The 144,179-nt window shown below is 44.0% G+C and overlaps 2 protein-coding genes across 2 annotated transcripts; one reads left to right on the top strand and one right to left on the bottom strand.

Annotated features, from left to right (window-relative positions):
- Positions 1–2,134: 2,134 nt before the first annotated feature.
- On the top strand, positions 2,135–3,025 carry foxl2l (forkhead box L2-like; the record flags this gene model as incomplete). The annotated part of the gene is made up of 1 exon (XM_084187029.1): positions 2,135–3,025. The coding sequence occupies one exon, from the start codon at positions 2,135–2,137 to the stop codon at positions 3,023–3,025; it is 891 nt and encodes a 296-aa protein (XP_084043155.1).
- A 31,301-nt stretch (positions 3,026–34,326) lies between these two features.
- Positions 34,327–128,167, bottom strand: LOC311149950 (uncharacterized protein; the record flags this gene model as incomplete). The annotated part of the gene is made up of 34 exons (XM_084187174.1): positions 34,327–34,373; positions 35,259–35,387; positions 35,625–35,753; positions 36,016–36,144; positions 36,389–36,517; positions 38,391–38,519; positions 38,677–38,805; positions 39,000–39,128; positions 39,377–39,508; positions 40,138–40,266; positions 40,492–40,620; positions 45,013–45,141; positions 54,674–54,802; positions 61,020–61,148; positions 63,187–63,315; positions 63,505–63,633; positions 68,220–68,351; positions 74,777–74,905; positions 75,729–75,860; positions 77,292–77,417; positions 82,014–82,148; positions 82,366–82,500; positions 82,887–83,015; positions 83,220–83,348; positions 85,122–85,253; positions 85,511–85,684; positions 85,944–86,066; positions 86,451–86,573; positions 86,755–86,892; positions 87,215–87,337; positions 87,427–87,549; positions 94,529–94,654; positions 110,099–110,221; positions 127,999–128,167. The coding sequence occupies 34 exons, from the start codon at positions 128,165–128,167 to the stop codon at positions 34,327–34,329; spliced, it is 4,386 nt and encodes a 1,461-aa protein (XP_084043300.1).
- Between the last annotated feature and the right edge of the window lie 16,012 nt (positions 128,168–144,179).

Raw genomic sequence — 144,179 nt, 5'->3', positions numbered from 1 at the left:
CCCGTCAAAGAGGTGGACATCAGAGAGCGGGAGGCAGACGGCAGTGAAGTGTTGTGTCTAATGAAGTCCGGACCATCGTCATTGACCATGTGGTAAACAGAGGCCTTACCTTGGCAGAGGCTGCCAGATTAGTTCACCCCAATGTGAAAAGATCAACTGTCAATTTGATCATGAGAACATTTCGCCAAGAAAACTGGTAAGTCTGCAGGATATGCACTATGCTTTACCATTTACAGTAAATTACATATTGTAATGCATGTAAATTCTCAACATGTTACAGTATAATCTATTGACAGTATACTCTGTTCTACCCTCAATTGACAGAAGACCCCATGGTGGTGGCTGTGGCCGTGTGCTGACAGACCAGCAGGAGTGGATAGTGGTGGAAATGGTGAGGGCCAGGAATGACATACGGCCATTGAGGAGAACAATGACCCCTTTGCCAATGTGGCATCCATCAGCCTACCAACAATTGCCTGCCTTTTCAAGAGGCACCAGGCATCTATGAAACACATTTACCCGGTTCCTTTTGAGAGAAACAAAGACCGGGTGAAACAACTGCAGGCCGAGTATGTTCAGGTACAGCACTATATACTGTATTACTGTTACTATTTGATGCACATGCTACTTCACAATATCATATTGGAACTATACTGTAAAAATAACTATCCAAAATATATTCTTAGAGGGTGATGGTGCTTGATGCTGCTGTGAACCATCACAAGTATATCTTTGTTGATGAATCGGGCTTCAAATTGGCCAAAATTCAGCACCATGGGAGGAACCTCATTGGCCAACGGGCGACCGTCCAAGTGCCTGGACAACGTGGGGGAAACATCTCCATATGCGCAGCTATCTCTGAAGATGGTGTGGTAGGACAGGCCATTACTTGGATCCTACAACGCTGCACACCTCATTGTGTTTTTCAATGAAATTGAGCAGGCCTGTCAAGGTGAAGGGGTCACCTATGTCATTGTGTGGGACAATGTCAGGTTCCACCATGCATCCCTGAATCGTGACCCTATACCTGCCCCCCTACTCTCCTTTCCTCAACCCTAATGAGGAATTTTTTTCAGCTTGTGAGCAGATATGGTGTCACATCACCAATGGCTTTTACAATGTTCTGTCATTAAATAGTCCAGAAAATACTTCTTACAGGTCTGGATGGAATGGAAATGTCTGTATGAATAAATACAGAAAAATAATACAGGTAGAGGTGTGTGGGTGCATGCATGCCTGTGTGTGCGCATATGCGGGTGTGTGTGTCAAAATGTGTATGCGCTATTCATGGTGAACTGTAGATTGCACTGTGTGGGTAAAAGGGAATTTCCATGTTGCAATAGTACAGTGTCAGTAATCTATCATTTAATCAATTTACTGAAAATATTGTCATATTTGGTGTTGACATAATATTATGTTATATAGCTATAAAGCTTTTGTCTTAATTGTGCTTAAACCATTTATTTATATTTTAAAATTTCTTCTTTTTCTAACTAAAATGTGAAATTGGTGGCCACAACTAAATGTATGATGTGAAATGTTAATGGACTATTAGTATTTGTCGTTGACATATATAAATGACATAAATGGATTAATCTAATTTAGGTATCGTGGTGGAAATTTATGGTGGAAATATTTTAAATAAGGTTGTCTGGCCTGCATCATGTAGCGGGTTGGTAGCATATGTGTCTATCTTGGGATAAAAGTGCGGGTGTCATTGTAGGTCAAATAGTTCATATAATAGCTTGCAGTAAGAGAAAAGTCAGATCACTTATCCATGCTTATCTTGACACATCAGTTGAACGCGCGCACACAATCTATAGTTCACCTTGTTCTATGCGTTTCAAAGGGCTTAATATTATTGTAAAACTTCACGTATATCGATAAACAGCCAGACAACATGTCTGTGACCTCCTTTTCAACCTAAACAAATAACTGTTGACCCTAAAGAACCCAGCAACAGTGTGGGAAAAGCGGCAATATGAAAGGGTGTCCCAGCCAGGGCAGACATCCCTATGGGAGGGTTTTAAAACAGTAGCCGAATGCGCGGCTCACCTGTGAACACTATTGTCAAAAACTTTTCCGGTGTGGTCGGACACGGCAGCACCTAAACAGAGGAAGACTGCATGATAAGATGGACAAAGACGACTTTCACGATGAGCAGCAATTGGACATATTGAACTTGGCCATGACCGAGGACGAGTCGGTTAAGGGAAAGGGCTCCGCAGACAGCACAGACAGCGCAGCGGAGGGTGTGGAAGAGACTGACAAGGCCAGAGTGGGTCAGCCGGAGAAGCCCCCATACTCTTACGTCGCCCTCATTGCCATGGCCATCAAGGAGAGCCGAGAACAGAGGCTGACCCTGAGCGGAATTTATCAGTTCATCATCTCAAAATTTCCCTACTACGAGAAAAATAAGAAGGGGTGGCAGAACAGCATTCGGCATAACCTCAGTCTCAACGAGTGCTTTCTCAAAGTGCCCAGGGAGGGTGGAGGTGACAGAAAAGGGAATTTCTGGACTTTGGATCCTGCATTTGAGAACATGTTCGAAAAAGGCAACTACAGACGCCGAAGAAGGGTGAGGAGACCCTACAGACCTGGCACCGTTCCTTACATACCGGGGACCACCTGCATGGACTATCCGGAGCCCTTCTACCTGCAACAGAAACCTGTCTATGTACAGGCGCCTTTTGTCAGTAACCCCTGGACCCTCTCCCAGCCAAACTCACCCCAGGCCACCTCATACAGCTACCCACAGTCGCAGCCCATCAACGGACAAGTGCACTCAGTGTCCCCAAATGGATACGCCAGTTCCCCTGTGACCTACTACCACAACCATCAGTTCCACGCCACCTACAGTGCTTACCACCGACATGCGTCCGTCCTGGTGCCACATAACGGATGCCCCTGCGGTGGTATGACCCAGCCTTTGAGCCCCAGCGGTGGCTCGAATTCCCAAGCGAGCTACCCCCAATTCTCCTTTTCCAGACAACCAGAAATGGCACTTGCGCACTCATTTGAGTAGAAATGTTGGACTCAGGTTTGCGAGCATTTGAACGCCTGTTTTTCAGCTGTCATTCATAAAAGAAAATAGCCAATTAGTGTAAATATAGACAGCTTGTTGTTTTGATATGTGATAAGAGTTTTTATAACTTATCAACGAAATACGCTTTTTGGCCCAAAAAATATGGCAATCCGCTGAGTTGTGTTAAGATGTTCATGCTATTCAAATGTGCATTTACAGTGTCCATTAGGTGGGAACATTGGACATTAAATGTGGACATTCATGTATTCTGCTGTCCAGAGGGTGACATGGCCTATGTAGACAGACCTATTCTTCACCAAATAATTGAGTCCATTTCAAAGAAAATGTATCATGCTTCTTTGTTACAGGTAGGCTATTAGGCCTATAGGTGTTTGTTGTTAATGTTATGCATTATCGGTTTTCTAGTATAGGCCTACACACTATTTTTTATATTCCCGGTATAAAAGTTGAATAAATTATTATTATTATTATTGAAGTTTTCCTCAGGATTTTCAACTCGAGGCATTTGGATTCGTTATAAATTCATTGAATGTGGAATGTGTGGTATCCAACATCTTCGTTTATTTCAATAAAATGTTGTTTTTTAAATCAATATTGCCTCATCTATTTTGGGTTGCACAAACACAATCTTTATCTCCAGTATGTAGGCCTATGATCCGATGTTTTTCAAGCATGACTGGGATACGTTTGATCAAGATATTAGAATGGGGAAAGAGTCCAATGGATTGATTTGCTAACAAAATATTGTAGCATACTGTTTAAAATCATGTGTTCTCTTCTTGCCAAATTGCAGGCCTATTATTTTAATTCATGGAGATGTTCGATTAACCTGTAGGCCTATTGACTAACCATGGTTTCAAATAAGCAAATATTTCACGTGCATTGAATGTGTTTAATCTATCCAAATACCAGAGGTCTGGCTATGCATTGGCCTAAAGGCACTGTTTCAATTCTTGGAGTTAGCCTAAATGTCGTATTGGATAGCCTATAATTGGCAATGTTGAGTCACCATCAAATAAATATATCAATTTCACAATGTGTCATTTAACTGTTCATTGGCCTATAAATGTTTATATTGTATTGGTTGATAGCCAATAGGAATTGATCATCTTGACTAGTGACACGCAAATCCTGATATCATGCAATAACGTTGGAATTGCGAATACTAGACCTACCCGAGGTTATAATTCTGCCCGATTGATCTGATTACTATGAAACTGTGTGTGTGTGTGTGTGTGCCGCGCACTAGGCCCACCTGTGCCATAAAACCCGGGCCTCTTGGCAGAAGACAGACAATAGCATGGAATAGAATTATACTCACTGTGAATGGAGATTATCAAATTTGTGCATATAGTGCCACCATGTGGTCAAATTTGAAACATATTTATTGTGTGGATAAAGCATGGGGACAGTCTCCAGCACATCACCGTATTACAGTATTCTGCCTTCAAATGCTCCTTGGAATCTATATTCCTGTTGGTGAAGTCGTCATAGACAAGCTACAGCTAGGCTTATATTTTAGCCAATATGTAGTATAGTCCAAGTAAAAACATGTGTCCTTCCCCCTACAGGGAACACACATTTTCTTCTGGAACACATAGCTTCAAAATCTTCTTATGATTCTTATGATCTTCTAGAAGTTCTAACAGTTTAAAATCTGTTCAATGGCCATTATTTATACAGTATATATAGGCCTACCCATTTATTCTTCAACAATTTATAAATGACTCATGTGCTCTGGCCTCCTCCTACCCTATAATAACACACAACATATGTTTTTATTACTTAATTGTTAACAAATAACAATTTTTAACAAACAAAGTATAGCTTCTGTTTAAAACTATCATGTGGCTCTCAAACTGTCAGTCCTTGCATCTAGTGGGCTGTCTATGAATTTGAGAGAGGTTACATTTTCCCAACCCAATCCCCATACAGCAAAATAATGGCGGGGCCTATACCAGTATTTTTTTTTTCAACCAGTCCCAGGTAGCTTTAATCAACCAAATGCAGCTTTCTCATATAGATCTTTGTGTCTTCACATTTGCAATCTAAAAATACAGTTATTTATTAGGCTTACATTAATTCAAGCTTTTGTTCATTAGACCATGCAGGGTTTCCCAAACTCGGTTGCCCCCCCCCCCCCCCATCCAGAGCAATTAGGGTTAAGTGCCTTGCTCAAGGGCACGTTGACAGATTTTTCACCTAGTCTTCTCACCAGCAACCTTCTGGTTGCTGGCCCAACGATTTTAACCTCTAGGCTACCTACCCACCTGAAAAGGTTAAGATATAGAGCCACCCCAGATTTGGACCCTGAGGAGCATGGCTGCCATTTTTCAAAATGTGACCCGTTCTAGGAAGCTAGGCGTATGTCGCACGTCACTACTTCACAGGAGAGGCATTTGAACATCTTTATTTTTTTATTTTTTGGCAGTAATGCCTTCTGGAACATGTGAACTTTCATGTGCATTAATAACAAACTTATATTCCATCTGTAAATATGAATACAATTGTTAAATTACGAGCATAGTTGGTTTAGCCATGGAAAAAGACAGGAACCTTCCCGCTAGCCATGATTGGCTGAGATAATGGATGGGCTGGACATAATGGGAGATGAGTTTGGATTGGTCTGCCATGTAGCATGCTTCTGTCTATAACGTGAGCTGCTCAGTATGTGTTGATAATCCTTTCTAACATGTATTTTTTGAAAGATATAACGTTAGCCATCGAGAACTAAAAAAGGTTAGCTACTTTTCTCAACATCATTGATGCCCTGAATTTAGCAGGCGCTATCGACAGATCAGTTACTTTCTGCACACGCCACGGTCAGTGTGAACCGGAGTGACTTGACACAATGCTGCCCAAACAAGATGGAGCTACAAACAAAACGAATTTGCATTGCTAGTTATAGCCTAATGTTAGCTAGCTAGCTAACATTGAACCTAGTTGGTTAGCTTTAGCTACCTGCAGATTCATACTACAGCTATTACAATCAGTTTGTATTGGTAAGGTTAGTAGTGTGAGTTCAGATTATGCCTGTTCATTGTTTAGCTAGCTAGGAACCCAGACAGCACACATACACTACCCGTCAAAAGTTTTAAAACACCTACTCATTCAAGGGTTTTTCTTTATTTTTACTATTTTCTACATTGTAGTATAATAGTGAAGATATCAAAACAATGAACTAACACATACAGTGGCTTGCAAAAGTATTCAACCCCCTTGGAATTCAAATCAAATTTAATGTGCCACATGCGCTGAATACAACAGGTGTATACATTACCGTGAAATGCTTACTTACAGCCTTTAACCAAAAATGCATTTTATTTTTTAATAAAAAAGTAAAATAAAACAACAACAACAAAAAAGTGTTGAGAAAAAAAGAGCAGAAGTAAAATAAAATAACAGTAGGGAGGCTATATACAGGGGGGTACCGGTGCAGAGTCAATGTGCCGGGGCACCGGCTAGTTGAGGTAGTTGAGGTAATATGTACATGTGGGTAGAGTTAAAGTGACTATGCATAAATAATTAACAGCGTAGCAGCAGCATAAAAATATGGGGTGGGGGTGGGGGGGCAGTGCAAATAGTCCGGGTAGCCATGATTAGCTGTTCAGGAGACTTATGGCTTGGGGGTAGAAGCTGTTGAGAAGCCTTTTGGACCTAGACTTGGCGCTCCGGTACCGCTTGCCGTGCGGTAGCAGAGAGAACAGTCTATGACTAGTGTGGCTGGAGTCTTTGACAATTTTGAGGGCCTTCCTCTGACTCCGCCTGGTATAGAGGTCCTGGATGGCAGGAAGCTTGGTCCCAGTGATGTACTGGGCCGTACGCACTACCCTCTGTAGTGCCTTGCGGTCGGAGGCCGAGCAGTTGCCATACCAGGCAGTGATGCAACCAGTCAGGATGCTCTTGATGGTGCAGCTGTATAACTTTTTGAGGATCTGAGGATTCATGCCAAATCTTTTCAGTCTCCTGAGGGGGAATAGGCTTTGTCGTGCCCTCTTCACAACTGTCTTGGTGTGTTTGGACCATGATAGTTTGTTGGTGATGTGGACACCAAGGAACTTGAAGCTCTCAACCTGTTCCACTACAGCCCCGTCGATGAGAATGGGGGTGTGCTCGGTCCTCTTCTTTTTCCTGTAGTCCACAATCATCTCCTTTGTCTTTGTCATGTTGAGGGAGAGGTTGTTATCCTGGCACCACACGGCCAGGTCTCTGACCTCCTCCCTATAGGCTGTCTCATCGTTGTTGGTGATCAGGCCTACCACTGTTGTGTCGTTAGCAAACTTAATGATGGTGTTGGAGTCGTGCCTGGCCATGCAGTCATGGGTGAACAGGGAGTACAGGAGGGGACTGAGCACGCACCCCTGAGGGGCCCCCGTGTTGAGGATCAGCGTGGCAGATGTGTTGTTACCTACCCTTACCACCTGGGTGCGGCCCGTCAGGAAGTCCAGGATCCAGTTGCAGAGGGAGGTGTTTAGTCCCAGGATCCTTAGCTTAGTGATGAGCTTTGAGGGCACTATGGTGTTGAACGCTGAGCTGTAGTCAGTGAATAGCATTCTTACGTAGGTGTTCCTCTTGTCCAGGTGGGAAAGGGTAGTGTGGAGTGCAATAGAGATTGCATCATCTGTGGATCTGTTGGGGCGGTATGCAAATTGGAGTGGGTCTAGGGTTTCTGGGATAATGGTGTTGATGTGAGCCATGACCAGCCTTTCAAAGCACTTCATGGCTACAGACATCAGTGCTACGGTTCGGTAGTCATTTAGGCAGGTTATCTTAGTGTCCTTGGGCACGGGGACTATGGTGGTCTGCTTGAAACATGTTGGTACTACAGACAGGGAGAGGTTGAAAATACGTCCTGGTAATCCGTCTGGCCCTGCGGCCTTGTGAATGTTGATTTAAAGGTCTTACTTACATTGGCTATGGAGAGCGTGATCACACAGTCATCCAGAACAGCTGATGCTCTCATGCATGTTTCAGTGTTACTTGCCTCGAAGCGAGCATAGAAGTAATTTAGCTCGTCTGGTAGGCTCGTGTCACTGGGCAGCTCGCGGCTGTGCTTCCCTTTGTAGTCTGTAATAGTTTTCTAGCCCTGCCACATCCGACGAGCGTCGGAGCCGGTGTAGTACAATTCGATCTTAGTCCTGTATTGACGCTTTGCCTTATTGATGGTTCGTCGGAGTGCATAGCAGGATTTCTTATAAGCTTCTGGGTTAGAGTCCCGCTCCTTGAAAGTGGCAGCTCTACCCTTTAGCTCAGTGCGAATGTTGCCTGTAATCCATGGTGAAGCCAACGTATGTGATGTGGTGTACTCCTCAATGCCATCGGAAGAATCCCAGAACATATTCCAGTCTGTGCTAGCAAAACAGTCCTGTAGCTTAGCATCTGCTTCAACAGATGACAAATATATTATTTTACTATTCAAACATGCAGTGGGAAGAATTACAGTGGGGGAAAAAAGTATTTAGTCAGCCACCAATTGTGCAAGTTCTCCCACTTAAAAAGATGAGAGAGGCCTGTAATTTTCATCATAGGTACACGTCAATTATGACAGACTAATTGAGAATTTGCCCGGGCGGTGTGTTTGGGATCATTGTCATGCTGAAAGACCCAGCCACGTTTCATCTTCAATGCCCTTGCTGATGGAAGGAGGTTTTCACTCAAAATCTCACGATACATGGCCCCATTCATTCTTTCCTTTACACGGATCAGTCGTCCTGGTCCCTTTGCAGAAAAACAGCCCCAAAGCATGATGTTTCCACCCCCATGCTTCACAGTAGCTTTGGATGCAACTCAGCATTCTTTGTCCTCCAAACACGACGAGTTGAGTTTTTACCAAAAAGTTCTATTTTGGTTTCATCTGACCATATTACATTCTCCCAATCCTCTTCTTGATCATCCAAATGCACTCTAGCAAACTTCAGACGGGCCTGGACATGTACTGGCTTAAGCAGGGGACACGTCTTGCACTGCAGGATTTGAGTCCCTGGCGGCGTAGTGTGTTACTGATGGTAGGCTTTGTTACTTTGGTCCCAGCTCTCTGCAGGTCATTCACTAGGTCCCCCCGTGTGGTTCTGGGATTTTTGCTCACTGTTCTTGTGATCATTTTGACCCCACGGGGTGAGATCTTGCGTGGAGCCCCAGATCGAGGGAGATTATCAGTGGTCTTGTATGTCTTCCATTTCCTAATAATTGCTCCCACAGTTGATTTCTTCAAACCAAGCTGCTTACCTATTGCAGATTCAGTCTTCCCAGCCTGGTGCAGGTCTACAATTTTGTTTCTGGTGTCCTTTGACAGCTCTTTGGTCTTGACCATAATGGAGTTTGGAGTGTGACTGTTTGAGGTTGTGGACAGGTGTCTTTTATACTGATAACAAGTTCAAACAGGTGCCATTAATACAGGTAACGAGTGGAGGACAGAGGAGCCTCTTAAATAAGAAGTTACAGGTCTGTGAGAGCCAGAAATCTTGCTTGTTTGTAGGTGACCAAATACTTATTTTCCACCATAATTTGCAAATAAATTCATAAAAAATCCTACAATGTGATTTTCTGGATTTCTTTTCTCATTTTGTCGGTCATAGTTGACGTGTACCTATGATGAAAATTACAGGCCTCTCTCATCTTTTTAAGTGGGAGAACTTGCACAATTGGTGGCTGACTAAATACTTTTTTCCCCCACTGTACAAGTATCACCAAATAATTGATTAAAACACACTGTTTTGAAATTAAGGTCTACAGTAGCCTCAACAGCACTCTGTAGGGTAGCACCATGGTGTAGCCGGAGGACAGTTAGTTTCCGTCCTCCTCTGGGTACATTGACTTCAATTCAAATCCTAGGAGGCTCATGGTTTTCACCCCCTTCCATAGACCTACACAGTAATTATGACAGCTTCCAGAGGACATCGTCCAACCTATTAGAGCTCTTGCAGCATGAACTGACATGTTGTCCACCCAATCAAAAGATCAGAGAATGAATCTAGTACTGAAAGCATAAGCTACAGCTAGCTAGCACTGCAGTGCATAAAATGTGGTGAGTAGTTGACTCAAAGAGAGAGAAAAACAATAGTTTAACAGTAACACATTTATTTATTTAAAAATGAAGGAGAAGCAAGAGAGCGAGAGCTAGCTATATTTCATTGTGTTTTCTTCACCTTCACTATCACTTATCTAGCGAATGCAGCTAGCTAGTATAGCCTACTCAAACACCCAGCTCAAACTGAGAGAGATGCTATGTTAGCTAGCTGGCTATGGCTATCCAACACTGGAACTCTTCCACGTGAAGTTAAGATTTTGATTTTATTAATTTATTGCCACCGGGGCCGCCGGTGTAACTGCTAAACTGCTTGTTGACTGTACACTGTACCGCATGATTGTAGCGGGTTTACTAACGCGTTAGTTATAGTAGCTATGTTGACTATGACGTTAGCTAATATGTTGACAACAATGTAGGCTGTGTGTAGCGGTTAGAGGTTATGATATGAAGGTTTGGTTTGGCAAGTTTTTTTTTGCCTGGTCTCAGCCAGCTGATGTGTTGTGTACTGTCCACAAGCGAAGGGAAAACGTGAGAGGAAGAGCACGCGTCGATGCGAGAAGGAAATATACAACGAACAAAATGATCATGCTATTTGTATGTGGCTGCTATGAAAGTGAACTGTGTGATCAGGGGTGTGATCAGGGGTGTATTCATTCCGCCGATTCTGTTGAAAAACGTTTCTTAAATGGAAGCAAATGGAAAGAAACGGGGAAAAACATACCAGAATTTGTCCAATGGAAACTCTCGCTTGTTGTGATGAGGTGATTTTGAAGGAGTCGGGGGCAAAGTATATGATTGAATGTTTCTTTAAGCCTGTCACGATCGTCAGGAACAGATGAGGACCAAGGCGCAGCGTTGCAGACGAACATACTCTTTATTATATACACGATCAAAACAACAAAACGATAACGTGACAGTTCACGGTCTAACAAAACCAACTAGAAACAAAATCCCACAAACACGAATGAAAAACAGACTGTATAAATATGGCTCCCAATCAGAGACAGCCAGCAACACCTGACACTCGTTGCCTCTGATTGGGAGCCACTCTGGCCAACATAGAAATAGCACCCATAGAAACAAAACACATTATCTACACACCCTGGCTCAACATAACAGTGTCCCCAGAGCCAGGGCGTGACAGTACCCCCCCCTAAAGGCGCGGACTCCGACCGTGTCAACCAAATACCACAGGGGAGGGACCGGGTGGGCACTCCGCCTAGGCGGCGGATCCGGCTCCGGGCCTGATCCCCGCTCCCTCTCCAACCCCCCAAAGTACCCCTGGTCCGGTCTGGCCCCGCTGGCCGGAGCTGGACTGCACACTGATGGAGCGGATTGCTCTAGCTCCGGCGTAAAACATCTGACCAGTGCCGAACCAGGCACCAGTGGAACAGGCACGGGCCGTGCCGGACTGACGACGCCCACCACTGGCTTGGTGTGGAGAACAGGCACGGGCCATGCTGGACTGACAACGCACACCACTGGCTTGGTGTGAGGAGCAGGAGTGAGCCGAACCGGGCTGACGAAACGCACCACTGACTTGGTGCGGGGAGCAGGAACGGGCCGAGCCGGGCTGACGAAGCGCACCACTGACTTGGTGCGGGGAGCAGGAACGGGCCGAGCCGGGCTGACGAAGCGCACCACTGACTTGGTGCGGGGAGCAGGAACGGGCCGAGCCGGGCTGACGAAGCGCACCACTGACTTGGTGCGGGGAGCAGGAACGGGCCGAGCCGGGCTGACGAAGCGCACCACTGACTTGGTGCGGGGAGCAGGAACGGGCCGAGCCGGGCTGACGAAGCGCACCACTGACTTGGTGCGGGGAGCAGGAACGGGCCGAGCCGGGCTGATGAAGCGCACCACTGACTTGGTGCGGGGAGCAGGAACGGGCCGAGCCGGGCTGACGAAGCGCACCACTGACTTGGTGCGGGGAGCAGGAACGGGCCGAGCCGGGCTGACGAAGCGCACCACTGACTTGGTGCGGGGAGCAGGAACGGGCCGAGCCGGGCTGACGAAGCGCACCACTGACTTGGTGCGGGGAACAGGAACAGACCGGGGTCTCTCCTCCCCGTGGGCCAGGCCTCTATAGTTCTCGCCCAACTCTCGCTCTTCTGCCTCCAACTCCCGCTATTCAGCTCCTCAATTGGCTTGACCCAGTCGAAGCTCTTCCTCCATTGTTCCCAAGTCCACTCTCTCTGCTCTTCACTCGGCTTGACCCAGTCGAGGCTGCCACGGAGATCTGCTAGGGATTTCCCTGGCGATGGCTCCTCGACTCGCTGCTTGGTCCAGTTGTGGTGGGATTTTCTGTCACGATCGTCAGGAACAGATGAGGACCAACGCGCAGCGTTGCAGACGAACATACTCTTTATTATATACACGATCAAAACAACAAAACGATAACGTGACAGTTCACGGTCTAACAAAACCAACTAGAAACAAAATCCCACAAACACGAATGAAAAACAGACTGTATAAATATGGCTCCCAATCAGAGACAGCCAGCAACACCTGACACTCGTTGCCTCTGATTGGGAGCCACTCTGGCCAACATAGAAATAGCACCCATAGAAACAAAACACATTATCTACACACCCTGGCTCAACATAACAGTGTCCCCAGAGCCAGGGCGTGACAAAGCCTGCAGCTAGTTACTTGAAATGAGGCATATAATAATGCCAAAACATGATTAAAACATTTAATTCACTGACAGAGAGATAGCTAATGAAACACAAATGGACATGTACAGTAGCTGGCTAGGCTAGTCAAACTGTAAAATTCGCTAGCTTTCAATAAATTGGCTAAATGGTCAACGGAGTTCACCACTTCATAAGATCAAGACAATTCGTATTGCATGCTGCATATATACAGTACCAGTCAAAAGTTTGGACACACTTACTCATTCAAGGGTTTTTCTTAATTTTTACTATTTTCTAAATTGTAGAATAATAGGTGAAGACATCAAAACTATGTAATAACACATATGGAATCATGTAGTAAAATAAAGTGTTAAACAAATCAAAAATATATTTTATATTTGAGATTCTTCAAATAGCCACCCTTTGCCTTGATAACAGCTTTGCACATGCTTGGCATTCTCTCAACCAGCTTCACCTGGAATGCTTTTCCAACAATCTTGAAGGAGTTCCCACATATGCTGAGCACTTGTTGGCTGCTTTTCCAGGCTTTTTATTTTCAAAGCCTTTTTCATTTAATTCAGCTTGTGTCATGCTAATTTAGCTTTTTGTGACCTGAGGAAACAACTTTGAAGAAGACAACCACAAAATGTAAAATCCTCAAAAGTTGTTATGAGAAACCAGCACCGATATGTCAACAGAGCTTGGTGCTTATTATCGGATCTATTAGGTTACGAAATCCGAATTTTTTGATATAATGTTAATTATATGTTAGAGAAAGACCCAACTGAATGACTCAGAACATGAATAATCATATTTGTCTTAGTAAAATCGAGCCGGGTGTGATGGCCGTCACCGACCCAGAGGATTGGGTGATCTCGCTCTCTGAGGCCGATGTGAGAAAGGTCTTTAATCAGGTCAACACCCGCAAGACCACATGCCCCGACGGTATTCCAGGGCGCGTTCTCAGTGCATGCGCAGAACAGCTGGCAGGCATATTCACGGTAATTTTCAATCTCTCCTTGTCCCAGTCTGTAATCCCCACATATTTTTTATTTTTTTTGTTTACCTTTATTTAACTAGGCAAGTCAGTTAACCCCTTAAGGATCTGACCCTTTTTTTCCATTTTCGCCTAAAATGACATACCCAAATCTAACTGCCTGTAGCTCAGGACCTGAAGCAAGGATATGCATATTCTTGATACCATTTGAAAGGAAGCACTTTGAAGTTTGTGGCAATGTGAAATTAATGTAGGAGAATATAACACATTAGATCTGGTAAAAGATAATACAAACAACAACAAAAAACATGCGTTTTTTTAATTTATTTTTTATCATCTTTGAAATGCAAGAGAAAGGCCACAATATGATATTGCAGTTTAGGCGCAATTTAGATTGTGGCCACTAGATGGCAGCAGTGTGTGTGTGCAAATGTCTGATTGATCCAGTGAAGCATTGCAATACTGGACTATTATGTATCAAGTCTGCCCAAATGTGCTGAATTGGTCAATTGAAACATTTTCAAGTACATAACTATAGAGAACATACATTTTGTATTACCATATCATTTTTGTAAGTTTACACACTCCCAGGAATGTCATAAATAATGGATCATTAGCTTATACACTAACACATCTAGATGGCCGGGCAAGGTGAGTGTGGAGCCAGAGACAGCAGGGGTTCAAACTGTAGAACCCAGTTCCTACATTTGAATATAACAATTTATTTAATCAAACCAAACTATGCTACATTTGATCTCTGGGACCCTTAGGATGACAAATCAGAGCAAGATTACTGAATGTAAGTACATTATTTACCTTCAGAGGTGAATGTATCAAACCAGTTGCCTTGATACGTTTTTTGTTGTTGTGCACTCTCCTCAAACAATAGCATGGTATATTTTTCACTGTAATAGCTACTGTAAATCAGACAGTGCAGTTAGATTAACAAGAATTTAAGCTTTCTGCCCATATAAGACATGTCTATGTCTTGGAAAGTTTGCTGTTACTTATAACAGTCATGCTAATCATATTAGCGCACGTTAGCTCAACCGTCCCGTATACGGGACACCGATCCCGTAGAGGTTAAGAACAAATTCTTATTTACAATGACGGCCTACCCCGGCCAAACCCGGACAACACAATCATTCCTGTTCCTAAGAACTCTGAGGCTTCATGCCAAAATGACTACCGGCCTGTAGCACTCACTTCTGTAATCATGAAGTGCTTTGAGAGGCTGGTTATGGCACACATTAACTCCTCCATCCCAGCCACCCTAGACCCACTCCAATTTGAATACCGCCCCAACAGATCCATAGACGACGCAATCTCAATTGCTCTCCACACTGCCCTCACCCACCTAGATAAGAGGAATACCTGTGTGAGAATGCTGGTCATTGACTACAGCTCAGCGTTAAACACCATTATCCCATCCAAGCTCATCACCAAGCTTAAGACTCTGGGTCTGAACACCTCCCTCTGCAACTGGATCCTGGACTTCCTGATGGGCCCCAGGTGGTGAGGGTAGGCAACATCACCTCCGCGAGCACGCCCCCATCCACATCGACGGGGCGGCAGTGGAGCAGGTAGACAGCTTCAAGTTCCTCGGTGTCCAAATCACTAAAGACTTAAAATGGTCCAAACACACACGCACAGTTGTGAAGAAGGCGCGACAGTGCCTCTTCCCCCTCAGGAGGTTGAAAAAGTTTGTCATGGGCCCTCAAATCCTGAAAAGGTTCTACATCTGTTCCATTCATATTTCCTATTCTTATTTCTCGTGTTTTTTTTTCTAGTAATACATTGTTATTGATTATTGCATTGTGGGGTTTTGAGTTTGCGAGAAAGGCATTTCACTATACTTGTGCATGTGACATTAAAACTTGAAACTTGAGTTGAAAATGTATTTTATAACATAAGTAAGTGAAATTTAATCACCAAAGCGGGCAGAGTGGGTGGACACCGTACACTGTTATTTTGAGTATGAGGTTGTGTTGTAGGAGTAATAGTAGAATAGGCCTGCTAGCAGCACCCCACCCTTAAGGATGGTATATAATTCAACATTTGCTTCAATGGAATTTTAGGTTTGAGGACTAACAGTGAAGAAACCATCACATAATCTGTATTCACAAAGGGTCTCAGAGTAGGAGTGCTAATCTAGAAATGATATGTGGTCCTGCATGTCCGTTGAACATGTCCAAGCCGGGAATGTAGGCTAAAATATATTTTGCCCTCTCCAGTGTAGGCTGGCTATCAATTCTAAGAATGAATGTTGACTTGGTGTCTAGATGTTATATCTCTCGAGTGCTGTAACCATAGAGTGAGATAGAGGACTCATCTATGTATTTGTGCCATTATGGCGTTTGTGACCGCATGGGCAGCTCCATTGGGGCTATCTCCATTTCAAAGTAGTACATTTTCTTCTTCTTTTGTATTTGAAAAAAAGCCTAAAGCTAATATTGGTGATTTACCGCCACCTGCAGTGCTGGAGTCCTGAACCAAATTTTGTGGTTCTAGATGGTGGTAATATAGCTTAAAGCCATTTCCTAACGCAATCCAATTTGAAGAAGAAGACAACGCTTTGATCTTTGGCTGATCTCTCCCAACCCATAGGAATCCCCACCCAATTTAATACTTTAACATGAAGGAAGCCCTCAAATGTTGAAACCAGATATATCCACCTAGAGTCTTCTAACTATGGCTATAACTAACTGCCCTCATATATGAAGCCGGGCAGATCACAATATGTAATGTGGAGAGCCACCAGAAGATGGTGACAGAGGCTTATGCAGGGAAGAATACAGAACATCTTGACTTCATACATGACTTGACTATGCAGTTTGATCACACAAGCTGGCGATGACCAAGTTAATAATCCATATAGACACACTTTTAAATATTTTCTATATAGATGGTCAATTTGATACCTGTATGTGCTTTAGCAAACTCCACTAAAAATGACTCCTACACCATACAGTCAGAGGAGTTTTCTAATGTACATACAGATCTGGGATCAGGCTAGGTAAATGTATAGCATCTGTAGAGTTTGACATATGACTAGCCCCTTTACTCTCTGCTAACATTTGCTCAATATGTAGCAAATGCAGTCGAATTACTAAATGCGGTCTAATGTTATGTTTTGCAGCACACATATAATCAATATTTTTTTTTGAAAACTGAAACATTATTCCCTCCATTTCTCTGAGAAGCTGTCACTTCCTACAGTAGCTACATACATGTAAAATAAGGTGTATATGTAACAGGGTTATACTGGTGATTCCCCTTGCCACTTTATTGTTAAGTCAATGGGTTTTTGGTTTTGTCTTGCCTTCACCTACTCAACATGACATCTTATTCGCTGGTTGGCGTAGCTTGCTTACGTGGGAGGATGTTTCAGTTAGAATCGTCCCAGTGAACAAGCACCAAACCAGCGGTAAGTTGTTGGTTGCAAAGCACTGTACATCAAAAGTGATTTTTATACTCCCAAGTGATGATGTAAATGTATAATTTATATCAATTTGTTTGTAAATGTTATTCGAACATCACACATAAGATGCAGTGTTTTTTGGTGAATATTTGTTGTGCATTTTGTTGTAGAGAATTCCAGCTAATACTAGCTAGCAACTTACTGTGTCTGGTGGGGGGTTTGTATATTTTGTTCAGTGCGTGAGTGCAGAGTTGGATGGTGAGCCGTGCATTGCATGACGTGCAATTTTGTGCTGTTCCTATCAGGTACATTGTTAAAGATAATATATTGTAATTGTATTATTTTGGTAACTACTTGCCCAGTGAACAAGCACCAAACCAGCGTGCGTGAGTGCAGAGTTGGATGGTGAGCCGTGCAATGCATGACGTACAATTTTGTGCTGTTCCTATCAGAATAAAGCTCCATGACTGGTGTTGATGATTGATTGTACACAACGCAAGAAGAGTACTGTTACAGTGGTGCCGTGACCCGGATCACTGGTTGCTGCGGAAAAGGAGGAGGTCAAAAGGGGGGTGAGTGTAACCGGTGTGAAATAGCTAGCTAGTTAGCGGTGCGCACTAGTAGCATTTCAATCGGTGACGTCACTCGCTCTGAGACCTTGAAGTAGTTGTTTCCCTTGCTCTGCAAGGGCCGCGGCTTTTGTGGAGCGACAGGTAACGGTGCTTCGAGGGTGACTGTTGTCGATGTGTGCAGAGGGTCCCTGGTTCAAGCCCAGGTAGGGGCGAGGAGAGGGACGGAAGCAAAACTGTTACAGTGGTGCCGTGACCGTTCTTCTGGATCGGATCATCCTTCGCCGGATTTCCATCTCAGAACTTCGCCGTGGTTGCCGTTGAAGAATCAGATAAGACGTTGCTGGTGCAGTTTATGGCAATATCGCATTTCGCCACAAGAGGGCGCTTACATTTTTATTAGTGTGTTGATTTCCAATTGTTAAGATGGAAGGTGTTGGGAGAGGTAGGGGTTTCCTGACATTTAATCTGTCACCATCTGTTGGTAGGGGTTCAGCCAAAATTCCAGTTGCTTCTACACCTATGCCTAAACTGGAGGGTTTTGGGAGTTTTGATGATAGTTTACCCATGGAAACGCTCAAGGATGTGTATGAAAGAGTTTTGCCAAATGCAGGGAGTGGGGAGGTCTCCATGGATTTCATAGCAGACATAGTACAGCAGATTGGTCATTCCATTGGGAAGAACATTACTTCCTGTTTGGAGTCAAAGGCAATTGTTGGACATGTTGGTGACAATGTTATGGGAAATGCATGCAGCTCTAGGGGTATGGATGTGTCAAGCCTGAACCTGGTATTGAAGTCTGATATCAGGGAACCGGTGTACTTTCGGGGGGATGGCTCTGAAAAGTGCACAGTGAATGAGTGGGAGGATATGGTCATGGTTTACATGCGTAAGAGGGACGTATCTGTGATGGACCAAGCAGATGAGGTTATGGGTAGGCTTATGGGAAGGGCCCGTGATGTTGTTAAAGTGGGCATACGCAGCAATCCCTCCGTTGATTTATCCAAAGGCCCGAGTCCCATCTTTGACATACTGAAACAACATTTTAGTGACACTGCTTTTTCAAGCATGCCCCTCGCTGACTTTTATGCCACATTACCTCTGACTGATGAACAACCAATTTACTATTGGCTCAGACTGAACAGGGCTATGGAGGTTGCTGAAGATTGTCTAAAGAGACAGAAAGAAAGTGTTGAAGACCCATCTCGTGAGCTCACAGTCATGTTCATCAGACATTGCCCTAACGCCGAACTGTCGCTTATCTTTAAGTGCAAACCATTACAGCAGTGGACCGCTGCAGATGTTCATGAGAGGTTGGATGAATACAGGAGGGAGCAGAGGTACTCTCACTTATCTAAGGTGATCCCAGCCATCGCAACAATGAAGCAGGAAGTTGGTGCTGTCATGCCAATCACCATGCCTGCTGTGAGGCCCCACATGGAAGTACCTAATGCGTTGCCTTCTCCAGCCCAGACTATTCAGGGCTCAGCTGAGCCGATGGAACGTATCCTTGCAATGCTGGAGCGTGTGCTGGAGCAGAGGCCACAACAGTCTGACTGTAAGTTTCAAAAAGAGAATAGGAGCAAATTGAAGTCTAATGGGCCATGTAACGTGTGCGGGGATGCTGGACATGATACTTACTTTCACTGCAGGGCCAATCACCTCTGCTTTCTTTGTCATGTAGCTGGCCACGCATGCTCTCAGTGCCCCAAGGCCGCAGCTCTGAGCACAGCTGGTGGAGTCCCTACAGTAATCACTGCTCAGCTCCCGGGAAACTAGTAGGCCTGCATGTAGAAGGGGAGAGTGTTGGGCCTTTTGTAGAGTCCCCATCGGTGAGAGCTGTTGATTTGGAGTCTGTATATAAAAGTGTTTGTGACGAAATGGAGACTGAGAAGAGTATCATAATGCAGAACACACAGAGACTTTCCCCATATGATGATTTATTCTATGCCATGGTATTAATAGGAGGAGAAGTAGAAGTGAGAGCTATGCTTGACAGTGGGTCCATGGCTTGTACCTTGAGCTCTAGGGTCTTACCTGAACTGTTGCATGCAGGAGTGTTGAAAAGTCCATCATTGAGTCCTACAGAGGTAGTCTTGGTTGGTTGTGGTGGGTTGAAGACGAGGCCTTCGGGAGTATGTGAGCTGGAGATGGAGGTATACGGCTGTAGAGTTGCCGTGCCTACACTGGTGGTTGAAGGCCAGAGTGATGACCTCATCTTGGGCAGCAATCTCCTAAAGCACTTGATTCGCCACCTGAAGACTAATGGAGATCACTGGAAGAGGGTTTATACTCCTGTGTGTGATGGGGGTGAGGAGAGCAAGCTAATTAACATGATGGCTAATGTGGAGAGATAGAGAGACAGTGAAGTACCTGACAAAGTTGGAACTGTGAGATTCAAACGGGCTGTGACTCTAGAGCAGGGGTGTCAAACGTACGGCCCGCGGGCCGGATCAGGCCCGCAAACGGGTTTAATCCGGCCTGCGAGATGATTTTGAAAAATTTAAAAAAATAAAAATAATAATAATAATAATAATAATTTTGTAAAGTATAAAAATGCGCTGCAATTTTTCAATAAAATAAACTGCTGTTCCAATTGCGTCCACTGGATGGCGCAATTGTGTTAAGCAAGCAAACTGTTTATACCGGGGCAGAGCAAGTAGGTCAAGCACGTGCAGCCAATGAGCTACTTTGTTTTGCCCGCGATATTTATTACGGCTTCTACTTTTAACATTATGTGCTTTGGCACCCTCATTGCCCCAATATGTCTCTGTCAAAAAAGAGAAAAGTGGACGCAGAGTGCAGAGTGTTCCAAGAAAAATGGTCATCCTATTTAATCACGGAATTGAATGGGAAAGCTGTATGTTTGGTGTGTTCAGAGCATGTTGCAGTGCTGAAAGAATATAACCTTCGTCGCCACTATGTGAGTCTTCATGCCGACAAATATGACAACTTTCAAGGACAGCGGAGATGAGAGAAGGTGAATGAACTGTTGGCGGGTCTGAAGAAACAGCAGTCTGTGTTTACTCACAGCCGAGACATCAGTGACGCTGCAGTGAAAGCTAGCTACCTCATTGCTAATGAAATCGCAGTGGCTTCAAAACCATTTAGTGAGGGTGAATTTGTAAAAACATGCATGATGAAGGCAGCGGAGATTGTGTGCCCTGAAAAGCGGCAGGCTTTTGCAAATATCAGCCTGACAAGAAACACAGTTGCAGACAGGATTTCCGATCTTTCAGTGGATTTGGACAGCCAGTTGAAGCAAAAAGTAAAGTAATTTATTGCGTTTTCGGTTGCAATTGATGAAAGCACGGACATTACAGATGTTGCACAACTGGCCATTTTTTCATCCGCGGAGTTGATGACACATTGACCGTCACCGAGGAGTTCGTGGAGTTGGTGCCGATGACAGATACAACGACAGCAGCTGATATTTTTACCGCACTCGTCGGTGCGCTGGACAGGGTCGGAGTGGACTGGTCCCGCGCTGTCAGCCTGGCTACAGATGGTGCGCCCTCAATGATCGGGAAAAAAGCAGGCGTTGTGACAAAGTTCAGAGAGAAAGTGCAATCTGCAAATGGAAGACGTGATTTTTTGACTTTTCACTGTATTTTGCACCAGGAGGCTTTGTGTTGCAAGTCATTAAAGATGGATAACGTCATGAAGGTGGTCATCCAAACTGTTAATTTCATCCAATCCAGAAGCCTGAATCACCGTCAGTTTGACAGCCTTCTCAGAGAGAAAGACCACATCTATGGCCTGCCATACCACACTGAGGTAAGATGGTTAAGCCGAGGTGCTGTGCTGAGGCGTTTCTTTGATTTACGAGAAGAAATTGAACAGTTCATGGAAGAAAAGGGCAAACCAGTGTTAGAATTTCATTCCGCAGAATGGATGCCGGACCTTGCATTTATGGTGGATGTTACAGAGCACCTGAATAACTTGAACAAACAGCTGCAAGGGCGCAACAAAGTTGTCACGCAGTATTATGACAGCATACGTTCTTTCAAGTTGAAGCTGTCATTGTGGGAGACGCAACTTGCCGGTGGTGATGCAGCTCACTTCCCCTGTCTGAAAAATGTGTGCGCGACCCAACATGTGGCAGACATGAAGCGGTTCAAAGATAAAATAACGGGACTGTTACGGGAGTTTGAGCAACGCTTTCAGATTTATGTTTATATGTTTTTATGTTGATGTGCTATTGTTTTTAATTGTTTTTATTTTATTTGTATATTTAACCTATTCTTGACTCTGTGGTTCTTGCACTTGTTCGGGGAACAGGATTTCATTATTTTTATCTACATTTCTGCCTGAGAAATGACACCCTGATATAGTTCTGTGATCTGTGAAACAGTTCTGTTAATCACTGAGGCATTTGTGTGTTTGTGTGTTCTTTGTCCTCAGAACTTTCAAATAACTTGAGGTGTTTTATGATTAATAGTGATGTTGTGCTTTTGGACACTGTCCTCAGGCTCCAGCTTTATGTTTATATGTTTTTATGTTGATGTGCTATTGTTTTTAATTGATTTTATTTGTATATTTAACCTATTCTTGACTCTGTGGTTCTTGCACTTGTTTGGGGAACAGGATTTCATTATTTTTATCTACATTTCTGCCTGAGAAATGACACCCTGATATAGTTCTGTGATCTGTGAAACAGTTCTGTTAATCACTGAGGCATTGTGTGTTTGTGTGTTCTTTTTCTTTAGAATTTTCAAATAAACTTGACGTGTTTTATGATTAATAGTGATGTTGTGCTTGTACTATTTTGGACACACTGTCCTCAGGCTCCAGCTTTATGTTGTATGTTGATCGTATTAAAACAAAGAAAACAATCTGAAGTTGTTGTTTTTAAGTTATATATACCATGATTTTTCCGGTCCGGCCCACTTGGGAATAGATTTTCCTCCATGTGGCCCCTGAGCTAAAATGAGTTTGACACCCCTGCTCTAGAGCCTATGCAGAAGCACTTAGTCTGGGGCAGACTACGAAACACTCAGAATCTATCAGCGGGCAGTGCTGTTTTCATTGAGCCCAGCAGTTCAAGGTCAACACCCAGGTCAATCCTGGTAGGGAGGACTGTAGCTCTATTGCGGGGGGATGGGTGGCTTCCTGTTAGAGTGATAAACCCTTCTCAGAAGACAGTGACATTGAGACGAAATGCCACTCTAGCCGATGTCTTTCCTTGCATGGCTCTAGAGGACTGTTTGTGTGTGAATGATGATTCATCAGCAGCTTTTCAGCAGCAAGTGCAGAGAACGGCTGATATACTCACTGACTGCCAAGATGACTTGACACTGACTGATGACGGTTCCAGCCAACTTCACGATACTGACGGTCCTGACAGTTCAAGCAGTCCTGAGGTCTTACGTGACTTAGGTTTGACTGATATTGATGTCGACTCCTGTGAAGTGTCTCCTGCTGGTAAGAAGAAACTCATCCAGCTCATAGCTGAGTACCAGTCCATTTTTTCCAGGCACAAGTTGGATTGTGGAAAAGCTTCTGGATGTCTTCACCGCATTCAACTGAGTGATGAGAAACCCTTTCGGATGCCCTACCGATGCCTTTCACCAAATCTTTATGAGAAGCTCAAGCAAGCATTGAATGAGATGGAAGAACGTGAAATCATAAGGAAGTATAGTAGTGAGTTCGCCTCTCCCCTTGTCCTTGTATGGAAGAAATCTGGAGACCTGAGACTCTGTACTGATTTTCGTTTGCTCAATGCTCGCATCATCAAGGACGCACACCCACTCCCTCACCAGGCTGATGCGCTGGCTGCTTTAGGTGGAAATGCCTTTTTCTCGACAATGGACCTTACCTCTGGCTACTACAATGTGGAAGTGCATGAGGATGACCGGAGATTCACAGCTTTTACGTCGCCATTTGGATTGTACGAATACAATCATATGCCACAGGGGTTATGTAATAGTCCTGCAACCTTTATGAGGATGATGCTAAACATCTTTGGGGATCAGAACTTTCTTAGCCTGCTGTGTTACCTTGACAATGTATTGGTCTATGCACCCACTGAAGATCTGGCTATACAGCGCCTGGAAATGGTTTTTGAGCGTCTCAAGGCTCACAACCTGAAGTTGGCGCCTAAAAAGTGTAACTTTCTGCAGAGGTCTGTGAAGTTTCTGGGGCATATCATTAGTGCGGATGGTGTAGCTACAGACCCTGAGAAGGTGAGGGCCATTACAGGAGTGACAGAAGCTGATCTGATGGAAGATGGCACTGACATTCCAGCTCAGAAGAAATTGAGGTCATTCCTTGGGATGGTGGTGTATTATCAACAATTAATTGAAGGTTGCTCGACCATCGCAAAGCCTCTCTTTGGATTGACTACTGGACACAAGGCTCCACGCTGGAAAAAGAAGCGACGCTCACCTGTCAGGAAGTTGATGGCTGCCGACTGGACAACAGAATGCAGACAGGCCTTATTCCAGCTAAAGCAAGCCTTAATGGACCAGGTTTTGTTGGCCCACCCCAACTTCGACAAACCCTTTCTACTCTTGGTGGATGCGTCCAGCAACGACTTAGGTGCTGTGCTGTCCCAGGTGCAGGAACAGGGAGCTACAGCGAGACCTATAGCCTTCGCGAGCAAGTCCCTCAGTTATGCGCAGTCGAGGTATCCTGCACACCGGCTCGAGTTCTTTGCCATGAAATGGGCTATCTGTGACAAGTTCCACCACTGGCTACGGGGACAGCAGTTCACGGTATGGACGGATAATAATCCCTTGACATACATTCTGACCAAAGCAAAGCCTTGATGCTTGTGAACAGAGATGGGTCGCCAAGCTGGCACCGTACGAGTTTGACATCAAGTACATCCCAGGAAAAATAAATGTTGTTGCAGATGCTTTGAGCAGAGAGCCCTTCGTACGACCCAGTGCACTCCATCGCCTGACCCGTACGAGACCTTACTAGCTGAAGCTAACGCTGTGCGCACAGACAGAGTGCAAGATGTGTTTCGCTGGTCCAGCCAACCCTTTGACAAAGCCTCTGACTCCAACGAAGTGGTCATTAACTGTCAGGCTACTGTTGACCCCCCCATCTGGTGCTTTATCAAGACATGAAGTTGCAGCTGTTCTTCATACACACAGGTGCTGGGTGGGTGAAGTGGGCTCACATGCACTACTGTTGCCACAGCTTCCAAAGGCTGTTATGCCATCAGAGCAGACCGATGTCGATGTTCTGCCACACGACCTACTGATGAGTAAGCAGCGTGATGACAACGTGATCAGCAGAGTGATCTTCTTTGTGGAGATGGGGAGAAGACCATCCCGGAGAGAGCGTGCCATGAAGATGGGTATACTGTATCGTGTTTTGAAGAATGTGGTTACAAAGAGGAAGATGTATCTGTATGTGGTTCCAGCCTCCATGAAAGCAATGGTGTTGAAGGGTGTCCATGATGAAGCTGGCCACCAGGGCCAACAGAGAACAGTCTACCTGACAAGACAGAGGTTCTTCTGGCATGGCCTGGAGAGGGAGGTAAAAGCATATGTGAAGTGCTGCAGGAGATGCGTCGTGAGCAAGACTCCTGATCCGGAAGCAAGAGCTCCTCTTGAGAGCGTAATAACAACTGAGCCTCTTGAACCAGTGTGCATAGACTTTTGGTCTGCAGAAGATTCTTCAAACAAGTCCTTGGATGTTCTCGTTGTTACTGATCACTTTACCAAATTGGCTCATGCCTTCTTGTGCCCGAACCAGTCTGCTAAGTCAGTAGCTCATCAGTTGTGGAACAACTATTTCTGTGTCTACGGGATGCCTCGCCGTATACACTCAGACCAGGGAGCCAACTTTGAGAGTGCTTTAATAGCCGAACTGTTGAGTGTTGCAGGTGTTCAGAAGTCTCACACCACGGCGTACCATCCGATGGGGAACGGGTCCTGTGAAAGGATGAATAGGACGTTGGGAAACATGATCCGGGCCCTGCCGACGAGAGCAAAGCACAGATGGCCTCAGGCGCTGAAGTCCCTCACGTTTGCGTACAATTGTACCATCCACGAGACCACAGGCTTTTCCCCTTTCCTGCTAATGTTTGGGAGGACGCCAAGACTGCCTGTTGACATAGTCTTTGGCTCTGTCATAGAGAACCCAGAAGTTGTCTACTTTGATCAATTCGTTCAGTCTTTGAGGAGAGATCTGAAAGAAGCCATGAATACAGCACAGGCATCTGCAGCGAAGCAGTTGAAGAGGCACGCTGACCTTTATGACAGAAGAGTCAGAGGAGCACAAGTGGAGATTGGGGATTTAGTGTTGCTGGCTAACAAGGGGGAGCGAGGAAAGCGGAAGCTCGCTGACCGTTGGGAGGATACTGTCTACCTTGTCACTGGATTGAATGCTGACAGTCACACTTTTAAGATTCAGAACAGCTCCACTGGACAGGAGAAGACGATACATCGCAACCTGATAATGCCAGTCAACTTTCTTCCTCTTCCCCATGCTGCCGTTGATGAGGGAACAGACATGTCTGGATTAACAGAGTCTGAGGACATGAATGACAGCTTTGTGGTCTCGGCTGCCATGGACACTGCAGTGGATGATGATGCTGAGTACAGAACAAGAGTGTGGGTGTCAGAGTTGCCTTCTGAAGGAATAGGTGACACAAGCCTGGAGGGTGATGTGCGATCCTTGGAAGCTCAGGATATTCCACCTTTGGATTCTGTGGAAGATATACTGCAGCTGGAAGGTCTGCCTCCATCAGAGAGTCTTCAAGAATCTGACCAAGACCGTAACAGTGTAGTGAGAGAGATAATTGACCAGTCTGCTTAAGATATCCGTACTGACCTACCAAACTCGGACCATTCCTTACCTGATGTGTTGACAGACCCACTATTGCAACAGTACACAACACTGTTACCCCTTATGCAGTTGAAGGTACTCGGGGTCGTATTAGGTCAAGGGCAGGAAGAATATTTAAACCAGTGTCTAGACTGATTGAGATTATGAATCAGCAGAAAGTTAGCTCTTGAAGGTTAGTATGTGAATGGTATTGACATCTTTTATTTGTTTTGTTTTTACATCATCGTGACCATGATTAGAGGTTGCAGGATGGTAATGTGACGGATATGATAAAGTCTCTTATGGTTGTTTATTTTATTACTTGGATGTTTTAAAGTCACTGAGTGTACTTAACATGTAACAGGCATGTTTACCTATGAGGGCTAAGGGGATTGAACAACCGCTTTTCACTCTAATTCTCAAGGAGAATAGTCTAATGACTGGAATATTTAGTGACTGTTTTAAAGCAGGGTCTGCATCCTCGATATACACAGTTTTATCTTTTAGTTTTCTATATTAGGTAGTATAAAAATATATCTAACTTTTAATTTTTTCTCTCTCTCTCTGAATTATTCTGTACATATGTTGAGTGTTTCTGTACCTGGTATGTTTGCACAGTGCCGTTTTGTATTTTTATTATTTTTCTTTGCAAGTGGAATTCAGTAGGGGGGAGTGTAACAGGGTTATATTGGTGATTCTGCTTGCCACTTTAATGTTAAGCCAATGGGTTTTTGGTTTTGTCTTGCCTTCACCTACTCAACATGGCATCTTATTGGCTGGTTGGCATAGCTTGCTTACGTGGGAGGATGTTTCAGTTAGAATCGTCCCAGTGAACAAGCACCAAATCAGCGGTAAGTTGTTGGTTGCAAAGCACTGTACGTCAAAAGTGATTTTTATACTCCCAAGTGATGATGTAAATGTATAATTTATATCAATTTGTTTGTAAATGTTATTCGAACATCACACATAAGATGCAGTGTTTTTTGGTGAATATTTGTTGTGCATTTTGTTGTAGAGAATTCCAGCTAATACTAGCTAGCAACTTACTGTGTCTGGTGGGGGGTTTGTATATTTTGTACAGTGCGTGAGTGCAGAGTTGGATGGTGAGCCGTGCATTGCATGACGTGCAATTTTGTGCTGTTCCTATCAGGTACATTGTTAAAGATATTATATTGTAATTGTATTATTTTGGTAACTACTTGCCCAGTGAACAAGCACCAAACCAGCGTGCGTGAGTGCAGAGTTGGATGGTGAGCCGTGCATTGCATGACGTGCAATTTTGTGCTGTTCCTATCAGAATAAAGCTCCATGACTGGTGTTACAAGATGGAGTTCGTGTTGATGATTGATTGTACACAACGCAAGAAGAGTACTGTTACATATAGACTAAGGCATATTGACCTGTGTGCATGACTGTGCAAGTCATCATCACTTGGTGCTAGTTTTCCAAATACATTTCATTCAGATCAAAATTATCCTGAATTGTTTCTTATTTATAAATCAACTGTGCCATAAGAATCTGTATAGTGCATTGGTGGCTGCAAAGAGAAAAAAATTGACCATGTATGTGAGTAGCCTATTGTTTTTGGAGAAGCCAATAAGCAGGACTGCAACTTCAATTATATATAAAAAATTAAAATAAAAGAATGCTCTGAATGTAAAGCAAATCTCCTCAACGTAAAAAAAAAACTCCTTCCAATGAGGTACTACCATATCGTGAGAGTATATGTACAACATGATTGTATTGTAGACGTGAACACATTTACATACACACAACATACACGCAATGTACACACAAATACACAACTGTTAAGCATGGTACATGATATTCAACAACTGTACTACATTTTACAGTAAATAATGCTGCAAACCTTGCATGACTTTATCCTTTTTGTAATTTGACCCAGAAATGACCTATTATCCAGGGCAGTCAAAACAAAGATCCCTGTGTCTGTTAAATCTTAAGTACCTTTGAGAGTCAACCTTGTAACATGAAGTGTAGGACAGTCAACCCTGTGACGTGAAGTGTAGCAGAGTCAACCAACCGCATGACGTCAAGTGTAGTGTGTTATGTGAACTCCAACGTCTGCGATTAGCCAACCCTCCATAAATGGCATCTCCAGTTCAGATGTCCCTTCAGTTCATCAAGGGCCTGCCATAGCACTCCCATCTCTGTACTAAACAGTCTGTCGTTGTTTTGAGAGTGCATCAGTTCAGTTTTGAGCTCTGTGATCTCTAGAGGTGACCAGTAGGCCGCAGCGTATGAGGCTGGGGGTCAGTCAGTAGGGTGTGCTATACTGGGACAATGTGTGAGTGATTATTTTCTTGATTTCTGTTGCCCAGCTGTGGAGACGTGAGGGACCCTCCTGCAGACAAGAAGACAGAGAGAGAAGAGAAAGCACTCTTTGCTTTAGAATGAATTCCTATAAAACAGATTTCACTATCTTTTTTGTTTTAGTTCAATTGTATTCATCTATTTTGCCTCTTAACTCTTGCTTGTTTTTTTTTAGCTCCATTTGTATTGTTTTATTGTAAAGTGTGTTGAAAGTTTCCTTTGATTTTATTTTAAATGTCTCTTTACATGTTCTTTTGTTTGTATAGCACTTGAACCAGGGTGATATTTCTCCTAGTTTTTGCAGCTGTATTACAGTACTCATAATGCTCTGCTCCGTCTGTCCCTGCCATAGATATCCTATTAAATTACTAGAAGGGCTATGTCATAAACCCTCAAAGTTCCAGAATGGGGTGAAAATGCAGCCATATTGGTCAGGAAGAAATCCAAACCAGTCTAATTGGAATTAATGGCAGTAGAGACATAATTGTGATTTTACTTATGCAGGAAAATAAAAGTAAGGCATATGATATCAGAAATTGTGTCATATAATTGTCCCCAAAAAATATTGTAAAATAATTATAAATACAGTTTTATATGGGTTTTATATTTTTTTGTGTATAAATTGCCTCAAATATACTATATGTAAACAGACCATAAATGTCTTAGTTTTTGTTTTCTTGGAAAGCTGTCAGTGCAATTATATGATACAATATCAGTACTTGTTGCATTTACAACTTGTCTAAGTCCTATCATTTACATTTAGCATTTTAGTCATTTAGCAGACACTTATTCAGAGTGACTTACAGTAAGTGGATTCATCTTAAGATACACTATATATACAAAAGTATGTGGACACCCCTTTAAATTAGCGGATTCGGCTATTTCAGCCATACCCGTTGCTGACAGGTATATAAAATCGATCACACAGCCATGCAATTTCTTTAGAAAAACATTGGCAGTAGAATGGCCTTACTGAAGAGCTCAGTGACTTTCAACGTGGCACCATCATAGGATGCCACCTTTCCAAGTCAGTTCGTCAAATTTCTGCCCTGGTCAACTGTAAGTGCTGTTATTGTGAAGTGGAAACATCAAGGAGCAACAACGGCTCAGCCGCGAAGTGGTAGGCCACATAAGCTCACAGAACGGGACCGCTGAGTGCTGAAGCGTGTAGCGCTTTAAAATCATCTGTCCTCGGTTGCAACACTCACTACTGAGTTCCAAACTGCCTCTGGAAGCAACGTCAGCACAACAACTGTTCGTCGGGAGCTTCATGAAATGGGTTTCCATGACCGAGCAGCCGCATACAAGCCTAAGATCACCATGCGCAATGCCAAATCGGCTGGAGTGGTGTCAAGCTCGCTGCCATTGGACTCTTGAGCTGTGGAAACGCGTTTTCTGGAGTGATGAATCACGCTTCACCATCTGGCAATCTGACAGACGAATCTGGGTTTGGCGGATGCCAGGAGAACGCTACCTGCCCCAATGTATAGTGCCAACTGTCAAGTTTGGTGGAGGAGGAATAATGGTCTGGGGCTGTTTTCGTGGTTCAGGCTCCTTAGTTCCAGTGAAGGGAAACCTTAAAGCTACAACATACAATGACATTCTAGACGAGTCTGTGCTTCCAACTTTGTGGCAACAGTTTGGGGAAGGCCCTTTCCTGTTTCCGCATGACAATGCCCCCTTTGCACAAAGTGAGGTCCATACAGAATGGTTTGTCGAGATCGGTGTGGAAGAACTTGACTGGCCTGCATAGAGCCCTGACCTCAACCCCAGCTTTGGGATGAATTGGAACGCCGACTGCGAGCCAGGCTTAATCGCCCAACATCAGTGCCCGACCTCACTAATGCTTTTGAGGCTGAATGGAAGCAAGTCCCCCAGCAATGTTCCAAAATCTAGTGGAAAGCCTTCCCAGAAGAGTGGAGGCTGTTATAGCAGCAAATGGGGGACCAGCTCCATATTAATGGCCATGATTTTGGAATGAGATGTTTGACGAGCAGGTGTCCACATACAGTGGGGAAAAAAAGTATTTAGTCAGCCACCAATTGTGCAAGTTCTCCCACTTACAAAGATGAGAGAGGCCTGTAATTCTCATCATAGGTACACGTCAACTATGACAGACAAAATGAGAAAAACAAATCCAGAAAATCACATTGTAGGATTTTTAATGAATTTATTTGCAAATTATGGTGGAAAATAAGTATTTGGTCACCTACAAACAAGCAAGATTTCTGGCTCTCACAGACCTGTAACTTCTTCTTTAAGAGGCTCCTCTGTCCTCCACTCGTTACCTGTATTAATGGCACCTGTTTGAACTTGTTATCAGTATAAAAGACACCTGTCCACAACCTCAAACAGTCACACTCCAAACTCCACTATGGCCAAGACCAAAGAGCTGTCAAAGGACACCAGAAACAAAATTGTAGACCTGCACCAGGCTGGGAAGACTGAATCTGCAATAGGTAAGCAGCTTGGTTTGAAGAAATCAACTGTGGGAGCAATTATTAGGAAATGGAAGACATACAAGACCACTGATAATCTCCCTCGATCTGGGGCTCCACGCAAGATCTCACCCCGTGGGGTCAAAATGATCACAAGAACGGTGAGCAAAAATCCCAGAACCACACAGGGGGACCTAGTGAATGACCTGCAGAGAGCTGGGACCAAAGTAACAAAGCCTACCATCAGTAACACACTACGCCGCCAGGGACTCAAATCCTGCAGTACAAGACGTGTCCCCCTGCTTAAGCCAGTACATGTCCAGGCCCGTCTGATGTTTGCTAGAGTGCATTTGGATGATCCAGAAGAGGATTGGGAGAATGTCATATGGTCAGATGAAATCAAATTAGAACTTTATGGTGAAAACTCAACTCGTCGTGTTTGGAGGACAAAGAATGTTGAGTTGCATCCAAAGAACACCATTCCTACTGTGAATCATGGGGGTAGAAACATCATGCTTTGGGGCTGTTTTTCTGCAAAGGGACCAGGACGACTGATCCGGGTAAAGGAAAGAATTAATGGGGCCATGTATCGTGAGATTTTGAGTGAAACCTCCTTCCATCAGCAAGGGCATTGAAGATGAAACGTGGCTGGGTCTTTCAGCATGACAATGATCCCAAACACACCGCCCGGGCAACGAAGGAGTGGCTTCGTAAGAAGCATTTCAAGGTCCTGGAGTGGCCTAGCCAGTCTCCAGATCTCAACCCCATAGAAAATCTTTGGAGGGAGTTGAATGTCCGTGTTGCCCAGCGACAGCCCCAAAACATCACTGCTCTAAAGGAGATCTGCATGGAGGAATGGGCCAAAATACCAGCAACAGTGTGTGAAAACCTTGTGAAGACTTACAGAAGACGTTTGACCTGTGTCATTGCCAACAAAGGGTATATAACAAAGTATTGAGTAACTTTTGTTATTGACCAAATACTTATTTTCCACCATAATTTGCAAATAAATTCATAAAAAATCCTACAATGTGATTTTCTGGATTTTTTTCCCTCATTTTGCCTGTCATAGTTGACGTGTACCTATGATGAAAATTACAGGCCTCTCTCATCTTTTTAAGTGGGAGAACTTGCACAATTGGTGGCTGACTAAATACTTTTTTCCCCCACTGTACCTTTGGTCATGTAGTGTAGCTAGGTGGGACAACCACATATTACAGGCAAAGTAAGTACACTTTTCATCAATAAAGTAGCTATCAGCAGTCGAAGGGGGGGGGGTTAAGTGCAAGTGCTGGGTCAAGAACGTTTTTATGTGTGGAGGGGAGGGGGGGGGGATTATTTAAGATACTATTTGAAGAGGTAGGGTTTCAGGTGCTTTTGGAAGATGGGCATGGACTTTGCTGTCCTAGCTTCAGGGGGAAGCTGGTTCCACCATTGGTGTGCCAGGAAAGAGAAGAGCTTGGATTGGGCTGAGCGGGAAATGCCCTCCCGTAGGGGTGGGAGGGCCAAGAGACCAGAGGTGGCAGAATGGAGTGCTCGGGTTTGGGTGTAGAGTTTAAGCATAGCTTGAAGTTAGGGAGGGGCAGTTCGTCTTGCTGCCCTCTAGGCAAGCACCATGGTCTTGTAGTGGATTGAGCCTCGACTGGAAGCCAGTGGAGTGTGCGGAGGAGCGGGGTGACATGGGAGAAGTTGGGAAGGTTGAAAACCAGGCGGGCTGCAGCGTTCTGGATAAGTTGCAGGGGTTTGATGGCACAAGCAAGGAGCCCAGCCAACAGCGAGTTGCAGTAGTCCAGACGGGAGATGACAAGTGCCTGGATTTGGAGCATGAACCTGCAGGAGCGAGTCACTGCATTGATGTTTGCAGAGAACGACAGGGTGTTGTCCAGGGTCACGCCAAGGTTCTTTACACTCTGGGAGGGAGACACTGTGGAGTTGTCAACCGTGATGGAGAGGTCTTTGAGCGGGCAGGCCTTCCCCGGGAGGAAGAGCAAGTCCTTCTTATCGAGGTTGAGCTTGAGGTGGTGGGCCGGCATCCAAGCTGAGATGTCTACCAGGCATGCAGAGATGCGGGTCGCCAGGTAGCATGTAATCCAAGAGTGCAGAGCCTGAGACGCCCAGCCCTGAGAGGGTGGAGAGGAGGATCTGATGGTTCACTGTGTCGAAGGAAGTGGATAGATCTAGGAGGGTGAGAATAGAGGAGAGAGAGTCAGCTTTGGCACACAGAGAAGAGCAGTCTCGGTTGAGTGACATGTATTGAAGCCTAACTGGTTAGGGTCAAGAAGATCGTTCTGAGAGAGATAACGAGAGAGTTGATCAGAGACACAAACTCAAGTGTTGGAAACTAAAGAAAGAAGGGTCTATAGTTTTTGACGTCAGATTAGTTTCTTGAGGAGGGGAGCAACGTTTTGAAGTCAGAGGGGTCGCAGCCAGTGGTCAGGGATGAGTTGATGAGGGAAGTGAGGAATGGTCTCCAGATATGGTCTGGAGAAGGGAGGAGGAGATGGGGTCGAGCGGGCATGTTGTCGGGCAGCCAGACCTCACTAGTTGCAGGATTTCATCTGGATAAAGAGGGGAGAAATAGGTCAAGGCCTAGGGTAGTTTTGCATGAGTGGGACCAGTGGACTCAATAGGCTGAGTGAATGACGGGGGGTTGTCGTCAACCTTCTTTTCAAAGTGGTTGACAAAGTCCTCCATTTTTGCTCAGCTGCCCGCAGCTCTGTTCTGTAAGCTCGCAATGAGTCACTCAGCCACGGAGCAGGAAGGGAGGGCCTAGCCAGCCAGGAAGAAAGGGAACAGTGCGAGTCATAGGATGCAGAAAGACACATGACCTTCTGAGTAGGGGCTGAGTGGCTAGGGTTGGAGGAAAGGGAGACAGAAAAGGAAACAAAATAGTGATCAGAGACCTACAGGGGGGTTGCAGTGAGATTAGTAGGCGAACTGTCTCTAGTAAAGATGAGGTCAAGCGTATTGCCTGCCTTGTGAGTTGGAGGGGATTGGGAAAGGGTGAGGTCAAAAGAGGCAAGGAGGGGAAAGAGAGAGTTGGAAAGAAATGAATCAAAGCCAAGTACGAAGAGCGGTCAGCCATCGTCAGGAAATGAGCTTTTGAGGAAATCTCTAAGGGCACCTGGTGGGCGATAGATGACAACAATGTTAAGCTTGAGTGGACAAGTGACAGTGATAGCATGAAATTCAAATGACGAAATGGACAGGTTAGAGGGAGAAATTAGGAGAAATTAGTAGCCCTGTGCCACCACCGCGACGACCAGATGCTCTTGGACTATGAGAGAAAACATAGTCAGATGAAGAGAGAGCAGCTGGGGTAGCAGTGTTCTCTGGGGTGATCCATGTCTCCATCAGGGCCAAAAAGTCTAGGGACTAAAGGGCAGCATAGGCTGAGATGAACTCTGTGTTCTTGACCGCAGATCGGCAGTTCCAAACGCTGCCAGAGACCCGGAATTCCACATGGGTTGTGCGTGCAGGATACACTAAATTAGAAGTGTTGCAGCCAATGGGTGGGGAGCGTCTGTAAAGACTACAGGGAGAGGTGAGAACAGGTATAGAAAACACGCACATAGTTGCCAAAGCTACAAAAGAGCAAAAATGAGATAATCAGAAAATATCTAGGTAAGATACTGAAGTGAGAGAGTGGTGTGGAGCCTTCCTCTCTTTCCTTCCTATCATCAACTGATTTCAGCCAGTGTATGGCTGTTGATTGACTGCATTGTTTGAATGGAATGTTGGCAAATTGGCAGTTAATTCGAAACATTTATGGTATCATTCCTCTAAAACTGGCTGTCTAGCTAGCTAACAAACATACGGTGCAGATAAAGTCTTCAAATTAATTATTTCATACTATCTTATCACAGCACTGTCAAACCATGGTTGACCAACTACCTGACCAAAATGGCTGACCTTTATCCCATCTTAAGAAGGTTGATGTCCATTCTAGTATTCTAATTCCTCATTCTACGATCCCTGCTCTGTCCCCTCTTCCTTATCATTACACTACCTTCCTGACAGGTGGGTCCTATCCAGCCTTGTAGACAGGTGCAGCGGCCGTTCCGTGGGTCACACCACGCCCCGTTCCTGCACTCACAGCTCTCAGAACAGTCCGGGCCGTAACGGTTCACTGGACAATCTGGACAAAGCCCAGACAGGGAAACAAGAATTGTGACAACACTTTTAGATTATGGTGCTGTTTGGCCTATAGGGGTAAATCCTTACTTTGACTTAAGTCTAACTGCATTGATGTTAATGGGAGACTAAGTGAACATTTGACTTAAGTTAGGATTCACCCCATAGTCCTTTGAGGAAACGGATGTTGCTGAATCATACTACTTAGATATTAAATAAAAAATAAGAAGCAAACAACTACTTGTGTCACAGCGCGTGCCCATCTTCCCTGGGGGGCACAGACAACGGCCGGTCATGGGGTCACATGGGGTGTCCCCTTCGCAGTCACATGACTGGGTGCAGCCCACCCCGAAACGACCCTGCTCACACTCTGTGACAGGGAATGAGAGGGAGGGGAGGGGGAACATTCAGACGGGCACACATGGATATGAGAATGGAAACCAGTCCGCAGCCTTCAGCATTGTAGGTAAAAGACTATGACAAGCACATGTCGCAGGATACAACATCTTAGCTGTAATTATGACTGGGGCAAGTGACAGTCACACTTTATCGGCAGTTACAACCAGATTATTAGGCAATGGTATTTACTAAATCTCAGCTTAATCCTTATTTTTAGTTAAACTGCTTCTCACCTTTCTCACAGCGGTATCCATGGTAACCAGGAGGGCAGAGACAGTGCCCTGTGCTGGGATCACAGGGGGCGTGGCCTCGACACTTACACTGGAGCTGACAGCGGTGGCCATGGAAACCAGCAGGGCAGGCTAGACAGAACATAGAACAGAATGTTAGGATAGTAAAACATTAGAACATAAAAGAGCATTCGAAAAGAGCCTTGAATAGCTTTCTTATATCGTTTCTCACGCGCCTAACCTAACCCTCCAAACCTTTGATACTGTTTTATCAACATTGATTCATTGATTGCGTCAAATTGAGTTATTTCATATGATCAATATGATGATTAATTGATCCACTCATAGTAGCAGTAACTGAATGGCCCTGCCTTACCGTGTTCACACAGATGACCGTAGTATCCCGGGTCACACCGGCACTCTCCCGTTACTCTGCCGCACGTCCCATTGTTATGACAATCACACCGCAGTTTGCAGTTGGCCCCGTAACTCCCTAAGGGGCACTCTGAATGACAGAGCAACAGAAACACACACAACACCTTGTAATGGGTAAGCAATGTAATGGTGTCATGGGCTCATCATGATATCATTACTTCTATGCTCGCTTCGAGGCAAGTAACATGCATGAGAGCATCAGCTGTTCCGGACGACTCTGTGATCACGCTCTCCGTAGCCGATGTGAGTAAGACCTTTAAACAGGTCAACATTCACAAGGCCATAGGGCCAGACGGATTACCAGGACGTGTACTCTGAGCATGCGCTGACCAACTGGCAAGTGTCTTCACTGACATTTTCAACCTCTCCCTGTCTGAGTCTGTAATACCAACATGTTTCAAGCAGACCACCATAGTCCCTGTGCCCAAGAACACTAAGGTAACCTGCCTAAATGACTACCGACCCGTAGCACTCACGTCTGTAGCCATGAAGTGCTTTGAAAGGCTGGTCATGGCTCACATCAACACCATTATCCCAGAAACCCTAGACCCACTCCAATTTGCATACCGCCCCAACAGATCCACAGATGATGCAATCTCTATTGCGCTCCACACTGCCCTTTCACACCTGGACAAAAGGGAACACCTATGTGAGAATGCTATTCATTGACTACAGCTCAGCTTTCAACACCATACTGCCCTCAAAGCTCATCACTAAGCTAAGGACCCTGGGACTAAACACCTCCCTCTGCAACTGGATCCTGGACTTCCTGACGGGCCGCCTCCAGGTGGTAAGGGTAGGTAACAACACATCCGCCACGCTGATCTTCAATACGGGGCCCCTCAGTGGTGCGTGCTCAGTCCCCTCCTGTACTCCCTGTTCACTCATGACTGCATGGCAAGGCACGACTCCAACACCATCATTAAGTTTGCCGATAACACAATAGTGATAGGCCTGATCACCGACAACGACGAGACAGCCTATGGGGAGGAGGTCAGAGACCTAGCTGTGTGGTGCCAGGACAACAACCTCTCCCTCAACGCGATCAAGACAAAGGAGATGATTGTGGACTACAGGAAAAAGAAGAGGACCGAGCACACCCCCATTCTCATCGACGGGGCTGTAGTGGAGCAGGTTGAGAGCTTCAAGTTCCTTGGTGTCCACATCACCAACAAACTAACATGGTCCAAGCACACCAAGACATTTGTGAAGTGTGCACGACAAAACCTATTCCCCCTAAGGAGACTGAAAAGATTTGTCATGGGTCCTCAGATCCTCAAAAGGTTCTACAGCTGCACCATCGAGAGCATCCTGACTGGTTGCATCACTGCCTGGTATGGCAACTGCTCGGCCTCTGACCGCAAGGCACTACAGAGGGTAGTGCGTACGGCCCAGTACATCACTGGGGCCAAGCTTCCTGCCATCCAGGACCGGTACCCCCTGTATATAGCCTCGCTATTGTTATTTTTACTGTTGCTCTTTAATTATTTGTTACTTTTCTTTCGTATTATTATTTTTTTGTGTGATTTCTTTTTGTATTCTTTCTTAAAACTGCATTGTTGTTTAAGAGCTTGTAGGTAAGCATGTCACTGTAAGGTCTACACCTGTTGTATTCGGCGCATGTGACAAATAACATTTGATTTGATTTGATATCAGGGGCACTTAAATTGAGTCTTCACATCGATTCACAACACAACACAATGAGGAGAATGGGAAATGTGAGCTGTTGACCATGGTTGTCATGACCTGGGTTCAAATACTATTTGAAATAATTTCAAATAATGTGTCTGTGCTTGATTAAGGTTGCCTGTTGCAATGGATCCTATAGAATTGAAGCAAAAGTGCAAACCATGCCCACCTGGCACTACAGGCAGGCTAAAACAAATGCTCAAAGTAATTGAAAGATTTAGAATAGTATTTATAGCCAGGTCTGCTCAGGTCACCTCTGTCACAGCTGGGTCCAGTCCAGCCTAGTCCGCAGGTGCAGCCTCCAGAGACCGGGTCACACACGCCACCGTTACGGCAGTTACAGCGCTGGCCACAGTCCTCCCCATACCAACCCTGGGCACAACCTGAGAAACACAAACAGGCACACACACCAGCACGCACACAAGCACACAAACATACACACCGTAGACTGTCAATAAAACATGATGAATGGGATTATTACATTTGACACTCATTGTGGAGCAGAAATAAACTGTGTGTGTTACAGTGTGTGTGTATTACCCTGTCCACAGTCTTCTCCCCGCTGGCCGGCCTTGCACACACACCTGCCTGTCTCTGGGTCACTCCGTGCCCCCTCCCCACAGAACGCCACCCTGGCACAGTCCTGCCCATAACGCCCTGATGGGCATGCTGGTAGAACCAGAGGAAAAGTGTGGGGAAAGAGAGGAGACCATACAAAACGTTACTTGGTAGTGCTTGTGTTATAGGATGAAAAATGAATGACTAATTACCATTTTGCTTTTTAATGTTAAAATAAATACTTGGTAAATAACAAACTGTAGCCTGTGGATATGCCCATGCCCCTGGCATACGCTGGCACTCACTGATGTTGCAGTCTGCTCCGATGTAGCCAGACAGGCACTGGCAGGTGCCCGTGGTGGTCTGGCACACACCAGCATTCCTACACTGGCATAGACGCTCGCAGTTTGGGCCGTACCGTCCTATGTCACACTCTGTCAAGCCAAACACACACAGGACTTAGCTGTGTTAAAACATTTCCTACTGGTAAGATCAACGTTTTTTCTATTCAGGTGAGGTCATAACTAAGGTCAAGAGTGTTTCCTGATCAGGTCACATTGTGGAAAATCTCCTGGCCCTACCTATGACTATTGTAAGTTCAACTTTCAATAGTGGAATTTCTTTGTGACATTGGTATAGGAAATGTGTATCTGTGCGTTTATGTGTGTGATGGGGTGCTTGCCTTGATTACAATTGTAACCATGGTAACCGGGGGCGCAGTAGCAGAGGCCGGTGTCAGGGTGGCACAGCTGGTTGGTGCCAGAGCACTGGCACACCTGGTTACAGTTCAGTCCATACGTGCCAGGCTGGCATACTGGCAAATAAACACATAACACACATGTTGACTCCCATACAATATCCTGATACATGGACTTTTTCAGTAGGCTACACAAAAAGGTGTGCCTACATGTTAGGTAGTAGTAATAAGGAAACTGAACGTATATTTACTATCGTTTCATTCAGCAACCCCATACATATACTGCATATCTACCTCATAGGCCCTTTTTTCAAATACTTCAGAAACATATCCTTCCTTCCTTCCTCGGGGTTATCACAGATCTGAAATGGTTGGATTGGTGAAAGTATCACTTAAAGATTCTTATAGATCGGCGCTTACCTCAAGGAACCAGGGAAGGGAGGAAGAATTTCTGAAGTATTCAAACGTGGGCATAGCATTCTGTGTTCTTCATTGCCCTACTCTCCTATCCCCCTGGCTTCTAGGCTAGACTAGAGCTCGCTCTACAGCCACTTACACCATGACACACCACACTGTATCACCAAACGAATGCTAACTTGTTGGGTTGCTAAACAGCGGTCTTTAAATCATTGCATGCGTCACTGCAGAGTTGATTCGTTTGTTACACGCAACGCAACACAATTCATGCGAAGCAGTACATTATACAACATATCTTTACTATCCTTCGTCTGCCACAAATCACTCACTCTGCTCACAGCCGTTGCCAGTGAATCCAGGGGGACAGCCACACTCGCCAGAAACGTGGTTGCAGGAAGTGCCGTGGGGACAGTTACAGCGTAGCACACAGTCCTTCCCATAGGAGCCAGGTAGACAGGCTGTGGTGAACGTGGAAATCACATACATTCAATTAAATCAATGCGTGCGGTCTGTTGCTTATGATTTACAGTATATACAGCTCCTTGTGATGAATAGGTTCTATACATTCATAGTAGCTTCAGAGTGGGAGTGCTGATGTAGAATAAGGTCTCCCCTGTCCATGTAATCTCATTCATTATAATCTAAAAGGCTAATCTGATACTAGGTCAGCAATCTGACCTTACCTCTGTCACACAGAGGTCCCCTCCAGCCAGGAGGACACACACACACTCCGCTGACGTGGTCACACACGGGCCTATGGTTACATCGACACTGCTCCTCACACCCTGGGCCAAACAGGCCAGCCTCACATGCTGTTAAGGGCACAAGCGCACAAAAAACATTAACATTTTCAACTGCCGTCATCAAAGTGCTTATTCTCGTCTGCACTGCTGCTTCTCATATTCAACTGCTAGACAGAGCGCTTACATCTTGGATTGGAGCCAATAGCCTTCTGTTGGCTACACCACAAAAAACATGATTAATTGATTATGCTGTTGTTAATGTTATGATTAAGCATACACAAACATATCCACTGTTTTGATTACTGTCTTTTTTTGATAAATAAAAACGAGAACCGAAGGCAACATGATAAAGATATTAGAATTGCAAAAAGAAAGTGCCTGTAAGCTTTCATATAGGCTAACACAAGTTAAAAAACAACAGAGCAAGAAACAGACATACATTTAGCCTTTCAAAAGAAATCTATAAACTATGCTACATCTCTTCTTATAAACAAATTGTGTGAATAAAGTAAAAAGAAAGATGTGCTATCTAGCCTATTTAACACTCACAAAGTTTAAGCTGTAAATTAGGCAATGATATCTCTCATCAACAAATTGTAAAAAGCAAAGACCAGGGTTCCCCAAAGTGGGCTAAATTTGGCATGCGGGTTATTTTATTTGATCCCCCAAGTTTTCAGAGCAAATAATAATTGTATTTTTATTTTTGTTATTCCCAAGCATTATAGACAGATACAGTTGAAGTCGGAAGTGTAGCTCAGTTGGTAGAGCATGGCGCTTGCAACGCCAGGGTTGTGGGTTCGATTCCCACGGGAGGCCAGTATGAAAAAAATTAAATAATTATGCACTCACTAACTGTAAATTGCTCTGGATAAGAGCGTCTGCTAAATGACTAAAATGTAAAAAAATGTAATACACTTAGGTTGGAGTCATTAAAACTCATTTTTCAACCACTCCACAAATGTCTTGTTAACAAACTATAGTTTTGGCAAGTCGGTTAGGACATCTACTTTGTGCATGACACAAGTAATTTTTCCAACAATTGTTTACAGACATATTATTTAACTTATAATTCACTGTATCACAATTCCAGTGGGTCAGAGGTTTACATACACTAAGTTGACTGTGCCTTTAAACAGCTTCCAGAATTCCAGAAAATGATGTCATGGCTTTAGAAGCTTCTGATAGGCTAATTGACATCATTTGAGTCAATTGGAGGTGTACCTGTGGATGTATTTCAAGGCCTACCTTCAAACGCAGTGCCTCTTTGCTTGACATCATGGGAAAATTAAAAGAAATCAGCCAAGACCTCAGAAAAAAAATTGTAGACCTCCACAAGTCTGGTTCATCCTTGGGAGCAATTTACAAATGCCTGAAGGTACCACGTTAATCTGTACAAACAATAGTATGCAAGTATAAACACCATGGGACCACGCAGCCGTCATACCGCTCCAGAAGGAGACGCATTCTGTCTCCTAGAGATGAACGTACTTTGGTGTGAAAAGTGCAAATCAATCCCAGAACAACAGCAAAGGACATTGTGAAGATGCTGGAGGAAACAGGTACAAAAGTATCTATATCCACAGTAAAACAAGTCCTATATCGACATGCAAGGAAGAAGCCACTGCTCCAAAAACCGCCATAAATAAAAATGCCAGACTGCGGTTTGCAACTGCACATGGAGACAAAGATCGTACTTTTTGGAGAAATGTCCTCTGGTCTGATGAAAGAAAAATAGAACTGTTTGGCCATAATGACCATCGTTATGTTTGGAGGAAAAAGGGGACGCTTGCAAGCCGAAGAACACCATCCCAACCGTGAAGCACGTGGGTGGCAGCATCATGCTGTAGGGGGGGTTTTGCTGCAGGAGGGACTGGTGCACTTCACAAAATAGATGGCATCATGAGGAAGGAAAAATTATGTGGATATATTGAAGCAACATCTCAAGACATCAGTCAGGAAGTTAAAGCTTGGTCGCAAATGGGTCTTTCAAATGGACAATGACCCCAAGCATACTTCCAAAGTTGTGGCAAAATGGCTTAAGGACAACAAAGTCTAGGTATTGGAGTGGCCATCACAAAGCCCTGACCTCAATCCTATAGAACATTTGTGGGTAGAACTGAAAAAGTGTGTGCGAGCAAGGAGGCCTACAAACCTGACTCAGTTACACCAGCTCTGTCAGGAGGAATGGGCCAAAATTCACCCAACTTATTGTGGGAAGCTTGTGGAAGGCTACCTGAAACGTTTGACCCAAGTTAAACAATTTAAAGGCAATGCTACCAAATACTAATTGAGTGTATGTATACTTCTGACCCACTGGGAATGTGATGAAAGAAATAAAAGCTGAAATAAATAATTCTCTCTACTATTATTCTGACATTTCACATTCTTAAAATAAAAGTGGTGATCCTAACTGACCCAAGACAGGGAATTTTTACTAGGATTAAAAGTCAGGAATTGTGAAAAACTGAGTTTAAATGTATTTGGCTAAGGAGTATGTAAACTTATTTAATCTTATTCTCTTTCATCAGCATGCCTCTTTTGTAGTTTATTTAGTGTTTTCTTTGTATTATTTGGAGTATTACTGTATTTTATATTTACTGTCACTTATTTGATTGTTCACTTTTGTCTCCATTGCACTGTGTGAGTGTCACGATCGTCGAAAGGAGTGGACCAAGGCGCAGCGTGATATGCGTACATCTCTTTTTAATAGTGTACTAGCAACACGATAACAATATACAAAACAACAAAACGATACGTGAAGTCCTCGGTCAATAACACAAACCAACACGGAACAAGATCCCACAAAACACAAGTGTACAACAGGCTGCCTAAGTATGGTTCCCAATCAGAGACAACAAGCAACAGCTGATTCACGTTGCCTCTGATTGAGAACCACCCCGGCCAACATAGAAAACACATGAACTAGAGACTGAACATAGAACACAAAACATAGACACTACACACCCTGGCTCAACATAAAAGAGTCCCTAGAGCCAGGGCGTGACAGTGAGAAGCCCGCCAGTTGTATATGACCAATACAATTTGATTTGATTTATTTGTTGTCACCTGTGGACCCAGATCCTGATATAATTGTGCCAACACATAATCACTTAAAGTACTTTTCCAAAAACATGTTTTGAAATTGCCATGACATCCAATATATAGAAAATATAATAATAATCTGGGATGGGGAGCAGGCATGCAACTGGCTTGACGCTGAATAAAGTGGCTTGCCCCAAGGGGCAGCTGTAGTGTGACTAGGCAGTGTCTCTCCTGAGTGGCGCAGTGGTCTAAGGCACTGCATTGCAGTGCTAGCTGTGCCACTAGAGATCCTGGTTCGAATCTAGGCTCTGTCGTAGCCGGCCGTGACCGGGAGACCCATGGGGCGGCGCACAATTGGCCCAGCGTCGTCCAGGGTAGGGGAGAGAATGGCCGGCAGGGGATGTAGCTTAGTTGGTAGAGCATGGCATTTGCAACGCCAGGGTTGTGGGTTCGATAAAATAATGTATGTGCTAACTGTAAGTCGCTCTGGATAAGAGCGTCTGCTAAATGACTAAAATGTAAATGTAAGAAAATGTCTCACCACTGTTTAGCTGACAGGCAGCTCTGCTGTCGCACCGCAGAGCCATTACTCTGAAGGACCGCCTGCCCACCAAGTGCTTGTTGCTAAGTGGGAATATAAACATCTGGCAATACCTGAGAAAGTAGTTGGCTAGGTTGCTAAGTGAAATTTGGCTGATAGTTAGCCGTGTAATTGATATCTAACCATACATTTTATGCACTCACTGTGAATGGCCGACGTAAGTGTCCTTCCCTCAATAATAAGAGTTGATAATAATAGTAGCAATATTGGTTTGCTTAAAACCATGTTTTTCCCACGATTGCATTTTGAAATGTTGTGCAACCAGAAAGCATTTTTCTCTCCTGCTACCCCAGCACACAAAGGAGAGAGAGTGAAAGTGAACTGTAAATAGGCTACAAAGCAGCAAGAAGGACCTCTGTGGAGTCCAGATGACTCTGATTGACCAGTGGGCCATGTATAAATGTTTTGGAAGCCACCTATTCATTCAACCAGTCTGAATACAAAATAATCCATCCACCCTTGATGGGTGATTTGCAGGACAATATAATCTTGCTGAGATGAGAACATGTGAGAAGTCTTGAGGGTGCGCTAAACAACTGAAATTCGGACAAAGTTTAGATGAAATCAGATGTTTTTATAAATGTAACAGTAATTTTGTAATCCAGGCTGATTACAGTTACTTCATTTTTGTAATCGGATTATGTAATCCCGATTTATATGTAATCTGTTACAACCCAACCCTGATCACACACATAAATACACATACAACAACATTGACAAGACACACAGAAACACACACGTACACACTCAATAAATCAGGTCAGAGTACAAGAAAGTACAGGTCTTAGGGCAACATGGTTAGGATTCTTGTTCCTTACCTGTCTGACAGTGCTGTCCTACCCAGCCCGGGCCACAGCTGCACTCTCCACTGTGACGGTCACACACACCACCGTTCAAACACGCACAGGGCTGAGCACAGTCCGCCCCAAACCAGCCATGGGCACACTCTGGGAATAGAATCAGAATCACCTATATTCACCAAGTACATTTACACATACTAAAAATTTTACTTTGTGATATGGTACTGCTAGTGATAGACAACATTTAGAGACTGAATACAGACAGAGGAGTTTACACAGAGTTTACATACAGTACCAGTCAAAAGTTTGGACACACCTACTCATTCCATGGTTTTTCTTTATTTTTCCTATTTTCTACATTGTATAATAATAGTGAAGACATCAAAACTATGAAATAACACATATGGAATCATGTAGTAACCAAAAAAAGTGTAAAACAATCCATATATATTTGAGATTTGAGATTCTTCAAATAGCCACCCTTTGCTTTGAAGACAACTTTGCACACTCTTGGCATTCTCTAAACCAGCTTCACCTGGAATGCTTTTCCAACAGTCTTGAAGGAGTTCCCACATATGCTGAGCACTTGTTGGCTGCTTTTCCTTCACTCTGCCGTCCGACTCATCCCAAACCATCTCAATTGGGTTGAGGTCGGGCGATTGTGGAGGCCAGGTCATCTGATGCAGCACTCCATCACTCTTCTTGGTCAAATAGCCCTTACACAGCCTGGAGGTGTGTGGGGTCATTGTCCTGTTGAAAAACAAATGATAGTCCCACTAAACCCAAACCAGATGGGATTGGGTATCGCTGCAGAATGCTGTGGTAGCCATGCTGGTTAAGCACCCCCACACCATAACACCTCCTCCTCCATGCTTTACGGTGGGAACTACACTTGCGGAGATAATCCGTTCACCCACACAGTGTCTTACAAAGACATGGCGGTTGGAACCAAAAATCTAAAATTTGGACTCCAGACCAAAGGACACATTTCCACCCGTCTAATGTCCATTGCTTGTGTTTCTTGGCCCAAGCAGGTCTCTTCTTATTATTGGTGTCCTTTAGTGGTGGTTTCTTTGCAGCAATTCGACCATGAAGGCCTGATTCACACAGTCCTCTCTGAACTGTTGATGTTGAGATGTGTCTGTGACTTGAACTCTGTGAAGCATTTATTTGGGCTTCAATTTCTGAGGCTGGTAATTCTAATGAACATATCCTCTGCAGCAGAGGTAACTCTGGGTCTTCCATTCCTGTGGCGGTCCTCATGAGAGCCAGTTTCATCATAGCGCTTGATGGTTTTTGCAACTGCACTTGAAGAAACGTTCAAAGTTCTTGAAATGTTCAGTATTTACTGACCTTCATGTCTTAAAGTAATGATGGAGTGTTGTTTCTCTTTGCTTATTTGAGCTGTTCTTGCCATAATATGGACTTGGTATTTTACCAAATAGGGCTATCTTCTGTAGAGAGAGGAGGAAGGGAGGAGAGATAAAGGGGAGGGAGAGAAAGGAAGGGGAGAGAGGAATGATAAAACGAGACACAGAGCAGGGTTAAAGAGAGCAAAAGATGACCCAGTTGATTATCTAAATAGATCGTTCAGAGTCGTTGACATAAATGCTCAGATTGTAAGAGCTGTGAAATGACCTGCGATCGGTCACATCTACCACAACCTTTTCTTTTGTGTTTGTAAGCCCCACAGCACTTACTACAGCCGTTGTTTGAAATGTGCTCATACATATAGTTCAATGAGATGGAGTGGCACACACAGGAGAGGCCAGGAGGTTGAACTCTGACAACTTATTCTATCTAGAGACCTTCATACTATGTTACTAGCTCTAGACAGCAGATAAAATGGACAGGTCAGCGTTTCATTTCTCCTTCTACTTCAGAACTACAGAGGTTCCCTGAGTTCTGCTTGGTTCACAAGACATCAGGAATAACATCCTACACAAATCAGACTGGATGTAATGGTGAGTAACCTAATGGAATAATTAATTAATTAATAACCAATTATTACAATGTATTTTTATACTGAACAAAAATATAAACGCAACATGCAACAAATTTCAAAGATTTTACTGAGTTACAGTTCATAAAAAGAAATCAGTCAACTGAAATAAATTCATTAGGCCCTAATGTATGGATTTCACATGACTGGGCAGGGATGCAGCCATGGGTTGACCTGAGAGGGCACTGGGGAGCCAGGCCCAGCCAATCGGAATGAGTTTTCCCCCACAAAAGGGCTTTATTAGAGACAGAAATACTACTCAGCACCCCTCCTCAGACGATCCCGCAGGTGAAGAAGCTGGATGTGGAGGTCCTGGGCTGGTGTGGTTACACGTGGTCTGTGGTTGTGAGGCCGGTTGGATGTACTGCCAAATTCTCTAAAACAACATTGGAAGCGGCTTATGGTAGAGAAATAAATATGAAATTCTCTGGCACAGCTCTGTTGGACATTCCTGCAGTCAGCATGCCAATTGCACGCTCCCTCAAAACTTGAGACATCTGTGTTGTGTGACAAAACTGCACATTTTAGAGTGGCCTTTTATTGTCCCCAGCACAGGTACACCTGTGTAAAGATCATGTTGTTTAATTAGCTTCTTGATATGCCACACATGTCAGGTGGATGGATTATCTTGGCAAAGGAGAAATGCTCACTAACAGGGATGTAAACACATTTGTGCAAACAATTTGAGAGAAATAAGGTTTTTGTGGTATATAACATTTCTGGGATCTTTTATTTCAGCTCATGAAACATGGGACCAACACTTTATATGTTGCATTTGTATGATTATTCAGTAAAGTTAATTACACAGTTTTTTCTGTACAGTAAAGTTCTACCAATAGTTTTGTTCCATTTCTAGTTCCGAAGTGTATGGCAGATGTTTTGAGCCAAATTCCTGTTTTTTTAGACTTAACTGTCGAATAGTTTATATACTTCTGTGTCGTGAAGAGTTACACTGCCTTCAGTAAGTATTCATACCCCTTGACTTTTTCCACATTTTGTTACGTTACAGCCTGAACTTAAAAGTGATTCAATTGAGATTAGTTGTCACTGGCCTACACACAATACTCCATAATGTAAAATTGGAATAATGTTTTTCAAAATGTTTACAAATTAATTAAAAATTAAAAAGCTGAAATGTCTTGAGTCAATAAGTATTCAACCACTTTGTTATGGCAAGCCTAAATAAGTTCAGGAGTGAAACATTCCCTAACGAGTCACATACAGTTGAAGTCGGAAGTTTACATACACCTTAGCCAAATACATTTAAACTAGGTTTTTCACAATTCCTGACATTTAATCCTAGTAAAAATTCACTGTCTTGGGTCAGTTAGGATCACCACTTTATTTTAAGAATGTGAAATGTCAGAATAATAGTAGAGATAATTATTTATTTCATATTTTATTTCTTTCATCACATTACCAGTGGGTCAGAAGTTTACATATACTCAATTAGTATTTGGTAGCATTGCCTTCAAATTGTTTAACTTATAATATTTCAGGTAGCCTTCCACAAGCTTCCCACAATGAGTTGGGTGATTTTTAGCCCATTCCTCCTGAGATCTGGTGTAACTGAGTCAGGTTTGTAGGCCTCCTTGATCGCACATGCTTTTTCAGTTCTGCCCACAAATGTTCTATAGGATTGAGGTCAGGGCTTTGTGATGGCCACTCCAATACCTTGACTTTGTTGTCCTTAAGCCATTTTGCCACAACTTTGGAAGTATGCTTGGGATCATTGTCCATTTGGAAGACCCATTTGCGACCAAGCTTTAACTTCCTGACTGATGTCTTGAGATGTTGCTTCAATATATCCACATAATTTTTCCTTCCTCATGATGCCATCTATTTTGTGAAGTGCACCAGTCCCTCTTGCAGCAAAGCACCTCCACAGCATGATGCTGCCACCCCTGTTCTTCACAGTTGGGATGGTGTTCTTCGGCTTGCAAGCGTCCCCCTTTTCCTCCAAACATAACAATGGTCATTATGGCCAAACAGTTCTATTTTTGTTTCATCAGACCAGAGGACATTTCTCCAAAAAGTAAGATCTTTGTCCCCATGTGCAGTTGCAAACCATAGTCTGGCTTTTTTATGGCGGTTTTGGAGCAGTGGCTTCTTCCTTGCTGAGCGGCCTTTCATGTTATGTCGATATAGGACACGTTTTACTGTGGATATTGATACTTTTGTACCTGTTTCCTCCAGCATCTTCACAAGGTCCTTTGCTGTTGTTCTGGGATTGATTTGCACTTTCTGCACCAAAGTACGTTCATCTCTAGGAACAGAACATGTCTCCTTCCTGAGCGGTATGACGGCTGCGTGGTCCCATGGTGTTTATACTTGCATACTATTGTTTGTACAGATGAACGTGGTACCTTCACGCATTTGGAAATTGTTCCCAAGGATGAACCAGACTTGTGGAGGTCTACAATTTTTAAAGCCATGACATTTTCTGGAATTTTCCAAGCTGTTTAAAGGCACAGTCAATTTAGTGTATGTAAACTTCTGACCCACTGGAATTGTGATACAGTGAATTATAAGTGAAATAATCTGTCTGTAAACAATTGTTGGAAAAATTACTTGTGTCATGCACAAAGTAGATGTCCTAACCGACTTGCCAAAACTATAGTTTGTTAACAAGAAATTTGTGGAGTGGTTGAAAAACAAGTTTTAATGACTCCAACCTAAGTGTATGTAAACTTCCGACTTCAACTGTAATAAGTTGCATGGACTCACTCACTGTGTGCAATGATAGTGTTTAAAATGATTGTTGAATGACTACCTCATCTCTGTACCCAACACATACAATTATCTGTAAGATTCCTCAGTTGAGAAGTGTATTTCAAACACAGATTTAACCACAAACACCAGGAATGTTTTCCAATGCCTCGCAAAGAAGGCACCTATTGGTAGATGGGTAAAAAAAAAGCAGCATACATTGAATATCCCTTTGAGCATGGTGAAGTTATTAATTACACTTTGGATGGTGTATCAATACACACAGTCACTACAAAGATACAGACGTCCTTCCTAACTCAGTTGCCGGAGAGGAAGGAAACAACTCAGGTATTTCACCATGAGGCCAATGGTGATTTTAAAACAGTTAGAGTTAAATGGCTGTGATCGGAAAAAAACGAGGATGAATCAACAACATTGTACTTACTCCACAATACTAACCTAATTGACAGAGTGAAAAGAAGGAAGCCTGTGCAGAAGAAGAATATTCCAAAACATGCATCCTGTTTGCAACAAGGCACTAAAGTAATACTGCAAAGTGTTATGCTTGGGGAAAATCCAATACAACACATTACTGAGTACCACTCTCCATATCTTCAAGTATACAGTGGCTTGCGAAAGTATTCACTCCCTGTGGCATTTTTCCTATTTTGTTGCATTACAACCTGTAATGAAAATTGATTTTGGGGGGGTTTGTATCATTTGATTTACACAACATGCCTACCACTTTGAAGATGCAAAATATTTTGTAAAACAAAAAAAACAGAAAACTTGAGCGTGCATAACTATTCACCCCCCCAAAGTCAATACTTTGTAGAGCCACCTTTTGCAGCAATTACAGCTGCAAGTCTCTTGGGATGTCTCTATAAGCTTGGCACATCTAGCCACTGGGATTTTTGCCCATTCTTCAAGGCAAAACTGCTCCAGCTCCTTCAAGTTGGATGGGATCCGCTGGTGTACTGCAATCTTTAAGTCATACCACAGATTCTCAATTGGATTGAGGTCTGGGCTTTGACTAGGTCATTCCAAGACATTTAAATGTTTCCCCTTAAACCACTCGAGTGTTGCTTTAGCAGTATGATTAGGGTCATTGTCCTGCTGGAAGGTGAACCTCCGTCCCAGTCTCAAATCTCTGGAAGACTGAAACAGGTTTCCCTCAAGAATTTCCTTGTATTTAGTGCCATCCATCATTCCTTCAATTCTGACCAGTTTCCCAGTCCCTGTTGGTGTTCTTGGGGTGATGAGAGGTGTTGGGTTTGCGCCATACATAGCGTTTTCCTTGATGGCCAAAAAGCACAATTTTAGTCTCATCCGACCAGAGTACCTTCTTCCATATGTTTGGGGAGTCTCCCACATGCCTTTTGGTGAACACCAAACGTGTTTGCTTATTTTTTTCTTTAAGCAATGGCTTTTTTTCTGGTCACTCTTCTGTAAAGCCCAGCTCTGTGGAGTGTACGGCTTAAAGTGGTCCTATGGACAGATACTCCTATGGACAAACTTTGCAGCTCCTTCAGGGTTATCTTTGGTCTCTTTGTTGCCTCTGATTAATGCCCTCCTTGCCTGGTCCGTGAGTTTTGGTGGGCAGCCCTCTCTTGGCAGGTTTGTTGTGGTGCCATATTCTTTCAATTTTTTAAGAATGGATTTAATGGTGCTCGTGGGATGTTCAAAGTTTCTGATATTTTTTTATAACTGATCTGTACTGATCTGTACTCCACAACTTTGTCCCTGACCTGTTTGGAGAGCTCCTTGGTCTTCATGGTTCCGCTTGCTTGGTGGTGCCCCTTGCTTAGTGGTGTTGCAGACTCTGGAGCCTTTCAGAACAGGTGTATATATACCGTGATCATGTGACAGATCATGTGACACTTAGATTGAGCACAGGTTGACTTTATCTAACTAATTATGTGACTTCTGAAGGTAATTGGTTGCACCAGATCTTATTTAGGGGCTTCATAGCAAAGGGGGTGAATACATATGCAAGCACCACTTTTCTGTTATTATTTTTTTTGAATTTTTTGAAACAAGTTATTATTTTCATTCCACTTCACCAATTTTGACTATTTTGTGTATGTCCATTACATGAAATGCAAATAAAAATCAATTTAAATTACAGGTTGTAATGCAACAAAATAGGAAAAACACCATGGCTGCATCATGTTATGGGTATGTTTGTAATCGTTAAGAACTGGGACGTTTTTCAGGATAAAATTGAAACGGAGTGGAGCTAAGCACAGGCAAAATCCTAGAGGAAAACTTGGTTTAGTCTGCTTTCCACCAGACACTGCGAGATGAATTCACCTTTCAGCAGGACAATAACCTAAAACACAAGGCCAAATCTACACTGGAGTTGCTTACCAAGAAGACAGTGAATGTTCCGAAGTTGCCGAGTTACAGTTTTGACTTAAATCTAATTGAAAATCTATGACAAGACCTGAAAATAGTTGTCTAGCAATAATTAACAACCACTTTGACAGAGTTCAAATACATTTTTTATAAGAATAATGGGCAAATGTTGCACAATCCAGGTGTGGAAAGCTCTTAAGGCGTCAGCATGCTTCAGTTCGGCTGGCGCCTAGCCGAACTCGGCTAGCCAAACCCGGCCGAACCGAACGAATGTGCTCGCATACTCCTTTAAAAGCAATAGTACTCTTTGTCCATTTTGAGACATTGTAGCCAGTTTATGCTTCCTCAAAATATGCAGAGGAGATATAATATAATAATAATAATATAATATAATAATATGAGGAGATCTTAGTCGCACAATTTTACATCTAACTAAAAAAAAATTCTTAATGAAAATGAGTCGTCTCTCGTTGAATGACAACAAATACTTAATTGAGGAATCTCTACTGTTGACCAATGGCTGACGAAGGGCCGTAGACTTCGGCTCCGAACTTCAGCTTGCCTCTAGAAATTTTTTTGTGTGCCTGATTTATCCTGACCATGGCTCATCGGAAAAAGGACAGGTAATATAGCTAATATTTTGGGGAGTGGGGGATATTGAGCGGAGTTTCATTCATTCAACATTGGCCATGTTATCTGGCACATGTTATCATCTTTAGTCTTACTGTAGGACTATTTCTCACATGGAACTGTTTCATTTATTTTTAGACAAAAAGCTCAATAGATATTGGATGTCAAAGTGTGGTCCAAACGCCAGACCACTCAACTGAAGTGAAGGTAGAGTATATGCAAATCTTGATGTGCCTATTTTGGCCCATTCCATGTGAATTCTTCAATAACTTTAGTATTTGCATTACAGTGTTGTTTTTTTTGCTATGTTTGTGGAACTAGAACGAAACTATTGAATTAGTGTCATGCTTTCTTCCATCAACAGTTATCAGCTTGTTGTGTACATAGGCTGTCCCTCATGCCCAATGAACTACAGTGCCTTCGGAAAGTATTCAGACCCCTTGACTATTTCCACATTTTGTTACATTACAGCCTTATTCTATAATTGATTAAATTTGCTGCGTTGGAGAGAGTACATTGGTTAGTTTCCAGGCCCCTCCCACTCTGTCTGCAGAATTCTCTTTGTTCTTATTTTCCTTAATAGGATGTCGTTGGGCGGAGCCGGGAGGGTCGTCAGAGAAATGGGACACACCTGGGCTCGGGTGCGTTCCAGGGATAAATACACCTTTCCCCCTTTAATTGTGGAGACTCTCCATGCAGACACACTGTTGGATTTTGGTTGTGGCATTGTTTGTTTGCTTGGGCACCTTTCAACACTCATTATCACATCTATGCATGCATCCACTCACTTACACTACTGATTACTGACTACACACACCATTGTTAACTGTATATAGTTTGCTTTAGTTAATAAATATATTTTGTCATTCCTTTTCTCCACGTTGTCTCCCTATTTGTTACGGGCCAGTTCGTGACAAAGCCATCAAGTTATCTAATTAACCATCAGTGCACACAGGAGAGAAGCCTTACCACTGCTCTGATTGTGGAGATAGATTTGCTAGACAATATCAATTAAAAGTACACCAGCAGATACACACAGGAGAGAAGCCTTACCACTGCTCTCACGGTGGGAAGAGTTTCTCTCATTCTAAAAGCTTAAAAAATCACCAACAAAAACATACTAGTGAAAAGGTTTTCTAATTTGACGGACTTAAAAAGCCACAAGCTAACACACACAGGGGAGAAGCCTTACCACTGCTCTGATAGTGGCATAAGTTTCACTAGATTCAAAACCTTAAAAACCCACAAGCGAATACACACGAGCAAAGCCTTACCAATGCTCTGATTGTGGTGCTGAATTTACTAGACAATATCAATTAAAAGTACACCAGCGTATACACACTGGAGAAAAGCCTTACCACTGTTCTGACTGTGGAAAGAGTTTCTCTGATCCTAAAAACCGTTACAAGCTAATACACACAGGAGAGAAGCATTACCACTACTGTGATTGTGGCGCCAGATTTGATAGATAAGATCAATGAAAAGTACACCAGCGGCTGCACACTGGATAGAAGTCTTGCCACTGCTCTAACTGCGGGAAGAATTTCTCTCAAAGCGTAAAAATTCATTTATAGCCTACATTTTTGTCATTGATTTTATATACTAGGCTGTATTTTCAAGACAATACCAACTGTTCCTTCCTAGCAACAAAGGGTGTCGCTTGGTTGAAGAGATGCCACTCCCTGAACCGCCTCACCCACTTGAAGAAAAGTGTTGATCACTGTCATTAAGGGTGAAATTGTCTGTGGCCACGAAGTCAATTCTAGGCTATGATATGCCTCTGGGGTCAACATGACCCCAGTCGGTAGCTTGAGGGTTAAAAGCATGCTTACTGGCTAGTGGCTACTGGGATATTTATGGTAATTGTATTACGTTATCCGGCGTTACTGCATTAACTTTTGTTACAGGGCCTAAGTGCATTGCAAATCTCCTAATCCCCCTTCTTCCCCATTTGGTCCTCTTGGTTGCTCCATCACTTACCCAGTTCGCAGGCCGCCCCGGTCCACCCGTTTGGGCATGAGCATCCCCCGGAGAAACGATCACACACACCTCCATTCTGACACGGGCAGTGATGCAGGCAGTCTGACCCATAGAAGCCTTCTAGACATTCTGAAAGAGAGATACACATCGCTGTAAGCAGGAGACAGATTTCACCATATTTCATACGTACAGTACATCAGTCCGTTTTATTTCAATCCATGAGGGGGAGTGAACAAGCCGAGTGCACACCTCAGGGGAAAGGGTAGAGAATTCTGAAAAGTCTGTTCCATTTCACTCCTTTAGGTGGAGTGAATGAGTGCACACTTTAGGGAGAAGGGTAGTGATTCAGAGTGCAGTATGTATAGTGGTTGGAAAGGGAAAGAATGCTACCATTACCTAGCATTAGGGATGCGCTTTCTTAATGGGGCTTGCTGCAGGTAAGGGAATGTAAAGATGTGGAATATTGAATAGCAGCTAAGTATAGCCTGCTTTTCAAATGGATTTCCCAATTTTGCCTGTGGGTTACTGGAGGCGAAATAATACATTCTCTGTCACGCACGCACACATGCAACGGCACACACACAGACTCTCTTTCACAAACATGCCCGGAAGCGTGTGCATGAATGCATGCACACACAACAGTGTTTCCACTAGAATGTATTTTAGCAGTGGTAGAAAGGGAATGAGGGGTGGGTTGTTCAGGTTTCGGATCTTCCCCAGTTTTTTCATGTTTTCGCTCTCAAAATCACACTTTTTCAACACTTAAAATGCCGGTCCTCGATACCCCCCGGTTCTGAGCAAATGAAACATATTTTTTGACGTCAACAGTCTAATAAATACATTTCACATATGACATCACAAGAATAATCCTTTGGTTTTGTTTATGAAGCTAACATTAGAATATGAAAGAAAATGTATTTCAACACAATAGCATTTTCTTTGTATACTTTTGTATACTTTTTAGCCAGTAGTTCTGAAAGTAGCGCTCACGAGGCAAAAGTGGTCCCTGAAAATTGCGTACTATGTGAGATATGTGCACCACGTAATTTCTCTCTCTCTCTGCTGTGGGTGCATCATGTGCATCTTGCTAGCTGTCACTCATTTGGAAAGGGGCTGAAGCTCATTGGTTGAACTCGGATTGCTAGGGGGCTGGCCCACTTGGGGGAAAATGTAGGTAAAATGGCGCAGAACAGCTTCCAGAAATACAGTTGCTTTCAAACTAGGGATTTCATGGCTAATTGGGGTAAAATGATGCTCAAATTCTGCTCATAGATTATGTATGAACTACACATTAACACATCCAGCCCAAAGCGGGATGTTTAAAAAATACTTAGTAGTCGCCAACGTTCCGGAACATGTCTTTAATGTAACTGTAGGCTATATATACACAAATGAAAAAACACTAAAACACCTAAATTCAAACACCATCACAAAGATCATCCATTATTAATTTGTTTAGGCAGGTCTTAAGGAACATTATGAAACTAAGAAAATGCATTTCAAAAGATCAGAATGGCATATTTTGAGTTTAAATATATTACTGGAGTCCATGGAATCATGGTAATTCTGCCAAAAAGTTATATTTTGAATAGTGCTTAATGGGCTCATTTTAAAGAGTTGTTTAGCAATGGTAGGTGATTTGGAAATTGCAGAATCTGCCTTTTCTGATACTATATAGACATTAAAACGTCAAAGGCTGACTGGCAGTGAATGAGGGGCGGGGGGGAATTACACGTCCTCTTAAAACTGCTTATAACACAAATTATGTTTGTGATGTCGAAATTCAACATACAGTGGGGTACAAAATTATTTGATCCCTTTACAATGGGGAAAAAAGTATTTAGTCAGCCACCAATTGTGCAAGTTCTCCCACTTAAAAAGATGAGAGAGGCCTGTAATTTTCATCATAGGTACACGTCAACTATGACAGACAAATTGAGGAAAAAAAATCCAGAAAATCACATTGTAGGATTTTAATGAATTTATTTGCAAATTATGGTGGAAAATAAGTATTTGGTCACCTACAAACAAGCAAGATTTCTGGCTCTCACAGACCTGTAACTTCTTCTTTAAGAGGCTCCTCTGTCCTCCACTCGTTACCTGTATTAATGGCACCTGTTTGAACTTGTTATCAGTATAAAAGACACCTGTCCACAACCTCAAACAGTCACACTCCAAACTCCACTATGGCCAAGACCAAAGAGCTGTCAAAGGACACCAGAAACAAAATTGTAGACCTGCACCAGGCTGGGAAGACTGAATCTGCAATAGGTAAGCAGCTTGGTTTGAAGAAATCAACTGTGGGAGCAATTATTAGGAAATGGAAGACATACAAGACCACTGATAATCTCCCTCGATCTGGGGCTCCACGCAAGATCTCACCCCGTGGGGTCAAAATGATCACAAGAACGGTGAGCAAAAATCCCAGAACCACACGGGGGGACCTAGTGAATGACCTGCAGAGAGCTGGGACCAAAGTAACAAAGCCTACCATCAGTAACACACTACGCCACCGGGGACTCTAATCCTGCAGTGCCAGACATGTCCCCCTGCTTAAGCCAGTACATGTCCAGGCCCGTCTGAAGTTTGCTAGAGTACATTTGGATGATCCAGAAGAGGATTGGGAGAATGTCAAATGGTCAGATGAAACCAAAATAGAACTTTTTGGTAAAAACTCAACTCGTCGTGTTTGGAGGACAAAGAATGCTGAGTTGCATCCAAAGAACACCATACCTACTGTGAAGCATGGGGGTGGAAACATCATGCTTTGGGGCTGTTTTTCTGCAAAGGGACCAGGACGACTGATCCGTGTAAAGGAAAGAATGAATGGGGCCATGTATCGTGAGATTTTGAGTGAAAACCTCCTTCCATCAGCAAGGGCATTGAAGATGAAACGTGGCTGGGTCTTTCAGCATGACAATGATCCCAAACACACCGCCCGGGCAACGAAGGAGTGGCTTCGTAAGAAGCATTTCAAGGTCCTGGAGTGGCCTAGCCAGTCTCCAGATCTCAACCCCATAGAAAATCTTTGGAGGGAGTTGAAAGTCCGTGTTGCCCAGCGACAGCCCCAAAACATCACTGCTCTAGAGGAGATCTGCATGGAGGAATTGGGCCAAAATACCAGCAACAGTGTGTGAAAACCTTGTGAAGACTTACAGAAAACATTTGAACTGTGTCATTGCCAACAAAGGGTATATAACAAAGTATTGAGAAACTTTTGTTATTGACCAAATACTTATTTTCCACCATAATTTGCTAATAAATTCATTAAAAATCCTACAATGTGATCTTCTGGATTTTTTTTCCTCATTTTGTCTGTCATAATTGACGTGTACCTATGATGAAAATTACAGGCCTCTCTCATCTTTTTAAGTAGGAGAACTTGCACAATTGGTGGCTGACTAAATACTTTTTTTCCCCACTGTATAAAGATGAGCAAAAAATACTGTTTAAAATAAATAATACAAATACTGAGCTATATTGCATGCTCAGAGAAATAGATTTTGTTTAATAAGTCATACAAAAAATCTGAAAAGGAGAGGGGTCAAAATGATTGGATTTTCTGTTTTCAATTCTCCAGCACCCTCCCCTTGTGAGGATAACGTCACAAAACCTTTTTCTAAAATGTTTTATCAGATTAAAAAAAATATTTGGAGGTTTCTTAGACCATTCCTCAATCAAGAATCTTTCCAGATTTTTTATATCCTTCGTCTGCGCATGGACTACCCTCTTCAATTCAAACCATAGGTTTTCAATGGGGTTCATGTCCGGAGACCAAGATGGGCATTGCAAAATGTTGATTTTGTGGTCACATTATTTTATTTTTTTGTGGATTTTGATTTGTTCTTACGGTTATTGTCTTGCTGGAAGATTCACTTGCAGCCAAGTTTCGGCCTCCTGGCAGAGGCAGTAAGGTTTTTGGCTAAAATGTCCTCGCACTTGGTAAAGTTTATGATGCCTTTGACCTTAACAAGGGCCTCAGGACCAGTGGAAGAAAAAAAGCTCCATAACATCAAAGATCCACCACCATATTTTACAGTAGGTAGGAATTCTTTTCTGCATATGCATCTTTCTTCTGACGCAAAATCCACCACTGGTGTGTGTGGCCAAAGAGCTCTATTTTCATGTCATCCAACAAATGTAAACACCTGGAGTTTGCTAAATGGCGCTGGTACTTGGACTGGAAGCGGCACTATGGTCAGATGACATGAAAATACAGCTCTTTGGCCATGCACACCAGTGGTTGGTTTTGCCTCAAAAGGAAGATGACTCAGTTATCCTCGCAAGGTGAGGGAGCTGGAGTATTGAAAACAGGGCATTCAATCATTTTGACCTGTATCTTTTTGAGTTTTTTTTGTATGACTTGTATTTTTCTCTAAGCAACAGTATTAGTATAAAATAATATATATTATGTATATACTGTATATACAGTGAGGGAAAAAAGTATTTGACCCCTGCTGATTTTGTATGTTTGCCCACTGACAAAGAAATGATCAGTCTATAATTTTAATGGTAGTTTTATTTGAACAGTGAGAGATAGATTAACAACAAAAAAAATGTCAAAAATGTTATAAATTGATTTGCATTTTAATGAGGGAAATAAGTATTTGACCCCTCTGCAAAACATGACTTAGTACTTGGTGGCAAAACCCTTGCTGGCAATCACAGAGGTCAGACGTTTCTTGTAGTTGGCCACCAGGTTTGCACACCTCAGGAGGGATTTTGTTCCATTCCTCTTTGCAGATCTTCTCCAAGTCATTAAGGTTTCGAGGCTGACTTTTGGCAACTCAAACCTTCAGCTCCCTCCACAGATTTTCTATGGGATTAAGGTCTGGAGACTGGCTAGGCCACTCCAGGACCTTAATGTGCTTCTTCTTGAGCCACTCCTTTGTTGCCTTGGCCGTGTGTTTTGGGTCATTGTTATGCTGGAATACCCATACACGACCCATTTTCAATGCCCTGGCTGAGGGAAGGAAGTTCTCACCCAAGATTTGACAGTACATGGCCCCGTCCATCGTCCCTTTGATGCAGTGAAGTTGTCCTGTCCCCTTAGCAGAAAAACCCCCCCAAAGCATAATGTTTCCACCTCCATGTATGACGGTGGGGATGGTGTTCTTGGGGTCATAGGCAGCATTCCTCCTCCTCCAAACACGGCGAGTTGAGTTGATGCCAAAGAGCTCCATTTTGGTCTCATCTGACCACAACACTTTCACCCAGTTCTCCTCTGAATCATTCAGATGTTCATTGGCAAACTTCAGACGGGCATGTTAATGTGCTTTCTTGAGCAGGGGGACCTTGCGGGCGCTGCAGGATTTCAGTGCTTCAAGGTGTAGTGTGTTACCAATTGTTTTCTTGGTGACTATGGTCCCAGCTGCCTTGAGATCATTGACAAGATCCTCCCATGTAGTTCTGGGCTGATTCCTCACCGTTCTCATGATCATTGCAACTCCACGAGGTGAGATCTTGCATGGAGCCCCAGGCCGAGGGAGATTGACAGTTATTTTGTGTTTCTTCCATTTGCGAATAATCGCACCAACTGTTGTCACCTTCTCACCAAGCTGCTTGGCGATGGTCTTGTAGCCCATTCCAGCCTTGTGTAGGTCTACAATCTTGTCCCTGACATCCTTGGAGAGCTCTTTGGTCTTGGCCATGGTGGAGAGTTTGGAATCTGATTGATTGATTGCTTCTGTGGACAGGTGTCTTTTATACAGGTAACAAGCTGAGATTAGGAGCACTCCCTTTAAGAGTGTGCTCCTAATCTCAGCTCGTTACCTGTATAAAAGACACCTGGGAGCCAGAAATCTTTCTGATTGAGAGGGGGTCAAATAATTATTTCCCTCATTAAAATGCAAATCAATTTATAACATTTTTGACATGTGTTTTTCTGGATTTTTTTGTTGTTATTCTGTCTCTCACTGTTCAAATAAACCTACCATTAAAATTATAGACTGATAATTTATTTGTCAGTGGGCAAACGTACATAATCAGCAGGGGATCAAATACTTTTTTCCCTCACTGTAGTGCATATGTGATGGAGTTCGCAAAACGAATGCCCAATAAATGTATGCACATAATCATAATATCATTCTGACAGGTAGGCATAGGCTACTTTGTAGCTAGTTGACATTTAATTGAGAAAGTATTTGGGAAAGCCTTTCAATCTACCATTGCTATATTTTCATTTTTGGGGGGTTTGGTGGCAACAATTTAACGGCGCACTGCTGCTAAATTAATACAGGGGAAACCACTCCACATGTATACAGGTATGCATACAAACACACACGAATGCACGCACACACACACACACACACAAACAGAAACAAACACACACGCACACTGACAGTACCTTGCTCACAGCTGGGGCCAGTCCAGCCTGGCATACACTGGCACTGCCCGCTCACAGGGTCACAGCTGGCATTATTACGGCACTCACAGGTGTGTTGACACCAATGGCCAAACCACCCTGCCTGGCATGCTACAACAGGAGCAGGGTGCAGAATGTTAGGGGGAACAAAAACAGCCATAACATTCTGTAACTGTACACAGATACAAAGTGTGTCTTGACAGAGTTTTGGAAACGCTCGGCTCTCCACACAATACAGGCACAGCTGCAGGAAACAGACACACACATACAGTGCATTCGGAAAGTATTCAGACATTGACTTTTTCCACATTTTGTTACGTTATAGCCTTATTCTAAAATGGATAACAATTTTTTAAATCCTCAGCAATCTACACACAATAACCCATAATGACAAAGCGAAAACTGTTTTTTAGACATTTTTTCAAATGTATTTTTTTTTAAACAACAGAAATACCTTATTTACATAAGTATTCAGACCCTTTGCTATGAGACTCGAAATTGAGCTCAGGTGCATCCTGTTTCCATTGATCATCCTTGAGATGTTTCTACAACTTGACTGGAGTCCATCTGTGGTAAATTCAATTGGTTGGACATGATTTTGAAAGGCACACACCTGTCTATATAAGGTCCCACAATTGACAGAGCATGTCAGAGCAAAAACCAAGCCATGAGGTCGAAGGAATTGTCCGTAGATCTCAGAGACAGGATTGTGTCGAGGCACAGATCTGGGGAAGGGTACCAAAACATGTCTGCAGCATTGAAGGTCCCCAAGAACACAGTGGACACAGTGGAAGAAGTTTGAAACCACCAAGACTCTTCCTACAGTTGGCCGCCCGGCCAAACTGAGCAATCGGGGGAGAAGGGCCTTAATCAGGGAGGTGACCAAGAACCCGATGGTCACTCTGACAGAGCTCCAGAGTTCCTCTGTGGAGATGGGCGAACCTTCCAGAAGGACAACTATCTCTTCAGCACTCCACCAATCAGGCCTTTATGGTAGACTGGCCACACGGAAGCCACTTCTCAGTAAAAGGCACATGACAGCCCGCTTGGAGTTGGCCAAAAGGCACCTAAAGACTCTCAGACCATGAGAAACAAGATTCTCTGGTCTGATTAAACCAAGATTGAACTCTTTGGCCTGAATGCCAAGCGTCACGTCTGGAGGAAACCTGACACCATCCCTACGGTGAAGCATGGTGGTGGCAGCATCATGCTGTGGGGATGCTTTTCAGCGGCAGGGACTGGGAGACTGTTCAGGATCAAGGGAAAGATGAATGGAGCAAAGTACAGAGAGATCCTTGATGAAGGTTTACCTTGCAACAGGACAACGACCCTAAGCACACAGCCAAGACAACACAGGAGTGGCTTCGGGACAAGTCTCTGAAGTTCCTTGAGTGGCCCAGCCAGAGCCCGAACATCTCTGGAGAGACCTGAAAATAGCTGTGCAGCGACGCTCCTCATCCAACCTGACAGAGCTTGAGAGGATCTGCAGCGAGGAATGGGAGAAACTCCCCAAATACAGGTGTGCCAAGCTTGTAGCGTCATACCCAAGAAGACACAAGGCTGTAATCGCTGCCAAAGGTGCTTCAACAAACTGAGTAAAAGGTCTGAATACTTATGTAAATGTAAAATTGATACTTTTTATTTGCAAAGATGTCTAAAAACCTGTTTTTGCTTTGTCATTATGGGGTATTGTGTGTAGATTGATGAGGGGGGAAAAACAATTTTATCCAGTTTAGAATAAGGCTGTAACATAACAAAATGTGGAAAAAGTCAAGGGGTCTGAATACTTTCCGAATGCACTGTACGTACGCACACACACACACACACACACACACAAACACACACACACACACACATACACACACACACACACACACACACACTTCTTTAGAATGGGCCCTGCTGGCACCCCGTTACCAGTTAGAACTGAAAAATGACTATGTTGATCCAGGGGATTATGCAGTGCCACATACAATTGGGGAACATGAGTATTAATGCACCAGACACAGAGAGAAATAGCACAATGGGGTGTAGTTGCTTCATTAAATCTACTTCCACCTGTTTTTCTGTTTCTCTTTTCTTTTTTTGAGCTGCTACAGAAATTCCACGGATGGATGGATGAATGGGTGTATAAGCCAATAGGACTCACTGGTGTTGCATTGTGATCCGACCCAGCCGTCTGGACAGTGGCAGGCCCCTGTCAGGTGGTCACATCTCCCCCCATTAGAACACTGACACTGCTGCTGACACTCCAGCCCATGGAAGCCTTCAGGACAAGCTGCAAAACACACACACAGCACATCGAAATGCACACATGCACGCACGTGCACACACACAAGCACAGTCATAAATACACACCCACAGTCACAAATACACACCTACACATTACAAACATATCACGTGGGCATTCATCACATACATACACAGCCATACTGTAATTAGTTATCCAACACACACACACACTTACGTTTTTCACAGTAGGTGCCGGTCCAACCAGGCAGGCAGGTGCAGGCTCCACCCACATGCTCACAGGCCGCCTCGTTGGCACACTGGCACCTGCGTCTGCAGCCAGCGCCAAAGGAGCCCTCTGGGCACTCTGTTTCAGCACCGGGGCAGAGAGAGAGAGCTTAGAGAGAAACTAAAACACTTCTCCATGCTAGTGACTTTGTTATTAAACAGTGTCAGGCAGAGAAGGCCCCAACCCAGCTAGTGTATGTACAGTAACACACATCTACACCCACGCACATGCACGCACACACACACACACACACACCAGTGTAGGCTCCTCAGAGGAAGAAAGGGGAGGACTATCTTGCTCAGTGAATTTCAGAAAAATTATCCTTTTAGATAAAACTATACTAAATATATTAATGTCACCAAATACCTGATTAAAACACACTGTTTTGCAGTGAATGTTTACAGTAGTCTCAATAGTACCCTCTAGGGTAGCACCATGGTGTAGCCGGAGGACAGCTATTTTCTATCCTCCTCTGGCTACATTGACGTCAATACAAAACCTAGGAGGCTTGTGCTCCTCACCCCCTTCCATAGACCTACAGTACATAGTAAAAGCTTCACTTCTGAGTCTTTCTATACTCAAGTCCAGCTCTCTCAGGTGTGAGAGGTTTAAGAGACCAGAAAGACCAGAGAAGCACAGCCTTCCTCTGTGACTCTACTTCCAGAACACGTCCTGCAACCAATCAAAGCTTTTGCAGTATGCACTAACATGTTGTCCATCCAATCAAAGGATCAGAGAATTAACTTATTACTACGCATGTGTGATTTTTGTGAGTTGGTGACGTTGTTGGATAGATTGAGATTGATTTAGTGAATAGTTATAGTTTTTAGGATATTATTCAATTCAAATTACTTTCTTTACACTACAGGTGACGGAGGAGGTAGATTATATATTGTTTTCTTGGTTTTAGAATTGTATATTTGTGCCTTGCCACACCTCAGTAGCAAATAGCTAGCTAGCTACCAGAGTGCAGTTTTCTCTGCCAGAATGGCTAACGCTAACGACAATGTAGTGGATTTTTTGTTGAAGAACCACTTTCATTGCCCACATCAGATTCAAGCTTCTTGGAAAAAGCCACATTGATGAAGGTCTGCGTATTCAAACTGCGCAAGACAAACGAGAAGGTAAGAAGAAATAGCTTATCAACAATACTGCATTTTTGGCCATGCAAGAGTTGGCTTTTACTTAGGGGCACGATGAGAGGGAAACAAGAGCAACTACAAAGAGTTTGCAGAAGTAAGGTGTAGATAGTAATTATAGACCGGAAGTAGAGGCCTGGGCGTTGTTGTTCACTAATTTACTCCAAGTAGGGAAAGGATGGTGGGGTTGAAAAGTAATAAAGGGCAATATATATATATAAAAAATAAAAAAAACATGGGGGATTGGAAGTGATGCAGACAATTAAATTGATAGAAGATACAATCTATCTGCAATATTAAGCTGATCCATCCCCCCCCCAAAAAAAAAAAAAAAAAAAAAAAAAAAAAGAGTTTGCAGAAGTAATTGCACATTACGATGCTTTGATGTGATGGACGTTTCTGCTGTGTTCTCTGGGATGTCGAAATCAATTCAAAATGATTTGATAGCTTCCATCACATCATCTGTTAAAAGTTATATTTAAAAAAAGCCTATTGGGCACACACTGGTTGAATCAACATTGTTTCCACATCATTTCAACGAAATTACGTTTAACCAACGTGGAATAGACATTGTATTGACATCTGTGCCCAGTGGGAGGTTGAAGCAGATCATTTTTTTGCACAACGCGCTCAAGTGTGCTTTCACTTTTCTCCGATATTTATTTTGCAAACGTGATGTTAACACATCATAACTCCCGACAGACACAAGCAAAAACTATTTACATAAATGTTCCAGCAGCCTAGGCTACACCTAAACATTAGCGATCTGACATCTGTATCTGTATGGGATGAAAACGAGACTATTTGCAGATTAACGTAACAAAATGTGGAAAAAGTCAAGGGGTCTGAATACTTTCCGAATGCACTGTATATCTGCATAGCAGTCTGAGAAGGATAAAGAACATGGCACCGGCATATCTCTATTTTTCTCTCGGTCTCTCTAGGGCTTGCACTAAAATCTCAGACAGTAACTGTGGATCAATTGGCCAATATTGCCTGTTTATTGATGGCGTTGGCAGCACCCAGTAGGAGGTTTCTTTCTCTCGCTCTTTCTATTCTCAGATCTGAACGGGTCTCTCGGATCCGAACCAGCACGGGTCGGTTTGGGTCTGTTTTTCCACTGGCCTTTTCGGAATGGGTCGGACAGTCCTCGGGTCCATTCCGAACGGGTCTCCGTTTAATTATTATTTATTTATGCATATCGGGTCAGGTGGAAAAGCCACGGATCCATTTTCGGAACGGGTCTAAATATAATTCATATGAGCAAGTACAAGGTTGCTGTAGTTTGACAGGGTTTTCATCCTCCAAAGGCCCTGGAGTTTAAAACCATGTGGCCTGATTAGAAACACTGGTCCCATCATAGCCCATATAAAACCAGTAATTAATCACTGTCATACCCTATAGGTTGCAGAGTTTTATCTGGTTAGGTTACCAGATAAGCAAAAACGCTGAGCCCCAGGGAAGAAAAAAATTGCCCCACCACTCTCCGACCTGTGGGGCCATCAAGTATGTGGATGATCAGGTCTTTATTCAGGAATGTTTCTTGGGCTACATTGATGTGTCAATCTAAGTAACATAATTTAAAAAATCCCCATCAGAATCTGTCAGTTTAAGCTAGAGATATCTGTTTTTTTGCATGGACTGCGTCTCAATCCACCGCATCCGGCCTTCCGCATCTGCAGTGGAAAGTGGCAGAGCTACAGCACAGTTTTTCAGACCAGGAGAAAATCGGTCTTCTCACGGAAACGTCCGTAGCGTCCGAACGGTTTGGCCTACTAACTAATATAACCACTCTATTGAAAGGGGGGATTCTCACGAACACAGGGGGATTCTCATGAACACAATGGCTCTACAACCAAGCGTCACTGCACTAGTCTAAAGGTAACCTGGTCCCAGTTTTAAAAAATGAATGGAAGTATGTAGGTAGTTTTGTGCCTACAAAAAAAAGGGGTTAAAAAAACGTAAATATTTCCTGAGCTTTCGTACAGACACTACACAACCTTTTTCCTCATGATTAATTTTTTGCCATTTATGAATGTGCTCTTCAATGCATTTCTATGGGCTATAGTAGTAAAGGCCAAATTCAATATTTTATAAAATCATTTAAAAATATATTTATTTTATACCTACAGGGGTCCTAAAATTCAAAATCAAATAGATAAATTATCCATGGTATGACAATCTTATAACAATTTCATTTGTTAGCTTAGTAGATCGGCCTTTAACTTTATGGAGAAACTTGTTGCCCAAACCTATGATGGCACTGCTGTAATGGAATGTATCTGCTATTTGTATCTGCCTTTTGTTCCCTGATTAAGAGGTGACGACCACTCCACTCCACTACCAGTGTCAACTCTCCCCTGACATGAACTTAAACCATGTTTTATGAGCCCTCATCCACTGGAACATTGAATGTTTCCTCTCCAAGCACTGTGAGTAGCCCTGTCAATTTTCTCTCATTACTGTATGTAGAGTCAATCACAATCACAAACACAATCACATTATTACTCATTCTTAGCTCTTTTGTCTAACTGTGTTGTGTTATTGTTTTTTTGTCTTCCAATTCAAATCCTGTCCTGCCCTCAGTGGAAGAGTTGAGCTCTTCTCCAACATCATCCATCCATGATGAGCCTGTCCTGCACTGAAGCCTCTGAACACCTCAACCCTGTCTTGCACTGAAGTCAAGCCTCTGAACAAGAGGTCTTCACAGATCCACCTGTACCTGAATACCTGAGACCCGATCCGGGACCCGAGCGCATCCGAATCCAGAATTCTAAATAATGTCATGGGTCTGGGTCTGATCTGATATGATTGTCACGGGTCTTGGGTATGTGTAATTTTAACTGACTTGTCCGGAAGGACCCATACAGATCCGAACGCTGCAGTAGAGAGAGAGAGAGAAATAGTACAATTCATGCTGCTGCTCTTTGATTTTCACAAGAGTGGCGCGTGTAGCTTGTTGTTGTTGGCCAATCATAAGTCATCAAAGTGGCAATAGGCTACAGTCATAGAGCCTCCGTGTGGGGCAAAAGTGAGGAGATATCTAATCAATGGAAGATGGAATTAAAAGTTAAAGGAGAAGGATAGGCTACAACAACTAAGAACAGGCAGGCTGCTACTTTATATTTTGAATGAAGTTGTTGTTGTTTGTAACTGTGTAGGACGAGAAAGTGCGTGCAGCCTCAATTAGCCTAGCTAGCTAGCTCGCTTAGCTAGCTTCTCCTGGTTTGATGCAGTCAAGACAGGTACTACGTAATCACATTGGAGGATAAATAACCTACCTATGGCAACATTTAGTCTACTATAGCGCGAGTCGGCTTGGTTGGTTGCTGTGTCTCAATTTTTGAAAGACGCTTTGTTGTCGCCGAGCGGTCTGCGCCTATACCGAGGGTCTCCCATCCACCTACATTTTTCTAATCACCAGCCTCCACTGACACACACACACACACACACACACACACACACACACACACACACACACACACACACACACACACTCTAGAAAGGCAATATTTATCTTTGTACTCTGTTCGCAGCTTGGTCCCGTGTAGCCCGCCTCACAGCGACACTGTCCCGTGATGATGTCACAGCTGCCATCATTGCCCGGGCACTCACACACGTTGGCACAGTCCACACCCCAGCGCCCGGCGTCACATGCTACCATGGAGACAGAGGTCAGAGGTCAAAAGTCATGACCTCCACAACTGGGTTGGGGGCCTATAGGGAGAATAGAGTGCCATTTCAGACGCACCAGACCTTTCAGTATTTAAAATGTCTCTCCAAATCAAAGTGAAAATGATCAAAAAAAGAACCAACTAATGAGGTACAGTGTTATCCCCCTAAGGTTGATGTCCACACCCCCGCGGAAAACTAATTAGCATAATTAACAAATCCCTATAAAAACCTGTCAGTTTAAGTTAGAAATATCTGTGTTTTGAATTGGATGCATCTCAATCCACCGCATCCGCCTATGTCGCACTTCCGCATCTGCGGTGAATTTGACAGAGCTAGAGCAGTGTTTGTCAGGCCATGAGATATCCAGAAAATCGGTCTTCTTACAAAATCGTCTGTAGCGTCCGAATGGTTTGGCCTACATACTATTATGACTCCACGATGGAAAGATGAGACTCTCACGAACACGATGGTGTTCTCCGTTTTGTGTCTCGTCGTGGATAGGTAAGACTCTCATGAACACGTACAGTGGGGAAAAAAAGTATTTAGTCAGCCACCAATTGTGCAAGTTCTCCCACTTAAAAAGATGAGAGAGGCCTGTAATTTTCATCATAGGTACACGTCAACTATGACAGACAAAATTAGATTTTTTTTCTCCAGAAAATCACATTGTAGGATTTTTAATGAATTTATTTGCAAATTATGGTGGAAAATATGTATTTGGTCAATAACAAAAGTTTCTCAATACTTTGTTATATACCCTTTGTTGGCAATGACACAGGTCAAACGTTTTCTGTAAGTCTTCACAAGGTTTTCACACACTGTTGCTGGTATTTTGGCCCATTCCTCCATGCAGATCTCCTCTAGAGCAGTGATGTTTTGGGGCTGTCGCTGGGCAACACGGACTTTCAACTCCCTCCAAAGATTTTCTATGGGGTTGAGATCTGGAAACTGGCTAGGCCACTCCAGGACCTTGAAATGCTTCTTACGAAGCCACTCCTTCGTTGCCCGGGCGGTGTGTTCGGGATCATTGTCATGCTGAAAGACCCAGCTACGTTTCATCTTCAATGCCCTTGCTGATGGAAGGAGGTTTTCACTCAAAATCTCACGATACATGGCCCCATTCATTCTTTCCTTTACACGGATCAGTCGTCCTGGTCCCTTTGCAGAAAAACAGCCCCAAAGCATGATGTTTCCACCCCCATGCTTCACAGTAGGTATGGTGTTCTTTGGATGCAACTCAGCATTCTTTGTCCTCCAAACACGACGAGTTGAGTTTTTACCAAAAAGTTATATTTTGGTTTCATCTGACCATATGACATTCTCCCAATCCTCTTCTGGATCATCCAATTGCACTCTAGCAAACTTCAGACGGGCCTGGACATGTACTGGCTTAAGCAGGGGGACACGTCTGGCACTGCAGGATTTGAGTCCCTGGCGGCGTAGTGTGTTACTGATGGTAGGCTTTGTTACTTTGGTCCCAGCTCTCTGCAGGTCATTCACTAGGTCCCCCCGTGTGGTTCTGGGATTTGTGATCATTTTGACCCCACGGGGTGAGATCTTGCGTGGAGCCCCACATCGAGGGAGATTATCAGTGGTCTTGTATGTCTTCCATTTCCTAATAATTGCTCCCACAGTTGATTTCTTCAAACCAAGCTGCTTACCTATTGCAGATTCAGTCTTCCCAGCCTGGTGCAGGTCTACAATTTTGTTTCTGGTGTCCTTTGACAGCTCTTTGGTCTTGGCCATAGTGGAGTTTGGAGTGTGACTGTTTGAGGTTGTGGACAGGTGTCTTTTATACTGATAACAAGTTCAAACAGGTGCCATTAATACAGGTAACGAGTGGAGGACAGAGGAGCCTCTTAAAGAAGAAGTTACAGGTCTGTGAGAGCCAGAAATCTTGCTTGTTTGTAGGTGACCAAATACTTATTTTCCACCATAATTTGCAAATAAATTCATTAAAAATCCTACAATGTGATTTTCTGGAAAACTAATTCTCAATTTATCTGTCATAGTTGACGTGTACCTATGATGAAAATTACAGGCCTCTCTCATCTTTTTAAGTGGGAGAACTTGCACAATTGGTGGCTGACTAAATACTTTTTTTCCCCACTGTACATGTCGGTTGTTTTGCTCTAGGACGCCCACAGGCTTCACAGGACTCGTCTGAAGGTCCCCCGGAACTCGTCTGAAGGTCCCCCCCACAGCTTAAGGTAGAGAAATTAACATTCAATTCTCTGGCAACAGCTCTTGTGGACATTCCTGCAGTCAGCATGCCAATTGCATGCTCCCTCAAAACTTGAGACATATGTGGCATTGTGTTGTGTGACAAAACTGCACATTTTAAAGTGGACTTTTATTGTCCCCAACACAAAGTGCACCTGTGTCATGATCATGCTGTTTAATCAACTTCTTTATATGCCACACCTGTCAGGTGAATGGATTATCTTGGCAAAGGAGAAATGCTCACTAACAGGGATGTAAACAAACTTGTGCCAAAAATTTAAGAGAAAGAAGGTTTTTGTTCGTATGGAAAATGTTGGGGATTATTTACTTCAGCTAATGTAATATGGGACCAACACTTTACATGTTGCGTTTATATTTTTGTTCAGTGAATATATGGACACTGTTTAGTGCCAAAAATAAGGGGTTAAATACACATAAAAAATAAAGATGTTTCCTGATATTTCTTATACAGTGCATTCGGAATGTATTCAGACCCCTTGACTTTTTGCCTTATTCTAAAATATATACAGTGAGGGAAAAAAGTATTTGATCCCCTGCTGATTTTGTACGTTTGCCCACTGACAAAGAAATGATCAGTCTATAATTTTAATGGTAGGTTTATTTGAACAGTGAGAGACAGAATAACAACAAAAAAATCCAGAAAAACGCATGTCAAAAATGTTATAAATTGATTTGCATTTTAATGAGGGAAATAAGTATTTGACCCCCTCTCAATCAGAAAGATTTCTGGCTCCGAGGTGTCTTTTATACAGGTAACGAGCTGAGATTAGGAGCACACTCTTAAAAGGGAGTGCTCCTAATCTCAGCTTGTTACCTGTATAAAAGACACCTGTCCACAGAAGCAATCAATCAATCAGATTCCAAACTCTCCACCATGGCCAAGACCAAAGAGCTCTTCAAGGATGTCAGGGACAAGATTGTAGACCTACACAAGGCTGGAATGGGCTACAAGACCATCGCCAAGCAGCTTGGTGAGAAGGTGACAACAGTTGGTGCGATTATTCGCAAATGGAAGAAACACAAAATAACAGTCAATCTCCCTCGGCCTGGGGCTCCATGCAAAATCTCACCTCCTGGAGTTGCAATGATCATGAGAATGGTGAAGAATCAGCCCAGAACTACACGGGAGGACCTTGTCAATGATCTCAAAGCAGCTGGGACCATAGTCACCAAGAAAACAATTGGTAACACACTACGGCGTGAAGGACTGAAATCCTGCAGCGCCCGCAAGGTCCCCCTGCTCAAGAAAGCACATATACAGGGCCGTATGAAGTTTGCCAATGAACATCTGAATGATTCAGAGTAGAACTGGGTGAAAGTGTTGTGGTCAGATGAGACCAAAATCGAGCTCTTTGGCATCAACTCAACTCGCCGTGTTTGGAGGAGGAGGAATGCTGCCTATGACCCCAAGAACACCATCCGTCAAACATGGAGGTGGAAACATTATACTTTGTGGGTGTTTTTCTGCTAAGGGGACAGGACAACTTCACTGCATCAAAGGGACGATGGACAGGGCCATGTACCGTCAAATCTTGGGTGAGAACCTCCTTCCCTCAGCCAGGGCATTGAAAATGGATCGTGGATGGGTATTCCAGCATGACAATGACCCAAAACACACGGCCAAGGCAACAAAGGAGTGGCTCAAGAAGAAGCACATTAAGGTCCTGGAGTGGCCTAGTCAGTCTCCAGACCTTAATCCCATAGAAAATCTGTGGAGGGAGCTGAACGTTCGAGTTGCCAAATGTCAGGCTTGAAACCTTAATTACTTGGAGAAGATCTGCAAAGAGGAGTGGGACAAAATCCCTCCTGAGATGTGTGCAAACCTGGTGGCCAACTACAAGAAACGTCTGACCTCTGTGATTGCCAACAAGGGTTTTGCCACCAAGTACTAAGTCATGTTTTGCAGAGGTGTCAAATACTTATTTCCCTCATTAAAATGCAAATCAATTTATAACATTTTTGACATGCGTTTTTCTGGATTTTTTTGTTGTTATTCTGTCTCTCACTGTTCAAATAAACCTACCATTAAAATTATAGACTGATCATGTCTTTGTCAGTGGGCAAACATACAAAATCAACAGGGGATCAAATACTTTTTTCCTTCACTGTATATATATTTTTTAATGTACTCACCAATCTACACACAATACCCCATAATGACAAAGCGAAAACAGGTTTTTAGAAATGTGTGCAAATTTATAAGAATACATAAGAATTCAGACCCTTTGCTATGAGACTCGAAATTGAGCTCAGGTGCATCCTGTTTCCATTGATCATCCTTGAGATGTTTCTACAACTTGATTGGAGTCCACCTGTGGTAAATTCAATTGATTGGACAAGATTTGGAAAGGCACACACCTGTCTATATAAGGTCCCACAGTTGACAGTGCATGTCAGAGCAAAAACCAAGCCATGAGGTCGAAGGAATTGTCCGTAGAGCTCCGAGACAGGATTGTATCGTGACACAGATCTGTGGAAGGGTACCATTTATGCAGCATTGAAGGTCCCCAAGAACACAGTGGCCTCCATCATTCTTAAATGGAAGAAGTTTGGAACCACCAAGACTCTTCCTAGAGCTGGCCGCCCAGCCAAACTGAGCAACCGGGGGAGAAGGGCCTTGGTCAGGGAGTTGACCAAGAACCCGATGGTCACTCTAACAGAGCTCCAGAGTTCCTCTGGGGAGATGGGAGAACCTTCCAGAAGGACAACCATCTCTGCAGCACTCCACCAATCAGGCCTTTATGGTAGAGTGGCCAGACGGAATCCACTCCTCAGTAAAAGGCACATGACAGCCCGCTTGGAGTTGGCCAAAAGGCACCTAAAGACTCTCAGACCATGAGAAACAAGATTCTCTGGTCTAATGAAACCAAGATTGAACTCTTTGGCCTGAATGCCAAGTGTCACGTCTGGAGGAAACCTGGCACCATCCCTACGGTGAAGCGTAGGGGAGGCAGCGTCATGCTGTGGGGATGTTTCTCAGCGGCAGGTACTGGGAGACTAGTTAGGATCGAGGGAAAGATGAATGGAGCAAAGTACAGAGAGATCCTTGATGAAAACCTGCTCCAGAGTGCTCAGGACCTCAGACTGGGGCGAAGGTTCACCTTCCAACAGGACAATGACCCTAAGCACACAGCCAAGACAATGCAGGAGTGGCTTCGGGACAAGTCTCTGAATGTCCTTGAGTGGCCCAGCCAGAGCCCGGACTTGACCCCAATCGAACATCTCTGGAGAGACCTGAAAATAGTTGTGCAGCGACGCTCCCCATCCAACCTGACAGAGCTTGAGAGGATCTGCAGAAACTCCCCAAATACAGGTGTGCCAATCTTGTAGCGTCATACCCAAGATAACTCAAGGCTGTAATCGATGCCAAAGGGGCTTCAACAAAGTACTGAGTAAAGGGTCTGAATACTTACAGAATATAAATGTGATATATATATATTTTTATACATTTGCAAAAATGTCTAAACCTGTTTTTGCTTTGTCATTATGGGGTATTGTGTGTAGATTGATGAGGGGGAAAAAACGATTTAATCAATTTTAGAATAAGGCTGTAACATAACAAAATGTGGAAAAAGTCAAGGGGTCTGAATACTTTCTGAATATACTGTATTTCTCAGATACATGTATAGGACAGACACTTCAGAACAAACTTCCTTTAGATTTTTTGGGGGGACTATCTGTTGTTCCATGTAGTGAATCTGTTATTCAATGCGTTTGTATGGGCTAATAGCAGTAAGGCCAAATAAAATGTTTAATTAAAAACAACATATACATAGTTTTGTTATCCTTCAAGGGGTCTTAAAATTCAAAATCAAATAGCAAAATGATCCTTGGTATGACCTTAAAACAATTCCATATAGCTTAGTAGAACCCCCTCCCCCGGATTAGACAGAGTTTAGATTCTTATGGGTTATTATCACTTATTACAAGCCAGTGGTAGCAGACCTGCGTTCAACTACTATATGTATTCTTTCAAATACGTTTCTTTAGCCAGATGGGCAGGGTTCACAATTTTTCGACTCTTCTATTGGTTCCCTTGTGCCAGGGAAACTCAATCAAATCAATCAGATTAAAATAATATTTGATTTGAACCCAGGTCTGAGTGGTAGGGGGATCATAAAGTACTACAGTATTGATTGTGGCTCACAGGCCGTCAGCCTTACCTCTACTGCAGCTGGGTCCAGTCCATCCTTCAGGACAGGCACAGCGGCCTGTCACCGGGTGGCAGCGCCCACCGTTATCACACCGACAGCGTAGCTGGCAACCCAGGCCAAATCTACCCAACGGGCAGACTACGAGAGAGAGATGGTATGGTAAATTATATAGGGCTAGGAATTACCAGGGGCCTCATGATAGTGTTATCACGTTACTTAGGTGCCGATACAATATGTGTTGCGATTCTATATGTATCACGTATTGCGATTCGATACTGCAATTTTATTGTGATTCAATGTTTTAAACATATTGCTCACTATATGTCTGCTGAAGAGGAACAAGAGAGAGCCATGAGATAAGTGCTCAAAACATGTTGGCACACCATTTAAAACAGTGAGAACAAGCTATAGGCTGAGAAATAAGTTTTGGCACAGGTACAGCCGACTAGCGCTAGCTAACTTAACAACCAAGCAAAAAATATATATTTTTTTGTTTTTATTTATTTTTACTAATCAATACATTTACATTTACGTCATTTAGCAGACGCTCTTATCCAGAGCGACTTACAGTTAGTGCATACATCATTTTTTTTCATACCCCCTGTGGGAATCGAACCCACAACCCTGGCGTTGCAAACGCCATGCTCTATCAACTGAGCTACATCCCTGCCGGCCATTCCCTCCCCTACCCTGGACAATGCTGGGCCAATTGCGCGCCGCCCCATGGGTCTCCCGGTCGCGGCCGGCTACAACAGAGCCTGGATTCAAACCAGGATCTCTAGTGGCACAGCTAGCACTGTGATGCAGTGCCTTAGACCACTGCGCCACTTGGTCACAGTGTCAATATTACATTTGCAAAAATAATATTGCGATACTCTACTGTATACATTTCTTCCCCCACCCCTACAATTATACTAAGTCTGAGTGGTAACTAGTGTGTTTGTGCACGTGTGTCTCTCACCGCTCTGACACAGGGTGCCCGTGTATCCAGGTTGGCAGTGGCACGTTCCATTGTGTTTGTCACACACTCCCCCGTTCTGACAGCGAGGACAGGAACCTGAGCAGCCCACACCCCACTGACCCTCCTCACACTCTAACAAACAAACAGACGGAGAGAGAGAGAGCAAGAGAGAAACATTGTGAGAGAGCGAAAAAGTGTGAGAGAAAAAGACTCCAAAGCTGTCCATGGTGAATGTGAATTAAATGTTATATTCTCCATACGGGGCTATTACTATTCAGCATTATTATTCTGACCAGTGTTCTATGACGAAAGAAAGAACAGAGTAGTGATTCCAATGTCTTCTTTGAAAATCTAATTTGATACATTTGGGTGGGTGGTCCTCTGTAGCTCAATTGGTAGAGCATGGCGCTTGTAACACCAGGGTAGTGGGTTCGATCCCTGGGACCACCCATATGTAAAAATGTATGCACACATGACTGTGAGTCGCTTTGGATAAAAGCGTCTGCTAAATGGCATATTATATTATTATTATAAACTGCTGTTTTAAAATATGTATAACTCGCTACAGAGGTCTTTTCTGACCACGAGTACTCTTGATCTGTCTCTCTCTCTCCTTCTCTCTTCCTCACTATCCATCTCTCGCATGTGTACTGTAATGGGTGCACATTCCTTTTTTTGTGTTAACATTGTTTTTCTGGGTCCATATTGTACTCTTCCTGTGAAGAAGTGAATGAAGAGATGCTCCGATGCTTTAGCTGCCGCATCATTTTCCGTGCCATTTCGGTTCATGTTTACCTCAGCCAGAGGTGAACAAGGTTGAGTAAAGACACTCGTTGCATCCCAAATGGCACCCTATTCCCAGAGCCCTGGTCCAAAGTAGTGCACTATGTGGGGAATAGGGTGCCATTTGGGACACAACAGTGTGGAACTTAAGCGCTAACTCTGCCAGACTCAGTTCCATCTCCTCCTCCAAGGAGCTCGTATTCACAACAATGTCCAGGAGAAGCTCAAATGGACCCGAATGGAAAGACATCAGAGATGGAATCATAACATGTTTTTTGGATTGTTTTACTATAGTTAGCAGTTGGAGATAGATGTGCGGTCACATTGTTGAATGTAACACACATACTGCTGCGTCTCTGGCCAGCCCATCCCATGCTGATTTGAAGAGGGCTTGTAAAGAGGACCGACCATGGCTTATACTGCGGCACAGGGATTTTTCCATGCCGGTATGCCAGGATATTCCTATTGGATTTGTCATTATGCCTGGGCCAGCCAGATGAGGATGGGCTCCAGTTCTAGGAGTACTGGTTCTTCTCTCTAGTTTTCCTTGTTTTTCAAACACCTTGGAAGTTGAGGTTTTCTGTGACAGCTCTATGTTGTGTACTGTTGATACTCTAGCTTCCTAGTGCCTGACAAATGTCATTGGATGTTTGCGTAGCAAAACAGCAATATAACAAATATTTTTTATCTAGTGATTGGAAACCCCTCCACCCATCATCCCTGTTCCTCTTCCCCCATGCCCCCCACATGCCCTATTAGCATGTTGCCACCCGTCCTTACCAGTCTCACAGTGCTGTCCAGTCACACCGGCAAGGCAGTGGCACTGTCCTGTCACCTTGTCACATGGCGCGCCAGAGCAGTGGCACAATTGGTTACATCCAGCCCCGTAGCGACCCTTCAGGCAGTCTGTGAGAGAGGACACACACACAGACGTTCATGATTCATTGACAGATAGTATGATGATATACAGATGAAAAAGTATTTTATGCTTACACAACTGTTTGGCTACCCACAATTGAACTAATATGTTCCGATTGAATTGATACGTAGGAAATATCTGTGGATGTGTGTTGGACACCATCTGCTTATCCTGCATCAGTTTGTCTTGGCCTGTGAAAGGTGGATCGATCTAGCACAGCATGTCCTGTAACTCCCCATCTGCTACAGGTGTAGGATCTTAATTTGAACCGTTTCTCACAGCAGGAAAATAATCCTGCAGCAACAGGAAATGTGAATTATTATGTGGATTATAATTACGGAGTAGCTGCTGTCCCCGATTTTCTGGAAACCCGATTTGCCGGGGTTAAAGATACTGAGATTTCTCCTCATGTGCAGGATTTTGTTTTACATAGCTGCTGCCTACTACGCTGCCTACGTAGCTGCTGCTCAGTGCTCCACTGCCGCTTCCCCCTCCTTGATCGGCGATGAACGCCTTTGTCTAGTGTAGCCTATAAACTTCATGTTGTACACAAAGAACATGGTCGACATGTTCAAACTATTGCATTCCATGCCTCAGTAGGATATTAAGCATAAGGACGATTTCATGTTATTTCTTTTCAGGAGGGGAGTTAGGCTACATGCAGCTATGTACATGATTAATATGTTCGTACAAACTCGCAGATCGTTTTTTGCCCCAATGCAAAACTCAAGTGGGGAGTTACATGCAGCTATCTAGGCAGCATATCAAACACAAGCAAGACACAGACACACACAGTCGATTTAATGTTATTTTTTAATCATCATTGAAAACATTGGCTAAGTAGGAGGCAGACAGGCAAGGCAGTCAAAGAAGTAGTGTTCTTTTTCAGCAAGTCAGGCTAGTGCCTACGATACGGCAGCAACTACGAAGATTAGCCTACATCATCACAATGCAATGTGTAGAGACTGCGTCCTGCTTGTGCAACTGCAATATCCGTTACAACATACAGAAAGGTTGTAGCCTTCATAATGGCCTTGAATGTTCGTTCAAATCGCTGCAGTGTTTTTATTTTAGCTGTTCAAAAACATAGCCTACATCATCATGGTTCAGAAAAGGGTGAGTAGAGAGAGAAATGTGAAGGGAGGTGGAGTGTGAGAAGCAGCTAATTAGAAACAATTACAAACATTAGAAGCCCTTTTAAACCTTAAATACATTACAAGTTTGCATTTCCTGCTGTACCTGAACTTTCCTGGAACAACATGGCGATCAAATTAAGATCCTACATATGTAATGTTGATGTACATGGGAAACCAGCGATGTGCACTCTCTAGTAAAATGGATTGATTCGATAAATGCCGAGAGAGAGAGAGAGAGAGAGAGAGAGAGAGAGAGAGACCCTGTTTACTTGTTTAAAGACTGAGGGTATCCTTCCCCTCCACAGTGCCCAGAGTATCCAAATGAAAACGGAGGGAAAGGTTGCAAAACATACAGTAAGAGAGAGGCAGATAGACAGACGGGGGAAGTAAGAGAAGCTATCCAGGCACGATTCCCCGATGTTCCTAATTGAGTGCAGATGCAAGGCTCTGGACGCTTCATGGCTTCCAGATGACAAGCAACTCAACACCAACTTGGTGTTTCAGTGAAACTATTCCAGTTATTTCCGTCTTATTGACCCACACACATACACGGACACACATAGATACACACACACAAGCACACACATGCATAGCTATATACACACGCAGACACACAAACAGTAATATAGTTACTGACTTATGCAGTAAGTTCACCTCCCCACACACACACTCTCACGGACGCAAGCATGTGTGTATGGAAACACACAAACACACACACACACACAAACACACCTCTATCTCCCACAGAGTTTGAGTACATCCATCACACAATGACCATCCAGCTAGGTCCATTGATGTCTTAGTGGGAAAGAGGAGGGATAAGTGAAAAGATAGAGGGAGGGAGGGATGGATGGAGGAAGCAGACCCAAAGGACAGCTCCGGTTCCCAGAACATCACCCTGAGGTCAAGAAGCCTCCGTCCCACACATTCACACAGCTGCCTGTCAGTGTGGCCAAAACGCTGCAGTAAAACATACACATACATTTTTTACATTTTAGTCTTTTGTTTGTGTAAGATTATATTTTATAAACAATACAAAACATACAAACGACAACATAATACAAACATCACACCTGCCCAGACCCACTAGCACATACCCCCATCACCAGCGCCATTAGGTATCTCACTACACATTTAAGTCATTTAGCCAACATTCTTATCCAGAGCAACTTACAGTAGCAATTACGGTTAAGTGCCTTGCTCAAGGGTACAGACTAGTCGGCTCAGGGATTTGAACCAGCGACCTTTCAGTTACTGCCCCCCCCCCCCCCCCCCCCCCCCACACACACGAACAGAACAGATGAGTTCAAGATACACCAATGCCATAGTAAGCGAATGATCCGATTTTTTACAATGTCTGGAGAACTGTTTTAACGTGTCGGTATTATACAATGATGCAGTAAGGGAGACCGGGCCCCCCCCCCCCCCCCAACCTCCTGTTGATTATTGTGTAACTGCTCAGCACAAACAGCAAAAGAGAGGAAAACAGAAGACCAGTGTTGAGTAACACATCTAAAGGAAGACTATGAACTCATAAATAGCTGGAACTACTGTATGCATGAAAGACTGTGTGGGTCCATTAGAAACTCCATGACAAAACAAGCAAAAACAAACATAAAACCAGTCACTTTGGAATCAAGCCATGACAGAGAATGAGTGCAATAGACGTGGATGCCCATACTGTGCATGTGTGTGTAAGTGCATGTTGTGCAGGGTTGGGGTCCATTGGAATTTAAGTCACTCAATTCAGGAAGTGATTAGCTTCTCCTTTTCAGTTTATCGAGAAATCATTTAAAATGGAAGCAATTTTTTCAATTATTGAATTGGAATGTCCGTTTATTTCCTAAATTGAATGACATAAATTCGAATTAACCCCAACCCTGGTGTTGTGTCGCCTCGCCTCACCTCATAGAGAAGGGAGAAAAATACATTGAACAAAAATAGAAACGCAACAATTTTAAAGATTTTACTGAGTTACAGTTCATATAAGGAAATCAGTCAATTTAAATCAATTCATTAGGGGCTAACCTATGGATTTCACATGACTGGGAATACAGATATGAATCTGTTGGTCACAGATACCTTTAAAAAAAAAGTAGGTGTGTGTGACCACAATTTGCCTCATGCAGCGCAACAAAATCTCCTTCGCATAGAGTTGATCAGGCTGCTGATTGTGGCCTGTGGAATGTTGTCCCGCTCCTCTTCAATGGCGGTGCGAAGTTACTGGATATTGGCGGGAACTGGAACACTCTGTCATACACGTCCAGAGCATCCCAAACATGCTCAATGGGTCTGATGAGTATGCAGGCCATGGAAGAATTGGGACATTTTCAGCGTCCAGGAATTGTGTACAGATCCTTGCAACATGGGGCCGTGCATTATCATGCTGAAACATGAGGTGATTGAAGCGGATGAATGGCACGACAATGGGCCTCAGGATCTCGTCACGGTATCTCTGTGCATTCAAATTGCCATCGATAAAATGCAATTGTGTTAGTTGTCCGTAGCTTATGCCTGCCCATACCATAACCCCACCACCACCATGGGGCACTCTGTTCACAACGTTGACATCAGCAAACCGCTCGCCCATAAGACGCCATACACACTGTCTGCCATCTGCTCGGTACAGTTGAAACAGCGATTCATCCGTGAAGAGCACAATTCTCCAGCGTGCCAGTGGCCATCGAAGGTGAGCATTTGCCCACTGAAGTCGGTTACGACGCCGAACTGCAGTCAGGTCAAGACCCTGGTGAGGATGACAAGCACGCAGATGAGCTTCCCTGAGACGGTTTCTGATAGTTTGTGCAGATATTCTTCAGTTGTGCAAACCCACAGTTTCATCAGCTGTCCGGGTGGCTGGTCTCAGATGATCCCGCAGGTGAAGAAGACTGATGTGGAGGACATGGGCTGGCGTGGTTACACGTGGTCTGCATTTGTGAGGCCTGTTGGACGTACTGCCAAATTCTTTAAAACGACATTGGAGGCGGCTTATGGTAGAGAAATGAACATTAAATTCTCTGGCAACAGCTCTGGTGGACATTCCTGCAGTCAGCATACCAATTGCACGCTCCCTCAGAACTTGAGACATCTGTGGGATTGTGTTGTGTTACATTTTAGAGTGGCCTTTTATTGTCCCCAGCACAAGGTGCTCCTGTGTAATGATCATGCTGTTTAAATCAGCTTCTTGATATGCCACACCTGTCAGGTGGATGGATTATCTTGGCAAAGGAGAAATGCTCACTAACAGGGATGTAAACAAATTTGTTCACAACATTTTTGAGAAATACGCTTTTTGTGCATATGGAACATTTCTGGGACCAACACTTTACATGTTGCATTTATATTTTTGTTCAGTGTAAATACACATTTCTGTTCCCAATAAATGGACAATGAAGTGCTATTCTGCATCGGTCTGGGTTGGCATGCCATGCCATGCACTGTACCCACCTTGGTCACAGTTGTCCCCATGGAAACCAGGCGGGCACTGGCGCAGACACTCTCCTGTCACATGATCACAAGGTACCCCTGATGGACACTCACATGTCCTCTTGCAGGCAAGGCCATAGTATCCTCTGTCACACTCTAGAGAAGTGGGTTAAAAGTACTGGTTACACATTTAGGGCCAGTTTCCCGGACCCAGATTAAGCCAGATTGAACCCTTCCTTGATGTGTGTGTGTGTGTGTGTGTGTTTGTTTTTATGTGTGTGTGTACATGCATGTGTGTACATGCTTGTGTGTGTGTGTGTGTGTGTGTGTGTGTGTGTGTGAGTGCTTGAAGAACATCTCCTGAACCACTGACCCTCCTGGCAGTTTTTGCCCTGGTAGCCTGGTTTGCAGACACAGGATCCATGGCGGCGGTGGCACTCTAGGGTGTTCTGTTGGAGACACTGGCACTCCTCTGAGCAGCCAGGGCCGTACGCCCACTTAGGACATGCTGGGTAGAGACGGCACACCAAGGGTTAAACGGGACTGAAGGCCTGATAGGGCACACAGGAATACTACCTGACTGTGTACAGGGGAAGAGGTCCAGGGCCCGTATTTATAAAGCATCTCTGAGTTGGAGTTCTGATATTTGATCAGTTTTGCCTTTTAGATCACATTGAATAACATTACAAGGACAGAGGGGACCTGATCCTCGATCAGCAATCCTCTGAGACGCTTGACAGCCCCCGATCACAGTATGATCCTGATGGACTAGGAATGACTCTTTCCTTGAGGTAATCACTGGGTCTGGCAATTGAAATAAATGGCTACAGGGAGTGAAAGAATGACAGAAAGGAAACAGAAAGTAGAGAGTCAGTGAGATGTCACGCCACTCACGTAGGTGACAGAAGCGCCCATAGAGCCCGGGGTCACATAGGCAGGCGCCGTAGGTCCGATGGCAGCGCCCGTTATTGGCACAGTTACACTTCTTATTGCACAGTTTCCCATACAGGCCTTTAGGACAGCCTACAGAGCACAGAGACACATAGGCAAGAGTAGAGAGTACATTATAGCACATTATAATGTGCACCAATATTGTTATTTGCACTTTTGGGATAATTCAATTGGTTCGATTATGCCAGGTAATCTAAATCACTTGTACCATTTTAAGAGAAAACAATGCTATTTTGATCCAGGTCTGCATGATAACATGAATGTGTGCCAACTCACCATCCTGGCACAGGTCCCCACTGACTCCAGGTGGGCAGCGGCAGTGCCCGCTCACATGGTCACAAGTGGCACCATTCTTACACTTACAGCTGAAGAGGCAGTTCCTGCCAAAGGTGCCCTCTAGACAAGCTGGGCAGAGTGAAGGAGAGAGAGAGGGTGAGAGAAGCATAGACAGATGTACGGTGTTAAATCTCTCAACAAAGCTTAATACGTCATCAAAATAGGCAATTTCTGTAGGATAAATATGTCTGACATAATGTGAAATTCCCTTCAAACACAAGGTAGGTAACTTTTATACAGATGTGGGATCTTAATATGGGTTGCAGGAAATGCAGCTGAGTTTCATGATTTACATAAATTCACTGAAAGCCCACACTAACACGCGGTTATACTAACAGTATTGTACTTTTCATGTAGCCTACTTTTGTCCAGCAAATAGCCTCACCACCGATCAAGCAACATTATGGACTAAACATTCAAATCCTGTTGCTGCAGGATTATTTTGCTATGGCAATACTGGTTGAATTAAGATCATACATATGTAGCTTCACCCAGGAATGGGTTAACCCCATATGGGTTTGTTGACTAGTTACACAGCAGGTTCTCAATGACACCTGTGACTTTGAGGATTAAAACCCTTTTGATGTTTTGATAGACTACATGACCAAAAGTATGTGGACACCTGCTTGTCGACCATCTCATTCCAAAATCATGGGCATTAAAATGGAGTTGCTCCCCCCTTTGTGGCTATAACAGCCTCCACTCTTCTGGGAAGGCTTTCCATTAAATGTTGGAACATTGCTGCGGGGGACTTTCCATTCAGTCACAAGAGCATTAGTGAGGTCGGTGACTGATGTTGGGTGATTAGGCCTGGCTTGCATCCCAAAGGTGTTCGATGGGGTTGAGGTCAGGGCTCTGTGCAGGCCAGTCAACTTCTTCCACACCGAATTCGACAAACCATTTCTGTATGGACCTCGCTTTGTGCAAAGGGGGCATTGTCATGCTGAAACAGGAAAGGGCCTTCCCCAAACTGTTGCCACAAAGTTGGAAGCACAGAATCGTCTTGAACGTCAATGTATACTGTAGCGTTAAGATTTCCCTTCACTGGATCTAAGGGGCCTAGCCCGAACCATGAAAAACAGCCCCAGAGCATTATTCCTCCTCCACCAAACTTTACAGTTGGCTCTATGCATTCGGGCAGGTAGCGTTCTCCTGGCATCCACCAAACCCGATTCGTTCATCGAACTGCCATATGGTGAAGCGTGATTCATCACTCCAGAGAACGCATTTCCACTGCTCCAGAATCCAATGGCGGCGAGCTTTACACCACTCCAGTCAACGCTTGGCATTGTGCATGGGGATCTTAGGCTTGTGTGTGGCTGCTCGGCCATGGAAACCAATTTCATGAAGCTCCCGACGAGCAGTTCTTCTGCTGACGTTGCTTCCAGAGGCAGTTTGGAACTCGGTAGTGAGTGTTACAACCGAGGACAGACGATTTTTATGCGCTACGCACTTCCGCACTCGGCGGTCCCGTCCTGTGAGCTTGTGTGGCCTACCACTTCGCAGCTGAGCCGTTGTTGCTCCTAGATGTTTCCACTTCACAATAACAGCACTTACAGCTGGCCGGGGCAGCTCTAGCAGGGCACTGACCTGTTGGAAAGGTGGCATCCTATGACAGTGCCACGTTGAAAGTCACGAAGCTCTTCAGTAAGGCCATTCTACTGCCAATGTTTGTTTGTCTATGGAGATTTCATGGCTGTGTGCTTGATTTTATACACCTGTCAGCAATGGGTGTGGCTGAAATCGCCAAATTCACTAATTTGAAGGGCTGTCCACATACTTTTGCACATATAGTGTATATTTTGTTCTCTCTGCATGGCATCAGGCGCAGAAGAGACTCACTCTGGTTGCAGACGAGGCCTGTCCACCCTTCAGGACAGTCACAACGTCCCTCCTCCAGGTCACACACACCACCGTTGGAACAGTCGTCACACGTCAGGCTGCAGTCATGGCCAAACGTGTCGTTTAGACACACTGGGGAGGAGGAGGAGCAGGAAGAGGAAGAAAAGGTACAATATATATATATATATATATATATATATATATATATATATATATATATATTGAGAGCTTGGAGTAAAGCCAGTTTTGACATTGTTTGCTATCTAAAAAAAAATACTGTTTATGATGTGCTTATTAGCTGCTTACATAGGTGTTACGACTGCCTTATGTGGGTTTTAAAACAGCCTTATGTATGCCTTATGTAGGTGTTACGACAGGTGTATGTATACCAAAGGTCTGGGTGAGGGTGCTCTGGGCCCGGAGCTCTCCCAGGCTGTCCTCCTCATAGTCGTCATAGCGCTCCAGCGGCTGGAAGTTGTCACTCAGCAGGGTGATCTGGGGTGGAGGGCGCTCCACCACGATGCGACCGCTCCACTCCAAGAACTCTACTGCCCGCTCCAGGGCTGGAGGGAGAAAGTAGAACAGTCATTGTCTCTGTCTCTGCACACTTAGTTTCCATTCTAATATCCACTTTAGCATGCCTGTTAACATAAACTCTGGGCCCTAGTTACAGCCTATAACGTCTACTGCCTGGTATAGCCTACCACTAAGGCCCAGAGTTTTTCTCAGTCAGGTTATGGTCAAGTCAGGATAAACTCCTGGCCCTAAGTATTATTTCTACATGACTACCGCCCAGACAGGATTCATTTCCGATCCACTTACGAATACAGGAGAGACGGTCCTCGTCTAGCCGGTGTCCTAGGCGACAGTAGCACTGGAAGGAGCCGGCTGTGTTCTGGCAGGTATGGTCACAGCCTCCGTTGTCTACCAGACACTCATCCACATCTGCAACATCAACAACCAAAACTAGAAAAGGTACATTTCCTGAAGAAAATCTATGTGCTTGCTGCGACTGTAGAGTTCAAGCTGCAGCAAGCACGCTAATAAGGAAAACCACATTAAAAAGCCCTTTAGGTTCAGCGAGATTACATCTTAGTACACAAAGGGTGTCTTCGTAAACAACAGAATTGAATCTGCCAAGACTACAATTATTTTCTTCCAATTTACCCCCTCCCTTGAGGCATGCCTACAGCGGGGAGAGCAAACTGACTTTTATTCTGTTGTTTATGTCTGTAAACAGGAAGTCGACACATTGTGTAGATGGATCATTTACGAGAAAAAAAATGATACAATTTGATCAAAGAGGTTATGCTGCTAAATGGACCATACCATCACAGCCACACCCATCCGAGTTGAGACGGTAGCCAGCCCCGCAGTAGCATTCGTAACCCCCGGCATAGTTCGTACAGTCCTGCTCGCAGCACGAGCTTCCCGCCTCGCACTCGTCCAAGTCTGAAACACAGACAGCCTTTGTTGACAAGTCTGTCTATGAAGAGACTTTAGTGCCAATAATTTGTCCATTTCATTCAATAATTTTGAATTCATGCCAAATTCAAAATGAATGGCACTAAAATCACTCCATATCAATCAAAACTGATTATAGGAGTCATTCTCCAAACTGCTCTTTGCTCACCCACACATGTCCTGAGGTCATCGTCCAGATGGTAACCATGGCTACAGCTGCAGACAGGTCCGAGGGTGGAGTGTTGGCACTTTTGGGAACAGCCTCCATTGGCAGTCTCACAACCGTTCACAATCTCTATCTCGATACCTAAGAGAGACAAATATGGACACCTGTCGTTCCAAACCATACCAAAACAAACATACACAATATTTTCTTGCATAGAATCCCTTTTTCTTGTGGCGCTAATGTTTCAGCCTGACCAAAACATTTGTAATAGCCTTTGTTGTATTTTGTTCTAAACTCCAACATGCCTAAAGGAGAATATGCCTAAAGTAAAAATGCAATAATACAAGTGTAAATGAGTAATGCTATGTTTACATCAGTGATAATTGGTAATGTCTCAATGAGTAAATGGGAGTTGACTGAGAGTGAATGGGAGTTGAATGAGAGTGAATGAAAGTTGACTTACGATAGCATTCCCTGCCGTTGGCACCCAACTCGTATGCCGGGTTACAGACACAGGTAAAGGAACCCTGGGTGTTATGGCAACCGTGGGCACAGGCAGTTTGGCCTGTCTCACACTCGTCGACGTCTGGGACACACACACACACCTTAATCAGTATAATCACCATCGCCACCTATAGAATAATCCCTAGAACCATAGTCAATTCTGAAGTTTACCTTCACAGTTTTTGCCATTCTGTGCCAGTGTATATCCAGGACGACAGTCACACTGAGATCTTCCTCCTTCATTTCTACAGGTGTGCATACAGCCTCCATTTCTGTCTGCACAGGGGTTTCTCACTGGACACAGTAACACAGAATGAGTACATACTGTGCATACACACACACACACACACACACACACACACACACACACACACAGAGAGAGACTGACAGAAACACATACACTCTCCATGCTCTTGCCAGCACTCTCCCCTGTGGATTTGAGGGAGTAAGAGGGTAATGGGGTTAAATGGGAGTGTGGTTACTTTCTCCCTGCAGATATGGCCATAATTATTTCCATGTCTGGACCCCCAAGAGGTGAATTTCCAAGGAGCTACACATACTAGGAATCAAGTGCTTTTTCGTTTTTTTCTTGGTAGCTAGTTGTTGTTGATATATGGAAGACAGTGCACATCTAGCTAAGCAGGAAACTGAGAATACATTGTAAAGGGACAGAAAGTCAGTAAAGGTACAAGATTTCCACATCTGCCCAAAGATAGAATTGATACAACAGTAACAATGTAACTTTTCCACAATGCCGTTTTGTTTTAAATCCACCCTAGGTATAACTATTTCATGTGTTCCGCTTTTGGATGGTGCTTTGGTAACCAAGACAACAGTGGGCCTCTGGTAAGCCTCAGTTCATTTGTATTGGCCAGTCAGTCTGCTGGACAGACAGACCAATGGTCAGAGGTCGCCAAGCCGATGACTGCCTGCTCCGACTCGTCTCTGTCTCAGACCTCGCAGTCGGATACAAGACTAGAGGAATTTCAAAGCCCAACAAAGTGCACAGTAATTTAACATTTTTTTGTTATTACAGTTATCACACTTCCCAACAGCTGCAGGCTCTGCTTTATAACCTCATAAATTACTATAATTGTATTTTCCCCTCTATTTTAGTGCTAAAATTGGCCTAATGCATGTCTGGTATCAAAACCGTTTAAATATCACTTCAATCCAATTTGATTGTAAATATCATTGACATTTCTTTGATTGCTATTTTGTCTTTTGATGTGTAAATGTAAAACTCCAACAATATTACATATTTCTTGATATATAAAATCCGACATTATGCATCTGAGATCTACGTGTCGACCACAATAAGAACCAGCTGAAGTATAATTCAGAAGTAAGGATCCAGGCTGCCAATGGCCTTTGGGTAAGGACTGAGGACTGCCAGCCACGATATCTGAAGCCAGCCACTCCAGCACTCCAGCACAGCTGTGTAGTTCAGCTAAGCTCATAGTGCAGGGGATTTGTGAAAATTCAGTTAACTTTTTCATAAAAGCATGAAACTTGGTAAACTTGTACAGTTTGGGGCCCTGAACATGTTTATATATGGAGGCATTGAAAAAACGCCTGCTATTTTCCATTCTGCCATAACCAAATAAGGTATTTTGCATCATATCTCCTGAACCAAACATGAAAACACTGAAGAAGGTGATGTTTACACCTATGTTTTGATGGTCATTGATTAAAATGATACCCTGTACAACATCATAAACAGTTCAGTTTATTATATAAATGGTGGACTGCCATGGTAAACCATGGGAAGAAATCCAATGAAATCACAGTTTCTGTCAATGTACACCATAGAATATTATTTCTGTTGTTGATTTGAAAATTATATTAAACATCTTTTGGAGAAACATTATATTTTAAAGTTAAGCTTAGTTTGGGGGAAATGTGGAATCAATCATTTTTTATTTTGCTGAAAATGTATGCATGGAGTCATTTTACATTTTAGTCATTTAGCAGACACTCTTATCCAGAGAGACTTACAGTTAGTGAATGCATACATTTTCATACTGGCCCCCCGTGGGAAACAAACCCACAACCCTGGCATTGCAAGCGCCATGCTCTACCAACTGAGCTATAGGGGAGCAAGCAGCATTCTGCAGGGACAAGGATGGATGTCTGGTCCCCCACACTTTAACTTTTAATTTCATAGACTTCAAGAAGGCTTTGGCAGTATTCATGGTGTCACTCTGGAAGATTCTGAGATTCTATAGCATATTTATCAACATTGTTACAATCATGGACATTTTTCGACTACTTCAAATGTCGTTCCACCAAACGAGTACCTTTTGTGTCCTTTTGATATTTGATATAAGTAGAAGTTGTACACCAATATTACATTTATAAGCCTGTAATATTAAATGAAGGGCCCTTTAATATAGATCACATTGAGAATTCAATAAATCCCACTTAACCCCAAAATGTCTCCATGTTCTCACCATTATTGTAAAGCTCTAGTTATTTTGTTGCTTTGATAAAGTCATTTCTGAAGATCTTTATTATTATTATTATTATCATCTGATCACATGAAATGTCTGGCCATCATTTTAAGGTCAATCCTGTTCATTTTTCAAAAGAAACATTGAACATCTAATAATCATAGTGTTATAGCAGATGAGCTGGTTCTACTCTTTTTGGCCATTTTCTGGTGTTGTGTGGTGGAAAACTGAGCAAGTTGAGCATAACACGTCAACCCCATTACCCACAGAAAGACAGGGTATAAATGTTTTAACAATAAATAAATATGAAGCTTGCCCTGCCTGTTGCACACAACATGTTCTCATTTCTATCAAAAACAACTTATATTGAAGAAGTGTCTTTGCATGTGCGCAGTCCGACGGGACACGACCGTTAGACCCGATGACGTGTTTCTGCGCATTAGCTTAGCTAGCAAAAGTCGCTATGACATCGCCTACAGATGTAATCGGTATTTCTATTGGAGAAGCAGTTTCTGGACAATCCTTGTTGTGAAAAGGGCTATATAAATAACATTTGTATTCATTGATTTTGATGTGCTGCACCAAAGCATCATTTGTGGGAGGATTTGCTCCTTTTCTATTCGTTTCTTCATGGACATCTCAAAATGAGCTTGATTGATGTTAATTTGACTGTTATTGTTATCATTAAGGAGAATTGTGAACTGCTCCAAAATGGAAATGTACTCTTCTGAAATATAATTTGAGGAGTGGTGGATGGCATCTGGGGCCAACAAGCACTTGAGGTACATACAGTGCCTTCAGAAAGTATTCATAGCCCTTGACTTATTCCGCAATTTGTTGTCTTACAGTCTGAATTCAAAATTGATTAAAAATATTTTTTTGTCTCACCCATCTACATACAATACCCCTTAATGACAAGGTGAGCAAAATGTTTCAAAAAATTGTTGTACATTTTTTGAAAATTAAATACAGAAATATCTAATTTACAAAAGTATTCACACCCCTGAGTCAATACATGTGATAATCACCTTTTGCAGCGATTACAGCTGTGAGTCTTTCTGGGTAAGTCTCTAAGAGCTTTCCACACCTGGATTGTGCAACATTTGCCCATTAATCTTTTCAAACTTCTTAAAGCATTGTCAGATTGGTTGTTGATCATTGCTAGACAACCATTTTCAGCTCTTGCCAGAGATTTCAAGTAGATTTAATTCAAAACTATAACTCGCCACTCAGGAACATTCACTCTCTTCTTCGTAAGCAACTCCAGTGTAGATTTGGCCTTGTGTTTTAGGTTATTTTCCTTCTGAAAGGTGAATTCATCTTTCAGTGTCTGGTGGAAAGCAGACTGAACCAGGTTTTCCTTTAGGATTTTGCCTGTGCCTAGCTCCATTAGTTTATTTTTTATCCTGAAAAACTCCCCAGTCCTTAACGATTACAATCATACCCATAACATGATGCAGCTTGACATTTTTTTTAGTGGTACTCAGAAATGTGTATTGGATTTGCCACAAACATAACATTTTGTATTCAGGACAAAAAGTGCATTTCTTTGCAACATTTTTAGCAGTATCAATTCAGAACCTTGTTGCAAACAGGATGCATGTTTGGGATTTTAAAAATAATTTACAGGCTTCCTTCTTTTCACTCTGTCAATTAGGTTAGTATTGTGGAGTAACTACAATGTTGTTGATCCATCCTCAGTTTTCTCCTATCAAGGCCATTAAACTCTGTAACTGTTTTAAAGTCACCATTGGCCTCATGGTGAAATCCCTGAGCGGTTTCATTCCTCTCCAGCAACTAAGTTAGGAAGGACACCTGTATCTTTGTAGTGACTAGGTGTATTGTTACACCATCCAAAGTGTAATTAATAACTTCACCACGCTCAAAGGGATATTCGATATCTCCTTTTAAAATGTTTACCAATCTACCAATAGCTGTCCTTCTTAGTGAGGCATTGGAAAAACGCATTGGTCTTTGTTGTTGAATCTGTGTTTGAAATTCACTGCTTGACTGAGGGACCTTACAGATAATTGTATGTGTGGAGTACAAAGATGAGGTAGTCATTAAATAAATCATGTTAAAACTATTACTGCACAAAGAGTGAGTCCATGCAACTTATTATGTGACTTGTTAAGCACATTTTTAGTCCTCAACTTATTTAGGCTTGCCATAACAAAGGGGTTGAATACTTATTGACTCAAGACATTTCAGCTTTGCTTTTTATATGAATTTATTAAAAAAATTGAAAAACATGATTCCGCTTTGAAATTATGGGGTATTCAATTCAGGCTGTAACACAACAAAACATGGAAAAAGCCAAGGGGTGTGAATTATTTCTGAAGGCACTGTATTTCGGACATTTTAATACATATAAGGAGTAGACATGCTCCAGATCCACATGTCCTTAATGATCATATACAGAGCTAAGATATTCTCCGTAATCGTAGTTTCTACATGCATCCAATCCGGATCTCCGAAATCTGCCTGCTACCATATGAGTCCAGGGAGATATATGGTAAGGTACGTTCAATACACTCACCTGATGCGCGTGCACCCGCTTACATATTTATAGAAAATTCTAACTCCGGAAAGGGTATGTGTCAACATGCTGACATATCTTAGCCTTTATACTATGGCATGAACGAATCCACATATTTTCAGAAATGTATCATATCTGTAGTCATTACATGATCGTTTATGTATCCATATTTCTCAAAAATGGCATCATTTCAATAGATATCCTTACATTATATGTGAATCATAGATATGTTAATGTTTCATCCTCGTATGTCTAATCGACAATGGGCTAAAGCCGACTCATGAAATTTCCAGTGCCCAAATTATTTTAACTGTGGTTCTTCACATGAAGGTAGTAGGCTATACAAGGCACCAAAAGGCAAACATCGTCATATTTAATCAAGTTGCTATTTCGAAAGCACATCTCTGCTATTTATGTTTGAAAAATGCAGCATAGCAAATCCAGAACTGTTTTCTGGAAAGATGCAAGCGTAGGCCAACCTTTGCGAAAAATGTCTTATTTATTTACTAGAAAATAAAAGTTGCACACCGTCAATACCCCTGCCTGCCCTGTTTGTTATTATGGATGATGCAATGGGTGCAGCTTGGGTTGTCAGCGGCGGTCCCTCGCAGTCCAGACCCAACGTGTTGGTAGAGTTTTTGTCTGTGATCTTCATGAACGGGGTGGTGTACCTAATAAACTGGCCACTGAGTGTGTGTCTAAAAGACTAATCTGGATTCAGAATTTGTCAGGATATGGTGCATATCAACAAAACTCAAAATATGCATTGGAAATGGTCTGTATTCTTTAGAATATTAAAAACGTGTCATGTAAAGATATCCCCTGATATGGATCCTTTTCGCCCAGTGGCAGTCCACCATTTTATAATAATCTGAACTATTTATGATGTTGTACATGGCACAATTGTAATCCTTGACCATCAAAAGATGTAGACATCACCTTTTCTGTGTTATCATGTATGGTTCAACAGATATGATGGGAAATACATTGTCCAGTTATAGCGGAATAGCAAAATGGCTGCCATGGTCCCCAGGGGCCGTTTTCGATGTTGTGCATGGCATCATTGTAATCCTTGACCATCAAAATATAGGGGTAGACCACATTTTCTGTGATATCATGTTTGGTTCAGAAGATATGACGCAGAATACATTGTTTGGTGATTTTGCGGAATGGAAAATGGCCACCACGGCCGACGGGAGGCGTTTTTGCGATGCCTCCATACCTGAACATTTTCAGAGTACAGACAGGCAGAAAATGAACTGTCGAAGCATTGCCAATACAGCGAATGCAGCCAACATAGCACAGTAAGCATTTTGTTATTCAACATCATCCATTCCCTGTCATGACAAGCAAAGAGAAATAGGTTTGTGCCGCATGGAAATTTAGGGCCAAGGACCTGTGTGGCTCAGTTAGCATCAGTTAGCAACAGCTAACATTGCCAGCATTGTTGTAGGGCAGCCCCCGAAGTGACTCTTCTTATCAACTGTATGCAATAATTTCCTTTGTGTTGTCTTAGGAATACAGCATTCTCTGTATTATCTCTCCAACCCCCATTGTCTCACCTCTGAGAAGCAGAGGTGACATCATGTAGGTCTGATATCTGATTGGAGGTTAACTTTACAGTAGTACTATTGGTCAACAACTCAGATTTTGAATCCAAACAACTCAGATGCTTATAAAAGGGTCTTAGATTCCTTGTTCTTTCTCTTTTTTGTTCCTGAACTGCTGTAGTGAGACACAATCTCTCTTTCTCTCTCCACCCCATGGACTTTTGGGGCATGGCCTTTCAGGCTATGGTTTCTCTCTCTCTGACCATGCTTAGAATAATGCCTTGTAATGCTTGTTATTGCTTTGTAACTTAAGATTATGTCTTGTATAATGTTATCATTCATTTTACAAAGTAATTCAATAATACTTGTATTTAGAATTCCCTTCTCAGACATTTCTTCATTGCCTATTAATGTAACTCAACCATAGTATTTGTGCATATTGCTAAATAATCTTTATAGAGTCAGATAATTCATTAAATGGGCTAATTGCTTAGTCTTATTATGAGTCGCATGTGAGGTATTTATAATATCATATATACTGTATATACACATATTCACAATATTAGTGCCCACAACATTGTGGGTTTCGATTCCCACTGGGAACATATAGGCTGCTACTCACTGTCGCTTTGGATAAAAGTGTCTGCCAAAATGGCATAAAAAGGATGGACTGAGAAGTTAGCACACAAGCACACACAGGTTTTTGTAAATGGCCGACTAGTGGCACTTACACTTGCAGTGTTTGCTGTCCTCTGCAAGCTGATAGTTGGGTCTGCAGCGACACTGGTAGTGAGCCGGGGACAGCAGCACACAGTCCTGCTCACAGCCTCCATTGCTGACAGCACAGGAGTGGATTGCTGGGGAGAAACATACAGAGAGAGACATGATAGATCAACAATTAAAGGTGATGTACAGTACACAAATGTAGTTGATTGATTATAATTTGAAGAAAGAGTACCTGTTTAGAAACTCTCAAAGTCTAATGTGGACACATTTTTCACCACTATTGTTTTTTAAAATCAGATTATCTACAATGACACGGGCCCAGAGTTGTTAATGAGAGCAGGATAAACTCCTGGCCCTAACAATGACTAGTAATTGGTATGAACATTACATAGTAGGTCTGCTCTCTCTGACAGCACGAGCAAGTGTTTGTCTATACGTTCTCACAAAGAGCAAGACACCACCAGATCGTTTCAAACATTTGATTTATGCTAACGCATAACCCAAGGTGAACTGTATCTCAAAGATGAGACGTAGCTCCTGTATTTTCATTTGGATGAACTCAGAAAAAAGAGTTCCAGTTTCAAAACAAAAACAAACATGAACCCTATCCCTACTCCGATCTTGGAAATTGATGATCGCCGACGCTGACCCCTCTCCGCTCCAGTCTGTTTTCCCGTCAATTGCCATCTCGGAACAGAGGCCCAATAATAACATTGAGATGAATGCCGGAGCGAATTGCCCTTTTTGCTGATCCATTAGCGAGACATCTGATTCGGGACGATAAGCCTGCGGACGGCAGGGGTTACTTACAGTACGTGGCTCATTGAAGTGGACCTTGAGAAATGCTTCTCACTCGTTGAGGGCCTGATGATTAATTGACAAGTTGAATCAGTTGTGCTTGTCCGGGGCTAAAATAGAAATGTGTACTGTTGGAGGTACTCGAGGACCGGAGTTGGGAACCACTGTGCTAGGGCAGGGTTTCCCAAACTCGATCCCCCATTCTCATTAAGGCATACGTCACACAGTTTATGTACAGTGTTTTATTTTGCTCTACTGTTTGGAGCATCCTTGAGTTTGTCAGCTGCCTTTAATTTAAAGGAGGAAAACAAGGCCTTGCAAAAAAACAACAGCATGAGAAGAATGAGATGGTTTGTAGCTTTCCGTGACATCAAAGTAGCATGATTAAAATCTAAATGAATAACTAAATTGAATATGCGCTTCAGTTGCTGTGCAGACACCAAGAGTGAATCTAAGATTAGTGCGTGTGTCGGAGCACATGTTCTATCTCTCAGTGGTGAATAGGAACAGCAATGGGGTTAAAAGTATTTGTAGTTGAACTGAAATGACAGCTTTGGGGGTGGCCAACACTCGAGAGCTACAGGGGGTGCACATTTTTGTTCCAGCCCAGCTCTAACACTCTAACACACCTGATTTTACTAATTAATTGTTTGCCAGGACCTTGATTAGCTGAATCAGTTGTGTTAGTGCAGGGCTGGAACAAAAGCGTACACACTCGTAGGTCTCCAGGAAAAGGTGTTGATGGTCTAAATCACCAATGAATGAAGAATTACATTCACAAGCTGAGGTAGTGTAATTTGGGGCCCATTTCTATAAAAATGTCAACAATATCAATGGGTTCCCATCTCTGTGGTAATTACTCATAAAAAAAATACAAATCTGGCTATTTGTAGGCAAGCTGTAACATTTCCTTCAGACGGGCCCTGGTCAAAGCCAACAATGTTTCAACAGGCCTCGGGGCTTCCCATGGCCCGCTGCAAGGTAACGGTCCTAAATCAATCAGAGAGACAAGATGGCGCCGACAGAGAAGGGCAACATCTTATGAGTTTCAACCCAACTTTGCTATATAGTGACTTTTATCATGTTTATCTTTACTTTTTTGGTACAGAAAGTTCATATTATTATCACATATGACCGCCAAGCACTTCTGGACATCAGATTTACATTTACTAACCTCGATTTTGACTTAAAATACGGTGCTCCCCTCCGTTCTATTGGCAAATGTCCAGTCACTCGAGAATAAGATGGATGATCTTCGTTCCAGAGTCTCTGTAATTTTTTTGGGTATTTTTTGTATATATTTTGAAGTAGCACTTTAGCACGTAGGGCACACCGATTGGTGTCACCTTGTTAGTAAGTATGTGTTACACCTGTGCTGGCTTGTCCATCTTGTTAGTCGGAAGGTGTTTCAACTGTGCTAGCCCAGGTGATATTTAAGAGTGGCTGGCCCAGTGCTCCAGTTGAGCTTGAGAGATGCTGGGAGAGCTACACTTCACGTCAGCTGAGGTGCGATTTCAAGCTCAACCTTTTAAGTTTGAAAGACGCCTGATTTTTGATGTTTTCCTTTTTTTTTGCTCCATATTCTTTTTACGCCCTATCCTAAGTTGTTGTGGGTTTTTCTTTTAGTTTGTCTTTTCGGAGGCAAACCTAGTGGGCATCCATGGTGGGTGTCTTTTAGAAGCCCTTACTAGTGGCTTTGCCAACTTTCAGTGACCATCCACATGGGTGCCTTTCAGAACCCTTTTTGAACCCCTTTCTGTTTTATTTTGGTTGTCAAAGTGATTGTCTTTGTTAGTCACCTTAGTGTGAGTGATATATTGAGTTTGTCTTGTGAGAACGTAACATCTCCTATCAGAGAGACTTGCAAAGCTGCATGTTATATGTATGTCTTACTGAAACGTGGCTGGATGATGAAACCATGCACGTAATACTCTGTGGATTCTCCATGCAGAGGCAGGATCGTACAGCGGCTTTGGAGAAGTCGAAAGGAGGTGGAGTGTATTTTTTCATAAAAAACAACTGGTGTGCTGTTTCAAGTGTGAAGGAAATCTCAAACTGTATAGTCCATAAACAAACAAGAAAACGCTCACCCAGAGGCAGCGTTTCTGGTGTGTGGAGACTATAGCGTGGCTAGACATAAAACCGTTCTACCTCACCTCTATCAACACGTCTCCTGCGACACTAGGGATGCTAAAACTCTAAACCACTTTTATTACATTTACATTTTACATTTACGTCATTTAGCAGACGCTCTTATCCAGAGCGACTTACAAATAGGTGCATTCACCTTATAGCCAGTGGGATAACCACTTTACAATGTTTTTTTTTTTTGTTTGTTTTTGGGGGGGGGGGGGGGGGGGGTAGAAGGATTACTTTATCCTATCCCAGGTATTCCTTAAAGAGGTGGGGTTTCAAATGTCTCCGGAAGGTGGTGAGTGACTCCGCTGTCCTGGCGTCGTGAGGGAGCTTGTTCCACCATTGGGGTGCCAGAGCAGCGAACAGTTTTGACTGGGCTGAGCGGGAACTATGCTTCCGCAGAGGTAGGGGAGCCAGCAGGCCAGAGGTGGATGAACGCAGTGCCCTCGTTTGGGTGTAGGGACTGATCAGAGCCTGAAGAAACGCATAGAAGGCCCTTAGGCAAATGTGACCATGACTCCATTCTCCTGCTTCCTGTTTACAAACAAAAGCTAAAACAGGAAAAACCAGTGATGCGCTTAATACGGAATTGGTCAGATGAAGCAGACACGAGTCTACAAGACTGTTTTGCTAGTACAGATAACTTTGAAGAATTTACCACAACAGTCACGGGCTTCATCAATAAGTGCATAGACGATGTCGTCTCCACAGTGACTATAAGAACGTATCCAAACCAAAAACCATGGATTACAGGCAATATCCGCCGGGCTAAAGGCTAGAGCTACCGCTTACAAGGAACAGGACACGGACATGGGCGCATACAAGAAAGCCCACTATGACCTCTGACAAGACATCAAACAAACATGCTAAAGGACAATATAGGAGAAAGGTGGAGTCCTATTACGCTTAACAAACTGTATAGTCCATAAACAAACAAGAAAACGCTCACCCAGAGGCAGCGTTTATGGTGTGTGGAGACTATAGTGCGGCTAGACTTAAAACCGTTCTACCTCACCTCTATCAACACGTCTCCTGCGACACTAGGGGTGCTAAAACTCTAAACCACTTTTATTCTACCCACAGTGTCACGGTTTCGGCCGAGGCTGCTCCTCCTCCTTGCTTGGGCAGGCTTCGGCGGTCGTCGTCCCCGGAGTACTAGCTGCCACCGTTGTATGTTATCGATGTTTGTTTGGTTTTGTCTTCCTGGTTCACCTGTTTCCTGTTAGTGTTCATTATGTTCCCTATATGTGTCTCGTTTTGTTTGTAGTGAGTTGTGTGGAATTGTTCCGCCTGTCCGTAGGTGCTGGTATTTTTGCTCTGTTGTGTTTTAGAGTCCAGACGCACTTTTGCGTATTGCTTGTGCATTGGAGTGTTTTTGCGCACTGTTGCGTAATCGCTCGCCTCCTTGTTTTGTTGAGGCCCTTTTCTTTGTATTTCGTGTCCTCCAGTAAAGTCTGTTGGAAGTAGCTTCTGTGTCCTGCGCCTGACTCCTACACCACATCCACATCAGCCACTGACAGAATTACACACCATCATGGAGTCAGCAGGAGCAGCAGCAGCACCCGAGTCGCTGGAGGAGCGCGTCAGCGGGCAAGACGACCGGATCCTTCAACTCGGGTCCGCCCTGCAGGACGTGATCAACACTCTGCACCGATGGGAGACTAGAGGAGTGCCCACACCTCCTCCGACCTTACCACCACCATCGGTCAGTCCTCCCATCCAAGCTCCAGAATCCAGTGGGATTCTGCTCTCGCTCCCGAGGGCATATGATGGCACCACAGCCGGGTGTCAGGGGTTCCTACTGCAGGTGGAACTCTACCTGGCCACCATACACCCGGCGCCCTCGGGATACGAGAGCGTTTCCGCCCTCATCTCCTGTCTCTCCGGCAAGGCGTTGGAGTGGGCCAACGCTGAATGGAGGGGAATAGACGCCGCCACCATCACCTACGCGGAGTTCTCCCGCCGCTTCAGGGCAGTGTTCGACCATCCACCTGAGGGGAAAGCGGCGGGGGAGCGTCTATTCCACCTCCGACAGGGGAAGAGGAGCGCACAGGAGTTCGCCCTGGAATTCCGGACTCTAGCGGCGGATGCGGGGTGGAATGAGCGGGCCCTCATCGACCACTATCGATGCAGTCTACGGGAGGACGTTCGGAGAGAGCTGGCCTGCAGGGACCCCAACCTATCGTTCGACCAGTTGGTGGACATGTTCATCCGTCTCGACATCCTGCTGGCCACCCGCGGACGTCCCGAGTGGGGGCCGTCCATTCCATCCTCCAGCACCTCCGAGCCGAGCCCTATGGAGCTCGGGGGTGCTGGCGCTAGAGAGAGGAGGAGAGGGAGCCCGAGGGGGGCCGTCCCCTGCACAAACTGTGGCCGTGGAGGGCACACTGCGGCTAGGTGCTGGGGAGGGTCTCCAGGGGGACGGGACAACAGGCCACGCACTGGGGAGTCCTTCCAGGTGAGTAGGTGCCCCACTTACCCAGAGCTCTCTGTTGTTTACTTATGTATACCTGTAAGATTTCCACAGGTTGCACCTCATTCCCAGCATAAGGAGCTAGTAGATTCAGGCGCAGCTGTGAATTTTGTTGATCGGAATTTTTGTGTAAAGTTAGGGATTCCCCTCCTTCCTGTTGATGCTCCCTTCCCTGTCCATGCACTAGATAGCCGCCCGTTGGGATCGGGGTTGATTAGAGAGGTCACAGCACCACTTAGGATGAGTACGCAGGGGGGTCATGAGGAAACTATTCAGTTATATCTAATCGACTCTCCTGCGTATCCAGTGGTGCTGGGGCTTCCCTGGTTGATTACCCATAATCCCTCCATTTCGTGGCAACAGAGGGCTCTCAAGGAGTGGTCTGCCCAGTGTGTAGGGCGATGTCTAGGTGTTTCCGTGGGGGCGACCTCGGTGGAGAGTCCGAACCAAGTGCCCGCAATGCACATTCCCCCTGAGTATGAGGATGTAGCACTCGTGTTTAGCAAGACGAGGGCGATGCGGTTGCCTCCTCATAGACAGGGGGATTGTGTGATAGACCTCCAGGCAGGAGCAGCGCTTCCGCGGAGCCATGTGTATCCTCTGTCTCAAGAGGAGAAGGGGGCTATGGAGACTTACATAGCCGAGTCTCTGAGACAGGGATACATACGGCCCTCCACCTCCCCTGCGTCCTCAAGCTTCTTTTTTGTGAAGAAGAAGGATGGAGGGTTGCGCCCGTGTATTGATTACCGTAGTCTCAATCAGATCACTGTGAAATACAGTTATCCACTCCCTCTGATTGTGACTATGACGGAATCATTACACGGAGCGCGTTTCTTCACAAAACTAGATCTCAGGAGCGCCTACAACTTGGTGCGCATTAGGGAGGGCGATGAATGGAAGACAGCATTTAGTACCACCTCGGGTCATTACGAGTATCTCGTCATGCCATACGGGTTGATGAATGCTCCTTCAGTCTTCCAATCCTTTGTGGACGAGATCTTCCGGGACATGCAGGGGCAAGGTGTGGTCGTGTACATCGACGACATTCTAGTGTACTCTTCTACCCGAGCCGAGCATGTAACCCTGGTGCACCGAGTGTTGGGGAGGCTGTTGGAGCACGACTTGTATGTCAAGGCAGAGAAATGTCAGTTTTTCCAGGAGTCGGTCTCCTTTTTGGGTTATCGGTTGTCTGCGTCAGGCGTGAGGATGGAGGTTGACCGTGTGTCAGCCGTGCGTAATTGGCAAACCCCAACCACGGTTAAAGAGGTGCAGCAGTTCTTGGGTTTTGCAAATTACTACCGGAGGTTTATCCGGGGTTTTGGACAGGTGGCAGCTCCCATAACGTCCCTGGTGAAGGGGGGCCCGGTGCGTTTGCAGTGGTCAGCTGAGGCGGACAGGGCTTTTGGGAGACTGAAGGACCTGTTCACTTCAGCTCTGGTGCTGGCGCATCCGGACCCCGCTTTACCATTCCAGGTAGAGGTGGACGCGTCAGAGGCCGGTATTGGGGCCGTACTATCGCAACGGTCCGGCACGCCACCTAAACTCCGCCCCTGTGCTTTTTATTCCAAGAAGCTCAGCCCGGCGGAGCGAAATTATGACGTAGGGGACAGGGAGCTGTTAGCCGTGGTACAGGCCCTAAAGGTGTGGAGGCATTGGCTTGAGGGGGCTCAACACCCTTTTCTCATTTTGACTGACCACCGTAACCTGGAGTACATCCGGGCAGCTAGGAGATTGAACCCTCGTCAGGCTCGGTGGAACATGTTTCTAACCCGGTTCGTGTTTAAAATAACGTACATCCCTGGGTCCCAGAACGGTAAGGCAGACGCCCTGTCCCGGCGGTATGACACAGAGGAGAGGTCCATTGAGCCCACTCCCATCCTGCCGGAGTCTTGTCTGGTGGCACCGGTAGTGTGGGAGGTCGATGCGGAGATCGAGCGGGCGTTGCGTACCGACCCTAGTCCCCCAAAGTGTCCTGTAGGTCGGACGTACGTTCCACTCGAGGTTCGGGATCGTCTGATTTATTGGGCTCATACGTCCCCCTCCTCTGGACATCCAGATATTGGCCGGACAGTGCACTGCCTTAGCGCTAAGTACTGGTGGCCAACGTTAGCCAGGGATGTGAGGGTTTATGTCTCCTCCCGCTCAGTGTGCGCCCAGTGTAAGGCGCCTAGACACCTGCCCAGGGGAAAGTTACAACCCCTGCCCATTCCACAGCGACCCTGGTCTCACCTCTCGGTGGATTTCGTTACAGACCTTCCCCCCTCTCAGGGGAATACCACTATACTGGTCATTGTGGATCGGTTCTCGAAGGCCTGTCGTCTCCTCCCAATGCCGGGTCTCCCTACTGCCCTACAGACCGCTGAGGCACTGTTCACCCACGTCTTTCGGCACTACGGGGTGCCCGAGGATATAGTGTCTGATCGAGGTCCCCAGTTCACCTCCAGAGTCTGGAGGGCGTTCATGGAGCGCTTGGGGGTCTCGGTGAGCCTTACCTCGGGGTACCACCCAGAGAGCAATGGGCAGGTAGAAAGAGTGAACCAGGATGTGGGTAGGTTTCTGAGATCGTATTGCCAGGGCCGGCCGGAGGAGTGGGCGAGGTATATCCCCTGGGCAGAGATGGCACAGAACTCTCTCCGCCACTCATCCACCAACCTAACCCCTTTCCAATGTGTGTTAGGGTATCAGCCGGTTCTGGCACCATGGCATCAGAGCCAGATCGAGGCTCCTGCGGTGGATGAGTGGGTGCGGCGCTCGGAGGAGACGTGGAACGCTGCACACGTCCATCTGCAGCGGGCCATCCGTTCGACAAAAGGCGAGCGCCGATCTCCACCGCAGTGAGGGTCCGGTGTACGCACCTGGAGATCGAGTCTGGCTCTCGACTCGAAACCTGCCCCTCCGCCTGCCCTGCCGGAAGCTGGGTCGGCGGTTTGTAGTCCTGAGGAGGTTGAACGAGGTGTGTTACAGGTTACAACTGCCTATTGATTATCACATTAACTCCTCGTTACATGTGTCTCTTCTCAGGCCGGTGGTAGCTGGTCCACTCCAGGACTGTGAGATAAGTGAGACTCCTCCGCCCCCATTGGACATCGAGGGGGCTCCGGCGTACACAGTTCAGTCCATCTTGGATTCGAGACGTCGGATGGGGGGTCTCCAGTATCTCGTGGAGTGGGAGGGGTACGGCCCGGAGGAACGGTGCTGGGTGCCGAGGAGGGACATCTTAGACCCATCTCTCCTGACTGAGTTCCACCGTGGTCATCCCACGCGCCCTGCTCTGCATCCTCCTGGTCGTCCCCGAGGCCGGGGTCGGCGCACGGCTGGAGCCGCGCGTCAAGGGGGGGTACTGTCACGGTTTCGGCCGAGGCTGCTCCTCCTCCTTGCTCGGGCAGGCTTCGGCGGTCGTCGTCCCCGGAGTACTAGCTGCCATCGTTGTATGTTATCGATGTTTGTTCGGTTTTGTCTTCCTGGTTCACCTGTTTCCTGTTAGTGTTAATTATGTTCTCTATATGTGTCTCGTTTTGTTTGTAGTGAGTTGTGTGTAATTGTTCCGCCTGTCCGTAGGTGCTGGTATTTTTGCTCTATTGTGTTTTAGAGTCCAGACGCACTTTTGCGTATTGCTTGTGCATTGGAGTGTTACGCACTGTTGCGTAATCGCTCGCCTCCTTGTTTTGTTGAGGCCCTTTTCTTTGTATTTCGTGTCCTCCAGTAAAGTCTGTTGGAAGTAGCTTTTGTGTCCTGCGCCTGACTCCTACACCACATCCACATCAGACACTGACACACAGAAACGCATAGAAGGCCCTCCCTCATCTTCCCTTAGGCAAATGTGACCATGACTCCATTCTCCTGCTTCCTGTTTACAAACAAAAGCTAAAACAGGAAAAACCAGTGATGCGCTTAATACGGAATTGGTCAGATGAAGCAGACACGAGTCTACAAGACTGTTTTGCTAGTACAGATAACTTTGAAGAATTTACCACAACAGTCACGGGCTTCATCAATAAGTGCATAGACGATGTCGTCCCCACAGTGACTATAAGAACTTATCCAAACCAAATACCATGGATTACAGGCAATATCCGCCGGGCTAAAGGCTAGAGCTACCGCTTACAAGGAACGGGACACGGACATGGGCGCATACAAGAAAGCCCACTATGACCTCTGACAAGACATCAAACATGCTAAAGGACAATATAGGAGAAAGGTGGAGTCCTATTACACTTGCGCCGACGCTCATCGTATGTGACAGGGCTTGCAAACGATAACGAATTACAAAAGGAAACCAAGCCATGCGATGCAGAACTCCCAAACGAGCTAAATGTCTTTAATGCTTGCTTCGAGGAATATAACACTGTGCCTTGAATGAAAGCCCCTGTTCTTCCGGATGACTGTGTGATCTCGCTCTCCATGGCCGACGTGTGCAAAACGTTTAAACAGGTTAGCAATCACAAGACAGAATACCAGGGGGCGTTCTCAAAGCATGCGCAGACCAAATGGCAAGTGTCTTCACAGACATTTGCAATCTCTCCTTGTCCCAGTCTGAGACTTAGCAGTGTTGTGCCAGGACAACAACCTCTCCCTCAACATCAGTAAGACCAAGGAGCTGATTGTGGACTATAGGAGAAAGAGGGGCTGTTGTGGAGCGGGGCTGTTGTGGACCGGGTTGAGAGCTTCAAATTCCTTTGCATCCACATCACTAAGGACCTAACCTGGTCCACACACACCCGCACAGTCGTGAAGCGGGCACGGCAGCGCCTCTTCCCCCTCAGAAGGCTGAAAATATTTGGCATGGGCCCTCGGATCCTCAAAAAGTTATACAGCAACACCATCGAGAGCATCTTGACTAACTGCATCACGGCTTGGTATGGCAAATGCACCACACTTGACCGCAAAGCGCTACAGAGGGTGGTGCGGACAGCCCAGTACATCACTGGAGGACCTCTATATCAGGCGGTGTCAGAGGGAGGCCTGAAAAATGTACAAAGACTCCAGCCACCCAAGCCATAGACTGTTCACTCTGCTACAGTCCGGCAAATGGTACCGGAGCCTCTGCTCTCAGACCAACAGGCTCCGAGACAGCTTCTACCCCCAAGCCTGCTAAATAGCCAGACTGCTAAATAGTCAATTAATGGTACCCAAAATATCTGCACTGACCCTATGCACAGTCATTAGACTATATATACAGTGCATTCGGAAAGTATTCAGACCCCTTGACTTTTTCCACATTTTGTTACATTACAGCCTTATTCTAAAATGGATTAAATTAATGTTTTTCCTCATCAATCTACACACAATACCCCATAATGACAAAGTGACAACAGGTTTGTAGAAATCTTTGCAAATGTATTAAATAATAAAAAACAGAAATGCCTTATTTACATAAGTATTCAGCCACTCCTCAGTAAAAGGCACATGACAGCCAGCTTGGAGTTTGCCAAAAGGCACCTAAAGGACTGTCAGACCATGAGAAACAAGATTCTCTGGTCTGATGAAACCAAGATTGAACTTAATGGCCTGAATGGCAAGCGTCACGTCTGGAGGAAACCTGGCACCATCCCTACTGTGAAGCATGGTGGTGGCAGCGTCATGCTGTGGGGATGTTTTTCAGCGGCAGGGACTGGGAGATTAGTCAGGATTGAGGGAAAGATGAACGGAGCAAAGTACAGAGAGATCCTTGATAAAAAAAAACTGCTCCAGAGCGCTCAGGACCTCAGACTGGGGCAAAGGTTTACCTTCCAACAGGACAACGACCCTAAGCACAACCATTTTCAAGTCTTGCCATAGACTTTCAAGCAGATTTAAGTCAAAACTGTAGCTTGGCCACTCATGAACATTCACTGTCTTCTTGGTAAGCAACTCCAGTGTAGATTTGGCCTTGTGTTTTAGGTTATTGTCCTGCTGAAAATTGAATTAATCTCCCAGTGTCTGGTGGAAAGCAGACTGAACCAGTTTTCCTATAGGATTTTGCCTGATTTGCCCCAAACATAACACTTTGTTTCTGGACAAAAAGTTAAGTGCTTTGACAATTTTTGTGCAATATTACTTTAGTGCCTTTTTGCAAACAGGATGCATGTTTTGGAATAGTTTTATTCTGTACAGGCTTCCTTATTTTCACTCTGTCAATTCTGTAAATTATGTTAGTCTTGTGGAGTAACTACAATGTTGTTGATCCATCCTCAGTTTTTTCCTATCACAGCCATTAAACTCTGTAACTGTTTTAAAGTCACCATTGGCCTCATGGTGAAATTCCTGAACAGTTTCCTTCCTCTCCGGCAACTCAGTTAGGAAGGACAGCTGTATCTTTGTAGTGGCTGGGTGTATTGATACACCATCCAAAGTGTAATTAATAACTTCCCCATGCTCAAAGGGATATTCAATGTCTGCCTTTTTTATTTTGACCCATCTACCAATATGTGCCCTTTGCGTGGCATTGGAAAACCTCCCTGGTCTTTGTGGTTGAATCTGTGTTTGAGATTCACTGCTCGACTGCAGGACATTACAGATAATTGTATGTGTGGGGTACAGAGATGTTAAAAACGATTATTGCACACAGAGTGAGTCCATGCAACTTATTATGTGACTTGTTAAGCACATTTTTACTCCTGAACTTATTTAGGTTTGCCATAACAAACGGGTTGAATACTTATTGACTCAAGCCAATTCATTCTTTTCATTTTTTATTAATTTGTAAAGAAATTCGAAAAACATAATTCCACTTTGAAATTATGGGATATTGTGTGTAGATCAGTGACAACCAATCTCAATTTAATCAATTTTAAATGCAGGCTGTAACACAACAAAATGTGGAAAAAGTAAAGCTGTGTGAATACTTTGAAGGCACTGTACTGTACATACCTACCTGAAATTCCTCGTACCTCTGCACATTGATCTGGTACTGGTATTCCCTGTATATACAGTTGAAGTCAGAAGTTTACATACACTTAGGTTGGAGTCATTAAAACTCGTTTTTCAACCACTCCACAAATTTCTTGTTAACAAACTATAGTTTTGGCAAGTCGGTTAGGACATCTACTTTGTGCATGACACAAGTAATTTTTCCAACAATTGTTTACAGACAGATTATTTCACTTATAATTCACTGTATCACAAATTCAGTGGTTCAGACGTTTACATACACTAAGTTGACTGTGCCTTTAAACAGCTTGGAAAATTCCAGAAAATGATGTAATGGCTTTAGAAGCTTCTGATAGGCTAATTGACATCCTTTGAGTCAATTGGAGGTGTACCTGTGGATGTATTTCAAGGCCTAACTTCAAACTCGGTGCCTCTTTGCTTGACATCATGGGAAAATCAAAAGAAATCAGCCAAGACCTCAGATTAAAAATTGTAGATCTCCATAAGTCTGGTTCATCCTTGGGAGCAATTTCCAAACGCCTGAAGGTACCACATTCATCTGTACAAACAATAGTACGCAAGTATAAACACCATGGGACCACGCATTATTCATACCGCTCAGGAAGGAGACGCGTTCTGTCTCTTAGAGATGAACGTACTTTGGTGCGAAAAGTGCAAATCAATCCCAGAACAACAGCAAAGGACCTTGTGAAGATGCTGGAGGAAACAGGTACAAAAGTATCTATATCCACAGTAAAACGAGTCCTATATCGACATAACCTGAAAGACCGCTCAGCAAGGAAGAAGCCACTGCTCCAAATCGCCCAAAAAAGCCAGACTATGGCTTGCAACTGCACATGGGGACAAAGATCGTACTTTTTGGAGAAATGTCAGGAATTGTGAAAAACGGAGTTTAAATGTATGTAAACTTCCGACTTCAACTGTACTGTAGCTCCATTCCTCTGTATTTTATTTTGTTCCTATTGTGTTTCTTTTTCTTTGTAATTCTTAATTCTAAGCTGACATATGGAAATGTTTTAATATGGTCATACTACGGATCATTTAGCATTTTGATTTTGAGTTGTAGGACCGCTTTAGGTATAAAAAATAAAACAATTATTTGATAAAATATTGAATTTGGCCTTTATTACTATAGCCCAGAGAAATGCATTGAATAACACATTCATAAATAGCAAAAAAGACAGTCAAAAAATTCAGCATAAGAAACATGTTTTTTAAGTGTTTGTCCTATATCTAGGAGATATAAGAAAGCTCAGGGAATATATATATATATATATATATATATATATATATATATATATATATATATGTATATATATATATATATATATATATATTTATACACATAATTTGGGTAGGCACAAAACTACCTTCATACTTAAAAACAATTTTTGTAACTGGTACCAGTTACCTTCAGACGAGTCCCCTGACACTTGTGAGGGGTCATAGAGCAAAACGGGGAACACCTTCATGTTTGTGAGAGTCTCCCCTTTCCATAGTAGTTTGTAGGTCAAACCGTTCGGACTCTACAGACGTTTAGTGAGAAGACTGATTTTTGGGATGTCCATGGTCTGACAAACACCGCTCTAGCACTACCACCTTTCACTGCAGATGCGGAAGTGCGACATCGGCGGATGCAGTGGATTGAGACTCATCCAATGCAAAAAAAACAGATATCTCTAGCTTAAACTGACAGATTTTAATGGGGATTTTTTTATTATGTTACTTAGATTGATACACCAGTGCGTCAATCGACTCGAGTGGATTAAACTCTGCATTGTTGGGAAGGGCTCATAAGAAAGCATTTCACGGTAAAGTCTACACCAGTTGTATTCAGTGCATATGACAAATAAAATGGGATTTGATTTGAGTTAACCTGACATGTTGTTGTTGTGTGCCATAGCCCTGAGAGAATAGGAGCTCTCTGAGTGTGTCTGTGTGTCTGTGTGTATGTGTGTATGCGTGTGAGAGAGACAGAAAGAGAAAAGAGAGAGGCAGACACGGCGCTACTATATATGCCCAGACACAAACCTGCTCTGTAAGGGCTGCTAGAGAACAGTGGGAAAACACCTCTTTTGCCAGCACAACAGACTCTTTGATTCCCACTTTTGACACAAGCAGAAGGTGAAGACCCCTTTCCCTGCTTTGATGTGAGTCCCAGCTTCTACCATAGCCTAGCTTCCAGATGGTGAGGGCAACAATGGGATACAGCCAGCGCGTTGGACCAGATCCACCTCTTTCATCCCAAACCCCTATCACTCCCAACCCCCCTCACCCCTGACCTTGGTTGACCTTAGGTGACCCCTCCACAGCCCTTTAGGTCTCACTGATGGCTCCAGGGTGAAGTTCCCCTAGGTAGAGCCCTAGAATCAGCTTCCCCTCCCCCAAGCCTAACCTTAACCATTATTGGGGAAATGCAAAACTGACCCAAGGTCACCGTCTAGGGCAGGTGTTCCCCAACTTTTTTCTTCCACGACTACATTTGGATATTTGACAATTCTCACGGCCCCAACCACAAAAAAATATGTAATTAACAGCCAATGTTTACATTTGTATTTAGGGCTATGGCAGTCAATTGCAAAATATTCTAACAGTATTTCTAATTGTCTTCTCAACTCACGATCACACACTTTTAATGTGGAGGTAGACAGTCAATTGCAAATTAGTCTGACATTATCTCTCACCATCACTGATGAGATGGGTGTGCTTGATGCATGTCGCGTCAGAGCTTCTCAAAGTCAGGGGGCGTGGTCAACAGTGCGCACCTCATCACTGCTGTCACATCCAACCTGGATCGATATTTGGTTTTAATGCAGACGAGAGCACTGCTGACTCCAGCTTCACACAGATATGAGCTGGCGAAGGGTACCATGAGTTTTAATGCTCTGAGGGAGACGGCAGGGTATTCCCTTTGAGTCAGTAACCAAAACTCCTACGTAATGACCCGTGAATGCTTTGTCTGCAGCATTCGGTCACATGAAAGCACGGAAGGCCGCACTTGACTGTTGCACTTGAATCATTCCGATTCAAGCGCAACAGTCAAGTGCGGCCTTTTCCCACGTTCTAAGGGCACTCTGATTGAATTGTATCTTTTAGATTTCAATAGTTTTCATTTAGATTTTTAAGGGTAACCACATGAATGATTTTGAGATACAAAAAAACAAAAAAAAAAAACATTTTTGGGTAAAAAAAAAAGAAATCATGCAACCCTATTTTCATATCAGGCGACCCCATGTGAAACAGGCGACCCCTAGTTTTGGAACCGCTGGTCTAAGGGCAATTTCACCCTACACCTTACCGATGCAGGTCCGGCCATCTGTGTGCAGACGGGTGCCCGGGTTGCATTCGCAGTAGAACGAGGTTCTGGTGTTGATGCATCTGTGCTGGCAGCCTCCGTTGTGGACCTGACACTCGTCAACATCTGTGGCCGAAAAATGACAAAGAGCAGAGAGTGAGAAACATACTGCAAATCATAAACAAATCAGTGTGATTGTACTGTAGTGGAAGAGCTCTCGCTGTACAGTGTATTGTAGTGGAAGAGCTCTCACTGTACAGTGTATTGTAGTGGAAGAGCTCTCGCTGTACAGTGTATTGTAGTGGAAGAGCTCTCACTGTACAGTGTATTGTAGTTGAAGAGCTCTCGCTGTACAGTGTACTGTAGTGGAAGAGCTCTCGCTGTACAGTGTATTGTAGTGGAAGAGCTCTCGCTGTACAGTGTATTGTAGTGGAAGAGCTCTCGCTGTACAGCGTATTGTAGTGGAAGAGCTCTCGCTGTGCAGTGTACTGTAGTGGAAGAGCTCTCGCTGTGCAGTGTATTGTAGTGGAAGAGCTCTCGCTGTACAGTGTACTGTAGTGGAAGAGCTCTCGCTGTGCAGTGTACTGGAGTGGAAGAGCTCTGCCTAAACCCCAGAAGCCCTGCAAGCCTCTTATGGAGAAGCCTTAGACACACAGAGCAATCAGCAAGAAATACAGGCGCATGCCAATCTCATGGGGCCAGGTGGTAACTGTAGACAGATGGACGAAGGCCAGGACAATTAGCAAAGCAAGCACTGGAGGGCCAGTAAACACACACGCACACATGTACAAAACCAGCCCTCTAACCACAGAAGCCCTGTGAAAATTCCATCAAAGCATGGAAAGCCTACGGCATCTTGACAACCAACCACTACAGTGGAGTATATCTATCCCATTTATTTCAACAAAAGTTAGTGTTACTCCCTGGATCAGGAATGGCAATGGAAAATTACCATAGGGCCCCATTCAAGCCTCCTCAAAGGCTGTAAACATGTCATCCAGTTCCTCTCCATAACAGCCAGTTTTATCTGTCCTTAACATGTCAAAGTTCAATGATTCTCTATGCCTTTATCCAGGGGCCCCTATGACATTAGGTGTTCTTCAGGGGCCCGTTTGAAGGTCCTCTCTTCTGGATAATACTGCTTCAAAGAGCACTACCATGGGAAAATACATACTCAGCACAAACCTGTGCCTATCAAAAACATAATGGTTTCTTTCCTGCACAGTGGATATTGCTCTATAAGCTACACGTTTGTTATCCTAAGGAGCCACATCAATACAATCAACAAGATACATGTGGCAGCAAACAACAGTCACGTCAAGTACAGTATGTCTCTATGAAGAGAGTTGTTGACTTCATTAAAGCCATCAAGTGACATTTTCTAAGTAATTTATGGAGAACAAAGATGTTTTCCTTGGTTTCTTTGATATACAGACATCTTTCCACAATGTCAAGCAGCATTCCACAATGACACTGACACGCATTACTGTTATCATTTCAAGACACTGTGGTCACGCGGCTTGCCTTTCAAGCCTATGAGAAACCATCTGACATGCAGACATCCACTACACTTCCAACTTCAACAAAACCAGAGAGTACCAAAACAAAACTACGAAAGCCAGAACGAGAAATAGAAGGAATTTGGCTTTTGACACAAACGCTGTTAAACTCGGATGTCCTCTGTTGTCCTCTGTTGTTTTCACGTCTGGTGCTATATTAGGGTCTACTTGGGGGCATGGGCCTGAATGAGCCACCAGAGGATGTTATAAAAGGTGGAAGAAAGGATCTGGCTTTGGCCCAGGAGTGGAGAGTGGAGAGTGGCCCAGTGGCCATTAAAACTGGGCAGTGTGATAAGCAGTAAATGCCTGGAGTGATCAGCCAGGGATTTAGTGTGTCAGGCATTGTTGATCGTACCAGTGAATTTATCTCGGTAGCATGAGGGGTTTGGAGAGTTACAGCAACGCTCAATCTATTTATCTAGAGGAGGGAAACATTGGAACATTTTGTTTGTGTGTCAGAGCAGATTGTTGGCCAGCGGCAAAGTTTTTGTCGGGTTTGGTATTTGTTGAATGTGCATATGCGGGAATAACTGCACTTCATGTGGCATTGGGCCAAATAGCCTAATCAAGTGTTGTGTCTGGGTGAGGTCAAGGTCGTCAGTTCAAATGATCTGAAAGTCCATTAACAGACAAAACAAACAGTTTGTAAAACAAATGTCTTTATTTACGAAGCTATTCTCTTTCATCCTCAAATTGTATTTACAGCCATTTGAACCCCAGACACAATCCATGTTCCCAGATGCAGCTGTTCCCAGACGCAGCATGTAAATGCTATAAGGATTTGAAAATGTTGCTACTTCTCACAGCCAATAATTTGCTGCTGGAGGGTTTTGAGACTGGGACTGGATGGAGAGAGTCAAAATAAAAACACAGAAATGAGTGGAACGACAAGAGATGGAAGCAGAAAAACGCCACGATGAAGCTAAGAAATTAAGGGTGCAGGGATCTTAGTTTCATTGCTTTAACATTCAGGAGCCAAACAAGGAGTTATGCTGCGTTTAGACGAGGGATGTAAAAAAAAGTAATAGTGGGACAAGAAAGCAAGAAAGACAGTGACGGCAAAAGCAAGCCAGCACGACAGTATGCGTTGCTATGGTGATTTCGGTAAACAAACATCCTGTAGAAAACAATGCTACGGCAGACGGCAAAAGTTGAAATATTTGAACTCTGGCGGCAAGTCCCGTCTACCGTGGCGGCTGACGGCATTCACCGCCAGCCTCAACGGCATTTACCGTCATTCTCTCATTGAAAACAATGACATCTGGTTTGCCGTCTACCGTCTACCTCGTACCATGGAAAAGCAGCATTACTCAAAGTGAAACACTCATATTTCAAGTTAACGACACATTACCAACTGTACATGTATACAGAAACTAATTATGGAAAATTACAAAAACTGAAAAAATGAATCTTAACATCGTGGTCTTCCAAATGGCCGTTTTCACATATGTAGACTCTGGTATGGTGCTGGAGCTGTTTATAAGGCCCTCTCCCGCCCTCCTTTCGGCAAATCTGACCATGACTCCATTTTGCTCCTCCCTTCCTATAGGCAGAAACAGGAAGTACCCGTGCTAAGGACTATTCAACGCTGGTCTGACCAATCGGAATCCATGCTTCAAGATTGTTTTGATCACGCGGACTGGGAAAAGACAAATACACTGAAACGGTAACTGAGTTTATCAGGAAGTGTATAGGTGATGTTGTGCCCACTGTGACTATTAAAACCTACCCTAACCAGAAACCGTGGATAGATGACAGCATTCGTGCAAAACTGAAAGCGCGAACCAACGCATTTAACCATGGCAAGGTTACTGGGAATATGGCAGAATACAAACAATGTAGCCACTCACTCCGCAAGGCAATTAAACTGGCAAAACATCAGTATAGAGACGAAGTGGAGTCGCAATTCAACGGCTCAGACACGAGACGTATGTGGCAGGGTCTACAGACAATCATGGACTACAAAAAGAAAACCAGCCACGTCGCCGACACCAACGTCTCACTTCCAGACAAGCTAAACACCTTCTTCGCCCGCTTTGAGGATAACACAGTGCCACCGACGAGGCCCACTACCAAGGACTGTGGCCTCTCCTTCTCTGTGGCCGATGTGAGTAAGACATTTAAGCCTGTTAACCCTCGCAAGGCTGCTGGCCCAGACGGCATCCCTAGCCGCATCCTCAGAGCATGCGCAGACCAGCTGGCTGGTGTGTTTACGGACATATTCAATCTCTCCCATTCCCAGTCTGCTGTTCCCACATGCTTCAAGATGGCCACCATTGTTCCTGTACCAAGGTAACTGAACTAAATGACTATCGCCCCGTAGCACCGACCTCTCATCATGAAGTGCTTAGAGAGACTAGTCAAGGATCATATCACCTCTACTTTACCGGTCACCCGAGACCCACTCCAATTTGCTTCCCGCCCCAATAGATCCACAGACGATGCAATCGCCATCACACTGCACAATGCCCTATCCCATCTGGACAAGAGGAATACCTATGTAAGAATGCTGTTCATTGACTATAGCTCAGCTTTCAACACCATAGTACCCTCCAAGCTCATCATTAAGCTTGAGGCCCTGGGTCTGAACCCCACCCTGTGCAACTGGGTCCTGGAATTCCTGACGGGCTGCCCTCAGGTGGTGAAGGTAAGAAACAACATCTCCACTTCACTGATCCTCAACACTGGGGCCCCAACAAGGGTGCGCGCTCAGCCCCCTCCTGTACTCCCTGTTCACCCATGACTGCGTAGCCAAGCACGCCTCCAACTCAATCATCAAGTTTGCAGACGACACAACAGTAGTTGGCTTGATTACCAACAATGACGAGACCGCCTACAAGGAGGAGGTGAGGGCTCTGGGAGTGTGGTGCAAGGAAAAGAACCTCTCACTCAACGTCAACAAAACAAAGAAGATGATCGTGGACTTCAGGAAACAGCAGAGGGTGCACCCCCCTATCCACATCAACGGGACCGCAGTGGAGAAGGTGGAAAGCTTCAAGTTCCTTGGCGTACACATGACTGACAAACTGAAATGGTCCACCCACGCAGACAGTGTGGGGAAGAAGGTGCAACAGAGCCTCTTCAACCTCAGGAGGCTGAAGAAATTTGGCTTGACACCTAAAACCCTCACAAACTTCTACAGATGCACAATTGAGAGCATCCTGTCGGGCTGTATCACCGCCTGGTACGGCAACTGCACCTCCCGCAACTGCAGGGCTCTCCAGAGGGTGGTGCGGTCTGCCGGACGCATTACCAGGGGTAAACTACCCGCCCTCCAAGACACCTACAGCACCCGATGTCACAGGAAGGCCAAAAAGATAATCAAGGACATCAACCACCCGAGCCACTGCCTGTTCACCCCACTATCATCCAGTAGGCGAGGTCAGTACAGGTGCATCAAAGCTGGGACCGAGAGAAGGAAAAACAGCTTATATCTCGGCCATCAGACTGTTAAATAGCCATCACTAGCACATTAGAGGCTGCTGCTACCTTTTGAAATCACTGGCCACTTTAAGAAATGGAACACTAGTCACTTGGAACACTAGTTTACATATCTTGCATTACTCATCTCATATGTATATACTGTATTCTATTCTATAATATTCTACTGTATCTTAGTCCATGCCGCTCTGTCATTGCTTGTCCATATATGTATATATTCTTAAATTCCATTCCTTACTAGATTTGTGTGTATTGGGTATATGTTGTGAAATTGTTAGATATTACTTGTTAGATATTACTGCACTGTCGGAACTAGAAGCACAAGCATTTCGCTACACCCGCAATAACATCTGCTAAACACGTGTATGTGACAAATACAATTTGATTTGATTATAGATAATTAATATGAGGTTGAAAAGTGGTGAAATATTGCCCTTTAACAGTGGAATGGAATGGGTGGCCTTTCTTGATAAACACAAAGCAGTGCCAGACCACCCCATGGAGTGCTGTAAGGTAGAGGAGGGTAAGGTAGGCTATAAGGGCACTTGACTGCAGCATTGATTAGAGGTCAGTCTCTCTCTGAAGAAGGAAGGCAGACGTGTCCAGACAGCTCATCAGACAGTCTGGCACACTCTCTGAGGCAGCCCACGATAAAAAGGGCCTAATTGCACTCAGGACTAGGTAGTACTCCTGTGATTATGATTAAAGGCCTGCCTATTCTCCTCCAGGAGATAAATAACTATGTCTGACCCCTGGGGGCCACCATACTTAGATGGCCAGCAGCATCACTGTGATGACAGGGACTTCTGGGATGATATACTGTACAATAGGCGCTAGTAATGTATTTCTCACTGCGCTGGCAACCACATTAACATTCTGTCGGCAAGAGATCAGGGTTGCAAATCATTGTCTTAAGGGGGTAGGCACTTTGACATGCAATTTGTTTCTTACCCCAATGGGCAAAGGCATCTGTCATTTTTTAAGAGGGAAGTTAACAGCGTTAACTTTTCTTCACATTACAACTGAACAGAATCTGGTCTGAGCATCAGCTCCATAACATTTTACATTTACATTTGAGTCATTTAGCAGACACTCTTATCCAGAGCGACTTACTCTTAGTCCTGAGTGCATACATTTTTCATACTGGCCCCCTGTGGGAAACAAGCCCACAACCCTGGCGTTGCAAGCGCCATGCTCTACCAACTGAGCTACAGGGGACTTATATCCTCTTGAAAATTACAGGGTGAAACATGAAGGTGACGATGACTCTCATATGAAACGATGGCAGACAAAATGGCCATTCACGGATTGTGAACGTTAAGACTCCACAACAAAGTGGTGAGTACGCATTTCAATTTGAGAGATTATCATTGTTTCATCGATCATTCTGCTTCGAGGCTTTTCATAAAGGCTGTTAGTGTATGCAAGACCTGGCAGGTTTCCATAGGACACTGCCAACAAGGAGATCAAATCCGAAGCCACATCAACACTGATGGAAAGCAGGGATTCATGAAACCTGCCACGCAGACTTCACACACTGGCAAGCACAGACTGGCAAGCACTCACACGCACGCGCACTCACTATCAGACCTAAGAATTGTTAATAAAGCAGGAGAATAAGGAACAACAGCTTTCCATCTAAATCTGTTCTCTCTGGTTGCTACAGTAACATACTGTGTATTTGCTTATCTGTGTCTGTCCAGTTTCAGTACATTAAAGGACATTATGTTACACTGTATACAGTACATAGTCTACACATTTACATATACAGTGTATACAAAGTGAGCCTCCCAAACGGTGTACTAATTGAACACATGCAGGCACTACAGACTAATGAGGATGCCCCTGCCAGATCTGCAAATAATCTTATTGCTGTGGCCCAGAGCGCTGATGGGAGGCTCAATTGACGCACTGTGTGTGTGTGTGTGTGTGTGTGTGTGTGTGTGTGTGTGTGTGTGTGTGTGTGTGTGTGTGTGTGTGTGTGTGTGTGTGTGTGTGTGTGTGTGTGTGAGTGAGTGAGTGAGTGAGTGAGTGAGTGAGTGAGTGAGTGAGTGAGTGAGTGAGTGAGTGAGTGAGTGAGTGTGAGTGAGTGTGTGTGTGAATAGAGCCAGTGAGTTCTACAACCACCTAAAAGGAAGCGATCCCAAACCTTCCATAACAAAGCCCTCACCTACAGAGAGATTAACGTAGAGAAGAGTTCCCTCAGTTTTGGGCTCTGTTCACAAACACAAACAGACCCCATAGAGTCCCAGGACAGTAACACAATTAGACCCAACCAAATCATGAGAAAACAAAAAGACAATTACTTGACACCAGAGCTTCCGGAAAACTTGTGGTGAGACAGCATTTTCCCCAGTACTTTTTAATCTGGTGTGGTGCCATCAAGCAATAAAACTGGCCTTCTTGAGACTAGTTGAGTATCTGGAGCATCAGCAATTGTGGGTTCGATTACAGGCTCAAAATGGCCAGAATCAGTCTATTCTTGTTCAGAGAAATGAAGGCTATTACCATGCGAGAAATTGCCAAGAAACTGAAGATCTGGTACAAAGCCATATCTCAGACTGACCAATAAAAAGAAAAGATTAAGATGGGCAATCTGAGATATGGCTTTTTCTTTGCAACTCTGCCTAGAAGGTCAGCATCCCGGAGTCACCTCTTCACTGTTGACGTTGGGACTGGTGCTTTGTGGGTACTTTTTACCTGTGAGGCGTCTGTTTCTCAAACTAGACACTAATGTATTTGTCCTCTTGCTCAGTTGTCCACCGGGGCCTCCCACGCCTCTTTCTATTCTGGTTAGAGCCAGTTTGCGCTGTTCTGTGAAGGGAGTAGTACACGGCGTTGTATGAGATCTTCAGTTTCTTTGCAATTTCTCGCATGGAATAGCCTTCATTTCTCAGAACAAGAATAGACTGACGAGTTTCAGAAGAAAGTTAGTTGTTTCTGGCCATTTTGAGCCTGTAATCGAACCCACAATTGCTGATGCTCCAGATACTCAACTAGTCTCAAGAAGGCCAGTTTTATTGCTTCTTTAATCAGCACAACAGTTTTCAGCTGTGCTAACATGATTGCAAAAGGGTTTTCTAATGATCAATTAGCCTTTTAAAATGATAAACTTGGATTAGCAAACACAACCTCCCGAGTGGCGCAGTGCTAGCTGTGCCACTAGAGATCCTGGTTCGAATCCAGGCTCTGTCGTAGCCGGCCGCGACCGGTAGACCCATGGGGCGGCGAATAATTGGCCCAGCGTCGTCCAGGGTAGGTAGGGGAGGGAATGGCCGGCAGGGATGTAGCTCAGTTGATAGAGCATGGCGTTTGCAACGCCAGGGTTGTGGGTTCGATTCCCACGGGGGGCCAGTATGAAAAACATAACGTATGCACTCACCAACTGTAAGTCACTCTGGATAAGAGCGTCTGCTAAATGACTAAAATGTAAATGTAAATGTAAATGTAAGGTGCCATTGGAACACAGGACTGATGGATGCTGATAATGGGCCTCTGTACGCCTATGTAGATATTCCATTAAAAATCTGCCGTTTCCAGCTACAATAGCCATTAACAATGTATACACTGTATTTCAGATCAATTTGATGTTATTTTAATGGACAAAAAAATTGCTTTTCTTTCGAAAACAAGGACATTTCTAAGTGTCCCCAAACTTTTGAACGGTAGTGTATGTGTTAATAAATGGAATGGTTTGTCGAGATCGGTGTGGAAGAACTTGACTGGCCTGCACAGAGCCCTCCAGCAAACTACCAGCCCTCCAGGACACCTACAGCACCCAATGTCACAGGAAGGCCAAAAAGATCATCAAGGACAACAACCACCCGAGCCACTTCCTGTTCACCCCGCTATCATCCAGAAGGCGAGGTCAGTACAGGTGCATCAAAGCTGGGAATGAGAGACTGAAAAACAGCTTATTTCTCAAGGCCATCAGACTGTTAAATAGCCTTCACTAGCACATTAGCGGCTGCTGCCTATATACACTGCTCAAAAAAATAAAGGGAACACTTAAACAACACATCCTAGATCTGAATGAATGAAATAATCTTTACATAGTTGAATGTGCTGACAACAAAATCACACAAAAATTATCAATGGAAATCAAATGTATCAACCCATGGAGGTCAGGATTTGGAGTCACCCTCAAAATTAAAGTGGAAAACCACACTACAGGCTGATCCAACTTTGATGTAATGTCCTTAAAACAAGTCAAAATGAGGCTCAGTAGTGTGTGTGGCCTCCACGTGCCTGTATGACCTCCCTACTACGCCTGGGCATGCTCCTGATGAGGTGGCGGATGGTCTCCTGAGGGATCTCCTCCCAGACCTGGACTAAAGCATCCACCAACTCCTGGACAGTCTGTGGTGCAATGGATGGAGCGAGACATGATGTCCCAGATGTGCTCAATTGGATTCAGGTCTGGGGAACGGGCGGGCCAGTCCATAGCATAAATGCCTTCCTCTTGCAGGAACTGCTGACACACTCCAGCCACATGAGGTCTAGCATTGTCTTGCATTAGGAGGAACCCAGGGCCAACCGCACCAGCATATGGTCTCACAATGGGTCTGAGGATCTCATCTCGGTACCTAATGGCAGTCAGGCTACCTCTGGCGAGCACATGGAGGGCTGTGCGGCCCCCAAAGAAATGCCACCCCACACCATGACTGACCCACCGCCAAACCGGTCATGCTGGAGGATGTTGCAGGCAGCAGATCGTTCTCCACGGCGTCTCCAGACTCTGTCACGTCTGTCACATGTGCTCAGTGTGAACCTGCTTTCATCTGTGAAGAGCACAGGGCGCCAGTGGCGAATTTGCCAATCTTGGTGTTCTCTGGCAAATGCCAAACGTCCTGCACGGTGTTGGGCTGTAAGCACAACCCCCACCTGTGGACGTCAGGCCCTCATACCACCCTCATGGAGTCTGTTTCTGACCGTTTGAGCAGACACATGCACATTTGTGGCCTGCTGGAGGTCATTTTGCAGGGCTCTGGCAGTGCTCCTCCTGCTCATCCTTGCACAAAGGCGGCGGTAGCGGTCCTGCTGCTGGGTTGTTGCCCTCCTACGGCCTCCTCCACGTCTCCTGATGTACTGGCCTGTCTCCTGGTAGCGCCTCCATGCTCTGGACACTACGCTGACAGACACAGCAAACCTTCTTGCCACAGCTCGCGTTGATGTGCCATCCTGGATGAGCTGCAGTACCTGAGCCACTTGTGTGGGTTGTAGACTCCGTCTCATGCTACCACTAGAGTGAAAGCACCGCCAGCATTCAAAAGTGACCAAGACATCAGCCAGGAAGCATATGAACTGAGAAGTGGTCTCTGGTCACCACCTGCAGAACCACTTCTTTATTGGGGGTGTCTTGCTAATTGCCTATAATTTCCACCTGTTGTCTATTCCATTTGCACAACAGCATGTGAAATGTATTGTCAATCAGTGTTGCTTCCTAAGTGGACAGTTTGATTTCACAGAAGTGTGATTGACTTGGAGTTGCATTGTGTTGTTTAAGTGTTCCCTTTATTAGAAATCACTGGCAACTTTAAGAAATGGAACACTAGTCACTTTAATAATGTTTACATATCTTGCATTACTCATCTCATACGTATATACTGTATTCTATACTATTCTACTGTATCTTAGTCTATGCTGCTCTGACATTGCTTGTCCATATATTTATTTATATATTCTTAATTTAATTGCTTTACTTAGATTTGTGTGCATTGGGTATATGTTGTGAAATTGTTAGATATTACTTGTTAGATATTACTGCACTTTCGGAGTTAGAAACACAAGCATTTCACTACTCCCGCAATTACATCTGCTAAACACGTGTATGTGACCAATCAAATTTGATTTGATTTGACCTCAACCCCATCGAACACCTTTGGGATGAATTGGAACGCCAACAGTGAGCCAGACCTAATCGCCCAACATCAGCGACCGACCTAATGCTCTTGTGGCTGAATGGAAGCAAGTCCCCGCAGCAATGTTCCAACATCTAGTGGAAAGCCTTCCCAGAAGAGTGGAGGCTGTTATAGCAGCAAAGGGGGGACCAACTCCATATTAATGCCCATGATTTTGGAATGAGATGTTTGACGAGCACGTGTCCTCATAGTTTTGGCCATGTAGTGTATCTATAATAATAATAATATTTTGTCATAGCCTATGAATTATCCAGAGTTTTACCTGACCAGGTCATAAGATCAGGAAAAACTCCAGGCCCCAGAAAATACATATGAATTTTGCCATACCACTTTGGAACCTGTGGTGCCACCTTTGCTTGACACACTGGAAAGAATTAACCAAAAAACAGAGTAAACTGGAATGCTATTTGGCCCTAAACAGAAAGTACACAGTGGCAGAATCCCTGACAACCATGACTGACCCAAAACTAATAAAAGCTTTGACTATATACAGACTCAGTAAGCATAGCCTTGCTATTGAAAGAAGCCGCCGTAGGCAGACCTGGCTCTAGAGAGAAGACAGGCTATATGCACACTGCCCACAAAATTAGATGGAAACTGATTGAAAGAAGCCGCCGTAGGCAGACCTGGCTCTAGAGAGAAGACAGGCTATATGCACACTGCCCACAAAATTAGATGGAAACTGAGCTGCACTTCCTAACCTCCTGCCAAATGTATGACCATATTGGAGACACATATTTCCCTCAGATTACACAGACCCAGAAAGATTATTAAAAAAAAAATCTAATTTAGATAAACTCCCATATCTATTAGGTGAAATAGCACAGTGTGCCATCACAGCAGCAAAATGTGTGACCTGTTGCCACAAGAAAAGGGCAACCAGTGAAGCACAAAGACCATTGTAAATACAACCCATATTTATCTGTTTATTTATTTTCCCTTTTGTACTTCAACTATTTCCACATTGTTACAACACTGTACATATCCATAATATAACATTTAAAATGTCTCTATTCTTTTGAAACTTTTGTGAGTGTAATGTTTACTGTTAATTTCTGATTGTTTATTTCACTTTTGTTTATAATCTCTTTCACTTGCTTTGGCAATGGAAACATATGTTTCCCATGCCAATAAAGCCTTTTGAATTGAATTGATAAAGAACAACTGCAGCAAGAGAGCAATACGGCAAGGGAATCAAATCACCCACGTGTGCTAGCGTAGCTGTTTACCATATAAATATCTCTGAATGTTTTTCTCAACATGAGAGGATTATTCATATGGATTGGAGCCACTGGCCCCTGTTGCTCTGACCAACTGCTCATTGACCTTTCATTAACAGCCATGAAATTCACACAGACTAGCACAACAAAACACAGTTGTAATGTCCTAAACAGCTGCCCTAGGGTCGCTCTCACACTTCCAGCCAGCATCAACATGATTGGAACTGGAACCATGAACACACTTGGCTGAGATTATAAAGTATGTAGCTTGGTGGTTACAAGACTGCGGTCTTCTGTGGTCCAATCACTCATTGTTTAAAAGATTAGGAGTATGGAGTGCAGCAGAACCTTGGTTTTGGGAAGTAACATCAGCATATGTGTGTGTGTATGTGTGCGTGTGCGCATGTGTTTGTGTGTGTGTGTACGTTTGCACATAAATGTGTGTGCATGGGTGCGTGTGTTCTTATGCCAGGATCTCCCTGTGCTTGTCATACTCTTACTGGACAATGATAAAACGCATCAAAAAGCAACAGAAGTCCAACTGTCATAAATCAGGAGGATCCCAGGAATTCATCAAGTCAAAGAAACAACAAAGAAACTGCTGCATCTGCAGATTGACTATGCCAGGTAGTCTATAATCTCTAATCTAAAACATACATCTCACACTCTCATATCACCCTCCCCTGACGCTGTCGCGGGATACAACATCTAGAGTTAGGGTGCCGACACTGGGATTTTATGTCTGAAACTTTGGATGGAGTCAATGCTTTTTCATGTACGTCATACGATTTCCTCCGTGTTCATGCAGCCACGTCTGATTGTGGCCGTAGCATAAACACACCATACTGGATGCTTAAAGTATCCAAGGACATGATGGTTTTTCATTGCCATCCCACCTTCCCAAAATGAATCTGTTGATTTTTCCAATTTAGGAGGACGAAGCTTTGACAGCTGTAAAACATTGTTATAAAGGCAATATGTAATCCAATTCAAAACTTGCCATGAGGCTACAGGTATGTGATGCCACAGTCTGACCCTGTCACGATCGTCTAACAGAGATGAGGACCAAGGCGCAGCGTTGCAGGCAAACATACTCTTTATTAGAGACACGATCAAAAACAACAAAACGATAACGTGACAGTTCACGGTCTAACACAACAGACTAGAAACAAGATCCCACAAACTCTGTGGGGAAACAGGCTGCTAAAGTATGGTTCTCAATCAGAGACAACAAGCAACAGCTGAATCACGTTGCCTCTGATTGAGAACCACACTGGCCAACATAGAACAACAATACTAGAATGTGAAACCTAGAACAAAACACATAGACTTTACACACCCTGGCTCAACATATTAGAGTCCCCAGAGCCAGGGCGTGACAGTACCCCCCCCTAAAGGCGCGGACTCCGACCGCGCCCACCAAATACCACAGGGGAGGGACCGGGTGGGCACTCCGCTTAGGCGGCGGATCCGGCTCCGGGCCTGATCCCCGCTCCCTCTCCAACCCCCCAAAGTACCCCTGGTCCGGTCTGGCCCCGCTGGCCGGAGCTGGACTGCACACTGGTGGAGCGGATTGCTCTAGCTCCGGCGTGAAGCATCTGACCGGTGCCGGACCAGCCACCGGTGGAACAGGCACGGGCCGTGCCGGACTGACGACGCACACCACTGGCTTGGTGTGGGGAGCAGGAGCGGGCCGAGCCGGGCTGACGAAACGCACCACTGACTTGGTGCGGGGAGCAGGAGCGGGCCGGACCGGGCTGACGAAGCGCACCACTGACTTGGTGCGGGGAGCAGGAACGGGCCGTGCCGGGCTGACGAAGCGCACCACTGACTTGGTGCGGGGAGCAGGAACGGGCCGAGCCAGGCTGACGAAGCGCACCACTGACTTGGTGCGGGGAGCAGGAACGGGCCGAGCTGGGCTGACGAAACGCACCACTGACTTGGTGCGGGGAGCAGGAACGGGCCGGACAGGGCTGACGAAACGCACCACTGACTTGGTGCGGGGAGCAGGAATGGGCCGGACTGGGCTGGCGACGCGCACCACAGGCTTGGTGCGGGGAGCAGGAACAGGCCGGGCCGAGCTGGCGACGCGCACCGTAGACTTGGTGCGAGTGGCAGGAACAGGCCGGACCGTACTGGGAACACACACCACTGGCCCTACGTGGGGATCAGGAACAGGCCGGACCGGACTGGCAACACACCCCAGTACCTCTCGCCGTGCCTCTACACCTTCCATCCCCTCTTCGACCAGTGGCCCCCGTAACCTGGCGGCCTCCTCTGCCAACCCGCTGGGCCGCTCTATCGCGGCCTCCTGCTGCCCCGACGTCGTGAGCCCCCCCCTAAAAATTTTCTGGGAGTCTCTCTTCCCCGTGGGCCAGGCCTCTATAGTTCTCGCCCAACTCTCGCTCTTCTGCCTCCAATTCCCGCCATTCAGCTCCTCATTCGGCTTGACCCAGTCGAAGCTCTTCCTCCACTGTTCCCAAGTCCACCCTCTCTGCTCCTCACTAGGCTGCTTGGTCCAGATCTGGTGGGATCTTCTGTCACGATCGTCTAACAGAGATGAGGACCAAGGCGCAGCGTTGCAGGCAAACATACTCTTTATTAGAGACACGATCAAAAACAACAAAACGATAACGTGACAGTTCACGGTCTAACACAACAGACTAGAAACAAGATCCCACAAACTCTGTGGGGAAACAGGCTGCTAAAGTATGGTTCTCAATCAGAGACAACAAGCAACAGCTGAATCACGTTGCCTCTGATTGAGAACCACACTGGCCAACATAGAACAACAATACTAGAATGTGAAACCTAGAACAAAACACATAGACTTTACACACCCTGGCTCAACATATTAGAGTCCCCAGAGCCAGGGCGTGACAGACCCGCTTCCATAGCAACCAAAAAGAGACTGTATGGCACCGCCATAATACCAAACCACTAAATAGGTATAGGGAAGGGGAACAAGGGAAAAAAGGGTGTCCCCAGATGAGGCTCCATACTGCTTTCAAATACCCATGATAACCATAATAGAAAACTCAAAACATTACTCCATCAACCATACTCCATAATTAATAATGCAATATTCTTAATTATATTCAATAAATCAATATTTCATGATTCTAATTAACATTTATCATGAGACTGAAAGTAAGGGTATTTCGCTCCAACAATTATGTTCCTTGTTTGATCATTATAAAATATTGAGTTGAAGAGTGAAGGCTTCAGGGGCCAGTAAATGGAAATATGTGACTTGTTTCAAGAAACTAGGCGTATGTCACTACTTCACAGGAGAGGCATTTGAACTAAACATCTTTTTAAAAATCTAAATGCGTTATTTGGCAGAAATGCCTTCTGGAACATGTGAACTTTAATGTGCCATAATAACAAACTTGTATGCCATCTGTAAATACGAATAAAATTGTTAAATTACGAGCCTAGATGGTTTAGCCACAGAAAAAGACAGGAACCTTCCCGCTAGCAATGATTGGCTGAGATAATGGATGGGCTGGACATGCCGAGAGATGAGTTCAGATTGGTCTGCCATGTAGCACGCTTCTGTCTATAACATGAGCTGCTCAGTATGTGTAGGTAATCCTTTCTAACGCAGCTTTTTTGAAAGATATCACAAAGAGCTGCAAAAGTGTTGCTAATGCTCTCCACTTTCTGGAGGACCGAGTTTTGAAATCAGTGGAATGCCCGGTGGAAGCAGAGTATGATAGCTAAGGAGATGGAGAAAATTGAGGTGTTTGATTGCAAATATGTGGAGGGAGTCGAAAAGAGAACACACAGAAGGCTGTTGTATAAAACACCTGTCTCCGGATTACATCTTCAAACTAAGGGCAACCATGGCATCCGTGACATAGAGGGAGAAGCGTTCATCCATGTATAGGGGTAAGAGAGTCTAGATAGCTACATTTTCAGATATTATACGTTTCTAATTTTGTCAGAAAGTTGTTTTCATTGCAAATTAAAGCATACTGTTAGCTAGCTAGCTAATGTTAGCTGGCTGGCTGGCTCGCTAGCTAAAGTTACATGTATGATCTGTGTATTATTATTATTTGTATCTCAGAACCATTTGCATTGCTAGTTATAGCCTAATGTTAGCTAGCTAGCTAACATTAAACCTAGTTGGTTAGTTTTAGCTACCTGTAGATTCATGCAGGGGAGTAAAGTTATGAGTTGGGATTATGGTTCATTGTTTAGCTAGCTAGCTACATGTCTAAACAAAAGACTCCACTATGCAAGTAACCATTTCACTGTACCATTTACACCTTCTGTATCCTGATAAATAAACGTTGATTTTATTTGACGTAATGTGAAGAACAAAATGACCTGCACCAAAGTCAAATTAGGATATAATGTTAGGCCAACGAGACTGTGTCCAAGTATTTTCTGTAATTAGCTCACCATTAACTTGTAAATAATGATGTTGTTGTGAGTTTATTTTCCTGTAATAATAAATACAAATTAGCTGAATTTAAGACGTTATCAGCTATATGATATAGTCATTATTTGAACTGGCTAGCCAGCTAACTTAACGTTAGATAGCTAGCTAACTAACAAGCTAGAAACGAACCAAAACATTGTTTAGAAAGTTGCTTTTAGTTGCCTGGTTTGCTAGATTGACATATACTGAATCCATTTTTAAGTGGATGGGTTTATTGGTGTTAAAATACACCAGCTACACTGTTTTGGACCACCAGGCTGCTGATGTCATGCAGCCTGTCGTTTTTGTGTTTATATTTTTTGAGTTTGATGTCGGACGCCAATAGAATGTTAATGATGTCACTACGACAACTGTATACAGACATGTCGATAGACAGTATAAACCAGCCTTTAGTCTTGAAATCTTTGGTTGTTTAGTACACTACTGTACTCACTCTGTTTAGCACATGGCCTTACATGTGAATGCTAAGGCTTAAGAGGGTGTGAACGATGCTGAATGGGTGTAGACAAAGAAGAGCTCTCCAGTAGGTGTACCAAAACATTCAAGGGCCATTTTATCAAAAGTGGGGTTACAAGTTTATCAACTTTCAAAGCAGAATTACTTTCCCATTGTTCCTCAACTGTAGTGTATGATATACAATTTTCTAGCTCTGAGTCTCTACTTTTATCCAATGTAAAAAACACAATTTCAAGTTTTGCTACATAAGATCGAATCGAGCCGGTCGGTCACATATTTGTTATTTTGTAATTCCCTCTGTAATCAAGAAGGACTACCTCAATATGGACTTGCATGGTCTCTCTCGCTCTCTCTCTCTGTCTGTCTCTCTCACTCTCATTTCTGCACAGGGCACATAGAGGTCATCGTCCAGGATATTCCCCTTAACTGCAGCAGCAGTAGTGTCTCCTGATCCCTACCTGCTTTTAAAGTACTTTATACGTGTCCCATTACTCCACTCACACCATTACAATTTTAAACATTAAAATAAATGCAGGTTACGCCATTAATGTAGGTTCACAGCCCTATATGGGACAAAAAAGTTGCATTGCATTGTTTTTGTAACAAACAAACAAACACACACACACACACACACTGACAATGTGTCTACATGTCAGATGTGAGTACACACAGAAGCCTTGATTCTGAATGATAATCTCTTAGATAGAATTTATAAAAAACTAGAGGTTACCTTGCATTCCAGGAGGTTCAAGTGACACAGGCTAACATCATACAGTACACATGATGACACATTTGACATGATCTTGCTCACAACGGAACTGATATCCTGAACTATGTACTATGGTAGAGCACTCACCTGCACCCTGCATGTGTCCCGTGTTGTAGCCATTGTATCCATAGAAGCAGGTGTAGCAGTTCCTGCGTTGGTAGCGGTATCTAACAAGCCCGTTATTAGCTCCCCAACTTGGGCTTAGCTGGCTCCAAAAGCCCACTAGAACCACCATGAACCATCCTAGGGATGCCATGGTCTTAACAGCACTGAAAGTGTGAGAAGTATCTACAGAGAACTAAGCTTGGAAGTTAGAAGATGTGTAGATAGAATAGTAGAGCTTGTACCAAGCTGTCGATAATATCACAAAGGAGGTATGATCACCGCACCAGTTGACTCTCTGGGTTTAAGTATAGTGAGTCATTTTCTTTGGTATTTTAGGCAGCTCTCTCTCTCTCTCTCTCTCTCTCTCTCTCTCTCTCTCTCTCTCTCTCTCTCTCTCTCTCTCTCTCTCTCTCTCTCTGACATGCTGTATGTTCCTCCCTCATCCCTCTCCTCCTCCTCTCTTTCTCATTCTCATTCTCCCTTCCTCTCGCTCCATTCACTGAACACAGGTCCACACTCCTCCTCCATGTCCCTCCCTCCTCCTTCCATCCTCAGATACAATAACAGAAGCACAGTTCTACAGAAGTGGAGAAACACGAACAACTACACCACACAAGAACGTTCACTGAGATATAACCATTTTCCCAGAGTGACGAAGGACGCAGTCTAAAAGAGTTCCCATGATATTGAATTACACCACAATAAAAGCATTTCAACACATTCAACTACATTAAACTGTTAAAAACTAATATCTATTCACATGATGGACTATATCAACTTTATCCAAAGTATTACGCAGAGCTCCACCATAAAAGTAAACCCCTATCAAAGTCTATGAGATAGACAGGCAGATTAGGGGGCTTTGCAGTGTGATATGATATCACTGCACTAGCCTACGCTATCTGGGCACCCTGTCTGTATATATGTGTGTGTGTGTGTGTGTGTGTGTGTGTGTGCTCTGGTCTAGCTCAGTGATGTCAGCCTGTATTACAGTGGACAGAGCAACACATGCAGGGATACACACAAAACCGTCGCCACACAGCCAGGGCTGACTCGCAACTTAGCGGCGCACTAACATTCTCCCAAGAATGAGAGAGAGAGCAGAACAGAGAGAGTATCTGGAGGGAGCAATATGTGAAAAGACAGAGCTAAGGGAACTGACCAGCTTCTGTGACCAGGACTGTTAGGAATACAAGGAGAGAAAGGTGACCTGTTGGATATTGCCCAGCGTCCGTCCACCCGTCCACCCGTCCACCCTGATGGACTGTGCATTTCAAAAGGTACTGAGACAAGGGTTCCAGACTAGAAGAGGCAGAATTTCTTACTGGCAATCGACCCATAATTTCGTCCCATTGTATCAAAGCCTTTAGAGTAACACCTACATTGCACTCTGTGAGAATGCACTCAGTCTGTTCACAAAATGGCAACCATCGGTCGCTTAGTTTTAGTCTTCCATGTTGTAAAAGTGGCTACCAACACTATGCTACCTCAACACGGACACTTATTTTATCCTTTGCTATAACCCCGACATAAATCAACACGTTAATGTCATTTTGGACATGAAAGGCATTGTGGGATTTGCAAGGGCTGTTTTTTATGTATTCAATCATCTACTGCTGTGGTTGGATGGGAGCAGTGAGGGAATGGCCAATTTCAGTTGAGGGAGATTATAGCACGGTAATAGTATGCTCAAGTGATGTGCCAGGCAAGCCATATGTGAGCTCATCTATAGAATGACTGAGCCTGAAGTGAAACAATTTTAAAGTCGAAGCTCATTTACTGCATTTCTATACAATTAAAAAACTTTAAAATGCTATTTGGAGAACAGCAAAAACAAGCAAAAATGACACCAGCCATTGGCTGCTGTAAGTTCATTCACTTCAGTCGATCTACAAACACATAGACTATTAGCTATAACATTGTAATGTTATACCCCTGAAAGGGGGGAAATATGATAAATAATTCACACTGACATGTAGCATCAGCGACTGTGTATTGTTGTGTATTGTTAGATATTACTGCACTGTTGGAGCTAGGAACACAAGCATTTCGCTACACCCGCAATAACATCTGCTATATACAGTGGGGAAAAAAAGTATTTAGTCAGCCACCAATTATGCAAGTTCTCCCACTTAAAAATATGAGAGAGGCCTGTAATTTTCATCATAGGTACACGTCAACTATGACAGACAAATTGAGGAAAAAAAATCCAGAAAATCACATTGTAGGATTTTTTATTAATTTATTTGCAAATGATGGTGGAAAATAAGTATTTGGTCACCTACAAACAAGCAAGATTTCTGGCTCTCACAGACCTGTAACTTCTTCTTTAAGAGGCTCCTCTGTCCTCCACTCGTTACCTGTATTAATGGCACCTGTTTGAACTTGTTATCAGTATAAAAGACACCTGTCCACAACCTCAAACAGTCACACTCCAAACTCCACTATGGCCAAGACCAAAGAGCTGTCAAAGGACACCAGAAACAAAATTGTAGACATGCAGCAGGCTGGGAAGACTGAATCTGCAATAGGTAAGCAGCTTGGTTTGAAGAAATCAACTGTGGGAGCAATTATTAGGAAATGGAAGACATACAAGACCACTGAAAATCTCCCTCGATCTGGGGCTCCACGCAAGATCTCACCCTGTGGGGTCAAAATGATCACAAGAACGGTGAGTAAAAATCCCAGAACCACATTCACCTAGTGAATGACCTGCAGAGAGCTGGGACCAAAGTAACAAAGCCTACCATCAGTAACACACTACGCCGCCAGGGACTCAAATCCTGCAGTGCAAGACGTGTCCCCATGCTTAAGCCAGTACATGTCCAGGCCCGTCTGATATTTGCTAGAGTGCATTTGGATGATCCAGAAGAGGACTGGGAGAATGTCATATGGTCAGATGAAACCAAAATATAACTTTTTGGTAAAAACTCAACTCGTTGTGTTTGGAGGACAAAGAATGCTGAGTTGCATCCAAAGAACACCATACCTACTGTGAAGCATGGGGGTGGAAACATCATGCTTTGGGGCTGTTTTTCTGCAAAGGGACCAGGACGACTGATCCGTGTAAAGGAAAGAATGAATGGGGCCACGTATCGTGAGATTTTGAGTGAAAACCTCCTTCCATCAGCAAGGGCATTGAAGATGAAACGTGGCTGGGTCTTTCAGCATGACAATGATCCCAAACACACCGCCCGGGCAACGAAGGAGTGGCTTCGTAAGAAGCATTTCAAGGTCCTGGAGTGGCCTAGCCAGTCTCCAGATCTCAACCCCATAGAAAATCTTTGGAGGGAGTTGAAAGTCTGTGTTGCCCAGCGACAGCCCCAAAACATCACTGCTCTAGAGGAGATCTGCATGGAGGAATGGGCCAAAATACCAGCAACAGTGTGTGAAAACCTTGTGAAGACTTACAGAAAACGTTTGACCTGTGTCATTGCCAACAAAGGGTATATAACAAAGTATTGAGAAACTTTTGTTATTGACCAAATACTTATTTTCCACCATAATTTGCAAATAAATTCATTAAAAATCCTACAATGTGATTTTCTGGATTTTTTTTCCTCATTTTGTCTGTCATAGTTGACGTGTACCTATGATGAAAATTACAGGCCTCTCTCATCTTTTTAAGTGGGAGAACTTGCACAATTGGTGGCTGACTAAATACTTTTTTTCCCCACTGTATGTGTACGCGACCAATAAAATTAGATTTTTGTTCAGTCAGTTCTAATGATGAATTGCATTAAAATCATAATCTCTTTACATAGATATCGTTTCTCAAATTCCATACCATTCACATTTGTATTCCTAGAAATTAATAATGAAGCTCTCTCTCGCTCTGTCTCATCTGCTTCCTCCTGCATGCTTCCTCTTGCCTTCTTCCTGCATTGTTTGTTTGGGGTATGTCTGTAGACACAGCAGGAGTCGCGGGACGGTTTAAAAATGTCCTTTTGTCCGGCATCTCGCAAACACACTGCAGAGTCTCTAGTCTCAAGCTGGGGTAGTTCGGGGGTAGTTCGTTTCATGTCTCAGGCCCTCGGCATGTGCCACGAGAGGGCGGAGTTAGCTGTTTGAGAGAGTGGTGAATGTGCTACTTAAGTCAAATCCGTGGGATGCAGGCAAACATAACGAACAAACCACTGCTGATAATTCCACTCATTCGCAAGGAGTCACATGCGATTAGAACTGTAAGATCAAGAATATACGCTTTCTGAGCTTTAATAATCACTGGGACCAATATTTAGATGTTGACCTGTAATAGATTTTCTTTATTGTGTACAAAATATAGAATTGTATTAGGCTATTGTCACGTCTCCTCCCGTTGCTCCCCTCCGGCGCTCTGATTCGCCGGTCTACTGAGCCACCGGTCTGAGCACACCCCCTCGGCAACGCCGGAATGGAAACCCAACGCACCCTAATCACCTCCAGCATACCTGCACCTCATCATCTCATCACCACCCCTATATAGCCCTGGACTGTTCAGTGTTGTGTGTGATTGTTAGTGTCTTGTCGTGTACTCGCTCTTTGTTGTTCTCTTGCTCAGTGTTAAGTAACCCTTTACATTGTTGAGTCCTGCGTCTGCGTCCTGCCTCTTCGTATCCTCAGTAGTCGTCACAGCTATTATAATTTCTTTAAAATTAGAAAGAATTACAGCGGTCCGGACCTCTGTGTCCTCATATGTAGTTACGGCCCTGACTAGTGTAAAAAGAAGCTCCAATGCACGCGAGCCTCAAACGTTGCTGTGCTGATGATGCTGGGTATGTAGCATGCAGGCAGCATTCACCACAGTGGAGGTGTATCAGTCGTGTCTCTCATCCTGAGGCTGTCCTAGTATGGATACCGTACCACAATAAATACTTGGCTGGTGTACCTGTGCCATAAATCTATGATACAAACCAGATACTCTGCGACATCTTAGATGTTGTTCAGCAGCCAGTCGGACATCATTCGAAAGAGATTGGGCTGTTCACTTCACAGTGTTTCATACTTTCCTGAACGCACCCCCACTGATTAGGCTAAAGGCCTGCCTTGAAGTGAGAGCATTGAGGATTTGATGTTGGCTTTGACTCAAGGATCCTCTGTCTTTTTCATGGCAGTGAGACTGTAGGGATGAATTGTTCCTGTCTTTTATAGGTGCTGTCCACAGGCCAACAGGTCTGGACTTAAAGAGGACACACACGAGCACCAAGCACACACACACACACGGACATGCAAACACACACAAACATGCACGCAAACACACACATACACGCATGCACACATACACAGAATCATTGTAGCACCACTACATTTCTACGGCTCAGTATAGATTGTTCCCCACATGCGCATGCATACGTGACACATCTACACACCTACACTCCTGCTTACTGTAATACAGCACGGCATGGACACAGCTCCTGAAGGCTTCTTTTGAATAATGAGGCCAAGGAAAGAAAACTTAGCAGTTCTTTCAACCCGGAAAAGTCAAGACTTAATGTAAACCGGACAGGACATTCTTAATTCTTAATGACTTTCCAAACATCTGCCTCTTCTTTTCCTTTCAATAGTCGGCTGTTGGGATTCCTACTGTAATAGAGAAAATAGCTATCATTGCCATGATCGAAGAATAAGTATCTCCCAAGGGGACCAACACTTTTGGACAAGAAGTAAAAACAACAGTGAATTATTTGTGTCAAGAAGTTGTGCGATAAACATTCAAAGGATTTAAAGAGCCATTCATTTATTTCCGATGGAAATGTGAGAGGTTGAATATATACTTTATCCAATTACAAACGGACATGAGGACTCTTTCCAAGACATGAATTCATTGTCCTCTGGAACGTTGTTTTTATTAGTGTGTCAAGCGTCTGGATTTGGCACTGAAGAAGGAGAGGAAATATTTGGAGGGTAAAATGACACTGACAAAATGTGTCACTGTGGGGCTCTGTGTGTAGGTGAGTTAATTAGCGTGGTTTGAAGGTAGCTAGCTAGACACTAAACTACCATGTAGCTAGATACGCTAAAGGACTAAAGGAGATTTTACCTGGCAAATGTTTTTATCTACAGTGAGGGAAAAAAGTATTTGATCCCCTGCTGATTTTGTACGTTTGCCCACTGACAAAGAAATGATCAGTCTATAATTTTAATGGTAGGTTTATTTGAACAGTGAGAGACAGAATAACAACAAAAAAATCCAGAAAAACGCATGTCAAAAATGTTATAAATTGATTAGCATTGTAATGAGGGAAATAAGTATTTGACCCCCTCTCAATCAGAAAGATTTCTGACCTCTGTGATTGCCAACAGGGGTTTTGCCACCAAGTACTAAGTCATGTTTTGCAGAGGGGTCAAATACTTATTTCCCTCATTAAAATGCAAATCAATTTATAACATTTTTGACATGCGTTTTTCTGGGTTTTTTTGTTGTTATTCTGTCTCTCACTGTTTAAATAAACCTGCCATTAAAATTATAGACTGATCATTTCTTTGTCAGTGGGCAAACGTACAAAATCAGCAGGGGATCAAATACTTTTTCAGTCAAAAACTCTCAGTATCCCTGAAAATATTCCACAACATCAACTTTGCGTCCTTTTTAGTATTTGTGATGAATCAGGGCACTAAGACAACCATGCATGTGTAGCAGATGGCTACATTAGCATTAGCATTACGATTGGACATTAAATCGCCTTTCTGAAATTTGAAGACCTATAGGCCTGCACTAATAGAGGCCTCGCCTATCCTAATCTCAGGTTCAAATCCCGGGTCGGACAATGTTATGCTGGGTAGAATGACATGGCTGGTCTTGAGGGCAATGGAACCCGTCTTTAAAGGTAAAATCTGCGAAAGGTGAAACAGCACCACTGGTCGCCCCAGGCACTTTTGTTATCGTCTTTGTTTTGTTTTTGAAAAGGAGTTGATGAGCATCCAGCAACGTAATAAAAAAAAATCATAGTACATACTCTTCTGTTCTATCACGGGAGCAATGATATCCGAGTAACGTCTTTGTTGTAGTAATATCGCAAACGGACGTGGCAGTTTCAACGCAAAAGATTCCAACTTAAACATAGGTAACTGATTGTATTCTAGTCTACATCCTGGAAGTACAAGATCAGTTAGAGAGAGGCACCTTTGAAGCCGTGTCCATTTAAGGACACACTGATTACAGACTAAAGAGGAGCCCCCTGTAATAACGCTGCTTTGTGCAATCACTTCCTATTCGACAAAAGGTTGGCTGCGATCAGACAGACCACCACAACTAAGCACTAATGACGTGGCTAATGACATGGTGAGGAGAACCTTTCATCTCATAATCTAGATGGTCATCAATGTAATCAAAGTATGAAATGATTGTTATTTTTGGGTTTAGTTTTGGTCAATATGTAGTGAACAAATTATTATCATTATGTTCCGGCCCCCCGACCATCCGCTCAGACAAATATCGGCCTGCAGCTGAATCTAGTTGCCTACCCCTGCTATAAAGTATTCTTTGTTAATTCTGTGAACCCATACCCTTCCGTTTTAAAGGGAAAGATCACCCAAATTACAAAATGACAAACTGCTTACAGTGTGAGGAAACCAATATGTAATTTTGCAATTTGGGTGAACTATCCCGGCAAGCAGTACCGGAGTGCCAAGTCTAGGACCAAAAGGCTCCTTAACAGCTTCTACCCCAAGCCTTAAGACTGCTGAACAATTTAATAAAATGGCCACCCGGACTATTTACATTGCAACCCCACCCCCCCCTCCATTTGTTTTTACACTGCTGCTACCCGCTGTCTATTATCTATGTATAGTCACTTTACCCCTACCTACATGTAGAAATTACCTCGACTAACCTGTACCCCCGCACATTGACTCGGTACCGGTGCCCCCTGTATATAGCCTTGTTATTGTTATTTTGTTACCTTTTATTATTTTTTACTTTAGTTTATTTGGTAAATATTTTCTTAACTCTTTCTTGAACTGCATTGTTGGTTATGGGCTTGTAAGTAAGCATTTCACGGCGCATGTGACAAATAGTTTGATTTGATATGATTTTAGTCATTCTGCAGGCTTGTATTCAGAGATGCTTCTGGGAACAGTGTGAGGTGATAGGTGACATCACCGGGTGACAGCACTCACCTTGGCAGGTCTTGCCGTCCTCTCTGAGCTCCTGTCCGAGGGGACACTTGCAGTAGAAGCTGCCGATGGTGTTGCAGCATAAAGCCTCACAGCCACCATTGGTCTCCTCACACTCTTTCACATCTGAGAGAGAAAGAGGGAAAGAGGGGGTTAGGGGATTGTAAGTAGGGCCCAGAGCATTTCTGACCATGTGACCTGACCAGGAAAAAGGTTATATATACAGTACACATATATGGACCATAAGACTTCTGACAAAATGTTTATTTTTTTTATTTTTTATTCTGAGTCATGTGGTTATGGTGCATTAAGTCAACTCCTCTGCCTTCAGCTCACTTAGATTAATACAATACTGGCTTTCCTACTGCAGATTTCACAGGTAAATTTGCTACATCCCTGGAGGCCATTTTGAAAATGGATTGGTTCAAACAAAAACATCTTGTACTGTAACGACGAATAGCCCAATGCCAGATAATAATGGACGAAACTCAACAGAAAATATCTTCCATAAACAACTTCCAAACAACTTCCAAACTTGGCAAATTACTTCAACCTTTTTTCATTCTATTTCAAGAATCGCATCACTGCCAATGGAAACCACAAACAGCGAAGTAAAAAACCACAACCTCCAGTTTCGCTGGCTCCAACTCCTGACCTTTTCAAAGTAGATGACAGCCTTAATGGCTGCACAGTGCACATCCAACTTTCCAACAGTAATAGAAAACATTTTCCAGGTCGTCTTTTTGAACCATTAGTTAAAACATATCTGACTGTTTAATACTTGCATGACTGAAGGAGAAATTAGCGCAACTGTTTGCGTCAATCAGTGCATTCGTCTAAGCTGCCTAATCAGAAGGGATCACATCAACAGCTCTGGTATTAAATATGGATGTCTGTAATACAGGTTGAATGGGTTCAATGGTCTGCAAAGTTTGGACATCCAATGAAGAAAATCCAGTGCAAACCAAAAAAGCTTGAGGAAGAAAAGTATCTTCTAGTGTCATGAAGCACACCAAACTGATGTACAATCTCAAAGTTGTCCAGGTGGTTAAGTTGGTTGAAACATGGTGCTGGCAACACCAAGGTCACGGGTTCAGTCCCAACACTGGTCACATATCACTGTTCAGTGTGTTAACTAACTGTACAGTAATGGGACTATGTTTTAAGGAGTGTAAAGCTTTCTAAGCATAAGGGTGGAAGCATATACAGTGCCTTCAGAAAGTATTCACACCCATTTACTTTTTCAAAATGTTGTTGTGTTACTGCCTGAATTTAAAATGGATTAAATCTAGATTTTGTGTCACTGATCTACACACAATACCCCATAATGTGAAAGTGGAATTATATTTGTATGTTTTTTTTTTTTTTACAAATACAAAATGAAAAGATGAAATGTCTTGAGTCAATAAGTATTCAGCCATTTTGTTATGGCAAGCCTATGGCAAGCCTAAATACGTTTTGGATTTTAAATTATACAATGACTATGATGTTAAAGTGCAGACTGGCATTTGAGGGTATATTCATCCATATCAGGTGAACCGTGTAGAATTTACAGCACTTTTTGTACATAGTCCCCCCATTTTAGGGGACCAAAAGTATTGGGACAAATTCACTTATATGTGTATTCAAGTAGTCAAATGTTTAGATAATTGAGAAAGTTACAGAGGCACAAATATCATACCACCCAAAATGCTAACCTCCCCTTTTATTGTAATGGTGAGAGGTTAGCATGTCTTGGGGTATGATATTTGTGCATCTAACTTTTATTATTCACGATTCATTCAGGACTATTCGTAATTATGGTAGCATCCACATGAATGTAGAAGTGTTTAGAAACATACTCTACTATTATTTACAATAAAAGTGACTCCAAAATGACACAATACATTATTTACCATTCATTTCAATTGGGCACAGAATAATCTGAAACACAACCAAAACAAACTGCAAATGCATCCAACAAGTGTGTAGAGTCATAAGCTTGATGTAATCATTGTGCGATAAGAATATTGGACCAAATACAAAACCTTTGACTACTTTAATACACATAAGTGAATTTGTTCCAATACTTTTGGTCCCCTAAAATGGGGGGACTAGGTACAAAAATGTCTAAATGATTCACCTGATATGGATGAAAATACCCTAAAAGTAAAGCTGACAGTCTACACTTTAACGTCATAGTCATTGTATCATTTCATATCCAAAAGGCTGGAGTACAGAGCCTGTCACGCCCTGGCTCTGGGGACTCTAGTATGTTGAGCCAGGGTGTGAGTTTTCATTTGTTTTTCGTTCTAGTTTTGTAGTTCTATGTTGGCCAGTGTGGTTCTCAATCAGAGGCAACGTGTATCAGCTGTTGCTTGTTGTCTCTGATTGGGAACCATACTTAGGCAGCCAGTTTTCCCACAGTGTTTGTGGGATCTTGTTCCAATTAGGTTTGTGTTAGAACCGAGGACGTCACGTTATCGTTTGTTGTTTTGTTCGTGGTGTGTTCATTCAAATAAAAAGAAAGTATGTTCGCAAATAACGCTGCGCATGTTATGTGGGCAGCTTGTCTCTCCCTTTTCTGTTTCCCTTCCTCCTTGTTTTGTCCCCTCTTTGTCTGTTGTATCTGTATGTGTGTTTGTCCCCTTTATGTGGGTGTGTCTGGAGTGGATCAGGGGGCGTGCTCAGGATCTGCCTCTCCTGTGCAGCTGCGGGTCGTTTCCAGTGATTCCTGCCTACGCAGCTGCATCCTATTCTCTCATCAACCTGCACTACTAATTCCTGGGCATGGCTCTCCACCGGCGCCAGATCGTTGTTCTTACTAGAGCGGTAACTTGGCTCACCAGTAAAGTTATATTATCTTAGTCTTCAGCCTGGCTTTTTACTCTCCTTAACCTGTCGTTTGTTTTGTCTTCAGTTCAGACATACCTCCCTGCCTGCCTGCCTTCGTGCCTGCCTGCCTGCCTGCCTGCCTCAGCCTCTCCTTCCTCCGGAGCCGACTAGCCCACTCTGTTCCTTTTCTTCAGTTGTTTTTTTGGACTAAGACAAATTGAACTTTTATTAAAATAATTTTTGTTTCCTCCACTCCCTTAGTCGTGTTTGTTTCTCTGAGTGCTGGGTTGAACCATAGCGTAACAGCGCATTGGTCCTCTGTTCCCGACGAGCGTGACAGAGCCAAAACAACAAAACGTGTCACTGTCCCAATACTTTTGGAGCTCACTGTAAGTTGCATGGACTCATTCTGTGTTCAATAATAGTGGTTAACATGGTTTTTGAATGACTAACCCCATCTCTGTACCCCACACATACAATTATCGGTAAGGTCCCTCAGTCGAGTAGTGAATTTCAAGCACACATTCAACCACAAAGACAAGGGAGGTTTTTCACTGCCTCGCAAAGAAGGGCACCAATTGGTAGATGTGTAAAGCATGGTGAAGTTACTAATTAGGCTTTGGATGGTGTATCAATACACCCAGTCACTACAAAGATACAGGCGTCCTTCCTAACTCAGTTGCCGGAGAGGAAGGAAACTGCTCAGTCAGTGATTTCACCATGAGGCCAATGGTGATTTTGAAACAGTTACAGAGTTGAATGGTTGTGATATGAGAAAAATGTGGATGGATCATCAACATTGTAGTTACTCCACAATACTAACCTAAATTATAGTGAAAAGAAGGAAGCCTGTACAGAATAAAAAATATTCAAAAACATGCATCCTGTTGGCAACAAGGCACTTGCAACAAGGCACAGTAATACTGCAAAAAAATTTGCAAAGAAATGCACATTTTGTCCTGAATAAAAAGCGTTACGTTTGGGACAAATCCAACACAACTCATCACTGAGTACGATTCTTCATATTTTCAAGCATGGTGGTGGCTGCATCATGTTATGGCAGTGGTGATAAAAGTACCTAATTGTCATACTTGAGTAAAAGTAAAGATACCTTCATAGAAAATGACTCAAGTAAAAGTGAAAGTCACCCAGTAAAATACTACTTGAGTAAAAGTCTAAAAGTTTTTGGTTTTAAATATGCTTCAGTATCAAAAGTAAATGCAATTGCTAAAATATACAGTGCTATGAAAAAGTATTTGCCCCCTTTCTAATTTTCTCTACTTTTGCATATTTGTGATACTGAATGTGATCAGATCTTCAACCAAAACCTAATATTAGATAAAGGGAACATAAGTGAACAAATAACACAACAATTACATATTTATTTCATTTATTTAATAAACAAAGTTATGCAACACCCAATTCCCCTGTGTGAAAAAGTAATTGCCCCCTTACACTCAATAACTTGTTGTGCCACCTTTAGCTGCAATGACTCCAACCAAATGCTTCCTGTAGTTGTTGATCAGTTTCTCACGTCGATGTGGAGGAATTTTGGCCCACTCTTCCATGCAGAACTGCTTTAACTCAGTGACGTGTGGGTTTTCAAGCATGAACTGCTCGTTTCAAGTCCTGCCACAACATCTCAATTGGGATTAGGTCTGGACTTTGACTAGACCATTCCAAAACGTCAAATTTGTTGCTTTTTAGCAATTTTCATGTAGACTTGATAGTGTGTTTTGGATCATTGTCTTGCTGCATGACCCAGCTGCGCTTCAGCTTCAGCTCACAGACGGATGGTCTGACATTCTCCTGTAGAATTCTCTAATACAGAGCAGAATTCATGGTTACTTCTATTAAGGCAAGTCGTCCAGGACCTGAGGCAGCAAAGTATCGCCAAACCATCACACCACCACCACCATGCTTGACCTTTGGTATGATGTTCTTACTGTGGAATGCAGAGTTTGTTTTTCGCCAGGCATTACTGGAACCATGTCGTCCAAAAAGTTATACTTTTGAATCATCTGTCCATAGAACGTTCTTCCAAGAGTCTTGATGATCATCCAGGTGCTTTTTGGCAAACTTGAGTCAACTTTTTGGACGAGATGGGTCAAGAGGACTAGTGGTCAAGAGGACTAGAGGTCAAGAGGGAATTAACGATCAATTGAAATAGTTGTTTTTCAGTTCAACATCTGTTTAGAATGTTTGTAGTGGTTCCAACAAGGGATTCATAGCTACATGTGGCAAGTTTTCATTAGTCCAAATGGTCTATATATTGAGCCTGAAACAGGATACTTGGGGGTTTGGCAATTAGCCCAATTTTATTGCAAGGAATTCTAATTGGTCAGCCGCATGCTAGGCTTGAGGCTATAAACTACATCCTGTCTCTTTGTTCAGTGGAGAAACATTGAGAACAGGGAAGAATGAACATCTACCATCTACTTCCTAGCATAACAACTATGATTTGTTCTCTTTGAAGAAATATATTTTTCTCCCCCTGATTTGCTTTGGGGTCTGTGTTATTGAAGAATAACATCAACTGCTAACACTTGGTGCCGTGACCCGGATGAATTGGTCTTGACCAACAACAAGAAAAAAACTCATCAACTGTGTGTTGATCCAGGGGAAAAAGAGAGGGCTGTGCTCAACCCACTTCGGGATTCAGTTCCTAATCTCCTGATTGATGGCATAATTGCTGGGTGAGTCTAGACCAATATCATCTATAATAACCAAATCAGGTTAAAATAAGTGCATGCAATGAGTGATATGTATATGTGACATATAAAAGGTTAGAGTCCTTTGTTAAAGGTTAGAGTCTTTGGTTAAAAGTTAGAGTCCTTGGTTAAAGGTTAGAGTCATTTGTAAAAGCCCTGTCAATTAAAATAAGCCATAATTGATTAAGGAAGTGAAACCTTCTTGTTGTATAGAAGTGAGTTGCTAGTTGAGTAGCAATTTTGGGTAATGTAAGCCTTGTAAGCATTTTACAAGGTTTAGAATGTTTTGTGTGATGTAAGCCGTGTAAGCATTTTGCAAGCTTTTGAATTTTGAGTAATGTCAGCCTTATAAGTATTTGGTAATGTCAGCCTTGTAAGCATTTTACAAGCTTTTGAAGTGAACACACGTTTTAGGAGGTTCAAGTCCTCAACAAGCTTATGAAGTAAACCCAAGTTTTTTTATGGGTAACCAGGCCCTACAGAAACAATTTGTGTTACATAGATAGAGGTTTGAGTCCTCAAGGCGTTATATATATATATATATATATATATATATATATATATATATATATATATAGGGGTTAAATAAGTATATAAACATATAAAACGCAGCAAAAAAAGAAACATCCCTTTTTCAGGACCCTGTCATTCAAAGATGAAGTACGACGGGGCCCCCTCAATGTCCAGAGGAGGCAGAGGGACCTCCCGCACCTCAGACTCCTGGAGCGGACCAGCCACCAAGGGCCTGAGGAGAGATACATGAAACGAGGGGTTAATACGGTAATCCTGGGTGAGTAATAACCTATAGGTAACCTCGTTGATTCTCCTCAGGACTTTGAACGGTCCCACAAACCGCGGGCTCAGCTTCCGGCAGGGCAGGCGGAGGGGCAGATTCCGGGTCGAGAGTCAGACCCGATCCCCCGATACGAAGACCGGGGCCTCACTGCGGTGGCGGTCAGCGTTGGCCTTCTGACGACGCACGGCGCGTTGGAGGTGGAGGTGGACCGGGTCTCCTCCGCAAGCCGAAACCAGTCATCCACCGCAGGAGCCTCGGTCTGGCTCTGGTGCCATGGTGCCTGAACCGGTTGGTGACCTAAAAGACATTGGAATGGCGTTAGGTTAGTGGAGGAGTGACGGAGAGACTTCTGGCCATATTCGGCCCATGGCAAGAACACCGACCACTCCCCCGGCCGGTCCTGGCAATAGGACCGCAGGAACCTACCCACATCCTGATTTACCCGTTCCACCTGCCCATTAAACTCGGGGTGGAAACCAGAGGTTAGGCCCCCAGACATTCCATGAACGCCTTCCAGACCTTGGATGTGAACTGGGGACCCTGGTCAGACATTATATCCTCTGGTACCCCGTAGTGCCGGAAGACGTGTGTAAACAGGGCCTCCGCAGTTGGCAGGGCCATGGGGAGACCGGGCAGAGGAAGGAGGCGGCAGGCCTTGAAAAAGCGGTCCACAACGACCAGGATGGTGGTATTACCTTGGGAGAGGGGAAGATCGATAAAGAAATCAACACTCAGGTGAGACCATGATCGTTCTGGAACTGGTAAAGTTTGTAACTTACCCGCTGGGAGGTGCATAGGTGCCTTACTCTGGGCGCACACCGAGCAGAATGAGACATACACCCTCATGTCCTTAGCCAAGGTAGGCCACCAGTACTTTCCGGTCAGGCAGCGAACTGTACGACCGATACCTGTGTGACCAGAGGAGGGTGACGTGTGTGCCCAGTAGATCAGATGATCACGGATAAGAGCAGGCACGTACTGCAGCCAAGCTGTACACTGAGGTGGAGATGGCTCTGTGCGTAACGCCTGCTCTATATCCGCGTCCATCGCCCATACTACCAGCGCCACAATGCAGGAGGCTGGGAGTATGGAGGTGTTGTCTACGGGCCTCTCCTCTGTGTCATACAGCCGTGACAATGCGTCTGCCTTCACGTTCTTCGTACCCAGGATGTATGATAGTGTGAAATCAAACCGGGTGAAGAATAGGGCCCACCTGGCCTGGCGAAGATTCAGCCTCCTCGCTTCTCGGATGTACTCCAGGTTACGGTGGTGCGTCCAGATGAGGAAAGGGTGTTTCGCCCCTTCGAGCCAATGACTCCACACGGTCAGGGCTCGGACAACAGCCAACAGCTCCCTATCACCAACGTCGTAGTTCTGCTCCGCCGGGCTGAGCTTCTTAGAGAAGAAGGAACAGGGGCGGAGCTTGGGTGGCGTGCCCGAGCGTTGGGATAGGACAGCGCCTATCCCTACCTGGGACGCATCCACCTCCACTACGAATGGTAGTGATGGATCGGGGTGGGCCAGTACCAGGGCTGAGGTGAACAGACCCCTCAGGTTACTGAAGGCCCTGTCAGCCTCAGCAGAGCCAGGACGGCCCACCCTTCAACAGAGATGTAATGGGAGCTGCGACCTTGCCAAAGCCCCGGATAAACCTCCGATAGTAGTTGGCGAAGCAAATAAAGCGCTGCACCTCCTTAAATGTGGTTGGAGTCAGCCAATTATGCACGGCTGAAATGCAATCTCCCTCC

The sequence above is a fragment of the Coregonus lavaretus genome, assembly GCF_964263955.1.
Source record: "Coregonus lavaretus genome assembly, chromosome: 22".
Taxonomy (NCBI): Eukaryota; Metazoa; Chordata; class Actinopteri; order Salmoniformes; family Salmonidae; genus Coregonus; species Coregonus lavaretus.
This window is presented reverse-complemented; position numbering and strand designations above follow the sequence as displayed.